Source organism: Scyliorhinus torazame, chromosome 10 (genome assembly GCF_047496885.1).
Source record: "Scyliorhinus torazame isolate Kashiwa2021f chromosome 10, sScyTor2.1, whole genome shotgun sequence".
NCBI lineage: Eukaryota > Metazoa > Chordata > Chondrichthyes > Carcharhiniformes > Scyliorhinidae > Scyliorhinus > Scyliorhinus torazame.
The window spans coordinates 92,563,153-92,696,799 of NC_092716.1; the positions used below are offsets into that span (position 1 = coordinate 92,563,153).

The 133,647-nt window shown below is 49.2% G+C and overlaps 1 protein-coding gene across 2 annotated transcripts; it reads left to right on the forward strand.

The window, feature by feature from the left end:
• The first annotated feature begins 25,249 nt into the window (after positions 1-25,249).
• LOC140430759 (probable D-lactate dehydrogenase, mitochondrial) lies at positions 25,250-111,858 on the forward strand. 2 transcript variants are annotated; one of them, XM_072518437.1, is made up of 11 exons: positions 25,250-25,429; positions 28,545-28,657; positions 36,183-36,324; positions 40,822-40,963; positions 62,032-62,191; positions 69,309-69,508; positions 74,903-75,031; positions 91,636-91,763; positions 91,853-91,943; positions 95,096-95,207; positions 111,182-111,858. In XM_072518437.1, exons 1-11 carry the CDS (start codon positions 25,343-25,345, stop codon positions 111,345-111,347), a joined length of 1,470 nt encoding a protein of 489 aa, XP_072374538.1. In that variant the 5' UTR covers positions 25,250-25,342; the 3' UTR covers positions 111,348-111,858. The 2 variants fall into 2 exon arrangements, with proteins under 2 accessions (XP_072374538.1, XP_072374539.1); XM_072518438.1 differs by lacking the exon at positions 95,096-95,207.
• The last annotated feature ends 21,789 nt before the right edge of the window (positions 111,859-133,647 follow it).

Sequence of the window (133,647 nt, forward strand, 5' to 3'; positions counted from 1 at the left end):
TTGTTTAAACTCTAGGCTTGATGCAGATGACCACACCTCACACAAACACATTTAAAGGATCTGATGGAATTGGCGATTGTTCACTGTACAATCGCAAAATGCTTGATGTGTTACTGCAGACTTATTTACTGCAACATTTTTTCCATAAGTACAGCAATAAATATATAATATATCTCACTGTAATAAAACCAGATGTTAGCTCCATCTCTAAATAGCATTTATGAAACCATTCAATATGTAAAATGAAAAGTCCAATGATGGGAGGAATCGCCTCTATTTGCCAACGGGTTTAGATTTCATGGGAGAGGAAAGGTTTGGGGACTTGTTTGTGGAGGGAAGGTTTGCCAGCTTTTCATAGAGTTTTCATCGAATTTACAGTGCATAAGGAGGCCATTTGGCCCATCGAGTTTGCACAGGCTCTTGGAAAGAGCACCCTACCCAAGGTCAACAGCTCCACCCTATCCCCATAACTCAGTAACCCCTCCCAACTTCAGGGAGCTGTTGGAAAAAATTCAACTCCCTGGTTCCAATCTGTTTAGATATTTTCAGATTTGTGACTTTTCGCGCAAGGCTTTTCCCTCTTGGCACCACCCTCCTTCTTCCTCCCTGTTGAAGAGGATTTTGTCTTTAGCCGGGTCTAGGGGGGGGAGCACTTCATATATTTTTTGGTCAGATCCTATCAGCGGAGTCAGCCCGGTTGGATGAGGTGAAGGTGAAATGGGAAGGTGAATTGGGTCCTATTCTGGATGATGAGGTGTGGAGTGAGGCTCTTCACAGGATCAACTCCACGTTCTCTTGCTCTCGGCTTAGTGCAAGGTGGTGCACAGGGCTCATTTGACAAAGGCGAGGATGAGTGTTTTTTTCTCTAGGGTGGAGGACACTTGTGAGCGTTGTTCTTGGGGGCTGGCTAACCACACTCGTACACAGAACATACAGTGCAGAAGGAGGCCATTCGGCCCATCGGGTCTGCACCAACCCATTTAAGCCCTCAGTTCCACCCTATCCCCGTAACCCAACAACCCCTCCTAGCCTTTTTGGTCACTAACGGCAATTTATCATGGCCAATCCACCTAATCTGCACGTCTTTGGACTGTGGGAGGAAACCGGAGCACCTGGAGGAAACCCACGCAGACACGGGGAGAACGTGCAGATTCCGCACAGACAGTGACCCAGGGGGGAATCGAACCTGGGACCCTGGCGCTGTGAAGCCACAGTATGTTCTGGTCTTGTCCCAAATTAGTGAGCTTCTGGGTCTCCTTCTTAAGCGCCATGTCGGAGATGTCAATCTGGAGCCATGACCGCTGGTAGCCATGTCCAGGGTATCAGACTCACTGGTGCTGCAGATGGGGGTGAAGGTGAGTGAAGGGTGGGGCTCCTGGTAGGGATGACCTGTAAGGGAATGTAGGGAGGTCTGAAGAGGGGCGGGGCCCTCAGGGACCCCATAACGGGGTGTCCTCACTTGGAGGGGTGTGGAGTATTGCCCATGTGTGTGTGTGTGTGTGGGGGGGGGGTGACATTGCCCGTGGGTGGGGGTCCACGCTCACTTAGAGATCAGGGCACCCTTTCAAAATGGCAGCCCAATCACTTAGGAGCTGATCTGGTCAGTGAGTTCAGCTCCCCAGTGATGAAAATAATTCTAAGTGTGGGCTAAACCAGTGAGAAACTCCCGATGGCCCAAAAAAGGGACTAAGTGTGGTTAGATAGCAGTGGGCAACTCACGACAGAACCGGCCATAAACTCCCAGCAAAATCCACCACAAATTACACTTGGGACACGATTTTACTTAAATGGCACAAAGTTACATAGCAAGCACGTTTAGCCGCGGTTTCCCAGCACTCACCAGCACACAAAAAATGCCAGGTTGGCACTTGCTCCTACCAGCCAGCAGTGCCACATGGGCACCTTGGCAGTCCAGGCTGGCACCAAGGTGGCACTGCCAGGGTGCCAGTGCACAGGTGGCACCAGTAGTACCAGGGTGCCACCCTGCCCAAAGGGCATGCACCTGGGGGCATCCAATCCCCTGGGAGACCCCCACAATTGCTATTCCATCTGAACCCTGTTTCTGGAGACAGGTACCGAGTGGCACTCGCCCAAGGTTTCCAAGGCGAAGGAGATTGATCCCACGCCTCAGGTAACTCGGGAATCTGCACATTAAAGTGAGACTAGCTATTGCGCTTTAATATGCAGATTTGCTACAATGTAACATTGAAACATCTTGTGAGATCACGATATATCTCGCGAGGCGTTGCAAGCTGTGTAGATTCCAGGAGCGGGGTCTCCCGGCTTCTATTGGCCATGCTGCGCAATGGCAAGCTGCTTTTCGGCTGCAGCGTGGCCATAGAATCGCGCTCTTAGAAACCTTTCCGTTAGATTGCGTCCAGTGAGTTCGGAGGTGTGGGGAGCATTTAAATGAGTGGGAGGGTGCTGGGTGGGGACCTTGCCACATTCCCGCCTCTGCCCAATTACGTCCAGGGTGGGAAGGCTTATAAGGCCTTAGATGCTAATGTCCTGCTGGAAACCTGAAAGGCAAATGCTTGTTGGGTTTCTTTGCGGGCTGCCAGAGAGGGTACCTTGTTCAAAAGCACTCGGTACTTCCCTTCCCTCCAAACCTCCTCTCCCATTACCCCCATCCCAACCTGACTCATCTTTGGCCGTGAGTACTTCACTGATCTCTGGGCATGTGGTGGGTGCATTGCTGGTGCTGCCATCACTCCCAGTGGTACTGCCTATGTTTGGTTGGGTCGGGGGAGGATTGGGGGAAGCAGATTTCCTTCCCTAATGAACATCCATGAGCAAGTTAGGTTTTTACAACAATCCAGAAGTTTCATGCCCACCGTTGCTGCTGATCCTGGCTTTTTAGTTTGGATTTTATTTAATTTACTGAATTTAAATTCCCCAAGTGCTGTGGTGAGGTTTGAACTGGCATCTCTGGATTATTGGTCCATTAACATCGTGACTATGCTACTGAACCCAACATCTTAAAGACAGCATCCTGCAGCAGTGCAGCACTCCCTCAGTGCTGCAGTGAAGCATTGGCCCAGATTTCGGGCTCATGCCTCTGGAATGAAATCTAACCCTCAAAATCTGACCAAAGGCAAAAATGTTACCAATGGCAACCTGGTCAGTTATCCTGCAAGGAAAGACCGAAAATAAGATATGGGGCGACATTCTCCGACCCCCCCCGCTGGGTCCGAGAATCGCCGGGGGCTGGCGTGAATCCCGCCCCCGCCGGTTGCCGAAGTCTCCGGCACCGGATATTCGGTGGGGGCGGGAATCGCGCCGAGCCGGTTGGCGGGCCCCCCTGCTCGATTCTCCGGCCCGAATGGGCCGAAGTCCCGCCGATAAATTGCCTGTCCCGCCGGCGTAAATTAAATCACCTACCTTACCGGCGGGACAAGGCGGCGCGGGCGGGCTCCGGGGTCCTGGGGGGGGCGCGGGGGGATCTGACCCCGGGGGTGCCCCCACGGTGGCCTGGCCCGCGATCGGGGCCCACCGATCCGCGGGCGGGCCTGTGCCGTGGGGGCACTCTTTCCCTTCCGCCTCTGCCACGGTCTCCACCATGGCGGAGGTGGAAGAGACTCCCTCCACTGCGCATGCGTGGGAAACTGTCAGCGGCCGCTGACGCTCCTGTGCACGCGCCGCCCGGAGATGTCATTTCCGCGCCAGCTGGCGGGGCAACAAAGGCCGTTTCCGCCAGCTGGCGGGGCGGAAATTCCTCCGGCGTCGGCCTAGCCCCTCAATGTTGGGGCTCGGCCCCCAAAGATGCGGAGCATTCCGCACCTTTGGGGCGGCGCGATGCCCGTCTGATTGGCGCCGTTTTGGGCGCCAGTCGGCGGACATCGCGCCGCTTCTGGAGAATTTCACCCCAGTACTGCGAAAAACAAAACTTTTAAAAGTCATGCAACCAAGACAGGGAATGGATGCATTTGCAAACTCACAGTGAAAGTCCTATCTTTCAGTTTAGAATCAGTGATGGAGTCCTTTTGACTACAGAGACGTCAGGGACTCTCCTAGACTCATTGGGGATCTCTCCAGTATTCGACTCTGTGGGAAAAGTGCATTAAAAATTTTTTTTTAAACTTTTTGCGGTTGGCAGCATTTTACTGAGATCTTTAATTAGAAAAGAGCAGCTGGTTCCAGTGAGTTCCAACTGGGACAACCTCTGACAAACCCAGTATTACCTAAACTTACTTTATTGGGAAAATGTTGTGCTCAGGGCTGTAAATCCAACTCTGATGCACAAGCAAAACACTGTGGATGCTGGGAATCTATGATAAAATTGGAATCAAAGAATCCCTACAGTGCAGAAGGAGGCCATTCGGCCCATCGTGTCTGCACCGACTCTCTGAAAGAGCACCCTACCTAGTGTCAGGCCCCCACATTATCCCGTAATCAAGTAACCCCACATAACCTTTTTGACACTAAGGGCAATTTACCATGGCCAATCCACCTAACCTGCACATCTTTGGACTGTGGGAGGAAACCAAAATCACACCTGGAGTATTGTGTGCAGTTTTGGTCTCCTTATCCAAGGAAGATACCCCGGCCACAAAGGGAGGGCAGCAATGGATCACCAGGCTGATCCCTGGGATGGTGAGATTGTCCTAAGAAAAAGGATTGAGACTGGGCCTGTATTATCTAGAGTTTAGAAGAAAGAGAGGTGATCTTATTCAAGTGTACAAATTCTTATAGGGCCTGCTGGGGTAGATGCAGGAGGATGTTTGCCTTGGCCGAGGGGGGGTGGGGGGTGGTGGTGTTTAGAACCGAGGGACACCGTACAGCATAAGGGGCAGGCCATTTAGAACAGGGACGAGGAGGAATTTCTTCACTCAGAGGGTGGCGAACCTTTGCAATTCTCTACCCCAGAGCAGACTCAGTCATTGCCTATGCTCCAAACAGAGGTCAATAGATTTATAGTGGGTTAATGAGGAATGGGACTTCTGATAAGGGAATAGTGTAGATGGGCTTTAGAGTGGTTTCACAGGTCGGCGCAACATCGAGGGCCGAAGGGCCTGTACTGCGCTGTAATGTTCTATGTTCTATGTACTTCGAAACACCAGACGAAGTATGGACTTTTAATAAAGAAAAGAGGCTGGAGGCGAATTAAAAGACACTGAAGCTTTGGAGAAGTACTGTGGCGGCGATTTGTTGTGCTGGGCTGTATAAGTATAAGTAGTGCTATGTGTAATAATGGGCTGTTTGGATGGCGAAAGGCAACTTTGCCTTGCAGGGAGCTGGTTAGCGGGGGGATGGTCTTTGGGGTTGGTTCTGTTTTTTGGGTGTTTTTTTTTCTAAAGTGGCTGTTTCTTCACTGTTTTTTTCTGATGTTTGTTTACTGGGGAATGTGATGCTTTGAATATGTTTGTCCAAGTGGGGGGAGAGGGGAGAGAACAATGGGGAGACAGACTGCTTGGTGCCATGGGTGGGAGCTATCAAGTCAGCTAGATCAGCTGACTCACGGAAGCAGTGGGGGCGAGCAGGTGTTAAGCTGGAGCTTGATATGGGGGGGTTGGGTTTCTGGTGCTGTTACCATGGGGCGGAGGAAGCGGGGTGCGCTGCTTTGCTGACAGGGGAGGAACTGTTACTAGGGGACAGAGGCCGGCTGCGGCAAAGGAATTGATGGGGATTATGGAACAGATGGGGGGAGTAGACCCATGGAGGTTTGCACGGCCAAGGGCAAAGAAGTTTTCCTTTTTCTCACATGTCCACAAGGTATACTCTCGCATCGACTTCTTTGTTCTGAGCAGGGCGCTATTACAGGAGGTGGTGGATACTGAGTACTCGGCAATCGCAGTGTCGTATCATGCCCTGCATTGGGTAGATCTACATGTTAGTGTGGAGAGAGGGCAACGTCCGCTGTGGAGTTGCTAGCGGATGAAGCAATCTGTGGGCGAGTTAACAAGTCCATCCAGAATTACCGGGAAACAAAAGATACGGGGCAAGTCTCCACAGCGACGGTTTGGGAAGCTCTGAAGGCAGTGGTCAGAGGGGAATTAATTTTGATACGGGCCCATAGAGAAAAGGCGGAACTGGCTGAGAGGGATAGGTTAGTGGAGGAGATACTTCAGGTGGACAGGAGATACCCGGACGCAGGGCTACTGAGGGAGCAGCGGAGGTTACAGGCGGAGTTTGGGCTGTTGACCACAGGGAAAGCGGTGGAACAGTTCAGGAAGGCAAGGGGGGTTTTATGAGTACGGGGAAAAGGCAAGCAGAATGTTGGCGCACCAGCTCAGGAAAAGGGAGGCGGCCAGGGAGATAGGTACCGTAAAGAGTAGAGGCGGGAATACTGTCCTGGACCCAGCGGGGGTGAACGAGGTGTTTAAGGACTTCTATAGTAAATTATATGAGTCAGAACCCCCGGCTAGGGTAGAGGGGATGAGGTAGTTTTTGGATCAGTTGAGGTTTCCGAGGGTAGTTGAGGATCTGGTGGAAGGGCTGGAAGCCCCAATTGAGATTGAGGAAATATTCAAGGGGCTGGAGGGCATGCAGTCGGGCAAGGCCCCCGGGCCTGACGGCTACCCGGTGGAATTCTATAAGAAGTTTTCAGAGATATAGAGCCCACTGCTGGTGAGGACATTTAATGAAGCAAGAGAGAAGTGAGTCCACCCCCGAACAATGTCGCAGGCCTCAATTTCATTGATCCTGAAACGGGAGTAGGACCCGGAGCAATGCAGGTCATACAGGCCAATTTCTCTACTGAATGTGGATGCCAAACTGCTGGCTAAGATACTGGCCACAAGGATAGAGGATTGTGTCCCGGGGGTGATAGGGGAAGACCAGACAGGATTTGTAAAGGGCAGGCAACTCACGGCCAATGTTCAAAGGCTTTTAAATGTTATTACGATGCCCTCAGAAGGAGGGGAGATGGAGGTGGTGGTAGCGATGGATGCGGAGAAGGCTTTTGATCGGGTGGAGTGGAATTACCTGTGGGAGGCGCTGGGAAGGTTTGGGTTTGGTGAGGGCTTTATTGACTGGGTGCGGTTGCTCTATCAGGCACCAGTAGCGAATGTGCGTACAAACTGGCAAAGGTCGGGGTGCATTAAACTACACCGAGGGATGAGGCAAGGGTGCCCCCTCTCCCCGTTACTGTTTGCTCTGGCCATAGAGCCATTGGCCATGGCGTTAAGAGCCTCTAGGAACTGGAAAGGGCTGGTTCGTTGGGGGGGGGGGGGGGGGGGGGGCTTTACGCAGACGACCTGCTCTTGTATATTTCAGACCCGTTGGAGGGGATGGGGGAAGTCATGCGAATCCTGGGGGAATTTTGCAATTTTTCAGGGTATAAATTGAACACGGGAAAAGCGAGATGTTCGCGATCCAGGCAAGAGGACTGGAGAAGAGACTATGAGAGCTGCCGCTTGGAATGGTAGGAAAGAGCTTTCGGTATCTGGGAATCCAGGTGGCCCGGAAATGGGAGGTACTACACAAGTTAAACCTATCCCGGCTGGTAGAACAAATGGAAGGGGACTTTAAGAGATGGGACATACTCCCACTATCACTGGCGGGGAGGGTACAGACCGTGAACATGACGGTCCTCCCCAGATTTCTGTTTGTCTTTCAGTGCGTCCCCATCTTCATCCCAAAGGCCTTTTTTAAATGGGTAAATAAGGTTATTTCGGGCTTTGTGTGGGCGGGTAAAACTTGCGAGTGAAGAAAGGGTTGCTGGAGCGCAGTCTGGGGGGAGGGTGGGTTGGCGCTGCCGAACTTCTGCAATTACTACTGGGCGGCTAATATAGCCATGATTAGGAAGTAGGTAGCGGGGAGGGGTCGGCGTGGGAGCGGATGGAGGCGGCGTCATGCCAAGACACCAGTTTGGGAGCAGGTAAAGGCACCTCTTCCGTTCTCGCCAGCCCGATACTCCACAAGTTCGGCGGTGGTGGCAGATCTGAGAATCTGGGGGTAATGGAAGAGATATAAGAGAGTGGAGGGAGCATCGCTTTGGACCCCGATTTATAATAATCATCGGTTTGTACCGGGTAGGCTAGACGGTGGGTTCCGGAGATGGCAAAGGGAAGGATGGGGGATCTATTTATAGATGGGAGCTTTCCCAGCTTGAAAGCCTTGGAGGATAAATTTAAATTGCCAGTAGGGAACGGGTTTAGGTATTTGCAGGTGCGAGACTTCCTGAGGAAACAGGTGCCGACCTTTCCGCTGCTGCCGCCACGGGTGATACAGGATAGAGTAGTCTCCAGTACCTGAGAGGGGAAGGTTTCAGATATTTACCAGGAGCTTTCGGAGACAGAGGAAACTCCGGTGGAGGAGCTTAAGGGCAAGTGGGAGGATGAGCTAAGAGGAGAGATAGTGGCGGGTCTATGGGCGGATGCCCGAAGTAGAGTTAATAACTCCTCATCATGCGCCATGTTTAGCCTGATACAATTTAAGGTAGTCCACCGGGCACACTTGACAGCGGCTAGGATGAATACGTTTTTCGGGTAAGAGGATAGGAGTGCGAGTGAAGTCCAGCAAATCATGTCCACATGTTTTGGGTATTCCCAAAGCTCAGAAGGTTTTGGCAGGGTTTTGCTAAGGCAATGTCCACGGTGCTAAAAACACGGGTGGTGCCGAGTCCGGAGGTAGCGATCTTTGGAGTGTCGGACGAGCCGGGAGTTCAGGGGGCGAAAGAGGCTGACGTCTTGGCCTTTGCCTCCCTGGTAGCCTGGAGACGGATCTTGTTAATGTGGAGGGACTCGAAGCCCCCGAGTGTAAAGACCTGGGTTAGTGACATGGCTGGGTTTCTCAGTCTCGAGAAGATAAAGTTTGCCTTCAGGGGGTCAATGGTCGAGTTCACCCGGAGGTGGCAGGTGTTCGTCGACTTTCCAGGGAAAATTAAAATGTCAGCAGGGACATCCGGTGGCGGCCATGGTGTGAGTGGTCGCACATTTGGCAGCTCCCACTCGAGGCTGTTTTTTCGATCCTATTCCCCGTTTGCAAGGTGGCTGTTTTGTGGAAAAAAGGTGCAGGGGTGACCGGAGAAAGTTTAACTCCACTGGTGGGGCTGGTGGATGGATCCACGGACCAGAAGTGGGTAGAGAAAAAGGGAGCAGTTGGAATAAGAGAACCTTCGTGCGACACAGATCAAGATGGTGGAGGGTAAAAGGTCAGCCCTGCCCACCCTGTGGTTGATGGAGCACCTGGTGGACTTCTTGATTGAGAAGTTTAGCCAACAGAGGAGGGAGGCCCAGGAGGACCAAGCCAAGGTGGTGGAACCATTAAAAGTGGGAGTTGACTGCGCGGAGCAGTGGCTGGAGTCCCAGGGCCAGGCTATTCGGAAAATGGAGGAGGGGTGGGGGAGCACAAGGAGCAGCTCGCCTCTTTGGTGACTGAAGTGGGTCTGATGCGAGAGACCCAGAAGCGGATAAAGGAGAAGGTGGAGGACTTGGAGAATCGCTCCCGGAGACGGAATCTAAGAATCGTGGGGATGCCAAAGGCGCAATGGAGCGGAGGCTGGCATGTATGTAGCCAAGGTGCTGGAGAAGTTGAAAGGGGAGAGGGCCTTTGATCAGCCCCTGGAGGTCGACCGAGTGCACAGGGCACTGATGAGGAACCGCAGGCGAATGAGCCGCCGAGGGCGATGGTGGTGCATCTTCACCGGTTCCTGGACAAGGAGACGATATTGAGATGGGCGAAGTAGACAAGGAAATGCACTGAGATGGGAGCGAGCTTCAGGTGTACCAGGAACTGGGTGCAGACCTGGCGAAGAGGAGGGCTGGGTTTAATCGGGTGAAGGCTGCCCTCTTTAAAAAGGGAGTGAAGTTTGGGATGTTGTACCCGTCCCGCCTCTGGGTAGTTTGTAATAGCCAAGAACATTATTTTGGAACGCCAGAGGAGACGATGGAGTTTTTAAGAGACAATGGACTGGCAGGAGAAGGAGGACATTGAACTGTGGAGGAGGTATGAGGAGATGGGTGCTTTTTCTGTCCATTTTCTCATATATTTATTTTCTTGTTTTATGGTTGTTGGAGAACTTTTCTCCCTCAAGATATTTTGTTGCGCTGAGGGTGAGAGCACCTTTTTTCTGGTTTTGTTTTTGTTTGTAAGATGTGCGTGTGGGGGGGAATTAGCAGGGGGAGAGGTAGGAGGCTCAGGCATCTTGGGCGGGGGCTACCAGGCTAGCTGGGTGGACTAGTTAACGGGAGCGCAGTGGGGGGTAATAAGGTGGTTAGTGAAGCAGAGTGGGATGGGATTGTTGTTTTGTTCAAAGGTGTTGTTGCTGTGGCATAACATGGGAGGGAGTGGTAACGGTGGATATCTGAGGATGGGCCTGGCGGGTTGCGTGGCATGGGCTGGGGCTGGCCGAAGAAGGGGTATGGTCGAGGCAACATTTGATTGAGTGGAATCAAGGAGCCCTAGAAAAAATTGAGTCAACGGCAATCCGGGGGAAACTTCTCCACCGGTTGGAGTCATACCCAGCACAAAGGAAGTGGTTATTAGAGATCAATTATCCCAGTCCCATGATATCATTGCAAGAATGTCAGTGTAGTGTCCTAGGCCTAGCCATCTTGAGCTGCTATATCAATGACCTTCACTCCATCATAAGGTCAGAAGTGGGGATGTTCACTGATGATGGGACCATAAGACACACGAGCAGAAGAAAGCCATTTGGCCCATCAGGTCCTCTCCGCCCAGAGAAGGTTCACTTGGTTGATCTCGGGTACAGAGGGATATTCTTTTGTGGAATGAAGAAGAATGAGAGATGACCTTATTGGGCGGCATGGTAGCACAGTGGTTAGCACTGTTGCTTCACAGCGCCAGGGTCCCGGGTTTGATTCCTGGCTTGGGTCACTGTCTGTGCGGAGTCTGCACGTTCTCCCTGTGTATGCGTGGGTTTCCTCTGGGCTCTCTGGTTTCCTCCTACAAGTCCTGAAAGATGTGCTTGTTAGGTGAATTGGGTATTCTGAATTCTCCCTCAGTGTACCCGAACAGGCGCCGGAGTGTGGGAATTTTCACAGTAACTTCATTGCAGTGTTAATGTAAGCCTACTTGTGACACTAATAAAGATAATTATTGTTATTGAGACACAAAGGATTCTCAGTTGGCTTGACAGGGTAGATGCTGAGAGGTTGTTTCCTCTTGTGGAGATTCTAGGACCGGAGGGCATCATCTCAAAGTAAGGGGTCACCCATTTAAGACAGAGATGGAGAGGAATTTCTTCTCACAAAAGGTAGTGAATCTGTGAAATTCTTTACCACAGAGGGCTGTCGGGGCTGGGTCGTTAAGTATGTTTAAGGCTGTCCGGTGGCGGCCATGGAGGAGTAGGTCGCACATTTGATAGCTCCCACCTGTGATGGACATTTGGACCCTTTTCTCCCATTTTCCCCCGGATTTTATTAGATAAATCGGAGAAGAGTGAGACGGTGAGGAGAAATCCGCCTCCAGTGTATGGAGAATTGGACCAGAAGTGGCCGTTCTGAGAAGACAAAGTTCTACAAGGAAGACGCGAGCAGAGCTGGCAACGTGGGAAACCATGACGGAGACGCAGGGCCGCGTGGTGATGGTAGTGGTCGACGGAGCAGCTGGTGAAATTTTTTAAAGATTGCTTCAGCAAGCTTAAGGACACGCTGAACTTGATCAAGGCTTTGATTGATCAGGTGATGCAGAATCAAGAAACCCACGGACGTGCGATCCAGGAGGTGGAGAAAAAGGTGTCCGAGCACGAGGAATACCTAACCGCGCTGGAGACCAAGGTGGAGATGATGAATGATGGCCAGAAAAGAATGCAGGAGAAGCTGGAGGACCTGGAAAACAGGTCCAGGAGGCAGAACCTGAGAATCGTCGGCCTCCCTGAAGGCAGTGAGGGATCTGATGCGAGGGCCTGTGAGACAAACATGTTGGAGAAGTTGTTGGGGGCTGAGGGGTTCCCTCGGCCCCTGGAAGTGGATAGAGCGCACAGAGCCCTCGCGAAGAAGCCCCGAACGAATGAGCCGCTGAGGGCAATGGTGGTACGTTTGCATTGATTCCTGTACAAGGAACACGTTCTGCGGTGGGCCAAGAAAGAACAGAGCAGCAGGTGGGAGAATTGTGAGCTGCGCATTTATCAAGACCTGGGCGCGGATTTGGCCAAGAGCTGGGTCTAATCGGGCAAAAGCGGTCCTCTTTAAGAAGGGGGTGAAGTTCGGGATGTTGTACCCAGCCCGTCTGTGGGTCACATATGAGGAACGGGATTTTTACTTTGAAACACCAGACAATGTATTGACTTTCAACAAGGAAAAAAAGACTGGAGGTGAACTAAAGACACTGAATCCTTGGGGAGATTATTGCAGTGGTGATTTGTTGACAATCACTTTTGTGCTGGTTTGAATAAGTAGTGTTATGTGCAATAAGGGGCTGTTTTGATGGCTGAAGTTAACTTTGTCTTACTGGGAGTTGGGTGGAGGGGGGCTGGTTTCTGTGGTTGTTTTTTCTGTGGTAGTTTTTCCATTGTTTTTTCTGATATTTGTTTACTGGGGGATGTGATGCTTTGAATATATTTGTCCAAGTGGGGGGAGAGGGGCGAGAACAAGGGAGACAGACTGCTTGGTGCCATGGGTGGGAGCTTTCAAGTCAGCTAGATCAGCTGACTCACGGAAGCAGTGGGGGCGAGCAGGTGTTAAGCTGGAGCTTGATATGGGGGGTTGGGTTTCTGGTGCTGTTACCATGTGGGGGGGGGGGGGGGCGGGGGGGCGCTGGTTTGCTGACAGGGGAGGAACTGTTACTAGGGGACAAATGGGAGGTTGGGGATGGTGAATGCCCGAGGGGGGGCTCGAGGAGGCCGGGGGCGTGAGCTGGAGGCTGGCCTAAAAAGGGTGATGGCTAGTCGACAGGGGGGAGGAGTGGGAAGCGCCCTGACCAGACTGATTACATGAAACGTTAGAGGGTTGAATGAGCCGGTCAAGAGGGCTCGCGTGTTTGCGCATTTGAGGGGGCTGAAGTTGGACGTGGCAATGTTACAAGAGACACACCTAAAGGCCATAGACCAGACTAGATTGTGAAAGGGGTGGATTGGCCAAGTATTCCACTCAAGACTGGACTTAAAGACCAGGGGGGGGGTAGCGATCTTGATCAATAAACGGGTGGCATTCGAGACAGGGATAATCGTGTCAGATACATGTAGGTACATAATGGTGAGTGGGAAGTTGGAGGGGATGCGGGTGGTACTCGTGAATGTATCTGCTCCGAATTGGGACGATGTGAAATTTATGAGGCGGATGTTAGGTAAGATCCCAGACTTTGAGTCACATAACTTGATCATGGAGGGAGATTTTAACACAGTCATTGATCCGGAATTGGACCGGTCAAAATCCAGGACATGGAGGGTGCCAGCCATGGCAAAAGAATTGAAGGGGTTTATGGAACAGATGGGGGGAGTAGACCCATGGAGGTTTGCACGGCCAAGGGCGAAGGAGTTTTCTTTTTTCCCCCCCCATGTTCACAAGGTATATTCTCGCATCGACTTTTTTCTTCTGAATAGGGCTCTAATACCGGGGGTGGTGGATACTGAGTACTCGGCAATCGCAGTGTCGGATCATGCCCCACATTGGGTGGATCTACGGGTTAGTTTGGGGAGAGGACAGTGCACGCTATGGAGGCTGGGTGTGGGGTGTTAGCGGACAAAGCGATCTGTTGGCAGGTGGACAAGTCCATCCAAAACTACCTGGAAACAAATGATACGGGGGGAGGTCTCTGCAGCGACGGTTTGGGAAGATTTGAAGGCAGTGGTCAGAGGGGAATTAATCTTGATATGGGCCCACAGAGAAAAGGCAGAACGGGCTGAGAGGGATAGGTTAGTTGAGGACATACCCCAGGTGGACAGGAGATACTCGGAGGGCCCGGACGTGGCGGAGGTTACAGGTGGAGTTTGGGCTGTTGACTACAGGGAAAGCGGTGGAACAGCTGAGAAAGGCAAGGGGGGCAATTTATGAGTATGGGAAAAGGCAAGCAGAATGTTGGCGCACCAGCTCAGAAAAAGGGAGGCGGCCAGGGTAATAGTGAGAGTAAAGAGTAGAGGTGGGATTACGGTCCTGGACCCAGTGGGGGTGAATGAGGTGTTTAAGGACTTTTACAGCAAATTATATGAGTCGGAACCACCGGCTGGGGTGGAGGGGATGAGGCAGTTTTTGGGTCAGTTGAGGTTCCCGAGGGTGGAGGAGGACCTGGTGGAAGGGCTGGGAGCCCCAGTTGAGATTGAGGAAATAATTGAGGGGCTGGAGGGCATGCAGTCGGACAAGGTCCCGGGGCTGGGCAGCTACCTGGTGGAATTCTATAAGACGTTTTCAAAGATATTGAGCCCACTGCTGGTGAGGACATTTAATGAAGCAAGAGAGAAGCGAGTCCTCCCCCCCAACAATGTCGCAGGCCTCGATTTCATTGATCCTGAAACGGGAGAAGGATCCGGATCAATGCGGGTCATACAGGCCAATTTCTCGACTTAATCTGGACGCCAAACTGCTGGCTAAGATACTGGCCACAAGGATAGAGGATTGTGTCCCGGGGGTGATAGGGGCAGACCAGACGGGATTTGTAAAGGGCAGGCAACTCACGGCCAATGTTCGAAGGCTTTTAAATGTTATTATGATGCCCTCAGAAGGAGGGCAGATGGAGGTGGTGGTAGCGATGGATGCGGAGAAGGCTTTTGATCGGGTGGAGTGGGATTACCTGTGGGAGATGCGGGGAAGGTTTGGGTTTGGTGAGGGTTTCATTGACTGGGTGCGGTTGCTCTATCAGGCACCAGTAGCGAGTGTGTGTACGAACCGGCTGAGGTCGGGGTACTTTAAACTACACCAAGGGACGAGGCAAGGGTGTCCCCTCTCCCCGCTACGGTTTGCTCTGGCCATACAGCCTTCGGCCATGGCGTTAAGAGCCTCTAGGAACTGGTTCGGGGGCGGGTGGGGGGGGGGGGAGCATAACGTCCCCCACCCCTTCCAGCGGGTCTCGCTTTACGCAGATGACCTGCTCTTGTATATTTCAGACCCGCTGGAGGGGATGGGGGAAGTTATGCAGATCCTCGGGGAATTTGGTATTTTTTCGGGGTATAAATTGAACATGGGGAAAAGCGAGATGTTTGTGATCCAGTCAAGAGGGCAGGAGGAGACTGGGAGAGCTGCGTTTAGAATTATAGGTAGGAGCTTTCGATATCTGGAAATCCAGGAGGCCCGGAAATGGGAGGCACTGCACAAGTTAAACCACCCCGGCTCGTAAAACAAATGAAAGAGGATTTTAAGAGATGGGACATGCTTCCGCTATCACTGGCGGGGAGGATACAGACTGTGAAAATGACGGCAAAGGGCAGGAATTAGGAGGATGGGGGATCTATTTATAGGCGGGAGCTTCCCCAGCTTGAAAGCCTTGGCGGATAAATTTGAATTGCCAGCAGGGAATGGGATTCGGTAACTGCAGGTGCGAGACTTCTTGAGAAGGCAGGTTCCGGCCTTCCTACTGCTGCTGCCATGGGGGAATACAGGACAGAGTAGTCTCTAGTACTTGGGTGAGAGAGGGGAAGGTATCAGATATTTACCAAGAACTTTTGGAATCGGAGAAAGTCCGGTGGAGGAGCTGAAGGGGAAGTGGGAAGACGAGCTTGGAGGAGAGATAGAGGCGGGTCTGTGGACGGATGCCCTAAGCAGGATTGACACATCCTCATCATGTGCCAGGCTTAGCCTGATACAATTCAAGGTAGTCCACCGGGCACACATGACAGTGGCTAGGATGAGCAAGTTTTTTGGGGTAGAGGACAGGTGTTCGAGGTGCGCAGGAAGCCCAGAAAATCATGTCCACATGTTTTGGACATGCCCAAAGCTTAAGAGGGTTTTGGCCGGGTTTCGCTAAGGCAATGTCCACAGTACTCAAAATACGGTAGTACCGGGTCCAGAGGTGGCAATCATTGGAGTGTCGGGAGAGCTGGGAGTTCAGGGGCGAAAGAGGTCTTGGCCTTTGCCTCCTGGTAGCCTGGCGACGGATCTTATTAATGTGGAGGGACTCAAAGCCCCTGAGTGCAGAGACCTGGGTTAGTGACATGGCTGGGTTTCTCAGTCTTGAGAAAATAAAGTTCGCCTTAAGAGGGTCAATGGTAGGGTTACCCAGAGGTGGCAGCCGTTCGTCGACCTTCTCGGGGAAAATTAAAATGTCAGCAGAAGCAGAATTCTAAAAGTGGGGGGGGGGCAGGCTGTTTTTTTGTTCTTATTGTTGGGGGGGGGGTGAAGATTGGGATGGAGTGAAAATGCTTATTGTACCATGTTTATGTCGCTGTTATTGTTATTATTATAAAAACTTGCAAATACCCTAATAAAAATATATTTTTTTAAAGTTTATTTAATGCTTACATAGACAGATTTTTAATCAGTAAGGGAATCAACGGTTATGGGTATAAGGCGGGAAAATGTAGTTGAGGATTATCACATCAGATCAATCATGATCTCATTGAATGGTGGAGCCGACGTGATGGGCTGAATTGCCTATTGCTGCATCTATATCTTATGGAACCTGGGTTCAGAAACTGAACTGGACCAGTCATATAAACATTGTGGCTATTAAAACAGGTCAGAGGTTGGTTACTCACTCTGGGGTGAATAACTCACTTCCTGACTCCCCAATGCTTTTCCACCAGGCACAAGTCAGCACTGTGATGGGGAGTACTCCCCACTTGGATGAGTGCAGGTCCAACAACACTCAAGTCGTGTGGTACCATCCAGGACAAAGCAGTCCACTTGATTGGCACCTCATCCACCACATTAGCTTTAATTCCCTCCACCACTGGCACACAGTTGGAAGCAGTGTGTACCCTCTACAAGATGCACTGCAGCTACTCACTAAGCCTCTTTCAACTGAATCTTGCAAACCTGAGACTTAATTCCACCTGTTCAAAGGGGAATGTGGACATCATCATAGCCAGGTATCCCCTCCAAGTCATATTCAATCCTGACCGGATGAAATGTCACACAGTTCCTTCATGGTGGCTGGGTCAAAACCCTGCAACTCCCCATAACTGGACATTAAAGAGGTGGGGGTGGGGTGGCGGGCAGCACCCCTTTCCTGCATGTCGGCTCTTTCTCCACGGGCGATGCAGTCTGCCCTCCACCACATAGTGGATTGAAATTTGTTACATGGTTGCGTGTAGTGTATCCATCTGCACTGGGGCCTTGGTCTGTAACTTCCGGCTAAGCCATGGGCTGCCGATTTCAATAGAGAAATCTGCACTTACCTGGGTCAGATGATGGGTCCAACCTTCCTTTCCCTTCAGCAGCCTCAGGCCTCCAGCGCCACGGTCTGCGCAGGTTCCAGCATGGCACAGGAGTGCAGCCCTGCCTCATTATTACGTGGCCAGCTTGGGAACGTCCATTGAGGGCAGACATTTAAACAACAGATTTAGAAAGAAAACAACAAGCAACTTTGTTAACAAGTGTTATAAAGGTACGTAGACATTTTTTGCTCTTTCTTTTAAACAGACATTACAATTGTTGATGCTTTTAAAGTAATTTTAAATTTTTTTATGATTAAAGGTGATTATTTTTAAGTGACCATAGGTTTGGTTATTTGTTTTAAATCTGTGAAACAATTTAAATCTGCACTATATCATTATATAACTTTACGTATTGCATGCTTAAAAATGTTCACATATTTTAGATTATGGTCAAAGAACAAACAAAGAACAAAGAAAAATACAGCACAGGAACAGGCCCTTCGGCCCTCAAAGTCTGCGCCGACCATGCTGCCCGTCTAAACTAAAATCTTCTACACTTCCTGGGTCTGTATCCCACAATTCCCATCATATTCATGTATTTGTCAAGATGCCCCTTAAACGTTACTATCGTCCCTGCTTCCACCAACTCCTCCGGCAGCGAGTTCCAGGCACCCACTGCCCTCCGAGTAAAAAACGTGCCTCATACATCTCCTCTAAACCTTGCCCTTCGCACCTTAAACCTATGTCCCCTAGTAATTAACCCCTCTACCCTGGGAAAAAGTCTCTGACTATCCACTCTGTCTATGCCCCTCATAATTTTGTAGACCTCTATCAGGTCGCCCCTCAACCTCCGTCGTTCCAGTGAGAACAAACCAAGTTTATTCCACCTCTCATAACCTGGTCATAAGATTTTAAAAGCGCCCCAGGGCTTTTTGCGGTCTCTCTCCTTGTAACATCTGATTTTTTAAAATTCATGTTTATAGAATCATTACAGTGCAGATAAGGCCATTTGGCCTATCAAGTGTGCACTGACACTCCGAAAGAGTACCCTACCCAGGTCCACGCCCCCACCCTATCCTCACCTAACCGTTGGACACTAAGGGGCACGTTATCAAGGCTGATCCACCGAACCTGCGCATCTTTGGACTGTGGGGGGGAAACCAAAGCACCCGGAGGAAATGGAGGCGGTGGCAAAGTGGTTAGCGCTGCTGCCTCACAGTGCCAGAGACTCAGGTTCAATTACAGCCTTGGGTGACTGTCTGTGCAGAGTTTGTACATTCTCCCCGTGTCTGCGTAGATTTCCTACAGGTGCTCTGGTTTCCTCCCACAGTCCAAAGATGTGCAGTTGATGTGGACTGGCCATGCTAAATTGCCCCTTAAGTGTCCAGGGATGACCAGGTTATGTTCCGAGAATAGGGCAGGGGCATGGACCATGGTAGGGTACTCTTTGAGAGGGTCGGTGCAGACTTGATGGGCTGAATGGCCACCTTCTGCACTGTAGGAATTCTATGGTTCTGGTCCATAGTTCTCGGAAACCCCATGCAGATACAGGGAAAATGTACAAACACCACAGTCACTCAAGTTCTAAATTGAACATGGGCCCTGGTGTTGTGAGGCAGCAGTGCTAACTAGTGTGCCACCATGTTACCTGTGTTAAATATGTATCTGCCTTGTTTATTTCAATTATCTTATTCATTCATAATTATGTCATAATTAAATGTTGTGTTATGATATTTCAGTAAGACATTTGTAGAAGCTTGTGAAGTTTAATGTAAAACATTTAACAAAAATAATTTTATAAATACAAAACATTGAAACCAGTTAACATTTAACTTAACATTTAACTTTATCAGTTGAACAATGACATAAAACTCCCTCAACTGTCACAAATTTATTGCAATAAAATATATTTTCTCACTTAAACACAATGGTTCCTTCTATTTATATATATAATGATATAATCTTAATTGTCACAAGTAGGTTTACATTAACACTGCAGTGAAGTTACTGTGAAAAAGATCCTTGTCGCCACATTCCGGCGCCTGTTCGGGTACACGGAGGGAGAATTCAAAATGCTCAATGCACCTAACAAGCATGTCTTTCGGGAAGAAACCGGAGCACCTGGAGGAAACCCGCGCAGATACAGGGAGAACGCACAGACAGTGACTCAAGCCAGGAATTGAACCTGGGACCCTGACACTGTGAAGCAACAGTGCTAACCACTGTGCTATCGCACCGCTCATAGAGAGGCGGGAGGGAAGAGGGGAGGGAGTAAAGAAGGGGGAAGCGGAGGGGTTTGACATATCAATCATTGATGTGACAAGCTCAACGTTCGAAAGCAGCAGCTGCCGAAGTACAGTGTCCTGGCACAAATCTCCTCTGACATTGTTTTGGGATGTCCTTTGGTAGTACACTCTAAGGGGTGGGTGATTGATTCGCTGCAGTACCTGTCAGAGAGATAGTTCACATTCGCTTACAGGAGGATTGCATATATCAACTAAGGCATTAAACTTTGTTCAAGCATTTGAAGTAATCACTGAGGCTTCTAAGGACGAGCACTACATCAGGGAGACTTGTATTGTACACTCAGCTTAAAATGCATTGCAAACTCCAAATGTACTTTAGCTCTGAATCAGCTGGGAGGATAGTCGTGCTAACATTAGTGTCCTTGAAAGAGTCAATAGAACCAGTATTGAAGCTATGATCATCCAAAACCAACTCCACTGGGCCGCCCATATACCAGGATGTCAGAGTCCCGGCTGTCAAAGCAAATCTTCTTCACCCAGCTCAAGGAAGGATCCCGAACAAAAGAATTTTGATTTGATTTATTATTGTCACATGTATTAGTATACAGTGAAAAGTGTTGTTTCTCGCGTGCTATACAGACAACGCATACCGTACATAGGGAAGGAAGGAGAGGCTACAGAATGTAATGTTACAGTCATAACTGGGATGTAGAGAAAAGATCAACTTAATATGAGGTAGGTCCATTCAAAAGTCTGATGGCAGCAGGGAAGAAGCTGTTCCTGAGTCGGTTGGTACGTGACCTCAAACTTTTATATCTTTTTCCTGATGGAAGAAGGTGGAAGAGAGTATGCCCGGGGTGTGTGGGATCCTTAATTATGCTGATTGCCTTTCCGAGGCAGCGGGAATTATAGATAGAATCAATGGATGGGAGGCTGGTTTGCGTGATGGACTGGGCTACATTCACAACCTTTTGTACTTTCCTGTGGTCATGGTCAGAGCAGGAACCATACCAAGCTGTGATACAACCAGAAAGAATGCTTTCAATGGTGCATCTGTAAAAGTTGGCGAGAGTCGTAGCTGACATGCCAAATTTCCAGGAGGACAAAGGAAGCTCTTCAAAGACACCTTATATGCTTACCTCAAGAAATGGAACATAGGCGTCAATGCATGGGTGACTTTTGCTCAGACGAAACCTACTTGGATGAACCTCCTGACTGAAGGGTCACAATTCTTCAAGAACACCCAACGGCAAGAGGTGCCCCGAAAAGGAGAAAAGGAATACCTGCGACCTAGCATCCAAGGACCGATCCCACCTGTCATAATATGTACCCACGCACATCATGAGGTAAAAGCAGGCAGTGACAGACACACAGGTGAGCCAATCAATGTACAGAACAGAACACGACCAATCACAAGACAGGACACCAGAGGGGGACTTACACCTATAAAACACACGAGGCATCAGCACTCTGCCTCTTTCCACTGGTGATAGCTATAGTGATTGTCAGGGTTTACAAATCATTCAACACCACCAACACGCAGATCAGAGCTAGCCTGGTCTAGATAGTTAACTTTAGTTTACTTAGGGTAGTAGAGAGTCAACCCACAGGCAGCTGTGTGTTTTGTTGCTAGAGTTCAATAAATCTTTTATTGAACCAACGCCTTTGTTTGGTGTATACTTGATCAGTTAATTGCATCGCGTGCAATCCGTGTTACCCCAGGGTGAACAAAACGACATGATACCAGAAGTGGCTACTGCCTCTAAGTAATTTATCGTTGAAAATTCTCTGAAGACCAGCAACTGCCTTCCTGTGCCATGGAAAAGATCCAGGCACCTCCGCAGCTCTGGGAACCTTGGCGCCAACTGGCGGGCTTTCAAGCATAAATTCAGCCTATACCTTGAGGCCTCGGGCCTCGAAAGTGCCTCCGATGCGCGAAAAATCGCCCTGCTGCTGTCTACTGCGGGGGACCAGGCCAACCAAATCTTCAATTCGCTCACTTTCTCCAGCGGTGAGGACAAGGCAAAGTTCCAGACTGTCCTCGCAAAATTCAACAGTCACTGTGAGGTCGACACAAACGAAAGCTTCGAGCGTTATGTATTCCAGCAGTGCCTTCAGGGTAAAGACGAGCCTTTCCAGTCTTTTCTTACTCAGCTTCGCATTCTAGCGCAGTCCTGCAACTATGGAGACACCGCTGACTCCCTCATCAGGGATCAGATTGTGTTTGGCATCCACTCCGACACCCTGCGGGAGCAGCTCCTAAAAATAAAAAATATGACCTTGCCAGTGGCTATCGAGACGTGCAAAGTCCACGAACTGGCGAAAAGTCGCTATTCCCACCTGAAGTCGGCAGAGCAGGACCAACTTGCCTCCCACGAGGCTGAAAGTGTACAGGCCATCGCCCGAATGCGGGGCCTGAGCATCGATGAAGGCGGCCATTTCGCACGCTTTTACAGGGCTCCCACGCATGCGCACCACAGTTGGGAAAACGAAGCGTCCGAAGACTTCACTGCGCAGGTGCGAGTGGTGGCTGACCGCACTGCGCTGGCACGGCGACGCGCAAAACATCACGACGTCGACGTAATGACGTTCCCCAACTGCGGCACCGCCCATTTAAAGCGGCAATGCCCAGCGAGAGGCAGGCGATATCTCAACTGCAAGAAGCTTGGCCATTATGCTGCTCTGTGTAGATCTGCACCTCCGACAGGGGGCCAGCGGTACCAGATCCAACGAAAACGAATTTGAAGTGTGCAGCAAGGGCTGCTGGACCTGAAACCGGATCCCATCACCGATCCAGAGGATGACTGCCCGGAGTCCACGTATCGAGTGGACATCATCACCATGCATAACCATGCCTCCTCACTTTCACCAACACACACGCCCATCCTTAAAGTGGATTGTGCGGACGAGTGGCATGCCACAGTGCAGGTCAACAATTGTAGCATTCCGGTTCAAGCTCGACACCGGTGTTTCGGCCAACCTAATATCCAAAGCAGATCTGGCTCGCATCCGGAGGCAGCCTACCATTCTTCCACCGGCTTGCCAGTTGCCCAACCACAATGGGAATGCCATCCCGTCATCCGACGACCGACTCGGCATCATTCGGGAGGAGACCGCCAAGGACCCTCTACTGCAGCGGGTCATACATCACCTCATGAATGTCTGGCAGAAAGGGCAATGCCCCCAATACTATAATGTAAAGGATGACCTAACGGTTGTCAAGGGGATCCTTCTGAAATTGGATCGCATCGTCATCCCGCACAGCCTCCAGAGCTTGGTGCTCACGCAGATACACGAGGGACACCTTGGCATTGAGAGGTGTAGGCGCAGGGCCCGGCAAGCTGTCTATTGGTCCGGCATCGATGAGGACATCTCAAATATGCTCCTCAACTGCGTGACATGCCAACAGTTCAGCGGTTCCTGCCTGCTCAGCCCAAACAGGCGCTCCACCAGCATGAGCTCGTGACCTCTCCGTGGTCTAAAGTTGGTGTGGACCTCTTTCACGTCAACAGGCGTGACTACGTCCTGATAATTGATTACTTCTCCAGTTACCCCGAGGTAGTGAAACTATCGGACCTAACATCCCAGACCATAATACGAGCCTGCAAAGAGGCATGCCAGGCATGGAATTCCGCTCACGTTCATGAGCGACAACGGTCCCTGTTTCTTCAGTCAAGAATGGTCCAACTTTGCAAAGCAGTACCACTTCCAGCACATCAGCTCGAGCCCGCATTACCCACAATCTAATGGGAAGGTCAGAATTGGGGTCCACGTCATGAAGCAAATGCTCTGTAAGCCTACGGACTCATCTTCAGACTTCAATCTCGCTCTTCTGGCATACAGGACCACCCCTTTGTCCATTGAGTTATCTCCGGCTCAGCTCCTAATGAATCGTAACCTGCGGACGACTGTCCCGGCCATTCATGTACCTGACCTGGATCACCGTCCAGTGTTGCAAATGATGCAGCGGATCAGGACCACGCAAAAGATCACATATGATGCTCACGTTACGGATCTGCCGCTCATCTCTCCGAAGGACACTGTTCGCATTCAGTTGCCTGGTGGCGGCTGGTCAACTCCTGTTGTTGTGGTTCGACAGGCTGCTCCCAGGTCGTTCACGGTTCGCATGGCGGGTGGATCGATTGTAAGGCGCAACAGAAGAGCGCTACGCAAACTTGCATGCCCACCACCGGATCGCACTTTCCCAGATGTCACTTTGCCCGACACGGACACCTTGCTCCATGAGGCCACCAGCCTGGCTGCATGCCAACCGGTCAAGACACCATCATCTCCGCTTCCACTTCTCAGGCGGTCCAAGAGAATCCGTCGACAGCCTCAACAATTGGGCTTATAAATAATTCCCTGTATATATGTTATGTTTCTGCACGCTAGACACCTTACATGTACATATCCATCCACTCACAGATTTTGTTTATAGTTACTCTTGTAAATATGTTGTTTCTGCTCTAAGCTGCCGACATTTTTTTTTAAAAGGGGGGGATGTCATAATATGCACACATGCACATCATGAGGTAAAAGCAGGCAGTGACAGACACCCAGGTGAGCCAATCAATGTACAGAACAGAACACGACCAATCACAAGACAGGACACCAGAGGGGGACTTACACCTATAAAACACAGGAGGCATCAGCACTCTGCCTCTTTCCACTGGTGATGTCTGTAGTGATAGTCAAGGTGTACAAATCATTCAACATCTCCAACACGTGGATCAGACCTAGCCTGGTCTAGACAGTTAGCTTTAGTTCACTTAGGGTAGTAGAGAGTCAACCCACAGGCAGCTGTGTGTTTTGTTGCTAGAGTTCAATAAATGTTTTATTGAACCAACACCTTCGTTTGGTGTATACTTGATCAGTTAATTGCATTGTGTGCAATCCATGTTACACCAGGGTGAACAACACAACACCACCTTTTGGAAACTTCTGCCAGGTGAGTGATTGAAGATTTGGCTCTAGGATTGGGCTCATCAGCAACACAAGGACCCACAGAACCCATGACCAGTTACACTGAGTATCTTTGGTGGACAATCACACCCGTTAGGAATGATCACCGCATTCTATCCATTATAGTTCCTTTAATGGAATTAACTTCCTCCTGCCCTTTGTGGGCAGCACGGTAGCATTGTGGATAGCACAATTGCTTCACAGCTCCAGGGTCCCAGGTTCGATTCCGGCTTGGGTCACTGTCTGTGCGGAGTCTGCACATCCTCCCCGTGTGTGCGTGGGTTTCCTCCGGGTGCTCCGGTTTCCTCCCACAGTCCAAAGATGTGCAGGTTAGGTGGATTGGCCATGACAAATTGCCCTTAGTGTCCAAAATTGCTCTTAGTGTTGGGTGGAGTTACTGGGTTATGGGGATAGGGTGGAGGTGTTGACCTTGGGTCGGGTGCTCTTTCCAAGAGCTGGTGCAGACTCGATGGGCTGAATGGCCTCCTTCTGCACTGTAAATTCTATGTCTATGACAAACCAAAGTTTTTTAAAAATAACTCACCTTCTGTGACTTTATACAGTAAATAACGCTATTAATGGAATTTACAGCCTGGGGACAAAGGAAAGTTTTAAAAACATACCTTCCTTTTACTTTATTTGCATTTTGAACAAATCAATAAAAGCTAAATACTAAAAATATAATGCATTAACCAACCCAAAAAAATGTCTCGTGCCTCTGCTGGACTGAAAACTATCAGTGCTAACAAATAGGTGTAAAAAACTCACCCACAACAATTCAATGAGATTTATTGTGGGTAGGCGGCCCAAGATGGCGCTGCAGCTGGATGGTTCTGGGTGGTTCATTCCCGCCGCTCCAGCGCAGCGCACGCGCGCGCCTTCAAGCTGTCAAAACAAAGACCGGCCGGCAGTTTGAACGCGGCGCGCGCATGCTCAGCGCAGCGGCGAGTCGCTGGCCGGAGAGGAGGTCACGGCACCTTGCTCCATGGCTCTGCGCGGCGCGCTGCACTGGCAGCTCGCGGCCCTCGAATACACCGCAACCCGCTGGAGAAAACACCGGCTTCAACCCCAGGTATAGGGTGGACGGGAATCCGGGCCAACGACCGCGGTGTTTGTCATTCAGCCCCGGCAGTATGTAATTGGCTATCGCGGTGCTTTATTTCCGAGGGACTTTAACCGAACCTCCCTCCCAGGTCCCGGCAAAGATGTCTAACCTTAAATCCGGGAGATTCTGAGGCTACTGTTTTGTCACTAATGCAAGTTTAATTGCTTCATTTGATTTGTAATCCTTCATTTACAATTAAATTCACAATCACAGTTCTTATTAAATGATTTTTTCAATATCCATGGACGCCAAATTCACTGCATTTTATTTAGTTTCGAAGAATTCTGTAAGGATTGCCAGGAACAACCAAGCTGTTCGGGATCTTATTTACTATTCTGATAACTCCCTAACTTGGGCAGTATCACACTCCCATTGCCCTTCGTGACTGATTGTCCTTTCAGCTTGGAGTTACCTTAACAGTGAGCCAGAGTGTGAAGGTGAGATGAGAGAGGGGCTTTCTGAAAGGTACATTCAGGAAATATTTGTGTAAGACCCGTCATTTTCAAACCCAGGGTCCCAACCTGTGGGTGGCTTGCAGGTGGATGTCGGGAGGGTCAAGGGGCCATTCATCAAGGCATTCCCAAACTTGGGAAGTAGTGGCCAACGGCCATGATCGGCTTTCAGAATGGCGGTTGTCCTGCGCAAGCGTGCCCTGTCAGCAGTGTGCAGTCCTGGTGCCCAGCAGGGCAGACTGCCTCCCACTGACGTGTTATTCACCCTGGGGTAACACTGACTGCAACACAATGCAGTTAAATGATAAAGCACACACCAAACGTAGGCGTTGGTTCAATGAGATTTATTGAACTTCAGTAACAAAACTCTCAGCTGCCTGTGGGTTGACTCTCTACTCTTCTAAGTAAACTATCACTAACTATCTAGACCAGGCTAGCTCTGATCCACATGTAGAAGGTGTTGAATGATTTGTACACCGACTGTCACTACAGTTGTCACCAGTGGAAAGAGGCAGAGTGCTGATGCCTCCTGTGTTTTACAGTTGGAAGCCCCCCCCCCCAGTGTTCTGACTGGTGATTGGTCGTGTTCTGTTCTGTATGTTGATTGGCTCACCTGGGTGTCTGTCACTGCCTGCTTTTACCTCATGATGTGCATGGGTGTATATTATGACAGACATTACCTGGGATCTTCCTGCCTGGAGTGGTGGCAAAGAGCAGGTCATGTGCCCCATACACTGATGTCATGTGCCTTGAGCTGAAGAGAAATTCCTCCATTTTGTTAGCAGCAAGCAACAGAACTGAAGAATTTAAAGTGGATTGTTTTGTAATAAGGAAGAGAGGGCCAGAGACACAAACGGGCCAGACTCTCTCAACAAAATCTGCTGGAGAGAGGCTATCCACAGCAGGACAAAACAGTGTTGGTGTGAGCTCCAGGGCCTCTGGTGAACAGCCCATTAAGAAGAAGCTGAAATCTGGAACAAAGCAGTATAGAGATGATTTTTTAAGTTATGGCTTTATTAATTGTGCCAGTGTAAATCCAGATGCAAAGCTCATGTGTGTTATATGCAGCAAAGGACTGGAAAATGAAAGTTTAAAACCCTCAACCTCAGGCATTTGAAGACTAAGCATGGAGAGTTCGCGGACAAACCTCTTGATTTTTTTCCAAAGGATGCAGTGAGAGCTTAAATCGTCAGCTTAGTCCCTTAGCAGAAATGTAACAGTGAATGACAAAGCAAGTGAGATCGTGAGGACCAAACAGGCTCACCTGTCGCATTAAAGGTAAATGAAAATGGTGGTTGCGAAGGTCGGCTGGCGTGGGTCCCAAAGGATGGCCAGTTGGTAAAAATGGGTCCCAGGCAGAAACGTTTGAAAAACTTTGCATTGAATTGGCAACAGTCGGGAGACAGTGCTGCTTAAAACAAGTGGATTGTATCAAGTTTGAGATCTGAAAAATCTGGAATTAGAACTGTTACTTTTAAAGTTTGTATTTGTTCTCCTGAAGGTGCTGCCTGGACTATGGTTCAACAGATGCCAGTTTTGTACCTTTACTAAGGTGTCATTTGTCATGTGAGCAGAAACGATGACTCCCAGCAGGCTGTTCAGCTTGGGGAGCATCGCAGCTGTCCCTGATTGTTATGGGCAAGGGCTTAACTCCAAAGTGTATTATGAAGCTCACCTGACCTAGAACTTTGATGTTGAATTTGGCTAGGAAGTTTGTTATAAGAATGTAGTTAACATATATAAAACTCTTAGCAAGAACTTGTTATCAATTACAAACATGAAAAAAACACACAAGCTACAGTTATCTATGTATATAATTCTTAATGAATCCCCTTTAGCTGTTCTAATTCAATACAAAATCCAATAAAACCAAAACCCCTTTTCAAGGCATGGTCCAGGACACTAATCTCACGTGAATGGGACTGGTCGTTTCCCTGAGATTCGGTCCAGTTTCCAACTAACAGATTCAAAACTCCTTCAGCAAAGCAACTGTAGCTTTAAGGTTACCAAGGCAGTTTGCCACACCCACTACCACACCCAATGTGCTTTCAGTTCACTGGAACAGCTTTAAAATAAAACAGGGAAAACTTCCTTCATCTTAACAGTGCTTTCCAACATATATTCCTCATCTTCATGCTTCATCTTTTGCAGTCCACATGAACAAACCAAAAACTAAACCCCTCTCACCTGACAGCCGCAGCCCATCTCCAACCACAAATGTCATCATTGAAGCCATGCTACAAGATATGTGGTAAAACACAACCTTTCTTAAAGGAACACTCACAAGACACTGATGCAGACTTGTGAACCACTGTTTAGAGAACCAAGAGTGGAAACTGGCTGATTTCCACCCTAGTTAGGTTCTTGGGGGTTATTTGATGGCTGACGGGATGACCATCCACTAAATGAATCACGGTCTGTAAATCACATCAGTTTCAAAGTTCACAGTACATTTACCAACTGTTACATTGGAGCATTGGTGGTTTGAAAGTGCAAAGAGGATTACAGAAGCTTACCTCAGGAAAGAATATTGTGAATCAGTTGAGAAAATAGTGGAAAGAAAATGTGAGCTCTGCCAGCTAATGATTTTGGAAAATAATTTGCCTAAATGTTTTGTTTTCACTCCTCAGAGAGGACTGCATCGTAATATTATTGAGGCTCTGCAAACAGCAGCAGGGTCTGAAAACGTTTCCACGACAACTGCTGTCCGGAAACAGCATGGAAAAGATGAATCATACCAAAGGTAAGAACTTTGGTTTACATGTTGGAGGATATTGTAGTTTAAAGTCCCTCTAAAGTCACCTTAACATGATATGAACATTAAAAGGCTTCCATTAAGATCTTGCCTCATTTCCTTACGATGCTGCGGAAGATCCCGCAGAGCAAAGGGCCAGAAAATCCAGCCTGTGGTGTTCTACACAGAGATTCACAACATATTGTAATAAATTTTAATTTTAAAATGTACTATATTCCTTAAATCTAACCTACTCTAAGGAAATTAATTATTCAAACATGCGCCGTGTGCATTTATTTTTATATTAATATAGAACATTACAGTGCAGTACAGGCCCTTCGGCCCTCAATGTTGCGCCGACCTGTGAAACCACTCTAAAGCCCATCTACACTATTCCATTATCGTCCATATGTCTATCCAATGACCATTTGAATGCCCTTAGTGTTGGCGAGTCCACTACTGTTGCAGGCAGGGCATTCCACGCCCTTACTACTCTGAGTAAAGAACCTACCTCTGACATCTGTTTTATATCTATCTCCCCTCAATTTAAAGCTATGTCCCCTCGTGCTGGACATCACCATCCAAGGAAGAAGCCACTCACTGTCCACGCTATCCATCTGATCATCTTGTATGCCTCAATTAAGTCACCTCTTAACCTTCTCTCTAACAAAAACAGCCTCAAGTCCCTCAGCATTTCCTCATAAGATCTTCCCTCCATACCAGGCAACATTCTGGTAAATCTCCTCTGCACCCGTTCCAATGCTTCCACATCCTTCCTATAATGCGGCAACCAGAATTGCACGCAATACTCCAAATGCGGCCGCACAAGAGTTTTGTACAGCTGCAACATGACATCATGGCTCCGAAACTCAATCCCTCTACCAATAAAAGCTAACACACCGTACGCCTTCTTAACAACCCTCTCAACCTGGGTGGCAACTTTCAGGGATCTATGTACATGGACACCAAGATCTCTCTGCTCATCCGCACTGCCAAGAATCTTACCATTCGCCCAGTACTCTCTATTCCTGTTATTCCTTCCAAAATGAATCACCTCACACTTTTCTGCATTAAACTCTTATTTGCCACCTCTCAGCCCAGCACTGCAGCTTATCTATGTCCCCTTGTAACATCCTTCCGCACTGTCCACAACTCCACCGACTTTAGTGTCATCCGCAAATTTACTCGCCCATCCTTCTACACCCTCCTCCAGGTCATTTATAAAAATGACAAACAGCAGTGGCCCAAAACAGATCCTTGTGGTACACCACTAGTAACTGGACTCCAGTCTGAACATTTCCCATCAATCACCACCCTTTGTCTTCTTCCAGCTGGCCAATTTCTGATCCAAACTGCGAAATCACCCTGAATCCCATGCCTCTGTATTTTCTGCAGTAGCCTACCATGGGGAACCTTATCAAACGCTTTACTGAAATCCATGTACACCATATCAATTGCTTTACCCTCATTCACCTGTTTGGCCACCTTCTCAAAGAACTCAATAAGGTTTGTGAGGCACGACCTACCCTTCACAAAACCGTGTTGACTATCTCTAATCAAATTATTCCTTTCCAGATGATTATACATCCTATCTCTTATCAACCTTTCCAAGATTTTGCCCACAACAGAAGTAAAGCTCACTGGTCTATAGTTTCCGGTGTTGTCTCTACTCCCCTTCTTGAACAAGGGGACAACATTTGCTATCCTCCAGTCTTCTGCCACTATTCCTGTAGACATAGATGACTTAAAGATCAAAGCCAAAGGCTCAGCAATCTCCTCCCTAGCTTCCCAGAGAATTCTAGGATAAATCCCATCCTGCCCAGGGGACTTCTCTATTTTCACACTTTCCAGAACTGCTAAACACCTCCTCCTTATGAACCTCAAGCCCTTCTAGTCTAGTAGCCTGAATCTCAGTATTCTCCTCGACAACATTGTCTTTTTCCTGTGTGAATACTGACAAAAAATATTCATTTAGCACCTCTCCTATCTCCTCGGACTCCAAGCACAACTTCCCACTACTGTCCTTGACTGGCCCTACTCTTACCCTAGTCATTTGTTTATTCCTGACATATCTATAGAAAGCTTTAGGGTTATCCTTGATCCTACCTGCCAAAGACTTCTCATGTCCTCTCCTGGCTCTTCTTAGCTCTCTCTTTAGGTCCTTCCTAGCTAACTTGTAACTCTTGAGCGCCCTAACTGAATCTTATGTCTCATCTTTACATAAGCCTCCTTCTTCCTCTTGACAATTGTTTCGACTGCTTTAGTAAACCACTTCCTCCCTGCCTGACAGGTACATACTTATCAAGGACACGCAGTAGCTGTTCCTTGAACAAGCTCCACATTTCCATTGTGCCCATCCCCTGCAGTTTTCCTCTCCATCCGATGCACCCTTAGTCATGCCTCCTCGCATCATAATTGCCTTTCCCCCAGATATAACTCTTGCCCTGCGGTATATACCTATCCCTTTCCATCACTAAAGTAAACATAATCGAATTGTGGTCACTATCACCAAAGTGCTCACCTACCTCCAAATCTAACACCTGTCCTGGTTCATTACCCAGTACCAAATCCAATATGGCCTCGCCTCTCGTTGGCCTATCTACATACTGTGTCAGGAAACCCTCCTGCACACATTGGACAAAAACGGACCCATCTAAAGTACTTGAACTATAGCTTTTCCAGTCAATATTTGTGAAGTTAAAGTCCCCCATAACAACTACCCTGGTGCTTTCGCTCCTATCCAGAATCATCTTTGCAATCCTTTCCTCTACATCTCTGGAACTTTTCCGAGGCCTATAGAAAACCTCTAACAGGGTGACCTCTCCTTTCCTGTTTCTAACCTCAGCCCATACTACCTCAGTAGACGAGTCCTCATCAAACTTCCTTTCTGCCACCGTAATACTGTCCAAGACTAACAATGCCACCCCCCCCCCTCTTTTACCACCTTCCCTTAGCTTACTGAAATATCTAAACCCCAGCACCTGCAACAACCATTCCTGTTCCTGTTCTATCCATGTCTCCGAAATGGCTACAACATCGAAGTCCAAAGTACCAACCCATGCCGCACGTTCACCCACCTTCCTGGCATTGAAGAAGACACACTTTAAACCACCTTCCTACCTGCCGGTACACTCCTGCAACTTTGAAACCTTACTCATGATCTCACTACTCTCAATCTCCTGTATACTGGAGCTACAATTCAGGTTCCCAAGCCCCTGCTGAACTAGTTTAAACCCTCCGGAAGAGCATTAGCAAATTTCCCCCCCAGGATATTGGTACCCCTCTGGTCCAGGTGTAGACCATCCCGTTTGTAGAGGTCCCACCGACCCCAGAATGAGCCCCAATTATCCAGAAATCTGAAACCCTCCCCCCTGCACAAACCCTGTAGCCACGTGTTCAACTCCTCCCTCTCCCTATTCCTCATCTCGCTATCACGTGGCACGGGTAACAGCCCAGAGATATTAACTCTGTCCTAGATCTAAGTTTCCACCCTAGCTCCCTGAATTCCTGCCTTACATCCCTATCCCTTTTCCTACCTATGTCGTTGGTACCTATGTGGACTATGACTTGGGGCTGCTCCCCCTCCCCCTTAAGGATCCCTAAAACACGATCCAAGACATCACGCACCCTGGCACCTGGGTGGCAACACACCAAAGAAGAGCCAGGAGGGGACATGAGAAGTCTTTGGCAGGTAGGATCAAGAATAACCCTAGTTTAAACCCTCCCGAAGAGCATTAGCAAATTTCCCCCCCAGGATATTGGTACCCCTCTGGTCCAGGTGCAGACCATCCCGTTTGTAGAGGTCCCACCGACCCCAGAATGAGCCCCAATTATCCAGAAATCTGAAACCCTCCCCCCTGCACAAACCCTGTAGCCACGTGTTCAACTCCTCCCTCTCCCTATTCCTCATCTCGCTATCACGTGGCACGGGTAACAGCCCAGAGATATTAACTCTGTCCTAGATCTAAGTTTCGACCCTAGCTCCCTGAATTCCTGCCTTACATCCCTATCCCTTTTCCTACCTATGTCGTTGGTACCTATGTGGACTATGACTTGGGGCTGCTCCCCCTCCCCCTTAAGGATCCCTAAAACACGATCCAAGACATCACGCACCCTGGCACCTGGGTGGCAACACACCAAAGAAGAGCCAGGAGGGGACATGAGAAGTCTTTGGCAGGTAGGATCAAGAATAACCCTAGTTTAAACCCTCCCGAAGAGCATTAGCAAATTTCCCCCCCAGGATATTGGTACCCCTCTGGTCCAGGTGCAGACCATCCCGTTTGTAGAGGTCCCACCGACCCCAGAATGAGCCCCAATTATCCAGAAATCTGAAACCCTCCCTCCTGCACCATCCCTGTTGCCACGTGTTCAACTCCTCTCTCTCCCTATTCCTCGTCTCGCTATCACGTGGCACAGATAACCCAGAGATAATAACTCTGTTTGTCCTAGATCTAAGTTTCCACCCTAGCTCCCTGAATTCGTGCCTTACATCCCTATCCCTTTTCCTACCTATCACGGACCCTGGCACCTGGGAGGCAACACACCAACCGAGAGTCTCTCTCGTTCCCACAGAATCTCCTATCTATCCCCCTAGCTATGGAGTCTCCAATGACTAATGCTCTACTCCTCTCCCCCCTCCCTTCTGAGCACAGAGACAGACTCTTTGCCAGAGACCTGTACCCCATGGCTTATCCCTGGTAAGTCTCTCTTCCCCCCCCCCCCCCCCCCCCCCCCCCAAACAGTATCCAAAGCGGTACACTTGTTACTAAGGGGAATGACCACAGAGGATCCTTGTACTGACTGCTTCCTCCCAGCCCCTCACCGTCACCCATCTATCTTTATTCTTCAGAGTAACTACATCCCTGAAGCTTCTATCTATGACCACCTCTGCCTCCCGAATGATCCGAAGTTCATCCAGCTCCAGCTCCAGTTCCCTAACGCGGTTTCTGAGGAGCTGGAGATGGGTGCACTTCCCACAGATGAAATCAGCAGGGACACTGACGGCGTCCCTCTCCTCAAACATTCTGCAGGAGGAACATTGCACTACCTTCCCTGCCATCCCCTCTAGATAAAAAAAAGAAAAAGAATGAAAGAGCTTACCTGTTATTCACTCCCCTCCTCAGCGAGCACTCACTTAGCAACCTCTGCGCCCCACGCGATAACACCTTCAAGTTAGGGTGAGCACACGGACATATGCAAATTTCCCCCGCAACAGCCAATCAGCAGCTCTGTTCTATTGCCCTCTGCTGGATGCTTGTCTTCACTTGAACAGCTAGGGTCTCTTGCTCAGGTACACCTCTAAGTTATGGTGAGCACACGGACGTATGCAAATCTCCCCTGCAACAGCCAATCAGCATCTCCGCTCTACTGCCCTCTGCTGGATATATTGAAAGGGTGCTACTCAATTGTGTTCTGGGACCAGAGGCAAGATTCGGACGTTTGTTTATGCGGCAAATTATTGAGATCTGAATGCACAGATGAAAATGGTGGTGGTAAATTCAATCATAGAAAATATTTTATTAAGGCATTTATCATTTTAACAATTTTAATAATCCGGTATCAACAAAATCAAAATAAATTACCAATACCCCCCCCCACCCCCTCGCCCCGTAACAAACCCTAGCCAACATGGCTTACACAAACCGAACCCCGTCCCGCTAGCTGACAGCTTAATTTTTCTAGAAGAAGGTGATGAACAGCTGCCACCTTCGGGCTAACCCCTGCAGCGATCCCCTCAAGGTGAATTTGATTTTTCCGAGTCTGAGAAACCCCGCCGTGCCGCTAACCAATACCCTCGATTTTGGGGGTTCCGAGTCCCTCCATCCCAGTAGGATCCGTTTCCGGGCCAACAGGGAGGCAAAGGCCAGGACGTTGGCCTCTCTCGCCCCCTGGGCTCCCAGATCTTCCAACGCACCAAATATCGCCACCTCTGGACTCGGAACGACCCTCACTTTTAATACTTCTGACATGATGGCAGCAAACCCCTGCCAGAAACCCCTTGGCCTCGGACAAGCCCAAAAATATGGACATGGTTCGCAGGATCAACCATAACTTTCAAAAGAAAATCGGATAAATATTCTGTGGTGGCGGGGGAGAATTCAAATGGCTATGGAGACTGAGCAGGGAAATGGGACTTCTTAAAATTTGTTTTGCAGGCTGGTAGCACAGTGGTTAGCACTGCTGCCTCACAGCGCGAGGGACCCGGATTAAATTCCGGCCTTGGGTGACTGTGTAGAATTTGCATGTTCTCTCCGTGTTGCGTTGGTTTCCTCCAGATGCTCTGGTTTCCTCCCGCAGTCCAAAGATGTGCAGGTTAGGTGGATTGGCCAAGCTAAATGGCCCTTCGTGTCCACTGGTTAGGTAGGATTACGGGAATAGGATGGCAGAGTGGGCCGAGGCGGGGGGGCTCTTTCAGAGTATCGGTGCAGACTTGATGAGCCTCCTTTTGTACTGAGGGATTCTATTCTGTGAGAATGTGGGTGTTGCTGGCTAGTGCTTTGTATATTTCCCTTTATCACCTCCCATTCACATAGGTTGCAAGGTTTGCAGTGGTCAGTGAGTGATCTTGATGAAGCCAGGCTTGAGGTGCCAATAATTTGACCAAAACGTTGCAAGTGTACCAATATCAAGAGTGTGAGCTCCATGGCTAGTTGTTTCAGTTAAGGAAAGAAGCCCACATCTGTTCAAATCAAAGCTCACATTGACCAGGTTAAAGCTGGTTTTATCTTGCACCAGACCTGCAATTGGGGTACCAGTTCCTCGTAACAAAAACAAACTTGTCGCAATTCATTCAGGTAGGTGATCAGAGTGGTTTCTCCAGACCATATTTATTGCTCAACCAACATCACTAAAACAGATTATCTGGTAATTTCTCTGTTTTGTTAGTGTGTTCCTGCTCTATACAAATTGCTTTGGGACATTCTGAGGTCATTAAAGGCACTAACTAATTGTAATCCCTTCTCCTGCTCTCACAACGGTTTTAAGAGGCTGCCCTGTAACTTGAAAAATGGCCCAAGCCGATTTTGCGTTTGATATATTTCAGGCATTCATGAGGAGCAAGGCATTAGTTTCTGAAATGGGATCTCGCTGCCCTATTTTAAGGCCTTCCAAATGGGTGCAATGAGGGCCTGTGCCTGTAGCTTCAGGATCATCTTTCTTATGGTTTAAAGGGTCTTCACAACAGAATCTTGCCATTATAAAACACCTTTTAATACGAGTAAAAACCCCCTAAGGACACCTAGCAAACGGAAATACCGGAACAATCAAGTGATGCCTTCAAAGAGAGGAAATTTAGGACGGGATTTTCAGATTGAGATTTAGCCAGCTAATTCTGTAATATCTATACTGGGATTGACCACATAAGGGCATATCAGATTGTGTTTCCCTGAAGGCAAAAATTATTTTATTTCCTCTTGAAATGTAATATCTGTCAATATATTAAATTGGATTAACAATATAGCTTTGATTCGTATTTGGAGTATTGATCTGCAGAACCCTCGCAGCACAATCCACAATTGTTCCATTCTGTGTGAAGGTGCAAACCCCCTGACGCAGTCGTGTGGCCACAGAATGTGGAGCAGGTGAGCAGAATGGCTAGGATCTGCTTCGAGAACAATGTCCCCATCATCCCTTTTGGTACAAGCACAGGGCTGGAAGGAGGAGTCCTCGCCATGAAGGTAGGTGCAGCTATGTTGTTCTCGAAAACAAAAATCCTTTCCCCTCTTTCAGGTTCATGGTAGCCCAGAAAGCCCTGATGTGGCATTATGTGATCGGTAAACATTGAGGTTTTGTTTTCTCTGAATTGTTCAGGTGCTATAGAGCCTCCAAGAGAGGTCAAAGTGGGTCTGGAGCTCCAATGCTGGCTTGCCCGGGTTTGGTTGATGAATGCCATTTTGGTAAAGGAGTTAAAGCTAGTGCTAGAAATGGCCTCCCAGAGAATTGATAAGAGATCTGATTGTCGCTGAACTTGCCAGCTAGCTTTCATTAAAGAGGCTGCATTGCATTTTGCTAGATAATACATGAACTAATGCCCTCAATGACCAGCTAAATCGGTCTTTGGCTTAGGGTTTTGAGTCCGGACTTAACCTTCAGTGTTCACTTGATGCTGCAGATTTGAAGTGGACTTTTAAAACACTCTGGAGACCTTCTCCGATACTTTGCCAAAACCTCCCCAATATTCTGTCAGTGTTTATTCCAGAAATTCCATGTAAGGAGCAAGAGTATGGGCTGTATGACTTTAACTTGTTGGACATCCTGTAGGAATCAGCAGGCGAATGGCTCGGTCGTGGCCATCTTGCTAGGGATCACCTTGAGTCTGCAGGAGGAATGGGAGGAGGGCAGGCAGAGCAGCCACGGCTGCTGCAGGGCATGGGGACGAAGCAAGAATCTCCTCTCGACTTCCACCACCAAGATCTCCAGTGTTGCCTCTGAGAACCCATGTGAGTGCCTTGGTCCCTGAGCGATCCTGAAACATGCCATTATGCATTCCCATGGAAATAGTGCTTGGGATTCATGTATACTGGTGTGTGGAAATTGCTTTAAATCAGGGCTTGAGCACTAAACTTGCAACCGTCTGGTTTAGTGCCTCCAGGCAAATTCGATTTAAGATAAACAGCAATCAGTCTCAAAATTGTGTGTTAACGCCAGATGTTCAAAGAGACATGTCTTATTCACCGCCTCCATTTCACCCTTTCATTACAACATTCCACAGAATCACCTGAGCTCCATTACTGATCTTTAATTGTTGAATTGTAGGATCTGTTTCCATTTCTTAGTTTTCTGTCATTAATGAGTGCGGTAGTGTAGTGGTTATGTTACTGAGCTAGTGATCCAGAGAACATGGGTTGAATTCTACAGGTCCCAGCCTCAGGAAGGGGCTGCCAAACCAGACCGGGTGGTGGGTTGTTGAAGTTGGGTGGCATGGTGGTAGTATCTGCCCGTTGCTAACCCACCTCCACTGGTATTTTATTAGTGGCCACAAATGGATATTCCTGCTCCCACTGTGATTTTGCCAGCGGAATGAAGTGCCCGGCCACATGACGTTAACGGGCTGAAACGGTTGTCCCGTCCATGTCCTGGTACCTCGTGCCCAGTGGAGAATCCCACACCATGGTTCTCCACCCTCCGCCTGTTTCCAATTGCTCTGCCAATTAACTTTCCAGTGGTCATAAAATTGGCTTGAAGGTGCAACATGCGGAACAGTGGTTAGCACTGCTGCCTCACCACGCTGAGAACCCGGGTTCGATCCCGGGTCACTGTTGTGTGGAGTATGCATATACTTCCTGTGTCTGCGTGGGTGTCTTCCCCACAAGCCAAAGATATGCAGGGTAGGTGGATTGGCCAAGCTAAATTGTCCCTTAATCGGGAAAAAAATTAAGTGGGTATTCTAAAATTAAAAAACAAAATTGGCTCGGGGTGACCTAGCCAGAGCGCCATACGGGCGCGCGACTGAGGTCCATGCAGTTGTGGGATCAATGGTACCCAGCGGTGAGCTCAGCCTCCCTCGCCGCGCTCCGCCTCCCTCGCCGCGCTCCACCGCGCTCGGCCCCCTTGCCGTGCTCGGCCACCCCGCCTTGCCGTGCTCGGCCCCCCCGCCTTGCCGCGCTCGGCCCCCCCGCCTTGCCGCGCTCGGCCCCCCCGCCTTGCCGCGCTCGGCCCCCCCGCCTTGCCGCGCTCGGCCCCCCCGCCTTGCCGCGCTCGGCCCCCCCGCCTTGCCGCGCTCGGCCCCCCCGCCTTGCCGCGCTCGGTCCCCCGCCTTGCCGCGCTCGGTCCCTCGCCGTGCTCGGTCCCCCGCCTCGCCGCGCTCGGCCTTGCAGCGCTCGGTCCCCCGCCTCGCCGCGCTCGGCCTTGCAGCGCTCGGCCCCCCGCCTCGCCGCGCTCGGTCCCCCGCCGCCTCGCCGCGCTCGGTCCCCCGCCGCCTCGCCGCGCTCGGTCCCCCGCCGCCTCGCCGCGCTCGGTCCCCCGCCGCCTCGCCGCGCTCGGTCCCCCGCCGCCTCGCCGCGCTCGGTCCCCCGCCGCCTCGCCGCGCTCGGTCCCCCGCCGCCTCGCCGCGCTCGGTCCCCCGCCGCCTCGCCGCGCTCGGTCCCCCGCCGCCTCGCCGCGCTCGGTCCCCCGCCGCCTCGCCGCGCTCGGTCCCCCGCCGCCTCGCCGCGCTCGGTCCCCCGCCGCCTCGCCGCGCTCGGTCCCCCGCCGCCTCGCCGCGCTCGGTCCCCCGCCGCCTCGCCGCGCTCGGTCCCCCGCCGCCTCGCCGCGCTCGGTCCCTCGCCGCGCTCGGTCCCCCGCCGCGCTCGGTCCCCCGCCGCCTCGCCGCGCTCGGTCCCTCGCCGCGCTCGGTCCCCCGCCGACTCGCCGCCTCGCCGCGCTCGGTCCCCCGCCGCCTCGCCGCGCTCGGTCCCCCGCCGCCTCGCCGCACTCGGTCCCCCGCCACCTCGCCGCGCTCGGTCCCTCACCGCGCTCGGTCTGCCTCGCCGCGCTCGGTCCCTCGCCGCGCTCGGTCCCCCGCCGCCTCGCCGCGCTCGGTCCCCCGCCGCCTCGCCGCGCTCGGTCCCCCGCCGCCTCGCCGCGCTCGGTCCCCCGCCGCCTCGCCGCGCTCGGTCCCCCGCCGCCTCGCCGCGCTCGGTCCCCCGCCGCCTCGCCGCGCTCGGTCCCCCGCCGCCTCGCCGCGCTCGGTCCCCCGCCGCCTCGCCGCGCTCGGTCCCCCGCCGCCTCGCCGCGCTCGGTCCCCCGCCGCCTCGCCGCGCTCGGTCCCCCGCCGCCTCGCCGCGCTCGGTCCCCCCGCCGCCTCGCCGCGCTCGGTCCCCCGCCGCCTCGCCGCGCTCGGTCCCCCGCCGCCTCGCCGCGCTCGGTCCCCCGCCGCCTCGCCGCGCTCGGTCCCCCGCCGCCTCGCCGCGCTCGGTCCCCCGCCGCCTCGCCGCGCTCGGTCCCTCGCCGCGCTCGGTCCCCCGCCGCCCTGCCGCGCTCGGTCCCCCGCCGCCTCGCCGCGCTCGGTCCCCCGCCGCCTCGCCGCGCTCGGTCCCCCGCCGCCTCGCCGCGCTCGGTCCCCCGCCGCCTCGCCGCGCTCGGTCCCCCGCCGCCTCGCCGCGCTCGGTCCCCCGCCGCCTCGCCGCGCTCGGTCCCCCGCCGCCTCGCCGCGCTCGGTCCCCCGCCGCCTCGCCGCGCTCGGTCCCCCGCCGCCTCGCCGCGCTCGGTCCCCCGCCGCCTCGCCGCGCTCGGTCCCCCGCCGCCTCGCCGCGCTCGGTCCCCCGCCGCCTCGCCGCGCTCGGTCCCCCGCCGCCTCGCCGCGCTCGGTCCCCCGCCGCCTCGCCGCGCTCGGTCCCCCGCCGCCTCGCCGCGCTCGGTCCCCCGCCGCCTCGCCGCGCTCGGTCCCCCGCCGCCTCGCCGCGCTCGGTCCCCCGCCGCCTCGCCGCGCTCGGTCCCCCGCCGCCTCGCCGCGCTCGGTCCCCCGCCGCCTCGCCGCGCTCGGTCCCCCGCCGCCTCGCCGCGCTCGGTCCCCCGCCGCCTCGCCGCGCTCGGTCCCCCGCCGCCTCGCCGCGCTCGGTCCCCCGCCGCCTCGCCGCGCTCGGTCCCCCGCCGCCTCGCCGCGCTCGGTCCCCCGCCGCCTCGCCGCGCTCGGTCCCCCGCCGCCTCGCCGCGCTCGGCCCCCCGCCGCCTCGCCGCGCTCGGCCCCCCGCCGCCTCGCCGCGCTCGGCCCCCCGCCGCCTCGCCGCGCGCGGCTCCGTCTGTACAGACTTCAGTCATGTGTCCATATGGCTGTCAGTTCAGTTGTAGAAAAGGAATAACTGTTGAGCCCAACTCGACCATGTCCCTTAGAACTGGCAACCTTTTTGAGGATGGGGTAGGGGGAGCAGGCATACACTTACTGGATAATGAGCAGAACCAGCTTTCAGAAAGCCCATTTCAGTTTAGGAGTATAGTGTACAGGCAAAGAGAGATTGGTGATCGGGTTTGGGATTTAACACAGATTAATTTCTCCTGTGTAGGGTGGGGTTTTTGACTCTCTATTTTATGCTTGCAACAGCTGCATTTCCTGAATGTAGAGTAGTATGCAATGTAAATCACTCTGGTTCTGAATGCAGCCATGACACCAGGCTCAAGGAAGGTGGCTGACTGAAGTTAAACTGAGGTAATCTGGCCATTACTTTCTGGGTTCTTATGACTATTTACTTTCTTGTCAGGGAGGCGTGTGCTTCGACCTCACAAAAATGGATAAAATTGTGGAGCTGAACACAGTAGACTTTGATGTGACAGTTGAACCAGGTGTCACCAGAAAAGGCCTCAATGACTACCTTCGAGGCAACGGCGTCTGGTTTCCAGTAGGTAAGTTTGGTGTAACTGGTCCCAAAACACTGACCCTTGGGGCCTAGCAGAGGACACTTGACCTCATTGCCTTGTACGGTTGATAACGATCTGTAGAACTGATGTAATGTTCCAATGACCCGCCTTCTCACTCCCACCCCCCTCCCATCGAGCCTCCTACCCTTCATAACAGGAAACGCCCTTGGGGCATGTGACTCGCCTCTCTGAGGAGTTCACGCCTTAGTGCTAGTAAATGGGGGCAGTGGGGGAGGGAGGAGGCCTCAGGCTAAGTCAATACAGTTCCAAAAAACAAATAGCAGGGCAGAGAGTAAAGAAATAGTCAGGAACCCAACTTCAAGAACTGCGGCTAATGGCAAAACTACAAGAAGTAGAGAAAAGTAATAGACAAACGAATAAAGCATCAGTGCTGGAGAACTGGACTTTTTGTCCTTTTTTTGGGTTGTTTCTGCTTGGAAACGTATGTTAGTTATCTGGGTACAGTTCCCTCTTTATTTAAATATCCAGTAAAAATAAGGATATTTAAATATCCAGTAAAAATAAAGATAAGAAAGCTTCGAGGAGTAACTCGTTAACTTGAGTCTGAAGCTTCTCTGGGCTCAACGGCAAGTAAGATGGCGGAGTCGGAATATAACTCCGACCACTCCACTAACGGCCGAGGTCCTCACCAATATCTTGCAGAGAGAATTTGAGGATCAGGGACAAATTGTGTCGGAGGAGCTTTGAAGATCAATCGATGAGGCCTTGGCCCCTATTCGTGTGGCTCTGGGAAAAACTAACGAGATCCTCAAAGTCCAGGGAGCCACGGTCAAGGGTATGGAGGTGGCTTTGTCAGTCCATAGTGAACGGATTTCCGTACTGGAAATTATCCCACCCAGCTTAGACTAACATTCGCGGAAAGAGTATTTTTTTGATGTGTCGGGAGATGCGGACGCTTTGTTAAAAGGCATCAGTTGTGTGCGGTGTGATGTGATTTAGCCTCTGTCGACGGGCATATATTGGTTGTATTTATTGTTCTTGTTTTTTTAACTTGCCCGTGTTGGGTTTTTGTTCTTTATATTAAAATATAGTTACCTTTTTTTTAAATAAAGGAAGAGTAAGAAGAAAAGTTGTTTGGTGTGACTTGGAATCGCTGTTGGGGCATGCAAGTTGAATGGGGTTTTCGTAGTCTTCTATTTATTTTTCCTTTACTTCAGTGGGAGTTTCCCTGCTAATTAGGGAGTTAGTTAATGAGTGGTTTTGAAGGGTTCACTTCAGCTCATTAGTGTTTTTAAGAAAATGAGCTTGGAGTTTTTGTTCTGTTTGGTTTTGTTTAATGTAGGATTTAGTTGTACGGTATGTTTTTGTTTGCATCGCTCTTACTTTTGGGTGTGGTTACACTCCATGGCGATGGCGTTGTTAGAATGAGGGTAGTTTACTGATGGTTCTGTTGGTTTTTCTTTGTCCAGTTTACTGACTTGGTTCGGTGGTCATCTTGGGTGGATATTTTTGTTTTACCTTTTCAGTATCCCTTGGTTAATATATTTTGGTGGAAATGGCTGACTCTGGATTAAGGGGGTTGAGAGATCTCCCAATCCATTTGGCCACCTGGAACGTTAAAGGTTTGAATGGCCCGTTGAAGAGGTCAAGGGCAGTTGCCCATCTGAAGCATTTAAAATCCTGTTGCTCTTTTTAGCCTTAGTTTATTAGCTCTGATTACGTCACCTTTGCTCACGAGTCGCCAGGTATCTTTCTGATACCGCCACGTGGTTCAAGTTCAAGTTATGGTTAATAAGTCAGCATACCGCTTAGTAAGATTGAAATCAACAGTCATTTATTATGTACAACAAGTAATGTTTACACAATATGTGACTATCTATATAATAAACCTATCACTACTGGCCAATACTTAACTTTAGGAAGAGCCCACCAGGTCAGGGAAACGAATGGCTTATCCAATCGGATCTGGCCCGCGGGATTCAAAAGGCTGCTACAGGTCGATGGCTAGGAGTCTTTATCGGATAGCGATCGCTGGACTCAAACTTACGGTTGCCGGTTGCTGTTCTTGTGGAGGTCTCGAGCAGGCGAAGAAGGGAGAGAGAGTGAGATCTGAACTTGGCCCCTCACTTTATAGGGCCCAGGGGCTTCCCGCCTCCCGGGGCGGCCCTTGACCCTGAGTCCCAAGTGATTGGACTTGCTCCCAATCACTGGGTTCGATACGTCCAATTGCGAGGCGATTCCCCGATCGGGGGGTTGTCGTTCACCTGCCTTTGTTTCGGCCACTGTAGGCGCCGACAGGTCTGGCCCGGTATTCAATTGCTAATATGTTGCAATTGTTCCTGGGGATAGCCGATTAAACTACAGATGTCTGGGTGGATGGGCTGTTAAGAGTCCTGAATGTACTGCAAATGTCTGGGTTGATGGGCTGTTAATAGCCCTGAGTATCGATCTGGGCCAACTTCCCCAGAGCGGAATATGCTATTTTGTCTGCAGCTGTCCGTTTGTGTCTTGTTACCTGCTTTTCCCAGCAGCCTTTCCGGTTAGCCATTTTAGATCAGGTTTTGGCCAAATTAATCGGGAAGCAGCCATTTTACGTGGCTACAATCCGATCTGTTTTTTTGCAGGAGACCCACTTGCAGGTCAGGGATCAGACCAGGCTGCGCAAAGGGTGGGTTGGGCAGGTTTTCCATTCTGGTTTAGTTGGCAGGTCCAGGGATATGGCGATCTTAATTAACAAAAGAATTCCGTTTTCCTCCCCTAAGATGATAGCCAACCCTAATGGTCTGTTGTCACGGTTATCATTTTCGCCCCAACAGGGATCGTTTATTTCACATGTCCACCAAGTATATTCCCGGATTGATTTCTTTGTTTTGGGTAAGGTTCAACGCCCTTCGGCTGAGTACTCGGCAATTGTTGTTTTGGACCATGCTCTGTACTATATTGATTTTTTGCTAGAGTCTGACCCCACCCAGTGTCCACCCTGGAGGTCAGATACTGTTCTGTCAGCTGTTTTTAAAAAAAAAAAAAAATTGTGAACTATATCCATGTCTATAGACTACTATATAAAATCGAATAGGTCCGATTCAATCTCACAATCCAAGTTGTGGGAGGTTCTTAAGGTGGTCCTCAATCTCCTTCAGGACATTTGTGTTGAAGGTGACTAGGTTGGAGCAGCAGAGGCTGGGGGATTCCATTCTAGAGGTGGATCACCAGCACTCGCTTGATCCTATTCCGGAGCTATTGGCAAATAGGAAATAATTGTAGACCCAATTTGAGCTATTGTCTACTAGCAGAGCGGTACGTCAGTCACAACGCTCCAGGGGTACTTCTGAGTATGTGGAGAAGCCAGTTGTCTTCTAGCTCACCAACTCGAATGGCAGGCGGCCTCCCGGGAAATCACTCAGATACACAATTTGGACGTTTCCGACCCTCCCCAAGTTAATGCAGCTTTCAAATCATTTTACCGCAATCTTTGTAGATTGGAGTCCCCTGAAGATAATCGGTTATGGCTACCTTTCTGGACAGCCTTCCCATCCCAATGGTTGAGATGAATAAGAAGAGCGAGTTGGACTCCTCATTAAGCCTCAACGAGATTTTAAACTTTATTGGGCTGATGTCTGGCAAGGCCCCTGGTCTGGGTGGCTTTTCAATTGAATTTTACAAGAAGTTCTCAGAACAGCTAATGCCATTGTTGTTATTATTATAATAATATAATAATCGCTTATTGTCACAAGTAGGCTTCAATGAAGTTACTGTGAAAAGCCCCTAGTCGCCACATTCCGGCACCTGTTCAGGGAGGCCAGTACAGGAATTGAACCCGCGGCTGCCTTGTTTTGCATTACAAGCTAGTACGGGAATTGAACCCGCGGCTGCCTTGTTCTGCATTATAAATCAGTACGGGAATTGAACCCGCACTGCTGCCTTGTCTGCATTACGAGCCAGCTGTTTAGCCCACTGTGCTAAACCAGCCCCTTATGGACATGTTTAATGATTCCCTATCCCGGAAAATACCTTCAGCTCCTTCTTGGGTATAAAAGTGAATGTTTCCCAGTTAACCCCCATGAGAGGTGAGTTCAATTAGGGACGTTATCTGTTTGCCTTTCTAGGACAGGTTTTTGCTATCTGGGGGTCCGGGTGGCCCATAAAACTAGAACTACATGTGTCTGACTGCACGAAACAGGTTTGCAAGGATGGAATAGCCTTCCTCTGTCCTTTGGCGGATAGGGTTCAGCCTATTAAAATGAGCGTGCTCCTGAGGTTTTTATTTTTCCTTCAGTGTCTTCCCATTGTACTCCCCAAATCCTTTTTTATCAAGGTCAATAAATTGATATCTTCTTTTATTCGGGCAGGTAAGAATCCTAGAATCCGCAGCATTCTGCTACAAATGGACAGTCAAGGGCTTGGCCCTCTCCAATTTATTGTTCTGTATTTGGGCTGCTAACATTCAGAAAATACTGTTGTAGATTAGTGATCCTGAATCTATTTGGGGACAAATGGAGGCTTGTTCCTGCTCTGTTTCTTCTACTCTTGCCATAGTCACTGCACCATTGCCCTTCTTCCCTGCTAGATTTTCCTCAAACCCAGTGGCGGTCTCCTCTCTTGGGATATGCAAACAGATTAGACAACATTTTAAGCTCCTTTCCCTTTCTTCACTAGCCTCTATTTGCAACAATCACCGTTTCCTGCCATCTGGGTTGGACCCAACATTTAAATCTTGCGAAGTGAAGGATCTGAAGTGGCTTGGGGACCTGTCCATGGAGGGGAGATTTGCCAATTTTAGGGAGTTAGCTGATAAATTCCAGTTGCCCAACTCCAGCCTGTTTCAGTATTTTCAAGTTCACGATTTTACACAAGGTTTTCCCTTCCTTTCCTCTGGCGCCACCTTCTTCCTTGACGAGGAGGGTTCTGTCCCTAGCTCGACCTGGTGAAGGGTGTATTTTGGATCTATATGGCCATAGACTGTCATTGTATTCTGCTCTGTTGAAGCGATGTGAGGACAAAATGGGAAAGTGAATTGGGCCCTATTCTTGATGGTGAGTTTTGGAGCGAGGCCCTTCACAAGGATAAGTCCACGTCATCATGTGCCCAGCTCCACCTGATTCAGTTTAAAGTCCTACACAAGACGCACTTAACGAGGAAAAGAATGAGTGGGTTCTTCCCAAATGTTGAGGATAATTGTCATCGTTGTTGTCTTGGCCCGGCTAGCCACATGCATATGTTCCGGTCCTATCCCAAACTTGTAGGCTTCTGGGCTTCATTCTACCATAATCGGAGAAACTCCATGTGGATTTAGAATCGTGTCCATTGCTGGCCATATTTGAGATGTCTGATTCACTGGTGATTCAGTCTGGGTAGAGGTGGATGTTGTCGCCATAGCCTCGTTGATAGTCCGGAGGCGAATATTTCTTGGTTGGAGGTCCTCCACTCCATCCAGTGCCTCTGCCTGGTTCGGTGTCTTGATGTCAATCCTGCATTTGGAGAAGGTCAAATTCATATTCAGGGGGTTGGTGGAGAGGTTCTACCTAAGATGGCAACCTTTCATTTCCTTTTTTAAAAAGTTAATCACCATTTGTTAGTGGGTTTTGGTTAGGTGTTTAAGCTAATTATGGATTGTGTCTTTTTGTTTACCTTCGATTGTGATTCTTTTTCTCGTTTCTTTTGTTCTGATTTTGTTCTGATGTCTCCGAACGGGTGGAGGGCATCCTGAAGGGGGAGGGCAAACAGGCAGAGGTCGTTGTACATATTGGTACTAACGACATAGACAGGAAGGGGCATGAGGTCCTGCAGCAGGAGTTCAGGGAGCTAGGCAGAAAGTTAAAAGACAGGACCTCGAGGGTTGTAATCTCGGGATTACTCCCTGTGCCACGTGCCAGTGAGGCTAGAAATAGGAAGATAGAGCAGCTAAACACGTGGCTGAACAGCTAGTGTAGGAGGGAGGGTTTCCATTATCTGGACCACTGGGAGCTCTTCCGGGGCAGGTGTGACCTGTATAAGAAGGACGGGTTGCATCTAAACCGGAGAGGCACAAATATCCTGGCTGCGAAGTTTGCTAGTGTCACACGGGAGGGTTTAAACTAGTATGGCAGGGGGGTGGGCACGGGAGCAATAGGTCAGAAGGTGAGAGCATTGAGGGAGAACTAGGGAATAGGGACAGTGTGGCTCTGAGGCAGAGCAGACAGGGAGAAGTTGCTGAACACAGCGGGTCTGGTGGCCTGAAGTGCGTATGTTTTAATGCAAGAAGTATTACGGGTAAGGCAGATGAACTTAGAGCTTGGATTAGTACTTGGAACTATGATATTGTTGCCATTACAGAGACCTGGTTGAGGGAAGGGCAGGATTGGCAGCTAAACATTCCAGGATTTAGATGTTTCAGGCGGGATAGAGGGGGATGTAAAAGGGGAGGCGGAGTTGCGCTACTGGTTCGGGTGAATATCTCAGCTGTACTGCGAGAGGACACCTCAGAGGGCAGTGAGGCTATATGGGTAGAGATCAGGAATAAGAAGGGTGCAGTCACAATGTTGGGGGTTTACTACAGGCCTCCCAACAGCCAGCGGGAGATAGGAGCAGATAGGTAGACAGATTTTGGAAAAGAGTAAAAACAACAGGGTTGTGGTGATGGGAGACTTCAACTTCCCCAATATTAACTGGAGCTCACTTAGTGCCAGGGGCTTAGACGGGGCGGAGTTTGGAAGGAGCATCCAGGAGGGCTTCTTAAAACAATATGTAGACAGTCCAACTAGGGAAGGGGCGGTACTGGACCTGGTATTGGGGAATGAGCCCGGCCAGGTGGTAGATGTTTCAGTAGGGGAGCATTTCGGTAACAGTGACCACAATTCAGTAAGTTTTAAAGTACTGGTGGACAAGGATAAGAGTGGTCCTAGGATGAATGTGCTAAATTGGGGGAAGGCTACTTATAACAATATTAGGCGGGAACTGAAGAACATAGATTGGGGGCGGATGTTTGAGGGCAAATCAACATCTGACATGTGGGAGGCTTTCAAGTGGCAGTTGAAAGGAATTCAGGACCGGCATGTTCCTGTGAGGAAGAAGGATAAATACGGCAATTTTCGGGAACCTTGGATGACGAGAGATACTGTAGGCCTCGTCAAAAAGAAAAAGGAGGCATTTATCAGGGCTAAAAGGCTGGGAACAGACGAAGCCTGCGTGGAATATAAGGAAAGTAGTAAGGAACTTAAGCAAGGAGTCAGGAGGGCTAGAAGGGGTCACGAAAAGTCATTGGCAAATAGGGTTAAGGAAAATCCCAAGGCTTTTTACACATACATAAAAAGCAAATGGGTAGACAGGGAAAGGGTTGGCCCACTGAAGGATAGGCAAGGGAATCTATGTGTGGAGCCAGAGGGAATGGGCGAGGTACTAAATGAATACTTTGCATCAGTATTCACCAAAGAGAAGGAATTGGTAGATGTTGAGTCTGGAGAAGGGTGTGTAGATAGCCTGGGTCACATTGAGATCCAAAAAGAAGAGGTATTGGGTGTCTTTAAAAAATATTAAGGTAGATAAGTCCCCAGGGCCTGATGGGATCTACCCCAGAATACTGAAGGAGGCTGGAGAGGAAATTGCTGAGGCCTTGACGGAAATCTTTGGATCCTCGCTGTCTTCGGGGGATGTCCCGGAGGACTGGAGAATAGCCAATGTTGTTCCTCTGTTTAAGAAGGGTAGCAAGGATAATCCCGGGAACTACAGGCCGGTGAGCCTTACTTCAGTGGTAGGGAAATTACTGGAGAGAATTCTTCGAGACAGGATCTACTCCCATTTGGAAGCAAATGGACGTATTAGTGAGAGGCAGCACGGTTTTGTGAAGGGGAGGTCGTGTCTCACTAACTTGATAGAGTTTTTCGAGGAGGTCACAAAGATGATTGATGCAGGTAGGGCAGTGGATGTTGTCTATATGGACTTCAGTAAGGCCTTTGACAAGGTCCCTCATGGTAGACTAGTACAGAAGGTGAGGTCACACGGGATCAGGGGTGAGCTGGCAAGGTGGATACAGAACTGGCTAGGCCATAGAAGGCAGAGAGTAGCAATGGAAGGATGCTTTTCTAATTGGAGGGCTGTGACCAGTGGTGTTCCACAGGGATCAGTGCTGGGGCCTTTGCTCTTTGTAGTATATATAAATGATTTGGAGGAAAATGTAACTGGTCTGATTAGTAAGTTTGCAGACGACACAAAGGTTGGTGGAATTGCGGATAGCGATGAGGACTGTCGGAGGATACAGCAGGATTTAGATTGTTTGGAGACTTGGGCGGAGAGATGGCAGATGGAGTTTAATCCGGACAAATGTGAGGTAATGCATTTTGGAAGGTCTAATGCAGGTAGGGAATATACGGTGAATGGTAGAACCCTCAAGAGTATTGAAAGTCAAAGAGATCTAGGAGTACAGGTCCACAGGTCACTGAAAGGGGCAACACAGGTGGAGAAGGTAGTCAAGAAGGCATACGGCATGCTTGCCTTCATTGGCCGGGGCATTGAGTATAAGAATTGGCAAGTCATGTTGCAGCTGTATAGAACCTTAGTTAGGCCACACTTGGAGTATAGTGTTCAATTCTGGTCGCCACACTACCAGAAGGATGTGGAGGCTTTAGAGAGGGTGCAGAAGAGATTTACCAGAATGTTGCCTGGTATGGAGGGCATTAGCTATGAGGAGCGGTTGAATAAACTCGGTTTGTTCTCACTGGAACGAAGGAGGTTGAGGGGAGACCTGATAGAGGTATACAAAATTATGAGGGGCATAGACAGAGTGGATAGTCAGAGGCTTTTCCCCAGGGTAGAGGGGTCAATTACTAGGGGGCATAGGTTTAAGGTGAGAGGGGCAAGGTTTAGAGTAGATGTACGAGGCAAGTTTTTTACGCAGAGGGTAGTGGGTGCCTGGAACTCGCTACCGGAGGAGGTGGTGGAAGCAGGGACGATAGTGACATTTATGGGGCATCTTGACAAATACATGAATAGGATGGGAATAGAGGGATACGGACCCAGGAAGTGTAGAAGATTGTAGTTTAGTCGGGCAGCATGGTCGGCACGGGCTTGGAGGGCCGAAGGGCCTGTTCCTGTGCTGTACATTTCTTTGTTCTTTGTTCTTTTTGCATTGATTATTATGAAAATATTTTAAAAAGATAATGGGAAAATAGCAGAACAATTACTTTCCCTCTGTATTTACAGTTGAAAAGGAGGATAACTTGCCAGAAGTCCTGAAAAAATTTATAGTTGATGGAGGACAGGGACGTAATACAATTAACACAAGTACAGCATCAGTAACAAGGAAATTAATGGAACTAAAGAGTGACAAATCTCCAGGATCTGACGGTTTCCATCCGAGGGTGTTAAAGAAAGTAGGAGAGTACATTGTAGATGCCCTAACTATAATCTTCCAGATTTCCCTAGATTCAGGAGTAGTCTCTCTGGATTGGAAAATTGCACAAGTCACTCCACTTTTTAAGAAGGGTGAAAGGGGGAAACTGGGCGATAATAGACCGGTTATCTTAACATCTGTGGTGGGAAAATTGCTGGAGTCTATTATCGGCGATAGGGTAACTGAACATAAGTGAAGAAGTTCAATCAGGGAGAGCCAGCATGGATCCGTGAAGGGAAAGTCATGTCTGACACATCTCATTTAATTTTTTGAAGAGGTGACTAAGGTAGTGGGCAGGGGAATATCAGTGGATGTTATTTATATGAACTTCCAGAAGGCATTTGATAAAGTCCCACATAAGAGATTGTTAACTAAGGTGGAAACCCACAGAGTTGAGGGCAAATTATTGACATGGTGAGGAAATTGATTGAATGACAGGAGAGTGGGGATAGGGTAAGTACTCTAATTGGCAGGATGTGACTACTGGTGTACCATTTAGGATTTGTGTTCGGGCCTCAGTTGTTCAAATTACTCATTAATGACTTTGATGGCATAGAAAGTCATATGTCCAAATTTGCTGATGATACAAAGTTAGGTGGCATTGTAGATCATCGAGATGATAGCATAAAATTGCAGAGATATTGACAGACCAGGTGATTGGACAAAGTGGCAGATGGGATTCAGTTAAAGCAAGCGTGAGGTTATCCGTTTTGGACCAAAAAATGATCGAGCAGAGTACTTTCTAAGTGGGAAGAGGTTTATTGAGACCAGATTTGGAGCACTGCACAGTATTTGCCTCCTTATTTAAGGAGAGGTGTAAATGTGTTGGAAGCAGTTCAGAGGAGATTTACCAGGCTAATACCTAGAATTGGTGGGTTGCCTTATGAGGAAAGGTTGGACAGGGTGTGGCTTGTTTCCTGGAGTTTAGAAGAGTAAGAGGCTACTTGATTGAAACATAAGATCCTGAAGAGTCTTGAAAGTCTGGATGTGGAAAGGATGTTTCGTCTTGTGGGAAAATCCAGAACTGGGGTCACTGTTTAAAAATAAGGTGTCGCCCATCCAGAACTGGGGTCACTGTTTAAAAATAAGGGGTCGCCCATTTAAAATGGTGATGTGGTTGTGAGTCTTTGGAACACTTCTTGAAAAGGTTGTGGAAACAGAGGGACAAATTCTCCTCCTCCCCAGCCGAGTGCTTCTTGGTGGAGAGCCTTTGCTGGTAGTGGGATTCTCCGTTCCATCGGCTGGCCACTGGGATTGTCCATTGTAGCCACCCCACACTGCTGGGAACCCTGTGGACAAGGGTGCACCGCTGGCAGAACGGAGAATCCCACCAGCAGAAAATTCACTGCAGAGTCTTTGAATATTCTTAAGGCAGAGGTGGATGGATTCTTAGTAAGTCAGGGGGTGGATGGATTCTTAGTAAGTCAGGGGGTGATAGGTTATCGCGGATAGGCAGGATGCAGATTTGAGGTTGTTATCTTATCAGCCACGACCTTATTAAATGGCGGAAAAGACACGGGGGGCTGAATGGCTTCCTCCTGCTCTTTGTTTGTAGGTTCATATGCTCAATCCTGCAGCCGGATGTAGCGCTGTATTGTGTTAATACATTTAACACTTATTTCACAATCCTCCATTATTATGAGTGTAATTACAGTGTGTATTTTGCAACTGTGGTTTCCTGTTTATATAAAGCGAGCACTGAATCAGAAAATTGTATCTTAGAATTCCTACAGTGCAGAAGGAAGCCACTCGGCCCATCGAGCCTGCACCAACCCTCTGAAAGAGCATCTCAACCGAGACCCACTCCCCCTGCCGTGTCCTCGTAACCCCACATCTTTGGACACTAAAGGGCAATTTGGCATGACCAGTCCATCTAACCTGCACACCTTTGGACTGTGGGAGGAAACTGGAGCACCCGGAGGAAATCCATGCAGACACGGGAAGAAAGTGAAAATACACACAGACAGGCACCCAAGGCTGGAATTGAAAAAGGGTCTCTGGTGCTGTGAGGCAGCAGTGCTAACTACTGCCACTGTGCTGCCCCATTTTCTATGGAATTTAACCCAAGACATCATTTGTGACTGATCCCATGATGTATTGTCCCTCTTGACCATGTTTGGCCAATCCATCATTCTCCCACATGTCTCCTCGTGACCCACCGCCACAATCTTCACTTGGTTCACTCTTGCAGCACATCTCCAGAAATGGCTTCCCTCCCACTCCGACGGTTGTCTTGGTTGTTCTCCAAGCATTCACTCTGGGCTCTTTTCTGTTCCTTGTTGACATGTAACCTTTTGCTAACATCGCCAATTGGACAGAATTCACTGGTGACACCCAGCTTCGATTCACTGGCCTCAACCTCAGGACGGCCAGTTCTGCCTGACTACTTGTCTGACATCAAGCTGTGGATGTGGCAACTCTTTCTCCTGTTTTGTATCAGCAGGGTTGATACCCACACGCTGAAATCCTCACCTTTGCCTTCACCAATGATTCCTGTTCTGCTGAACACTAATGTCTCCATCCTCCCCTGCCCCGTTATAGTCGGCATTGCTCTTGGCCTCGCCAGTCTCCAATGGTTCACTGTTTTGATACTTTGAATTCAGAATCCTATAACAAAATATACTATGGTCTTTCCCAGCTATCTGCTTCCTTCTTCACATTCCTGTGCAAACCCTCCACTCATCTCCCTCAGGTCTTGCCTTCCCACTCCAACTGTTCCACTATTGGTGCCAGAGCCTCCAGTCATCTAGGGCCTGTGCTATGATGCACCAGCCCAGGGTGGCAATCCCGTCTCTGAATCAGGAAGTTGTCGGTTCAAGTCCCACTCATAAGACGAGTGTGCAAGCTTGGCTAATACTCGTACAGTACTGTTGGAGAGGTACTATTTTCAGCTTTGATTTCTTTTTTTCTAAAGTATTTTTATTCCAAATTTTCAACCTTTTTACAATTTACAACAAGCACAAAAAACCCCAACAAATTAAATCCTGCCCACCCTCCCTCTGCAGTCAACGGTAACCAACTCACCAAAGTGCCAAATGTACAAACCACAACTATTGTAGAACCCATCACTTGCCCCAGAGCAAATTTCACTTTCTCCAGGGCTAAAAACCCCAGGTTCCCCCACCACGCCGAAGCACAGGGTAGAGAAGCTGACCTCCACCCCCAACAAGACCTGCCTGTGAGCAATCAGCAAGGCTAAGGTACCTTCCCCTGCACCTGCCTGCAACTCCAGCTGGTTTGATACCCCAAATATGTCTCCCAGGGGACCAGACTCCACATCAACATGCAGAACCCCTGAAATGGTGGTGAAAACATTCCTCCAAAACCTTTCCAACTTCAAGCAGGGCCAAAACATATGTACATGTTTTGCAGGGCCCCTCCCGCATCGCTCACAGACATCCTCCACCACCCCTCAAGCAGCTGACTCATTCTAGACTTTGTAAGGTGTCCACACTTCAGATGTTTCAGCCCCAGTCTTGCACATGTAGTCAAGGCCTTTACCCTCTGCAGCACCTCACACCACAATCCTTCCTCCAGCACAGCCCCTAGCTGTTTCTCCCACTTTGCCGTAGCCCTTTCCATGGACACCCCATCCTCCTCCTCAAATCTTCATGTGAAATTTCCGGAACCTCTCATCTAGCCTCCCCGGCTCAAACCCATGATTTCCTCCTAATTGCCCCCCCCCCTCCCCCCAACCACCTCAACCCCGCTCCTAAAATGCTACTGAAACCGCCTCCAAATCGTTAGCGTGGCCACCACCACTGGATTTACCGAGTACTTCCCTGGGGCCATAGGGAGCGGCAGCGTTGTCCGCAACCCCGACCTCCTACATGAGCCCGCCTCCATTCCCCCCACAAAGCTCCTATCTCCCAATTCCGTTTCTGAACCGTATCTACATTTGCCACCCAATAATACATCAAATTCGGGAGACTGAGATCCCCTGCTTGCCGTCCCCTCTGCAGTATCACTTTCATTATTCCTTATTTCAACCACTATTCATACCTCCCAGGTCCATTGGAACCTGTTCGACTAGGCTCCAATAACCGCAGCCCCTCCCCCACCATACTATTGTTCACTAGGCATGTTTGCTAGTGGGGTGGCCCTGCCAGAGCCGCTCCTCCTCCCCATCCCCTCAGTAACCCTGCCCTACATGCCCAAAACCCATCTCCCTCAAACCAAGAAACAAAAAGGAATGACAACCATAAGGAAAAACGAAAACACATGTAAATAAATCCCCATCCCATTTAAGAGACAAGCAATACCCTAATCCAAGTTGAAAACACTCAATAAGAAAAACATTCCCCTTCCCCACCAACAAAGTCCAAATCCCAACTTTCATCTCAGTCCAAGTCCTTCAGCCTTTAAAAAAAATAAATTTAGTGTACCCAATTCATTTTTTCCAATTAAGGGGCAATTTAGAATGGCCAGTCCACCTACCCTGCACGTCTTTGGGTTGTGGGGGTGAAACCCACGCAGACACTGGGAGAATGTGCAAACTCCACACGGACAGTGACCCAGAGCCGGGATCGAACCTGGGACCTCGGTGCCCTGAGGCTGCAGTGCTGCCACTGAGCTGCCCTCCAGTCCTTCAGCCTTCATGAACGGCACCACTGTCATAAAATAAAAGTCCTTCGAATTGTGAGTCACTCTCAGCTTCGCTGGACAGACCACTTCGAACCTCACTCTGCTGCCGTACATTGCCACCTTCACCCGTCCAAAGACCGCCTGCCTTCTCCAACTCTGCCGTCTTGGTACCAACACCTTCCCACTTCACATCTCGTCTCTGCTTCACCCAGCTCAAAACCTTCTCCTTCACGTGGTAGCTGTGGAAGCAGACTATGATCGTTCTTGGTGGCTCATTCACTTACGCCTGAGCGACTGATGTGACCTGTCCAACTCGTGGCGGGTAGGTTCTTTCCTCTCCCCATCAACTCAACAAACATCTTTGCAACATACTCGGTCGGCCTTGAGCCCTCCATCCCCTTGGACAGTCCCACGATCCTCAATCTAGCATGGCCAATTCACTGAACCTGCACATTTTTGGACTGTGGGACGCAACCAGGCCCATGAAGACACAGGGAGAATGTGCAAACTCCACCCAGTCACCCGAGGCTGGAATTGAACACGGATCCTTGCCTTTGTGAGGCAGCAGTGCTAACCACTGTGCCACCCTGCCACCCAGAAGTAATTATCCAGCCCATTATTACCATCCTGTTTGTGGAAGCTTGCTGTGCACATTGGCTGCTTTGCCTCCAACATTACAATAGTTGCAACATTTGGAGAAATATTTCATTCTGAAGTGCTGTGGAGTGTCCTGAGGCACTACATCAATGCAAGTCTTTTATTTAAACATATTATCATCCCACCTACAATGAATAGAATTACAGGAGATCTATTAGTACAGTCAAAAAAGCAAGTCTAATTTAATACAAAACAAAATAAATGTATTTGCAAATGCAGCATTTCTGGGAAAAGCTACGAAAGTATCTATTTGAGATTTTTCCAAATACTGATCAGATAGTCTGCAGTCATTGGGTATTTACACAACACATGGCTTTGGTCTCTTCAGGTCCAAAGTATTACACTAACTTTTATCTCATTTGTCATAATAGTATCAAAAGATTTACCAGCTGAGATTAATGCCTGCCTGTTTCATTTTTCTTTTATAAAAAAAACCAAATAGGGCAGCACGGTGGCACAGTGGGTTAGCCCTGTTGTCTCACGGCGCCGAGGTCCCAGGTTCGATCCCGGCTCTGGGTCACTGTCCGTGTGGAGTTTGCACATTCTCCTCGTGTTTGCGTGGGTTTTGCCCCCACAACCCAAAGATGTGCAGGCTAGGTAGATTGGCCATGCTAAATTGTCCCTTAATTGGACAAAATGAATTGGGTACGCTAAATTTATTTTTAAAATAAACCAATAGTAACTCTTTCCTTGGCATTTCCTGCTTGTTTTTACTGTAACTCCACCTCAGCCAGCATTAAATTATCATCAAACTTGTAGTCCTTTGAGAAATATAAATGCAAAAGTCCTTCTAATCTGCCAGCTGTTTTGTGTCAAGACGGGTGAATAATCCGTGGCCCACTGGCATCGGAACACCATGCAGAGGTCAAACTCAATACTGTCTGGATAATAACAGAAAATTCTGGATAAATTCAATAAGCGGGCGGAGGAGTGAGCTTAGTTGGAAGTGAGCCTAGGTGGGGTACTTTTTCAGAGGGTCGGTGCAGACTCGATGGGCCGAATGGCCTCCTTCTGCACTCTAGGAATTCTATGGTTCTATGCTTCTAACCTGGCAGCATCTTTGGAGAGTGACCTGCTGAGTTTCTCCAGCAGTTTCTGTTTTCATTTCAGAATTCAAACATATGCTGTATTTTGCTATTAGGCTGGATAATAGATGAACCGCTTGAAGTTTCAGAATTGAAATGAAATGAAATGAAAATCGCTTCTTGTCACAAGTAGGCTTCAATTAAGTTACTGTTAAAGCCCCTAGTCGCCACAGTCCGTCGCCTGTTCAGGGAGGCTGGTACGGGAATTGGAAACAGAAGAGCAGCTGCTGAACAGCGGTCTTGATTTCAACTCTCAAAGGATCAAGTGAATTATAACGTATAAATTTGTAATGATGCACTTTCAGAGATTTAATTCATGAACAACAAAGGATTTATTTACAAGGATCTACAAAAGCAGTAACATTCCGGCAGCTAGTCAGTTCCGGCAGTTAGTGCCAGGGGCTTAGACGGGGCAGAGTTTGTAAGGAGCATCCAGGAGGGCTTCTTAAAACAATATGTAAACAGTCCAACTAGGGAAGAGGCGGTACTGGACCTGGTATTGGGGAATGAGCACGGCCAGGTGGTAGATGTTTCAGTAGGGGAGCATTTCGGTAACAGTGACCACAATTCAGTAAGTTTTAAAGTACTGGTGGACAAGGATAAGAGTGGTCCGAGGATGAATGTGCTAAATTGGGGGAAGGCTAATTATAACAATATTAGGCGGGAACTGAAGAGCATAGATTGGGGGCGGATGTTTGAGGGCAAATCAACATCTGACATGTGGGAGGCTTTCAAGTGTCAGTTGATAGGAATACAGGACAGGCATGTTCCTGTGAGGAAGAAAGACAAATACGGCAATTTTCGGGAACCTTGGATGACGAATGATATTGTAGGCCTCGTCAAAAAGAAAAAGGAGGCATTTGTCAGGGCTAAAAGGCTGGGAACAGACGAAGCCTGTGTGGCATATAAGGAAAGTAGGAAGGAACTTAAGCAGGGAGTCAGGAGGGCTAGAAGGGGTCATGAAAAGTCATTGGCAAATAGGGTTAAGGAAAATCCCAAGGCTTTTTACACTTACATAAAAAGCAAGAGGGTAGCCAGGGAAAGGGTTGGCCCACTGAAGGATAGGCAAGGGAATCTATGTGTGGAGCCAGAGGAAATGGGCGAGGTACTAAATGAATACTTTGCATCAGTATTCACCAAAGAGAAGGAATTGGTAGATGTTGAGTCAGGAGAAGGGGGTGTAGATAGCCTGGGTCACATTGTGATCCAAAAAGAGAGGTGTTGGGTGTCTTAAAAAATATTAAGGTAGATAAGTCCCCAGGGCCGGATGGGATCTACCCCAGAATACTGAAGGAGGCTGGAGAGGAAATTGCTGAGGCCTTGACAGAAATCTTTGGATCCTCGCTGTCTTCAGGGGATGTCCCGGAGGACTGGAGAATAGCCAATGTTGTTCCTCTGTTTAAGAAGGGTGGCAGGGATAATCCCGGGAACTACAGGCCGGTGAGCCTTACTTCAGTGGTAGGGAAATTACTGGAGAGAATTCTTCGAGACAGGATCTACTCCCATTTGGAAGCAAATGGACGTATTAGTGAGAGGCAGCACGGTTTTGTGAAGGGGAGGTCGTGTCTCACTAACTTGATCGAGTTTTTCGAGGAGGTCACTAAGATGATTGATGCAGGTAGGGCAGTAGATGTTGTCTATATGGACTTCAGTAAGGCCTTTGACAAGGTCCCTCATGGTAGACTAGTACAAAAGGTGAAGTCACACGGGATCAGGGGTAAACTGGCAAGGTGGATACAGAACTGGCTAGGCCATAGAAGGCAGAGGGTAGCAATGGAGGGATGCTTTTCTAATTGGAGGGCTGTGACCAGTGGTGTTCCACAGGGATCAGTGCTGGGACCTTTGCTCTTTGTAGTATATATAAATGATTTGGAGGAAAATGTAACTGGTCTGATTAGTAAGTTTGCAGACGACACAAAGGTTGGTGGAATTGCGGATAGCGATGAGGACTGTCTGAGGATACAGCAGGATTTAGATTGTCTGGAGACTTGGGCGGAGAGATGGCAGATGGAGTTTAACCTGGACAAATGTGAGGTAATGCATTTTGGAAGGGCTAATGCAGGTAGGGAATATACAGTGAATGGTAGAACCCTCAAGAGTATTGAAAGTCAAAGAGATCTAGGAGTACAGGTCCACAGATCACTGAAAGGGGCTACACAGGTGGAGAAGGTAGTCAAGAAGGCATACGGCATGCTTGCCTTCATTGGCCGGGGCATTGAGTATAAGAATTGGCAAGTCATGTTGCAGCTGTATAGAACCTTAGTTAGGCCACACTTGGAGTATAGTGTTCAATTCTGGTCGCCACACTACCAGAAGGATGTGGAGGCTTTAGAGAGGGTGCAGAAGAGATTTACCAGAATGTTGCCTGGTATGGAGGGCATAAGCTATGAGGAGCGATTGAATAAACTCGGTTTGTTCTCACTGGAACGAAGGAGGTTGAGGGGCGACCTGATAGAGGTATACAAAATTATGAGGGGCATAGACAGAGTGGATAGTCAGAGGCTTTTCCCCAGGGTAGAGGGGTCAATTACTAGGGGGCATAGGTTTAAGGTGAGAGGGGCAAAGTTTAGAGTAGATGTACGAGGCAAGTTTTTTACGCAGAGGGTAGTGGGTGCCTGGAACTCACTACCGGAGGAGGTAGTGGAGGCAGGGACGATAGGGACATTTAAGGGGCATCTTGACAAATATATGAATAGGATGGGAATAGAAGGATACGGACCCAGGAAGTGTAGAAGATTGTAGTTTAGTCGGGCAGTATGGTCGGCACGGGCTTGGAGGGCCGAAGGGCCTGTTCCTGTGCTGTACATTTCTTTGTTCTTTGTTCTTTGTTAGTCCTGGAATGCCTCTGTCAAAGGGAACTCCCCCTGGATCTGATTGGTCACCCAGGTGAGATGACCCCAACTCTGCTGTGTTGTCCTTAAAGGGACAATCACCACAAGTTTGGGAATCAAATATATTAAATTAAATAATCAAGGAGTACGCTCAGTCTCCTAGCGAAGAAGGCAATGTGCTGCAATTGTACAAATGGGAGTGATCTCATGTAACTCTATGTACAAATGGAGAGGTCTGCAGTTGTTTTAAGTGCTGCAGACTGGATCTGTCAACAGCAATTGGAATAAACCTACCAGACTCACCCTCCAACAATTTAACGGCAATCCTTTATGATTTCGATGTCCAGCTTTTGGCTAATGACATTAAAGCTCCAGGAAAAATCAAGCCAAGGATAAACCTTGCACATGGAACACTAATACGTTGACTACTGACAACTCAAAAGGTGGGACCAGCCTTGCTCTACCAGCACCAATGGCAGTTTGCCTTTATACAATGCCTTTAATTGCCCAAAAGATTTGAGGAATGTTATCAAACAATAATTGACACTGGATCACATGCGGAGGTATTAGCGCAGGCGACCAAAAGCTTCATCAGAGAGGTAGGTTTTAAGGAGCATTGTCAAAAATGAAAGTGAGGCAATGGCGGTTAGAGAGTCAAGGGGTTGGCAGGGGTTAGTGCGGAGGGGGGTGGAGCACAGTGTCTCGCTGTATGCGGTCGATCTATTGCCCTATATATCAAACCCACTGGAAGTTATTGGGGGGATTATGGGCATACTGGAGGAATTTGTCCAGTTCTCGGGGTACAAATTGAACATGAGGAAGAGTGAATTTTTCCCGATCCAGGAGAGGGGGTTGGGTGAGTTGCTGTTTTAAGGTAGTGGGGGTGAGTTTCAGGTGGCGCAGGGGTGGGAGCAGCTACCCAAGTTGAATTTGGCCTGGCTGGTTAGCAAATGAAGGGGGATTTTAGGAGGTGTGACGTGCTCCCACTGTTGTTGGTGGGACAGGTGCAGTCTGTGAAGATGACGGTTCTCCCGAGGTTCCTATTTGTGTTCCAGAACCTCCTGATCTTTATTCCAAAGTCTTTTTTTTGGAGGGTCAGTGCACTGATTTTGGGATTTGTCTGGGTGGGTAAAGCCCCACGAGTAAAGAAGGTGCTGCTCGAGTGGGGATAAGGACGAGGAGGGGTGGCTCTGCCAAACTTGATGAATTACTACTGTGCAACAAATATATCCAGGATCAGGTAGTGGGGGAGGGGTCGGTATGGGAGCGGATGGAGGCAGCCTCTTGTAAGGCATTGAGCTTGGGTGCACTTTTGACAGCGCCTCTCCTGTTCTCGCTGGCCAGGTACTCCAGAGGTCCGGTGGTGGTGGCAGCCCTGAGGGTGTGGGGACAGTGGCGGCAGCATCTGAGGCTGGGTGGGGTCTCGGTTTGGGCACCGATTTGCGGGAATCACAGGTTTGCTCCGGTGGGCTGGTGCGGGATGCGGGGCTGGTGACAGGTGGGGATTGAGCGGCCTGGGGACCTATTTGTTGGAGGCAGCTTCTCGAGCTTGGAGGGGTTGGTAGAGCAATTTGAGCTGCCCGTCGGGAATGGGTTCCGGTATTTGCAGATGCGGGATTATGTTCGGATGTAGGTGTCGTCCTTTCCCGAGCTGCCGTCCCTGGGGTTGCAGGATAAGGTGGTGCCGAAAACACCGGTGGGTGAGGGCAAAGTGTCAGCAATCTATAAAGAGCTAATGGACTGGGAGGTCACCCTGATAGGAAAATTAAGTGCAAGTGGGAGGAAGAGCTGGGAACGAGGCTCGGCTGTGGGAGGAGGCTCTGAGGAGTGTGAATGCATCCTCTTCGTGTACGAGGCTTAGCCGTATTCGGTTCAAGGTAGTCCACAGGGCACATATGACTGTGGCCAGGATGAGTATGTTTTTTGAGGGGATGCAGGATAGGTGTGGGCGGTGCCCAGGTGTGCCAGCGAAGCATGCTCACCTGTTTTGGGCCTGTCTGAAGTTGGAGGGATACTGGCGGGGGTTTCCTGACATGCCTGAGGTGCTGAGAGTGAAGGTGGTCCCGAGTCCAGAAGTGGCAAAGTTTGGAGTGCCGGATGACCCGGATGAGTCCAGGGGGCGCGAGAGGCCAACGTTTTGGCCTTTGCCTCCCTGGTAGCCCAGGACGGATCTTATTGGAATAGGGGGACTCGGGGTCGCCGAAACCGGGGGTTTGGGTGAGCGACCTCGTGGAATCCCTTAGGTTGGAAAAGATCAAGTTTGCCTTGAGAGAGACTGGAGGGGTTTGCCCGGAGATGGCAGCCGTTCATCGACTACTTTGAAAACAGTTAAAATGTCAGCAGGGGCGGGGTTGTTGTGGGTTAAAAAAGGAGGTTGGGGGAGTTGGAGGGCAGCGACAGGGAGGAGGGACGGTGGAGTGTTATATATTTATGTATTTGATGTGTGTGTGTCACGACTGGGATGTTGCTCTGAATACTGGAACTTCATACAAGAGGAGGGATGAAATTAAAATGATTGGACGATGAGGGGTCTTCAGGTGACTCCAGAGAAGACTCTGATTTGTTTTACAGATCCAGGTGCTGATGCCTCTCTGTGTGGAATGGCTGCCACCAGTGCCTCGGGTACAAATGCGGTGCGATACGGGACCATGAGGGAAAATGTGATAAACTTGGAGGTGGTGCTGGCAGATGGCAGGATAATGTATACAGCAGGACAGCAGCGAAGGTTTAGGTATCAAAGCAGTTTATCCCTCAAATACCAGTTCTTTCTTTTAATAAACATTTTATTGAGTTATCAACTATGAACAATAATATACATATTACTAAAAAATATACACACAATATAGCTTTAATCAACAACCAAATACGAACCTACCCCCCCCCCCACATACCTTTCTTCCACCAAGCCCTCCAGGTCTTTAAATAAATAAATGAACGGCTGCCATCTCTGGTAGATCCTCCCCACTGACTCTCTGATTGTATACTTGACTTTCTCCAGATGCTCGACCGATATTAAGTCTTCCATCCAGGGTGATGCCTTGGGTGGAAAGGAGGATCTCTAGTTGAGCAATATCTGCCTCCTGGCTATTAAGGAGGCGAAGGCAAGAACATCGGCCCTCACTTCCGAGTAGAAAGACAGGGAGTCCGAAACCCCAAATATTACAACCAGCGGGCACGGTTTTAAGGTTGTCTGCAAAATCTTGGATATTGTGTCAAAAAAGAAGGCCCAGAATCCAGCAAGCTTGGGCAAGACCAAAACGCGTGCGTGTGGTTAGCCGGTGCAAGTGAACAGCGGTCACGCTTATTCTCCACATCCTGAAAGAATCCACTCATCCTTGCCTTTGTCCAATGCGTTCTCTGCAGCACTTTGAACTGAACTAAACTCAGTCTGGCACAGGATGAAGTGGAATTCACCCTGTAGAGGGCTTCTCTGCAAACCTCCTCAGTAAGCACAGAGCCTAGTTCCTCCACCCATTTCTCATATACTCTATTCAAAGGGGCAGGTTCCGAAGATAGGATGAGGCTGTACAGGTTTGAAATTGATCCTCTCCCCTGTGTGCTGAGGCCAGTACTTTTCCAGCAGGGAGGAAGAGGGGGCTTGGGTGAAGAACGAAAAAACTTGTGAGAAATCCCGATTTTGATAAAAACGGAAAAGTGTATCTGTCTTGAGAGTTTTCCCAAGGCTGGCAAAGCTTCCATATCCAAATAAATCCCAAAGTGCACCAGGCCATCCGTTCTCTCGGACCTGAACGATGGATCCAAGCTGAAAGGCACGAAGAGGTGGTTGTCACATATTGGGCCAAGTGAGGACAGTGAGAGTAGATTGAAGTGCTGCCGAAACAGCTTCCAAATCCTGTGGAATGAAGTCACCACCGGGTTTGACGAAAGACCTACTGGGGAGAAGGGCAATGGGGCAATAATTATGGCATGTAGGGAGGAGGTTGTGGCACAAGACCATGCCTCTAATATACTCCAGTTTGATTTTGGATAAGACAGCCATTGTAAGGTTTTCTGCATGTTGGCAGCTCAGTAATAAAACAGGAGATTCGGGGAAAGCCAAGCCTCCCGGTCCTCTGTCTCTCTGAAGCAGAGCGCTGCAAACTCTGGGACTCTTACCTGTCCTGACAAACGCCAATATTAATTTGTTGACTGTAATAAAACATGCTTTGGTTTAAAAAATGGGGATACTTTGAAATAAGAACAAATCTTGCTTTTAATCTTGCTGATGAGGCTTGAAAAGTTCAGTTTGTGGAGTAAGTCCCAGTTATGGGCCACTTGGATCCCCAGATATCGAAAATTAGAGGGCGAGAGCCGAAACGGCAGCAAACCAAGCTGAGCCCCTCTGGCCATATAAGTTCACTGGGAAACAAACACACTTTTACTGATGTTTAATTTATAGCTTGAGAATGTGTCAAATCTTGACCCTATACTAAAAGTTAAGAAACTTCATTAACATTATTCGAAAACAAGAATTTCACATATAACAATCCCGTGGTAATAACAGCACTATATAAGAACAATATATATATAACGCTAGCAAAATGAGAGAAAAAATGGAACACTTCAACAGTCATAACTTTACAGTGTAAATCAGACCAGGAAACAACAATGATATAACTTCTGAACATACAACAATTTGACTTTTAAACAATAGCGAAAGACTTATTCAGAATTCAAACCCAGTTTCTTAACAATAGTATTTGCCTCTCCTGGGGAGTCGAAGAAGTGATCCTTTCCATCGACCGAAACTCAAAAGGTGGGCCGGGTAAAGTAGCCCAAACCTCCTTGAATAGGGTAGATTTTGCTCCATTAAACGCTGCTCTTTTCTTCGCTAATTTGGTGCTAAGGTCCTTATAAAGCCGGATCGAGTGACCCCCCCGCCCCTTCTTAACGGCGTGATGCTCCTGGCCCATTGCCGGATCTGCTCTTTTACTTTGAACATCGCTCGAGGGGGGTTTCTCTGCCTGAGGTCTTGGTCGCAGTTTGCGATGAGCCCGATCTAGCTCCGGGGGGGTTTAAGGACCTTTGCGCCCGACATTTTAAAGAGCATGTCGGCTATGAATTCTGTGGGGGTGTTGTCCTCCATTCCCTCCTGCAGACCCACAAGGCAAATGTTTTGCCTTCAAGACATGGTCTAAAGGTTTTTACTATTCTTAGAAACTTATTCATGTCCAGGACCAAAAACAGATGTTCCAGTGCCGTGATCTGCTCACTGTGGTCGGTGACAGCCACCTCCATATTCTGGACCTTGTCCCACACTTCCATTTTTCTATCCATCCCCTCCAGCTTGCTTGAGATTTGAGTTAGGGACTTGTCCACTGACATTTTTACTTCTCCAGCCAGGTCCCGATGGTGTTTTTTTGATTCAGCTGCCACAATACGACTGATGTTCTCAACTGATGGCCACGACGTTGTGTGAGGGGGAGGGGGTGCATGGCGTCGCCATTTTGTCTCCTGTCGACTCCAACAAAGCCTCTGAGTCTGAGGAGCACATTTGGCTCTCCATTTCTTGTTCTTGTTTTTTTCGGCATGTTAAGGTACTGGGTGTTCCCCTGATCTTCTGTTTAAAGCTTTTTCCTGCTAGCGCTACTTAATTATGCGCTGGTCGGGTCAGAGCGTCTCCCGCTGCATATCCTCTGCTTACATCCCCTTAGGACGTCCCAAATACCAGTTCTTACTATGAATTTCAAAATATAATTTTTATAAAAATATTTTATTCAGGCATTTTCATAAAAAGCAAACTGAAGCAGAGGCAACGTTGTATTAACCATTATAAATAATCAACCCTCACTCTTTCCCCCCCCCCCCCCCCCGTCTCCCCTTTTGCTGACTCCTCAATCCTCCCTAAAGAAGTCGATGAACGGCTTTCACCTCCAAGCGAACCCATCAACCGAGCCCCACAGGACAAATTTGATCTTCTTCAGCCTCAGGAATTCTGCCAGGTCACTCGCACACACCCATGCGTTCGGCAGCTCCGATTCCCTTCACCAAATAAGATCCGTCTCCAGGCTATCAGGGCGGCAAAGACCAACACATCAGCCTCTTTCGCCTCCTGGATCTTCTGACACCCCAAATATCGCTGCCTCTGGACTGGGGGCTACCTTTACCTCAAACACCTTGGTGGACATCATGACCGCAAACCCCTGTCAGAACCCCTTTAACTTTGGACATGCCTAAAACATGTGGACGTAATTCGCGGGCCTCCCTGCACACCTACTCAAAAAACCTACTCATCCGTGCTACTGTCATATGCGTCCTGTGAAGTACTTTAAACTGAATAAGACTTGGCCTCGCACACAACGAGGATGCATTCACCCTCCGCAGAGCCTCAGCCCACATCCTGGCCTTCACCTCCCCTTCCAGCTCCTCCTCCCACTTCCGCTTTATATCCCCACCAGGGCCCCCTCCCAATCCTTCAGCTCCTTGTAGACCTCAGACACTTCTGTAGAAGCCAAGTATTTCAAATACAACTAGTATAGGTAAAAGATAGCTGTTTAAGCATAAATGTTGAGCCCCAGTTTTTAATACCCATTTATACAGCATAATTCACTTTTACTGAAGTCCGTTGTTCTGGCAAATGCATATTTTCAAAGACAGTGTGACATTAAAACAGCAAGATAATTTGACACTGCTTGTGCTAATTGTCAAGGACAGGGACTGAATACACAGCAACATTGTTCAGAATGCAGATAACAGCTGGGTCAGAAAAGCTGATGTTGCACATTGAAGATGGACGGCTTGCCATCAAATCAAATGTGTTTGAGTCTAACCCAAACCAATTAGGATTATATTGGGGTGTTATTAGATGACTTAAGACAGATATGAAAGTGTATAACTAAAAAGTTTCTCCCCGCCATTTTGGGTTTTTGTTGTCTTTGTGAGTATTGTCTTTGTAGGTTAAGTTTAGTTTTTAGTGTGTTGTCTGTGGTTTTATTGTCTTTGAAAGTGTGTTGTCTGTAGTGTATTGTCTTTGGGGGTGTGTGTGTTGAGGAGATGTCTTTGTGTTGTCTTTTCTGTTAGTTTAGTCAGTTTTGTCCTTTATAGTCTCCATTTTAGGTTAGGTTTGGGGGTTCTGTCAGTCTACCAGTCTGTGTCAGTGATGTTAGTCCACTTTTGACTTTGAGTTTGAGTTTAGCTGAAGATTAGCTTTCTCTCTCTCTTCATGTTTCATTGCCAGACTTTGACCTTTTAAAAGTTACTTTCGAGCTGTCTGCCTAAGCAAAGAAAGATAATGTCTGTAATTCTCTGAAAGCTTCGAATTGTCTACGAATTGCCTTTTAAATGACTTTCAAATTGTAATCCAGCGACTACAAATAAAACAATTCTTTTTGGCACCTGAGGAGTTTATACTGCAAATTTCTGCTGAGTTCCAGTATTCGCAAAGTGCTACTGATAACCGAATAGCAGAGATGATATAAATTCCTTCAACTATACACAGTCGAATAATACAAGGAATCGAACAACTTAACACAGTCTACAAATAGTACAAATCTTACAACTTGTCGTATTGCGCCAGGACTTGATTCATCAACTAAGCTTCCCCCAAAAGACATCTCTAAAATACAACTTCCCATCCCCTATCTCCCCCTTCTGCAGCACATTGTCTTGCAACCTTCAGGGTGGAAACCCAGGAAAGGACGGCACCTGTCTCTTCACAAAGTCCTGCACTTGCAGGTACTTGGAAACCATTCCCCCTGGGCAGCTCATACTCTTCCTCCAGGTCCCTCATGGTAGACTAGTACAAAAGGTGAAGTCACACGGGATGAGGGGTGAACTGGCAAGGTGGATACAGAACTGGCTAGGCCATAGAAGGCAGAGGGTAGCAATGGAGGGATGCTTTTCTAATTGGAGGGCTGTGACCAGTGGTGTTCCACAGGGATCAGTGCTGGAACCTTTGCTCTTTGTAGTATATATAAATGATTTGGAGGAAAATGTAACTGGTCTGATTAGTAAGTTTGCAGACGACACAAAGGTTGGTGGAATTGCGGATAGCGATGAGGACTGTCTGAGGATACAGCAGGATTTAGATTGTCTGGAGACTTGGGCGGAGAGATGGCAGATGGAGTTTAATCCGGACAAATGTGAGGTAATGCATTTTGGAAGGGCTAATGCAGGTAGGGAATATACAGTGAATGGTAGAACCCTCAAGAGTATTGAAAGTCAAAGAGATCTAGGAGTACAGGTCCACAGGTCATTGAAAGGGGCAACACAGGTGGAGAAGGTAGTCAAGAAGGCATACGGCATGCTTGCCTTCATTGGCCGGGGCATTGAGTATTAGAATTGGCAAGTCATGTTGCAGCTGTATAGAACCTTAGTTAGGCCACACTTGGAGTATAGTGTTCAATTCTGGCCGCCACACTACCAGAAGGATGTGGAGGCTTTAGAGAGGGTGCAGAAGAGATTTACCAGAATGTTGCCTGGTATGGAGGGCATAAGCTATGAGGAGCGATTGAATAAACTCGGTTTGTTCTCACTGGAACGAAGGAGGTTGAGGGGCGACTTGATAGAGGTATACAAAATTATGAGGGGCATTGACAGAGTGGATAGTCAGAGGCTTTTCCCCAGGGTAGAGGGGTCAATTACTAGGGGGCATAGGTTTAAGGTGAGAGGGGCAAGGTTTAGAGTAGATGTACGAGGCAAGTTTTTTACGCAGAGGGTAGTGGGTGCCTGGAACTCACTACCGGAGGAGGTAGTGGAAGCAGGGACGATAGGGACATTTAAGGGGCATCTTGACAAATATATGAATAGGATGGGAATAGAAGGATACGGACCCAGGAAGTGTAGAAGATTGTAGTTTAGTCGGGCAGTATGGTCGGCACGGGCTTGGAGGGCCGAAGGGCCTGTTCCTGTGCTGTACATTTCTTTGTTCTTTGTTGTTCTTTGTCCTCTAATTTCGCGAAACTGCCCCCTACAAAATATTATTTTACATTATATTTTATAGCATTATTAGGTGAGTTTGGGCTTTTGGGCGGGGGGGGGGGGGTGTCCGTGGTCATGTCGAGGGGTCGCCATCTCCTGCACTGGGGAGTTCCAGCGAGCAGAGCTCCTAGTGCAGGAAAAGGGACTAAGTGCGACCTCGGCAGGGCATTCCCTGCTGACGCCCCAGATTGCAATAGAGTCCAGTTAGATAGCGACTGTTTCCCAGCACTGAGCGCTGGGAAACCCCAGGCTAAATGAGCTCGACAAGGGACTCTGTTGTAATTTGGTTAGATCAGGCCCTTGTTTCTAAGTATCACTTGGACATCAACCGTGGCTAACTTGGTGGTTCAAGTTCCACTCCAGAGACCTGAGCACGTGCTATAGGTCAACACACCAGTGCAGTGCTGAGGCAGTACTGCACTATCTTTTAGGTGCGACACTAAACCAAGGACCCATCTGCCCTCTCAGGTGAACGTAAAAAATCCCAATTTGATGAGGAGCAGGGGACTTCCTCCCCCATAATGTCCTGGCCGCTTATCCCATAAACAGTAACTAAAATATCAGTTCTCCCCATCAGTTATTGCATTCCAGTTAGCCTGGCTTTGCTATACCATCCTGTCTTTCCTACATTGCACTCTTGCTGCACTTTAAAAGCACCTCATTGGCTGTGAAGTGGTTTGGGATCCGCTGAAAGTTGCTTTATAATTACAGGTGTTTGTTGTTTTACTTCAGTCATTGACTGATCTCCGAGTGTAACAAACTCATGTAAATGAAGCAAGTGAGTCTTCACGGTGAGTACCCGCACGACTCAAAGCCTCGACTTTCCCAGTGCGGGTATAGTGTTCAGTCTGTCAACATGTTTGGCCAGCGCGGAGAAACGTGACATTGAGTTAATGAAGGATAAAACATGATAATACTCTCTGCTACAGGAAGACGTCTGCTGGTTACAACCTGACCAATCTCTTCGTTGGCTCTGAAGGAACTCTGGGAATAATCACCAAGACCACGCTGCGTCTCTATGGAATCCCAGAAGCCATGGTTTCTGCAGTCTGCTCATTCCCAACAGTACAAGCAGCCACAGATTGCACTGTGCAAATATTACAGTGTGGCATCCCCATAGCAAGGATAGGTAAGCTTAGCATTTAAAATATAATGTTCTACCTAAAGTATTAATAAAAAGAGTGAGAATCAGAAGATGGGAATGAGTGAGATTTCTGTCGTATTCAATTTGCAAATAAGTAGGATGGACAAAGGCACCAATTAGTTACTTTATCTTTCATCCTGGAGTAGTTTAGTCCATCCATGGTCTCTATGCGGGCGGCACAACCTTTAGATGAGCAGAGCTCAGTTTATATATGCGTACAGTGTCACCTGTACACACGAGGTATGACTTGTACACATGTGCTGTGGCTTATACATGGGTGTGATTCAATTTGTTCACGGGTGCTGTTCGAATTGTACATGGGTGAGGTATGACTTATGCACAGGTGCACTATGACCTGGGCGGGATTCTCCAGTACACCAGATGCATGTTTCTCGGCGGTGCGCTGTTCGCTGGCGACCTCATTATCTCTTGCTGCTGACTGTCAATGTGATTTCCTATCATAAACATCCCACGCTGGCGGGGCTGCGCTGCCAGCGGGAAAAGTGAATCACAAAGACTGGACAATTCTGGCCCTGTATGAGGGTGCAGGATGAGTAGTGTTCTCAGGAGCCTCTGCAAAGCACAATTTTAATGGTTCACCTGACAAAGAGATTGGATTTTGAGTTGGATAGGACCAAATGTCTTTAGCTTTTCAATGTTAGTTACCGATGTATAATGGAATCTACAATCAATATGGTAGGGGAGGTGGTGGCATAGTGGTATTGTCACTGGACTAGTAGTCCAGAGCCCCAAGGTAATGCCCTGGCGGGCCAGGTTCAATCCTACCACAACGGATGGTGAAATCTGAATTAAATAAAGGTCTGGAATTGAAGTCTAACGATCATGAAACCGCGATTGATTATCGTAAAAAACAATCTGGTTCATCAGTGTCCTTTTATGATGTGGAGATGCCGGCGTTGGACTGGGGTGAGCACAGTAAGACGCCTTACAACACGAGGTTAAAGACCAACAGGTTTATTTCAAATCCTGAGGAAGGAGCAGTGCTCCGAAAGCTACTGATTTGAAACAAACCTGTTGGACTTTAACCTGGTGTTGTAAGACTTCTTACAATGTCCTTTTAAGGAAGGAAATCTGCTGTCCTCATCTGGTCTGACCTGTATGTGACTCCAGACCCACAGCAATGTGGTTCACTCTTAAAATGCCCACTTAGTTCAAGGGCAATTAGGGACTAACGATAAATGCTGGCATGCCAATGACACCCACATCCCATGAACAAATGAAAAATCAATTCTCCATCCACTCTCCCCTTGATGATGGACCACCTCAATTTTTTTAAAAAGACGGCAGGCAATTGAGGCAATTTCATTTCTATTAGCTACACTGGTTCAAATTGGGCCCTTCATTAAGCTTGGAAGTAACCCTGATACCTTTTCAAACACTTCCTTCTGTGCCAGTGTCTCTTTCCCCCCCCCCCCCCCCCATTGACTCCTTTGCCAAATTGCTTGGATATACATTTACTTTTTGTGTGAAACATTTTTCACAACAATGTCGCCAAATCAGTATCTTCTATTTTGATGATAAATTATCTTTTTTTTTTTAAAAAGCAGCAGCATCACTTTACTCTAGATAAAATGGAACAAGAATGGAAAAGTATTCTGATGCACGATCAATTACAATTAAACACAAGGTAGTAACATAACTGAAGGCTTTAATAGACGAGAACTGTTCTCCAGCTGCTTCGGTACAGAATGAGGGCTGCTGGGACGGCACCGGTTCTTATACCCCGCCTGTCAGGGCGGAACTACATACCAAACACCCAATGGTAAACTCCTAGGTTTAACCAATGGTCTTCAGCCTCTCGTACTGCAATACCTGATAATACCACATTCACCCCCTGTTAAAAAAAGAGTCCGGTGGGGGTGGTGGCCAGTTGCATCTAACATGGTATGATCAGATATGGAGGTACCGTGATACCTCCTTTCAGGGTTGTCAAGAATTTTTACAAGCGTGGAAGTTTTATACATTGTGTTCATTTACAGTTACATTGAAGCAATCAGTCGGTCAGGTGGCCTGGTCGTCCTCCTGGATCTTCTGGGCTTCGGTGGTGATTCTGGTGGGGGTCCGGGCATCTGCGACTCCGGGAGCGTGGCTTCGGCCTCCATGGCAGCTTCGTCACCCCTAGACGGCGCTGGTGGGGCAAACGTTTGACACGAGAGGGGGCGCCTGTAGGGGGCGTCGGTGATGGGAGTGCCTAGGCAGGAGCGGCGGGAAGACTGACCCTCCTGTGAGGTGCTGTGGAGGGGGGAGGGTGTGCGTCGGGCTCCGGCGGGCGCCAGGTCCCAAAGGGAGACTGCATCTTGCCGGCCGTCAGGGAACGCCACGTAGGCGTACTGGGGGTTAGCGTGCAGCAGGTGGACCCTCTCGACCAACGGCTCCGACTTGTGTGCCCGCACCTGCTTCCGAAGCAGGATGGGTCCGGGTGTTGCTAGCCAGATTGGGAGCGAGGTCCAGGAGGAGGACTTCCTGGGGAAGACTGAGACGTTCATGAGGTGTCTGGTTGGTAGTTGTACAGAGCAGAGACCGGATGGCGTGGAGGGTCTCCGGGAGGACTTCTTGCCAGTGGGAGATTCCTGGATCGTAGGCCCAGTAGAACGGTCTTCCAGACCATTCCGTTCTCCCTCTCTACTTGCCCATTTCCCCGGGGGTTGTAACTGGTCGTCCATGTGCAGATGTGCAGGTTAGATGGATTGGCCATGATAAATTGCCCTTAGTGTCCAAAATTGCCCTGAGTGTCCAAAATTGCCCTTAGTGTTGGGTGGGGTTACTGGGTTATGGGGATAGGGTGGCGGTGTTGACCTTGGGTAGGGTGCTCTTTCCAAGAGCCGGTGCAGACTCGATGGGCCGAATGGCCTCCTTCTGCACTGTAAATTCTATGATAATCTATGATAAATACGCATTTATCCTTATTATACGTTAAGTTAAGGATTTCCGCGGTCTGGAGAAATTTTCGGAGGTTGGTGTCGTTGTCCTGCTGGTCATGGCCGCAGATGGTGACGTTATCAAGATACGGGAACGTTGCGCGTAAGCCGTACCGGTCAACCATTCGGTCCATCTCGTGTTGGAAGACCGAGACCCCGTTAGTGACACTAAAGGGAACCCTTAAAAATTGCCATCTGCTTCGAAGGCAGTGTATTTGCGGTCATTAGTACGGAGGGGTAGCTGATGGTAGGTGGACTTGAGATCCACCGTGGAGAAGACCTTGTTTACCAGGTCGGATATGCGATCCTGTTTACCAGGTCGGATATGCGGGGGAGAGGGTACGCATCCAGCTGCGTAAACCTGTTGATGGTCTTACTGTAGTCAATGACCATAGTCAATGATCATCCTATGTTTCTCCCCGGTCTTTACCGCCACTACTTGAGCTCTCCAGGGATTGTTGCTAGCTTCAATGACCCCTTCCCTCAGTAGCCTTTGGACCTCTGACCTGATGAAGGTCCAGTCCTGGGCACTGTACCGTCTGCTCTTGGTGGCGACGGGTTTGCAATCCGGGGTGAGGTTCGCAAACAGGGAAGGCGGGTCGACCTCAAGGGTCGCGAGGCCGCAGACAGTAAGGGGGGGGGGGGTATAGGGCCGCCGAATTTGAATGTCAGGCTTTGCAAGTTACATTGGAAGTCGAACCCCAGGAGTGTAGCCGCGCAGAGGTGCGCCAGGACATAAAGGCGGAACTTGTTGAATTTCCTTCCTTGGATTGTGAGGTTTGCCAGGCAGAACCCCTTTATCTCCACCGAGTGTGACCCGGAGGCCAGGGAGATTCTTTGGTTTACAGGGTGGGTAACAAGTGAACAGCGCCTTACCGTGTCAGCGTGTATAAAGCTTTCCGTGCTCCCAGAGTCGACCAGGCAGGACGTCTCGTGGCCGTTGATGAAGACCGTCGTCGTTGCTGTTGCGAGTGTCCGAGGTCGATTTTGGTCCAGAGTCTCCGAGGCCAGATGAGGTAGTTGCGGGTTTTGATCGGGCAGCGTGGAGTCGGCCGAGCTGGGGGCCTGGGGCCCCATCCATGATGGCGTCTCCCATGGGTCGCACATGGTGGCCGGGGATGGACAAAATGCCAGCGGGGATGGACAAAATGGCGGCGCCCATCCATCCAGCGTGGTGTCCGAGGGGCAAGATGGCCACGCCCGTGGGTCGCACGTGTCCCTATGATAGAGGGGTGGCGGTGAGTGCTGGCCGCCTGGGGCACGAAGGGAAGGTTGCCGCGGCGGTCCGGAGTCGCTGGAACCCGCGGCCACGGCTCGTGCCTGGCAGACCCCACAAAATGGCCCTTCTTGCCGCACCCTTTGCAGGTGGAGGTGCGGGCCGGGCAGCGCTGGCGGGTGTGCTTTGCCTGCCTGCAGAAGAAACAGCGGGGCCCGACTGAGTTAGCGGACCGTCTTACAGCGCAGGCCTGCGGGGACCAGGGGAAGGTATGTGGGGCTGCCGCTGCGGGATGCCACGAAGCCCAGGGGACCGCCGCGCGGTTGGGCGCATAGGACTGCGCGTTTGTGGAGGCAACGTCCACGAATCTCTGAGGAGCTCATACCTGCTACGAAGGCAGCCCGGATTAGGAGTTCCGTGGGCTCGCTCCCCGAAACTTGTAGGCAGCCACAGTTTCTGCCCAGCACCAGTAGCGCACGGTAGAACTCCTCCAGCGATTCCCCGGGGCTTTGCCGTCTAGTTGCAAGCAGGTGACGTGAGTAGACCTGATTTACAGGGCGGATATAATGTCTTTTTAACAGTTAAATCGCAGCATCAAAGTCCTCCGCCTCCTCGATGAGGGTGTAGATCCCAGGGCTTACCCTTGAGTGCAGGAGATGCAATTTCTGTTCTCCTGAGGGGGTGTCTCCGGCCATCTCGAGGTAGCCTTTAAATCACGCCAGCCAGTGCTTAAATATCACCGCCGAGTTCTCTGGGTGGGGGCTGAGTTGTAGACACTCCGGCTTGATTCGGAGATCCATCCTTTCAGCTTAAGTGTAGTCTATTAAATTGATGCACGATCAATTACAATTAAAGACGAGGTAGTAACATAACTGAAGGCTTTAATAGACTAGAACTGTTCCCCAGCAGCTTCGGTACAGAATGAGGGCTGCTGGGACGAATATACCCCGCCTGTCAGGGCGGAGCTACATACCAAACAGCCAATGGTAAACTCCTAGTTTTAACCAATGGTCTTCAGCCTCTCTGGTACTGCAATACCTGATAATATCACATATCCCAGGCACAGTGAACAGCAAATGATCTTCACAAGGTAGGTTTTTGTTTGGAAATGACTGCTGCATTGTTGAATATGCTGGTTAGGTCTGGCATACAGAATAGTAACTGTGTTCAAACAATTGGACCACAACAACAACTTACATTGGTGTACAAATATCTATTCCTCAGAGTTTCTGGACGATGTGATGATGGATGCCTTCAACAAATACAGCAAACTGAGCTATACTGTCTCATCAACATTATTCCTGGAATTTCATGGCACTGAAAAAGGGGTGGAAGAACAGATTGAGGCCACAGGTAGGCTCCCAATCTCTTTTAGGAACTTTCCTCTCTCTATTTCCTCTCTCTATCTCTTTCCACACTCACCCCATTTGCACAAGTTGGATTTAATTTTTTGCAGCCATTGACCCTGACATGGCCACTTTACCTCCATCATTTTATTTCACTGACAAATCAGACAAGATCAGAAAAACATGTCAGCAACATTAAAGGGAAGCAATATTGTGAGATGAACGACCATAAATAGCCTTTGTGCACAAGGCAGAAATGGCATCCATTGTCTCGACTATAAGAACAGAAAATGGATTGGAAAATATTCAGACTCCTTTCTACCAAGCACCTTAACAGAATCTCCACCCTGCCCTTTCAATGTGCATTTACACTGCATGTAACAGAATCTCCACCCCGCCCTTTCATTGTGCATTTACACTGCATGTTTTCACACTGCTGTGAAGTGAGTTGCACTTAACATCAGTGCTAAAATGCAGTGTAAATTCAGAGTGAGGACCCTTTTGAATGAGATTCCTGAATACGTTTGTGTCATCTCGCTTCTGCTGACATTGTGGGCTGTGACGATTAAGTGCAGCATGAAGTTCGTGGGTGTTCGTGACCACCTTTTGAAACCTTTGTTATCTTGATTCCAAGGTTACAGAGCACCAAATTTCCATTTCTGACATCGTTCTGTCATTCATAGGACCAGCAATGGTCCATTTTGCCCCTCAAGACTGTTCCGCCACTATTGCTTAACAATAATCTACCTTTTTTAAAATTTCAATTGTCCCAAATACTACTTTTGGGGAAGAGAGAGTTCCAAATTTCCGTTACCCTTTGCATGGAGAGGTTCTTCCTCGCACCATCCATGAGGCCGAGCTCTCATTTTGAGATTATGCCTCCTTGTCTGGATTTTTCCGCCAGAGGAAATTGTTCCTATTTATTGGATTAAATCTTTTAATTATCTTAAACACTTCACAATTAAATCACCTCTTAATCTTCTATATTCAAGGAAATAGTCCATGCAGCTTGTACTTGTATTTTAAAACCATTTTTAGTCCAGGTGCAATACTGGTAAATCTGCACTGCATCCCTTTTTAAGACTAAAAACCCTTGCGGAGATGTGGTTCCCAGATCTGAATGTAATACTCCAAATATGTAGAATGTAATACTGGGGTCTGATGCACGATCAATGACCATTAAAGCGAGGTTGTAGTCCAACTGAAGGCTTTAATAAGCTAGATGTTTCCCCAGCAGCTCAGGTACAGAATGAGGGCTGCTGGGGTGGCACGGGTTCTTAAACTCCGCCTATCAAGGCGGAGCTATTATACACTCTAACCAATAGAAAGCATACAGTTTCCACCAATGGTGCTTTAGCCTATCAGGTACCGTAATACCTATAATACCACATTCACCTCCTGTTAAAAAAAGAGTCCAGCAGGGGTGTTGGCCAGAAACTACAAAACATAACAACATGGTATAATTAGTTATGGAGGTACTGTAATACCTCCATACAGTGTTTAGTAACTATTTACAAGTCTGGTAGCTATGTACATTTGATGGTTTATATTTACAGATTACAGTTAAAATGAAGCAATCAGTCGATCGGGGGCCCTGGTCGTCCTCTGTGATCGCCGGAGCCTCGGTGGTGACTCCGGTGGAGGCTCGGGCGTCTGTGACTCCGGGAGCGTGGCTTTGATCTCCATGGCAGCTTCGTCACCCCTCGACGGCGCTGGTGGGGAAGGCGGCTGACCTGGGAAGGGAGTGCCTGCGGGGGGCGTCGGTGGGTGGGGGGGGGGGGGGGCCTAGACGGGGGTGGCGGAAGGACCGATCCTCCTGTAAGGTGCTGCGGTGGAGGGTAGGGTGGGACTGGTGGCTGGAATGTGCGTGGAGTTCCGGCGGGAGCAAGGTCCCGTAGGGAGACCGCATGTCGCCGCATTATAGGAAGGATGTGGAAGCATTGGAAAGGGTGCGGAGGAGATTTACTAGGATGTTGCCTGGTATGGAGGGAAGATCTTATGAGAAAAGGCTTAGGGACTTGAGGCTGTTTTCGTTAGAGAGAAGAAGGTTAAGAGGTGACTTAATTGAGGCATACAAGATGATCAGAGGATTAGATAGGGTGGACAGTGAGAGCCTTTTTCTTCGGATGGTGATGGCTAGCACGAGGGGACATAGCTTTAAATTGAGTGGAGATAGATATAGGACAGATGTCAGAGGTAGGTTCTTTACTCCGAGAGTAGTAGGGGCGTGGAATGCCCTGCCTGCAACAGTAGTGGACTCGCCAACATTAAGGGCATTTAAATGGTTATTGGATAAACATATGGATGATAATGGAATAGTGTAGATGGGCTTCAGATTGGTTTCACAGGTCGGCGCAACATCGAAGGCCGAAGGACCTGTACTGCGCTGTAATGTTCTATTGTATCTTGTCGGCCATTGGGGTACGCCACGTAGGCGTACTGGGGGTTAGCATGGAGCAGATGGACCCTCTCGACCAACGGGTCCGACTTGTGCACCCGCACGTGTTTTCGGAGCAGGATGGGTCCGGGTACTGCCAGCCAAGTCGGGAGCGAGGTCCCAGAGGAGGACTTCCTAGGGAAGACAAGGAGACGTTCGTGAGGTGTCTGGTGGTCTTACAGAGTAGTGACCGGATGGAGTGGATGGCCTCCGGGAGGACTTCTTGCCAGCGGGAGACTGGGAGGTTCCTGGACCGTAGGGCCAATAGGACTGTCTTCCAGACCGTTCCGTTCTCCCATCTCTACCTGTCCGTTACCCTGGGGGTTGTAACTGGTCGTTCTGCTCGAGGCGATGCCCTTGCTGAGCAGGAATTGACGCAGTTCGTCGCTCATAAAGGAGGACCCCCTATCACTGTGTATGTAAGTAGGGAACCCGAACAGTGCAAAGATGCTATGGAGGGCCTTGATGATGGTGGTGGCGGTCGTGTCGGGGCAGAGGATGGCGAATGGGAACCAGGAGTACTCGTCAATCACGTCGGGAAGTACGTGTTGTGGGTCGGTGGAGGGGAGGGGACCTTTGAGGTCCATGCTGAGGCGTTCAAAGGGACGGGAAGCCTTTATCAGATGCCCGCTCTCTGGCCAGTAGAAGTGCGGTTTGCACTCCACGCAGATTTGGCAGTCCCTGGTGGCAGTCCTGACCTCTTCGATGGAGTAGGGCAGGTTGCGAGTCTTGACAAAATGGAACAAGCGAGTGACCCCCGGGCGGCAGAGGTCCTCGTGGAGGGCTCGGAGGCGGTCCACTTGTGCGGTGGCACCCACGGGACAGGGCGTCAGGGGGCTCGTTTAGCTTCCCGGGACGATACAAGATCTCGCAGTTGTAGGTGGAGAGTTTGAACCTCCACTGCAAGATCTTGTCGTTTTTTATCTTGCCCCGCTGTGCATTATCGAACATGAAAGCAACCGACTGTTGGTCAGTGAGGAGAGTGAATCTCCTGCCAGCCAGGTAATGCCTCCAATGTCGCACAGCTTCTACTATGGCCTGGGCCTCCTTTTCGACTGAGGAGTGGCAGATTTTGGAAGCATGGAGGGTACGGGAGAAGAAGGCCACGGGTCTGCCCGCTTGGTTCAGGGTGGCCACCAGAGCTACCGTGGACGCATCGCTCTCGACCTGAAAGGGGAGGGACTCGTCGATGGCGTGTATCGTGGCCTTTGCAATGTCTGCTTTGATGCGGCTGAAGGCCTGGCGGGCCTCTATCGACAGTGGAAAAGCTGTGGATTGGATCAGGGGACGGGCCTTGTCCGCATAGTTGGGGACCCACTGGGCGTAGTAGCTGAAAAAACCCTAGGCGGCGTTTCAGGGCCTTGGAGCAGTGAGGGAGGGGGAACTCCATAAGGGGGTGCATGCGTTCAGGGTCGGGGCCTATAACTCCATTTCGCACAAGGAGCCGAGAATGGCTAGACGGCAGGTGCTAAACACGCATTTATCCTTATTGTATGTTCGGTTAAGGATTTTAGCGGTCTGAAGAAATATTCAGAGGTTTGTGTCATGGTCCTGCTGGTCGTGGCCGCTGATGGTGACATTATCAAGATACGGGAATGTTGCCCGTAAACCGTACTGGTCAACCATTCGGTCCATCTCGCGCACGAAGACCGAGCCCGTTGGTGACACCAAAGGGAACTCTTAAGAAGTGATAGAGCCGCCCATCTGCCTCGAAGGCAGTGTATTTGCGGTCATTAGTGCGGATGGGGAGCTGGTGGTAGGCAGACTTGAGATCCACCGTGGAGAAGACCTTATAATGCGCGATCCTGTTTCCCAGGTCGGATATGCGGGGGAGAGGGTACGCGTCTAGCTGCGTAAACCTGGTGATGGTCTGACTGTAGTCGATGACCATCCTATGCTTCTCCCCGATCTTTACCACCACTACTTGAGCTCTCCAGGGACTGTTACTGGCTTCAATGACCCCTTCCCTCAGTAACCTTTGGACCTCTGACCGAATAAAGATCCGGTCCTGGGCACTGTAGCGTCTGCTCCTGGTGGCAACGGGTTTGTAATCCGGGGTGAGGTTCGCAAACAGGGAAGGCGGGTGACCTTAAGGGTCGCCAGGCCGCAGACAGTAAGGGGGGGTATAGGGCCGCCGAATTTGAAGGTCAGACTTTGAAGGTTACACTGGAGTGTGGCCGCGCAGAGGTGGGGAAGGATGTAGAGACAGAAATTTTTGAACTCCCTTCCCTGGACTATGAGGTTTGCTACACAAAACCCCTTTATCTCCACTGAGTGGGAACCGGAGGCCAGTGAGATTTTTTGATTAACAGGGTGGATGAGGAGGGAACAGCGCCTTACCGTGTCGGGGTGTATGAAGCTCTCCGTGCTCCCAGAGTCGATTAGGCAGGATGTCTCGTGCCCGTTGATGAAAACGGTCGTCGTAGCGGTTGAGTGTTCGAGGTCGAGACTGATCCAGGGTCACCGAGGCCAATCGCAGTAGTTAAGAGTTCTGTTCGGGCAGTGTGTGGTCGGCCGAGCTGGGGTCCTGCTTCATCCAAGATGGCGTCTCCCATTGGTCGCACATGGCCGGGGGTGCACAAAATGGCGGCGCCCATCCCTCCAACGTGGCGTCCGTGGAACAAGATGGCGGCGCCCGGGGTCCGCACGTGGCCCTGGGATATGGAGGTGGCGGCGACCGCTGGCCGCACGGGACCCATGGAGAAGTTTGTGGTTGCGGTCCGCGTTCTCTGCTGGAGACCGCGGCCACCGCTCGGGCCTGACATACCCCCACAAAATGGCCCTTTTTGCCGCATCCCTTGTAGGTGGATGCGCGGGCCGGGGTGCTTTGCCTGCCCGCAAAAGTAGCAGCGGGGCCCCTCGGGTTCGCCAGGCCACCTTGCAGCGCAGGCCTGTGGGGGAACGGGGGAAGTCTCGAGGTGGGCTGCGGCGGGGTTCCACGCTGCCCAAGGGGCTGCCGTGCGGCCGGGGACGTAGGCGCGGGCGTTCCTGGAGTCCACGTCCAGGGAGCCTGCAAGGGCCCGTGCCTCCCTGAGACCCAGGGTGTCTTTCTCTAACAGGCGCTGGCGAATTTGTGACTAAAGCATACCTGCCACGAAAGCGTCCCGGACTAAGAGTTCCATGTGTTCGCTCGCCGAAACTTGCGGGCAGCCGCAGCTTCTTCCCAGCACCAGGAGTGCACGGTAGAATTCCTCCAGCGATTTCCCCAGGGGTTTGTCGCCTTGTTGCAAGCAGGTGCTGGGCGTAGACCTGGTTTACCGGACGAATATAGTGTCCTTTTAGCAGCTCGATTGCTGCATCAAAGTCTTCCACTTCCTCGATGAGGGTGTAAATCTCCGGGCTCACCCTTGAGTGCAGGACGTGCAATTTCTGCTCTCCCGTGGGTGAGTTTTCGGCCGTCTCGAGATAGCCTTTAAAACACGCCAGCCAGTGCTTAAAGATTGCCGCTGAGTTCGCCGCGTGGGGGCTAAGTTGCAAACACTCTGGCTTGATTCAGAGCACCATCCTTTCTTCTTAAAATTCTAGCTTATTAAATTGATGCACGATCAATGACCACTAAAGCGAGGTTGTAGTCCAACTGAAGGCTTTAATAAGCTAGATGTTTCCCCAGCAGCTCAGGTACAGAATGAGGGCTGCTGGGGTGGCACGGGTTCTTATACTCCGCCTATCAGGGCGGAGCTATTATATACTCTAGCCAATAGAAAGCATACTGTTTCCACCAATGGTGCATTAGCCTATCAGGTACCGTAATACCTATAATACCACAGTGTCTAACCAAAGATCTCAATGCAATAATCCAGCTGGGGTCTATTCAGCGATTGGCACAGCTCAATTATATTTTCCATTCCTTTATATTCCAGTTTTTGTGAGGTAAAGGAAAACATTCCCATTCATTTTTCAACTATTTTTGTACATATCCACTAGCTTTTAGAGATTTATTTAGTTATCCCTAAATCACTTTTTCCATCCACAGGTCTTAGCTTCCCACCATTAAAAACATTCTGTGGTCAATCTCTCAGATGTGAAGTGGGTACCGTTACACTTATCCACATTGGAATCTATCCGTCACCGTTCTGCCCACCCACTTGCGCTGTTAATAGCCATTTACAACCTGCTGCTTCCATCTACATTATTTACTGCACAATACTGCGGAGGTTAAAATACCCAGCAAGTCAGGCAGCGTGCGTGGAGAGTGAAATAGTTAACGGTTCAGGTTGATGAACCTTTGTCAGAGCTGGAGGAAGTTACAGCTGTAACAGATTTTAAACCAGTACAGAGGCAGGAAAAGGGAGAGAGGCAGGAAGATCAAAAGGGATGATGGTGTAAGGGAAAAGACGATGGTACTGGGACAGGAACAAAAACGAGCGACAGGTGGAGAGAAAGTGCGAATGGGAAATTGCAGAATCCTCACTAATAGCTGCCGTCTTTTCTGAAGAAATTAAGTCTAAGGTTAAATTGTAAAATTGTTGAACTGAATGGTGAGTTCTGTAAAGTATTGTAAAGTAGTGAATGCATTCGATATCTGGCTGTCTGTTCCTTCATCTGTGTCACTTATGCAGTGAAATGTTATGGCCCCAGTACAGATCCCCGGAGAAACCTACTGGACCCATCCTGCCAATGAGATTTCATACCCATTCTCCCATCTCTATCTCCCAATCCAAGCTAATAGTTTGCCTCCATTTCCATGTCCTGTGATTTTAGTTCATAGTTTCTTAATGTGGAGCCTTGTCGAATGTCTTCTGGGATTCCATACAAATAACATGCATTGACACACTGTTGCCTATCGTGCAAATTACCTCCTGAAAACATCCAACTTAGTTCATTAAATATGATGTAACTATTACAAAATCCATGTTAGCTTTGTTTTTTTTAAATTTAGAGTACTCAATTATTTTTTTTTCCAATTATGGGGCAATTTAGCATGGCCAACCTGGAAACTCTACACAGTGACCCGGGCCGGGTTCGACCCCGGAACCTCGGCGCCGCGAGGCAGCAGTGCTAACCACTACACCATCGTGCTGCCCTATGTTAGCTTATTCTGATCAGCTCATAATTGTTCAAGTGTTCAGTCACTCTGGCCCTAATAACAGATTCTAGTAATTTTTCCAGAACTTTTGATAAAATAATACACCAAAATGTTCCTAATTTGTCTCTTGAATCCATCTTAAGCAATCGAGTGGCATCTAAGGGAAAATTTTCGAATTGAGAGAGTTTTGGAAGATCCATGACTAACCCAGCAAAAATTTCCTGACCTATTTCTTTCAGTAAGGTATTGGGGATTGGCTTTTAATAACATTAGCTTCTCCATCACCATTACAAAAAATACTGAATCTAGCTAGTTCTCCCTTTGATTCCCAGATTTACTTCCTCGTCTCTTTCGCCCACTGCAAAATCCCCTCCTTGTCCAGATATCTCTGCATTTGTGCTACCATCGTTCTCGACTGCTCACTCACCTTTAGCGGCCTCCTCAGCGCCCTGTGTGCTCGATCCACCTCCGGGGGGGGGGGGGGGGGGGGGGGGGTCAGTCAAAGACCCCCTCACCCACCAGCTTCCCAAGCATGTTCGCTACATACTTAGTGCCCTACGTTCCCTCACTGCCTTAGGGCAACCCCATAATCTGGAGATTCTGCCTCCTTAACTGATTCTCCAAGTTGGCCACTTTCTCCCTCAGCTTGCTTTGGCTCTTCGCCACCAATGTAATCTTTGCCTCCAACAAGGTCAGCCACTGATTCTTCCACTTTTTGGAGTACACACTACGTTCCTCCAACCTCTGCTTAATTCTCTCGATGGCTGCCCGATTCGGATCTGCCATCTTAGCCAGGCCCTCTGCAGTTTACTGCGTTTGCTGCCGGAACTTAACCATTAAAATCGCCACCAATTGTTCTGTGGACAACAACGCCACAAGAGTTTCCCGCCATCTTTCCTTCAGTCGCACTCCTCGAAAGCTCCTGGTTTGACTTTTGCCCTTTACAGTTGCACTCCTTGTTTGGCAGGGCTGACATATGCCAATCCGAAGGAGAATCCTTAACTCTGTCTGTTCCTGTACTTTGTACCACCAAATGCCCCCATCGGAAGTTGCCCTAATTCCAGATTTTTATCGAATTCAAATTTTACCATCAGCCATGTCCCATGGCACATTACACTCGGTCTCTGGATTTATAGTTTAGTGACAATGCTACTGCACTGCCGCCTCCCCAAAGTGACAACCTGTGTCTCACTAAACGACCCACATTTCCCTTGCGAAACTCTATCCTTAATGTATTTGCAAAAACCTTTAGAATTTTCCTTGACATCTCAGAGGCGAGGAATCCTGCGGTGAGTAACACACCTCCTGACTCCCCAAAGCCTGTCCAGTATCTGCACGACACAAATCAGGAGTGTAATGGAATACTCCCCACTTGCTTGGATGAGTGCAGCTCCAACAACATGAAGCTTGACACCATCCTGCACAAAGCAGCCCGCTTGATTGGCACCCCATCCACAAACATTCACTCCCTCCCCCATTGATCCACAGTAGCAGCAGTGTGTACCATCTTGGAAGATGCACTACTGGAACTCCCCAATGCTCCATCAGCAGTACCTTCGAAACCCATGACTACAAACACTTAGAAGGGCATGGGTAGCAGCAAACACATGGGAACACTGGGTGGCACGGCAGCACAGTAGTTAGCTTTGCTGCCTCACGGTGCCGAGGACCTGGGTTCGATCCTGGCCCTGGGTCACTGTCCATGTGGAGTTTGCACATTCTCCCTGTGTCTGCGTGAATCTCACGTCCACAACCCAAAGATGTGCACGGTAGGTGGACTGGCCTCGCTAAATTGCCCCTTAATTGGAAAAAATGGAATTTGGCACTTTAATTTTAAAAAATCACACATTGGAACACCACCACTCGAAGTTCCCCTCCAAGCCATTCGCCAGCCTGACTTGGAAATATATCGCCGTTATTTCAATGCCACTAGGACAATATCCTCTCTAACCGCACTGTGGGTGTACTTACACCACATGGACTCCAGCGATTCAAGAATGCAGCTCACCACCAAGGACAATTAGGGATGGGCACTAAATGCTGGTCTGGCCAACAACGCTGACATCCCAGGAATGAATAAAGAAAAAGTCCTCACTTTGACCGGATGTGATGTATTAGTCACATGACTTGTAGTCAATCTGCAAGCAGCTGTGTTAGAAATCAGACATACTAAACAGAGTGAACACTATATTTTTCTGTTTATAAAGAACCCACATTATTGTTTTACCAATCCTTGTGTACGATTGGCATGTTCAATGAAGAGACGAAGAACATAACATCTCGGTGAGAAAAGCCGACCCCAGGCCGATTAGTGGCCTGACAGCTGCTGCAGGTGAGGTGACCAATCAGAGGTGAGCTCACCACTGGGGACTTCCACCCCCAGTGTATAATTCAGCCTATTTTTCCAGAAAACTGACCTGAATTCTCTCAATTCACTGCCTTTGTGACTTGAGCAGTTCTGCTTCTCCTGATCTCTGTGAAAATGAAAGTCTCCCATTATAACTACTCTTTTTCGGAACAAGCTTCTCTGAGCTCCATGTTTATTTATCCCACTATTTGATCCCAGGTCTCTGGACAGCTATAAACAACTCCCATCAATATCCGGCCTCCTTTTCCATTCCTCAATTTTGTTCATAGAGCCTCTGCTTCCATATTTAGTGCACTGTGAGAAAAAAATAATTCTGATGATCTTTACTCTGGCTTGAGGTTTCTTAATGTAAACATGTACAGATGGTTTTGCCTTTGTATCCTCATACTTTCTAATTGGAGAACAGTAAAAGGATTTAGAGGCTGATCCAGAGTTTTTACATTCTGCCAAGTTGCTCACCCACATGCCCTCTTTCAGCTGCTCTCCTGGAGTCCCGCCACCCAAGTAAAATCTCCGGGCTATCAGGGAGGCAAAGGCCAAAACATAGGCCTCTCTAACCCCCTGGATCTTCCAACCCCGAATATTGCCACCTCTGTACTCGGGACCATCTCCACCTGCAGCACCTCCGACAATACGTCTGCGCACCGTTGCCAGAACTCCTTCAGCCTTGGACATGCCAGAACATGTGGACATGATTTGCGGCCTCCCCGCACACTGCTCACACCTATCCTCTAGCCCTCAAAGAACCTACTTATCCTTGTTACCATCATGTGCACAAATGTATCACTTTAAACTGGATGACGCATTCAACCTCTGCAAGGCCTCTGCCCATGTCTCTGCCTCCACCTCCCCTCCCAGCTCCTCCTCCCACTTGCGCTTTATGTCCTCCACCAGTGCCCTCTCCGAATCAAAGAACAAAGAAAAGTACAGCACAGGAACAGGCCCTTCGGCCCTCCAAGCCTGTGCCGACCATGCTGCCCGTCTAAATAAAATCTTCAGCACTTCCGGGGTCCGTATCCCTCTATTCCCATCCTATTCATGTATTTGTCAAGATGCCCCTTAAACGTCACTATCGTCCTTGCTTCCACCACCTTCTCCGGCGAGTTCCACGCACCCACTACCCTCGGTGTAAAAAAAAAACTTGCCTCGTACATCTCCTCTAAACCTTGCCCCTCGCACCTTAAACCTATGCCCCCCCCCCCCCCCCCCCCACAAACCAATGGCTATCGCAGATTGGTGCCCACACCGAGGCACCCTCCAGTCCCAAGTGCTGCCTCCATTGCCCCCACACTCTTTGGGCTGACACCGCCACTGGGCTCCTGGTGTACCTGACTGGTGCGAATGGCAGAGGCGCCGACAACAAAGCCCTCAAACATGTTCCCCTATGCGATGGTGCCTCCATCCGACCCCACGTCGACCACTCCCCCCACTGCTCATTTCCTAACCGTAGTGATATTTGTCGCACAGTCCTAATTCATCATGTTCGTTAGCGCCAGCCCTGACCCCCCGCTCCAGAAAAGCTCTCCTCACCTGCAAGGTCTTTCCCACCCACACAAACCCAGAAATCAGCGCATTGACCTTCTTAAAAAATGATTTTGGGACGAAGATGGGGAGGTTCTGGAACACAAACAGAGACCTTGGCAGCACCGTCATTTTTACTGTCTGCACCCGCCCTGCCAGCAGCAGCACTTCCCACTTCTTGAAATCCACTTTCATCTGCTCCGCCAACCGAGCCAGGTTCAATTTGTGCAGCTGCGCCCAGCCCCGTGTCACTTGGATACCCAAATATTTGAAGCTCATCCCACCACCTTGAACAGCAATTCCCCTAATCTGATCTCCTGCCCTCTAGTCTCAACGTCCAGTCTCAATCGGGAACACTCTTTCCAATCCCTCGATGCCCTAAGTGGCTTTCTCGCCAAGAGAAAGAGCAATGGGGAGAGCAGGCACCCCGATGCAGCCCAAAATGCCTCTAATTCACTTCGTCCGCAAACTCACGCCGGTGCCTTATATAGTAACAGGACCCAATCTACAAACGACTGCCCGAACCTGAACCACCCCAACACCTCCAGCATGTACAGCCACTCCACCCAATCAAACGTCTTCTATGCGTCCATCGCCACCACAACCTCCACCTCCTGTCCCTCCAAACGCATCATGATTACATTAAACAGCTTCCTGACATTCCACTTCACAAAACACGTTGATCTTCGCCTATCACCCATGAGAAGCAGTCCTCGATTCGCGAGGCCAGCACCTTTGCCAACAGCTTGACGTCTACATTCAGTAATGATATCGGGCAGTATGAACCACACTGCTCCGGATCCTTATCCTTTAATATCAGGGAGATGCAAGCCTGCGACAACGTAGGGGGCAGTTCCCCTCTCTCCCTTGCTTCATTATACGCCCTCACCAGCAGTGGCCACAGGTCCAATCCAAACTTTTTGTAAAACTTCCCAGCCTGCATCGTCTCCATATTGTCCATAACCTTCCTCAACCCAATTGGGACCCGTACCTCCTCTACTGTGGGAAACACCAGCCTGTCCAACACCAGCCTGTCCAACCCCCCCCTCTATCCCCCACTAGCCAGGGGCTCAGACTCATATAGTCTTCTATAAAACCCTCAAACACTCCATTCACACCCTCGGGGGGTCCATCACCACCTTACCCTTATCATTCCTCACTCTGCCAATCTCCCTTGCCGCCTCTTGCTTCCTCAACTGATGGGCCAACATCCTGCTTGCCTTCTCCCCATACTTGTATACGGACTCTCCGTATCTGCCCCACCACCTTTCCTGTAGACATATGCCCAAACTCCAGCACCTCCATGTATCTCCTGTCCACCCTCAAAATCCCGTCCACCAGTCTTACCATCTCCACCTGCTCTGCTTTCTCCCTGTGTGCTCAATTGAAATGAACTCCCCCCTAACCACCGCCTTGAGCGCCTCCCACAGCGTGGCGGCCATGACCTGACCCATATCGTTAGCTCCACATACAGCCGAATGGCAGCCCACACCCGCTCGCACACCACCTCATCCGCCAACAGCTCACATCCAGTCTCCACTGCGGGCGCTGGCCCCCTCCACTGCCAGGCCACGCGCAGCTCCATCCAGTGCAGCACTTGTTCCGTGACCACAATCACCAAATACTCAGAGTCAACTAACCCCACCGTCTTATCTAACACAAAAATATCAACCCGGTGCACATGGGAGAAGTATGAAAACTCCTTCGCCCTCGGCCTCCAAACCTCCATGGATCCAACTCCACCCCCCATGTGCTCCATAAACCCCTTCAGCTCATTCACCACTGCCGACACCCTTGGGACTCGATTGGTCCAAGCTTGGTTCTATAACCATGTTAAAATACCCCCCATAATCAACCAGTGCGAGTCCAAGCTAGGAATCGTCCCTAACACCCGCCTCCTAAAATCTATATTATCCAATTTTGGGGCATAGACGATTACCCGAACCACTGGCATCCCCTCCAACTTACCATGAACCATCTCGTACATCTCCCCATTCACCAACATCGCCAGCCTCATATCATCCTCATATCCAGCCCTTTTCCACCAACCCATTCTTCAACCTCGTCTGGTCCCCTATCTTTAAGTGCTTCTTCTGGGTACGTCCACCTTCAAACTCCACTAAAGCTTGAATATGCAACCGTTTAACCGGCCCATTCAACCCCCTCCATGTTCCACGTGACCAGCCTGTTCAGGCGGCTCCCTGCCCCGTTCCACTGCTGGTCAGCCATATCACCTTTTGAGTCAGCCCCAGCCTGTGTCACGTAACCCTTCAGGCCCTTCCCTCGGATATCCACCGTCATCAATCCCTTTCCAACTGCGCCACACCAACCACACCCTTGTCAGCAATCCCCCCCCCCCCACCCCCAACAAGAATTAGCCCCATCACGCCCCCCCCTCTCGCGCCTGCTTCCTGGCAACCCACCACTATCCCACCCAGTTGCATGGTGGCCCCCGCCCAAGGCCTCCAACCTCCCCAGCTCCCCTCCCTAAACCATACATCTTTAAAGAGCAACAAGAGGTGCACTCACCATACTTGTTCACCCGTGAAAATCATGCCCTCCAAACGACCCACCTTCAAAAACTTTGAAGAACACACAAACTCCTCCAAAGTTCAATGTCCTCACTCTCCTCTCAGTCCATTGCCCCTCACAAACTCCATCGCCTCCTCTGGCGTACCGAAGTAACACTCTCAACTCTGGAAAGTCACCCACAGGTGGGCTGGGTACAACACTCCAAACTTCACCCCCTTTTTAAAGAGGCCAGGCTTCGCCCGATTAAACCCGGCCCTACTCTTCACCATTCTGCTCCCAGGTACTGGTACACCGCAGCTCGTTCCTTTCCCATGTACATTTCCTGGTCTGCCTCGCCCATTGAAGAATCCTCTCCTTGTCCAGAAAGCAGTGCAACCGCACCACAATCGCCCTCGGCGGCTCGCCCAGCTGCGGCCTCCTTATCTGCGTCCTGTGCACTCAGTCGACCTCCAGGGGCCGGTCAAAGGCCCCCTCCCCCATCAATTTTTCCGGCATCTTTGCCACTTACACCCCGGCCACTATACCTACAATGCTTTCAGGCATCCCGACAATCCTGAGGTTTTGCCTTCTGGAGTGATTCTCCAGATCCTCCACCTTCTCCCTCAGCCTCTTCTGGGTCTCCTGCATCACTCCCATCTCAACCACCAACGAGTCCAGCTGCTCCTCGTGCTCCCCCATCATCTCCCCCACTTTCTGGATCGCCAGGCCCTGGGACTCCAACCTCTTCTCCACTCTCTCAATCCTGATTTAACCGGTTCCGCCACCTTGGCTAGGTCTTCCTCGACTGCCAAAACTTTTCATTGAGAAATTCTGTCAACTGCTCCGTCAACCACTGGGCTGTCAGAGCAGCCCCCTTGCAGTCCGCCATCTTATGCTGAGGCGCACCACGAAGACTCTCAGATGCAGTGCAATGAAATGAATTGTGAAGTTTGGTGTGAAAAACTAAAAGGAGGAGTATTATATAAATGGTATATATTGGGAAGTGTGGATGTACTTAGGAATCCAGTTGTCCTTGTACACTAGTCAATGAAAATGGAGAGGTAGGTTCAACAAACAATTAAGAAGGCAAATGATATGTTGGCCATCATTGTAAGAGTATTTGAGTTCAGAAGTAGGAATGCCTTCCTGCAGTTGTACAGGGCCTTGATGAGACCACACCGGGAGTATTGCATGCAATTATGGTCACTCTACCCAAGAAAGGCTATACCTGCCATAGAGGGAGTGCAGCTGAAGTTCGCAAGGCTGATATCAGGGTTGGCGGGGACTGTCCTAGGAGGAGAGATTGGTTCTACTGGACCCATATTCACTAAAGTTTAGAAGGATGAGAGGAGATCTGATTGAAACACAGAAAAGTTTAATAGGAATGGACAGACTGGATGCAGGGAGGATGTTTTCCCTGATTGGGGAACCAGGGGACACAATCTCCGAATACGGGGTAGACCATTTAGGACTGAGATAAGGAAAGATTTCTTCACTCAAAGAGTAGTGAACCTGTGGAATTCTCTACCATAGAAGGTTGTGGAGGCCAAGTCACTAAATGTGTTTAAGAAAGATAAATAATTTTTTAAAAGATTTTAATAGCATCAAGGGGCATGTGGGGAAAGGGGAAATATGGCATTGAGATCGAGGATCAGCCATGATCATGTTGAATGGCGGAGTCGGCTCGAAGGGTCGAATGGCCTACTCCTCCTAATTTCCATGTCTCCTGACAATTGAACACTCCAAACCTTTGAATAGTTCCATTGGAATTTCTGATCTAAATCTTGTAAAACAATTTTTGTCAACCATTGTAAGCATGGACAATCCTCTTTTTTTGAAGATGCTATGAAGGAAACCTGGAATATTTTCTGATTTCATCCACTTTTCATTAGAAAAGCTATACAACCTTGGCCATAGCCATATCTCTGTGATATTTATACCTCCTCAATGCCGCATAAATACGACACTGGCAATTCAAATGAGGTTATCATTTTTAAACATACATCACCACCCACTCCTACAAAATTATTGAAGAATGAATTACTGAAGTGAATGTGGGTTCATGCTGAAATAAAACATTTCCTATTTTATAATCCTTTTTCATTTGTTTTATATCTCTACAATGTTTCCTTCAATTGAGCTGGGTTGCAGAAGGCTTTGTTATACTTTTAATATTCAGTTATATGAAGCCCTGCCATAATATTCATCATTGGTAAATGGGATTTCTTTACATTATGTTCATAAGCATTGAGAGGTAGTGGGGGTGAGCCAATGGGTAAAATAGATTTTTTAAAACCCACCTATTTTCATTGCAAGTCAAACTACAGCGATACAGGAAGGGGATAATACCAGCGGCACTAAATCACCACACTGCCATCTGTTGCTGCATACAAACATGGAGCAAAATAAAATGTTGCTTTGGTACTGATGCAGTGTCCACATCCATTGTACCAGTGGCTTTACCCCTTCTGGGCTGGCAAAACTGTTCAAACTGTCTGAGGCAGGTTTACACTGGAGACTACTGTCAACAGACTTCCTGTCCCATTACTGTGACTTTTACAGGTGTTTGTAAATTTATCTAAAGCTGTGATTGGGGTCTGGATGTATTTAATGTTTTTGCTTTTTCTTCTTTTAATATAAAGTCAAGCAGGACAGTAAAACTACTATTCATCCCTTCATCCAGTTTGGTATTTCTGCCCATATTTCTTTGTTGGATTGCCACCCTGATTGATTTTGGTTCCCTTACAGAGGAAATAGTGAAGATGAACAATGGCTCTGAATTTGCTTGGGCAAAGGATCAAGAAAGCCGGAATAAACTGTGGCAAGCGCGACACAGTGCGTGGTACGCTGCTCGGGCCCTGTTCCCAGGCTATGAGGTAAGGTGGCTCTGGTCTTTATTTCAAGAACTTCAAACAATCTTTTCAAGCTAGTTGAACTAAGAGACAAAATCTCCCTCATTCCGAAGGGGTACTCCACAGATGTGTGCGTCCCAATATCTAAGCTACCTGAAATCATCATGGCTACGAAAGAAGACTTGGTGACGTCAAATCTAACAGGTTAGTTAGAACATAGAACATAGAACATAGAACAATACAGCGCAGTACAGGCCCTTCGGCCCACGATGTTGCACCGAAACAAAAGCCATCTAACCTACACTATGCCATTATCATCCATATGTTTATCCAATAAACTTTTAAATGTCCTCAATGTTGGCGAGTTCACTACTGTAGCAGGTAGGGCATTCCACAGCCTCACTACTCTTTGCGTAAAGAACCTACCTCTGACCTCTGTCCTATATCTATTACCCCTCAGTTTAAAGTTATGTCCCCTCGTGCCAGCCATATCCATCCGCGGGAGAAGGCTCTCACTGTCCACCCTATCCAACCCCCTGATCATTTTGTATGCCTCTATTAAGTCTCCTCTTAACCTTCTTCTCTCCAACGAAAAGTTGTAACTAATGATTGTATTTAACTATGATTCCTGCATCTGTTGCCGGACTTTACATCCTCAGCTGGGATCGGTGTGAGCCATTGATAGTGTGAGCCATTGCTCGGGCAGCACAATGGTTAGCATTGCTGTCTCACAGTGCCAGGGACCCGGGTTCAATTCTAATCTTCAGCGACTGTCAGTTGTGGAGTTTGTACGCTCTCCCTGTGTCTGTGTGGGTTTCCTCCGGGTGTTCCGGTTTCTTCCCACAGTCCAAAGATGTGCAAGTTAGGTGGATTGGCCATGCTCAAGGTTGGGTGCCGTTATGGGGGTGGGGGTGGGGGAATGGGCCGAGGTAAGGTGCTCTTTCAGAGTGTCCGTGCAGACTCAAGAGGCTGAATGGCCTCTGCACTGTAGGGATTCTATGATTCTTTGTTGGTGCTCAATGTCACATTGGATGCTGTATGTTCAACCTCCTGGGTCACTCTGTGACTTTATACCAGGAGATAATCTGGTAAATATACTGACTGAAGACTCTGAGTACAGTGCAGAATAAGGGAACTTCTGCTTCTCAGATTGTTGCTCATTCCTACCACATTTGTGCACATCCTGTCAGGTACTCACAGAATGCCATTGGTGATGAAACATGCAGTGCAGACTATCTCATTGCCTCAGGAGTGGGAGGCATCATAGCGGATACGTTACAATGCAAAGTGATTGTTCAGCCACAATTGCAGATTAGAATCTGAGACCTAATACCTGATTTAGAAGAAACTTACATTGACCAACATTGTAATAAATAAAGGGGATAAAACAGAAACGTAGCAACTTCCCCCTTCCCCATCATTTTAATGATAGACGATTGAGAGCTGATCAAATTGAGGGTTTTAAAATTATACAAGGATTTTCTAGAGCAGGTACACTGAAACTGTTTCCTCTGGTGTGGGAAACCAGAACAAGAGGGCTTCATTTTAAAATTAGAGCTGGGCCCTTTGTGCCCAAAATTAGGAAGCACATTTTCCACAAATAGGGCATTGGAAATCTGGAATGTTTTCTTCAAAAAGGGATAATTAAAGCTTCCCAGACTGAGATGGGTAGACTTTTGTTAGTTAAGCACAGGTTGAGCATCCCTTATCCGAAATTCAAAAGACCAAAACATTCTGAAACCTGCACTTTTTTTTCAAGCCTCGGCATGATGTCACGAGTGGGAAATCCCACAAGGATCCAGGACGACGCTCAGTTCCCAAGGTGATCCTCACATGTCCAGTTCCCAAGGCGCGCCTCACATGTCCAGCTCCCAAGACGCGCCTCACATGCTCAGTTGCCAACGCGTGCTGCACATGCGCAGTTCCATGCGCAGTTCCCAATGTTCCGCACATGCACAGTTCCCAATGTTCCGCACATGTGTAGTTCCCGACCTTCCGCACATGCGCAGTTCCCAATGTTCCGCACATGTGCAGTTCCCGACCTTCCGCACATGTGCAGTTCCCGACCTTCCGCACATGTGCAGTTCCCGACCTCCCGCACATGCGCAGTTCCCGGCCTTCCCACATGGGCAGTTCCCAACGCGCTGCAAATGCGCAGTACGTTCCGAAATCTGATACACATTCAACCCCAAGCATTTCGGATATGAGGCTGGATTCTCCAATTCTGAGGCTATGACCCCACGCAGGTGTGGGAACAGTGGCGTTTTACGCCAGAAAAAATGCGTAAAACGGGCACCGATTCCCCAATTGTGTTGGGGGCTAGCATGCTGGCAGCATAGAGCACCCAGCTGTAGCTGCCATTACGGCCCAGAGAATTGCTGGGTCCGTGGCCGCGCATGCATATGGCGGCGGCCTACAGCGGCCGCGCTACATGACGGAGGCTGCTCGCGGAAAAGCCCCATGAAATAGTGCCCCCCATTTGACTGACTTGCGCGCCCCAGACCACCCCCCCCCACCCCCACCCCCCCCACAGTGCCCTCAGCCCCTAATAAAGTCCCCTCTGCCCGCAGATTGGCCCTCCCTGACTGTCGCGGCACTGGACCGAGTCCGCAGCCGCCACGCTGAGTTCCTGACGGCTGAGACCACACGCGACTGACGCTGTCGGGAACTCGCGCGGCGTTATTTGGCGCGACGTACCCGAAGCATCGCGAAAGCGGCTCCGCCCCCAATTTGGTTGGAAACTGGTTCTCCGACCGGAAAATCCAGCCCAGGGATTTTTGAATCTGTAGTATCAATAGGTAGATAGAAAAAGGGGAAGAAGCTTGAGGTAATTTTCATGATTTAACTGAATACTAGAGCGAACTCAGGCTGAATTGATTAATATTTGTGTGTTTTAAAGGGAATAACAAAAGGAAGAGAAGTGCTTAGACTTCTGACCGCCATGGTTTAAACTGTGGCTCCTTTCTGTAACTTTTATTCCTAGCTTATTGGATATGATTAAATGTGGTCAAGTCTTCAAATGGGCAATTTTAAATGCATAATAAAAACAAAATGCTGAGAAAACGCAGCAGATCAGACAGCATCTTGTGGGGAGAGAAACAGAGTTAACGTTTCAAGTCTGTCTGACTCCTCTTTAGAGCTTCTTCAGTTTCATAACGGACCCAAAACATTAACCTCTTGTTTCTCTCCACAGATGCTGTCAGACCTGCTGAGTTTTCCCAGCATTTTCCGTTTTTATTTCAGATTTGCAGCATCCGCAGTATTTTGCTTTTATAATTAAATGCATTCTTGTTTTCTAGAATCTGTTCATTAAATCTGTTATGAACCACCTCAACATTTGTTTTGTTCAACTCAAGGGCCTATTGTCGGCCACGTAGGAGATGGCAACTTCCACTGCTTAATGTTTGTGAACCCAGAGAGTGAGGATGAAGGAAGGAGAGTGAAAGAGTTCACGGATAGATTAGCCAGGTACAGCGATATTGTCTTCGAACATATGCAACAATAGTTTTTTTTTAAATGTATTTTATTACAAACATGTATCAAAGCAGGTAACAGCCAATAAACACCCCGGGAAACATACTTCCCAACAATCAACTATACAGTCTGTACAGATTTTTCCCCTTTTTCACCCTCCACCCCACCACCCAACCCGCTGCGATGAACAGCTCCTCAAACACGGTCACAAACATCCCCCACCTTTTCTCAAACTCCCTTGCTGAGCCCCTTAACTCACACTTTATCTTCTCCAACCACAGGAAGTCGTACAGGTCACCCAACCAAGCTGCTATCCCCGGTGGCAATGTCGACCGCCACTCCAGCAAAATTCACCGCCATGCAATCAGAGAGGCGAAGACCATGACACCTCCTCTCCATGAGCTCCGGCTTCTTTTAAACCCCAGATATTGCCACCAAAGGGTCCGGGTCCACCTCCTGCTCCACTACCCTGGCTAAGACTGTGAACACTCCCGCCCAGAATCTTCCCAATTTTTCGCAACCCCAAAACATGTGCACATGATTCACTGGCCCCCGCCCACAACTCTCACACTCATCTACTACCCCCTGAAAGAACCCATTCTTCTCGCCAGAGTCATATTCACCCTGTACACCACCCTAAACTGTATCAGGCTCATCCTTGCACAAGAGGAGGTCCCGTTTACCCTTTGCAGTGCCTCACTCCATACTCCCCAATTGATCTCCCCTCCCAACTCCGCTTCTCATTTCTCCTTGATCTTCACCACGCGCCCACCTCCCTGTTCCCCCAGCCACTTTTATATATCCCCAATTCTTCCCTCCCCTTCCTCATCTGGAAGCAGCACTCGCTCCAGCAGCGTGTATCTCGGCAAACTAGGGAAACCCCTCCAGACCTTTCGTGCAAAGTCCCTAAACTGTAGATAACTGAACTCACTTCGCCACGGCAGCTCTATCCTCTCCCTTAGCTCCTCCAAATACAGATCCCTCATCTTGACCAGCCCCACTTCTCTCCACCTCCTGTATACACGACCCATCCCCCCTGGATCATACCCATGATTCTTGCACAGCAGTCTCAGCCCCGACATCCCTTCCATCCAAAAATGCCTCCTCAGCTGATTCCATGTCTTCACCGTGCACTGCACCACTGGGCTTGCTGAATACCTACTCTGAGCCATTGGCAACACTGTCTTCACCATAGCCTTCAAACTAGACCCCTTCCAAGATTCTTCCTCCATCCTAACCCACTCTCCCACTTCTCCTTCCCACCATTGCTACACCTCGTCCACATTCGCCGCCCAGTAATAATGAAGCAAGTTAGGCAACGCCAACCCCCCTGCTGCCTCTGCCTTTGTAGCAGGGTTCTCCCCACCCTCGGCACCTGCCCCTCCCATACAAAGTCCGAGATGATCGTGTCCACTTTCCGAAAAAAGGCCTTTGGTAAAAGTTCGGGAGAGCCTGAAAGATAAACAAGAACCTCGGCAGAATATTCATTTTCACCACTTGGACCCTCCCGGTGTTAAATGCAGTGTATCCCATGTAGCACAATCAATCACTCACGAGACGAGAAGAGATGGAGTCAATCGATGGCTTTATTACGCAGACTTGTTCCCCAGCAGCACAGTTACAGAATGAGGCTGCTGGGAGAACCCGGGCTCTTATATTCCAACTTACTAGGTGGAGCCAGTAGGCGGCTGATCCAATCAGGGACCCGCGTCTATATAGGGACCCGCGTCTATCCACCAATATCTCTCGGCATCACAGGTAACCATAATACCCCTAATGCATACCACCACATTCACCCCTTGTTAAAAAAGAACCCGGCGGGGGTAGTGGGCCGTATGGTGGTAGGGGTTTACATAGTCGGTACCTGGGATGCCACTAACACAGCGGCTATGCTCCGATATCAACTACTAGCACTATTTACAATGCCGCTTTTACTGGGCAACTGAATTATTTACAGAGGCATTTCTTGCTTTGTTATAACGATGCGATGAGTCGAATGGGTGCCCTGGTCGTCCTCCCCGATCGTCTCAGCCCCGTTGGTGATGCAGGCGCTGGCTCGGGCACTGTCGTCTCTGGGAGCATAGCGATGTCTCTTCCTGCTTCACTACCCCTAGGCGGGGCTGGGGGAAGGACCGATCCACCCGGGAAGGGGGCGGCTGTGGGGTGCGCCGGTGGGAGGGAGGGGGGGGTGATTGGTGTTGGGGGTGTGTGTGGAGCTCCGGCGGGCGCCAGGTCCCGCAGGGAGACCGTGTCCTATCGGCTGTCGGGGTACGCCACCTAGGCATACTGAGGATTCGCGTGGAGGAGATGAACCCTCTCGACCAACGGGTCCGATTTGCGCACCCGCACACATTTTTGGAGCAGGATGGGTCCTGGGGCTGCCAGCCAGGCCGGGAGTGACGTTCCGTGGAGGACTTTCTAGGGAAGACAAGGAGGCGTTCGTGAGGTGTTTGAATTGTCGTGCTACAAAGCAGCTACCGGATGGAGTGGAGGGCGTCCGGGAGGACTTCCTGCCAGCGGGAGACTGGGAGATTTCTGGACCGTAGGGCCAGCAGGATGGTCTCCCAGACCGTTCCGTTCTCTCTCTACCTGACCATTTCCCCGGGGCTTGTAACTGGTCGGAACTGCTCGAGGCAATGCCTTTGCTGAGCAGGAATTGACGCAGTTCGTCACTCGTGAAGGAGGACCCCCTATCACTATGTATATAGGCGGGGAAACCGAACAGTGTAAAGATGGTGCAGAGGGCTTTAATGACCGTGGCCCCGGTCATGTCGGGGCAGCGGATGGCGAATGGAAAACGGGAGTACTCGTCAACCACGTTCAGGAAGTACGTGTTGTGGTCGGTGGGTCGGTTTGAAGTCCAGACTGAGGCGCTCAAGGGGACGGGAAGCCTTTATCAGGTGCGCTTTATCTGGCCTGTAGAAGTGCGGCTTCAACTCCGCGCAGATTTGGCAGTTCCTGGTGGCTGTTCTGACCTCCTCGATGGAGTAGGGCAGGTTGCGGGGGTCTTCACGAAGTGATAGAACCGAGTGATCCCCGGGTGGCAGAGGTCCTCGCGGAGAGTTCGGAGACGGTCCACTTGTGCGTTGGCACATGTGCCGCGGGATAGGGCATCGGAAGGCTCGTTCAGCTTTCCGGGACGATGCAAGATCTCATAGTTATAGGTGGAGAGTTCGATCCTCCACCGCAAGATCTTGTCGTTCTTGATCTTGCCCCGCTGTGCATTGGCGAACATGAAGGCAACCGACCGTTGGTCAGTGAGGAGAGTGAATCTCCTGCCGGCCAGGTAATGCCTCCAATGTCGCACAGCTTCCACTATGGCCTTTTCCACTGAGGAGTGGCGGATTTCTGAAGCGTGGAGTGTACGTGAGAAAAAGGCCACGGGTCTGCCTGCTTGGTTGAGGGTGGCCGCCAGAGGTACGTCGGACGCGTCGCTCTCGTCTTGGAAGGGGAGGGATTCGTTGATCGCGTGCATCGTGGCCTTTGTGATATCCGCTTTGATGCGGCTGAAGGTCTGGCGGGCATCTGTCGACAGGAGAAAGACAGTGGACTGAATTAACGGACGGGCCTTGTCCGCGTAGTTGGGGACCCACTGGGCGTAATAAGAGAAAAAGCCCAGGCAGCGTTTCAGGTCCTTGGAGCAGTGAGGGAGGGGGAACTCCATAAGGGGGCGCATGCGTTCAGGGTCTGGCCCTATAACTCCATTTCGCACTATGTAGCCGAGGATGGCTGGGCGGTTGGTGCTAAACATGGATTTCTTCGTGTTGTATGTGAGATTCAGGACGTTTGCGGTCTGGAGGAATTTGCGGAGGTTATCGAGATACGGGAACGTGGCCCACAAACCGTACCAGTCAACCATTCAGTCCATCTCCCGTTGGAAGACCGAGACTCCATTAATGACGCCGAATGGAACCCTTAAAAAGTAATAGAGCCGCCCATCTGCTTCAAAAGCAGTGTATTTGCGGTCGCTCGGATGGAAGGGTAGCTGGTGATAGGCGGACTTAAGGTCAAACGTGGAAAAGACCTTGTACTGTGCAATCCGACTGACCATGTCGGATATGTGGGGGAGAGGGTAAGCATCCAGCTGCGTGTACCAATTAATGGTTTGACTATAGTCTATGACCATCCTCTGCTTCTCCCCGGTCTTTACAACTACCACCTGTGCTCTCCAGGGACTATTGCTGGCCTGGATTATGCCTTCCCTCAGCAGCCGCTAGACTTCTGACCGGATAAAGGTTCGGTCCTGGGCGCTGTACCATCTGCTCCTGTTGGCGACGGGTTTGCAGTCCGGGGTGAGGTTCGCAAACGGGGAAGGCGGGTCGACCTTGAGGGTCGCGAGGCAGCAGATAGTGAGTGGGGGTATAGGGCCGCCGAATTGAAACGTTAAACTCTGGGGTTGGATTTTCAGTGCAACCTCCAGGAGTGTGGCAGCGCAGAGGTGGGGGAGGACGTAAAGCCGGTAGTTCTTGAACTCCCTCCCCTGCACCGTGAAGTTTGCGATGCAGAACCCTTTGATCTCTACAGAATGGGATCCTGCTGCCTGGAAAATCTTTTGATTACTCGGGTGGATCGTAAGGGAACAGCGTCTTACCATATCGGGATGTATAAAACTCTCCGTGCTCCAGAGTCGATCAGGCAGGGCGTCTCGTACCCGTTTATGAGTACCGTCGTTGTTGCCGTTTTGAGAGTTCGGGGCTGCGACTGGTCCAGGGTCACCGAAGCCAGTTGCTGTTGCTGCATCGGGGCGTTTTCCTCGGGCCCTGTGGGGCCGTCCATTCCGGGGTCCTTAGCCGTCAACCAAGATGGCGGCGTCCATGGGTCGCACACTGTCGGGGGGTGGACAAGATGGCGCCGCCCAATGATCGCACGTGGCCGGAGGAGCACAAAATGGCGGCGCCCATCCCTCCCGCATGGAGTCCGGGACCCAAGATGGCGGTGCTCGTTTGCCGCACGTGGATCGTTGGAGGGGGTGGTCCTGGTTCTCCCCCGGAGATTGCGGCGATCCCCCGGGCCTGGCACACCGCTGCAAAGTGCCCCTTTTTGCAGCACCCTTTACAGAGGGCTGAGCAGGCCGGGCAGTGGAGTTGGGGGTGTTTCGCTTGCCCGCAAAAGTAGCAGCGGGGCCCCCCGGGTGGTCTGGCGCTCTGGCAGCACATGCCTGCGGTGGGGGGTGCCGGGGGGTCGGTCTCGGCGGGGTTCCACGGTGCCCAAGGGGCTTCCGCGCGGTCGGGGGCGTAGTCAGGGGCGTTCTGTGATGCCACATCGAGCGAGGCAGCAAGGGCCCGTGCCTCCTTGAGGCCTAGTGAGTCTCTTTCCAGCAATCGCTGGCAAATTTGGGATGAGAGCATACCTGCCACGAAAGCATCCCGAATTAGTAGCGCCGTATGTTCATTAGCCAAAACCGGTGGGCAGTTGCAATTTCTCCCCAGTATTAACAGCGCACTGTAGAATTCGTCCAGCGATTCCCCGGGGATTTGCCGTCTCGTCGCACGCTGGTGGCGTGCGTAGACCTGGTTGACGGGCCGAACGTAGATTCCTCTCAGCATGGCGAGCGCCGCCTGGAAATCGTCCGCGTCCTCTATGAGAGTGTAGATTTCTGGGCTCCCCCTGGAATGCAGGACCTGCATTTTCTGGTCTTCTGTAGGTACGCAGGTGGCCGTTCGGAGGTATCCTTCAAAACACGCTAACCAGTGTTTAAAAGTGGCCACTGAGTTTGCCGCGTGGGGGCTGATCCGCAGACACTCCGGAGTGATTTGGAGCTCCATGTTCTTTAACGTTTGCGTCATAGATTGTAGTACAATCAATCACTCACGAGACGAGAAGAGATGGAGTCAATCGATGGCTTTATTACGCAGACTTGTTCCCCAGCAGCACAGTTACAGAATGCGGTTGCTGGGAGAACCCGGGCTCTAATACTCCGCCTTACTGGGTGGAGCCAGTAGGCGGCTGAACCAATCGGAACCCGGCGTCTATCCACCAATAGCCTCTCGGCATCACAGGGTACCGTAATACCCCTAATGCATACCACCACATCCCACCTCTTAAGATCCTCCCTGGCCTCCTCCATCAGCTTCATTAAGTTCCACTTATGGTGCCCCGTCCATTCCCTCGCTACCTGAATCCCCAAATATGCAACACTAGTATAGGCAAGGTCAAATCTAAATACAGGCGACAGATGTCATTGGCCTATTTTAACTCAATCATCTTTAGCAATAATAAAAACTTTGCAATTCTGTCAGGTCATCCAACTGGCCCTTAAATTTATCAAAGCCTTTTGCCTCTTACCCTCCCTGGGAACCCATTTCAAATATTGGTCACTTTTTGCATAAAAAGCCATTTCTAAATTAATCTTTCACGTGTTTTAAGCTATGCGCCCTATCCAACTGTCATAACTAATTATCTTGTGCTAACAATTGACCTTATCTGTACTATTCAGACCTTTCTCTCACAGTAACAACTTGCATTTATACAGCATCTTGAAGGTAGTAAAACATCTTGAGGCCCTTGACGAATAAATTGGCAAAGAGCTAGAGAAGGAGATCTTAGGACAGATAGATAAAGCTTGATCAAAGGTGCAGGTGAAGGAGGTAGAAGAGGTGGAATGCAGAGATATTTAGAGAGGGAATTTCAGAGCTTCGGGCCTTGACAGTTAAAGGCATAGCAGGTGGGGCAAAGAAAATCAGAGACAACTAAAGGCCAGCGCTGGAAGAGTGCAGGGTTTTCGGAGTATTGTGATACTCAGGACCAGCATCCTGGTTCTCTATGCTACCCAAAACAGGACACAGCACTTAAGATGATTAGAGCACTGTTTATATTCTATTTATTTAGCAATAACACTCTTCACTTTGTTTATTGATGAACCACAATTAGCACCAATTTGATTAACACCCCAGATCTAATGGTTAGAGTATATAGAATGATCATCGGCCCTTCTAACTTTGCAATGCTATTAATTTACTTATTAAATTTTATCTGACACTGTTGGCTCATTTATGGGTTTTAGTGAACTTCTCACACTCTAGATGCCCTCCTCAGGCTGTGAAGCACTTTCCTGACCTCATCCTTAGTCCAAAATTCAACCAATTTTATTGAACAATCACAATATTAACCCTTAGATTATCCCACACAAAATACTAGAAATAGCCAATATTCGGTTATACTACCGGCAAAGATGGTTGAACCTTGGTCTGATTCTCTGAGTCTAAGTTAAGGGATGTTAACACGTGGTTGAAAGAGTGGTGTGGGAATGAGGGGTTCCTTTTCATGGGACACTGGCATCAGTTTTGGGACAGGGGGGACCTATACCGTTGGGATGGTCTCCACCTGAACCGAGCTGGGACCAGTGTTCTGGCGAAAAGAGTAAATAGGGTGGTCAATAGGACTTTAAACTAAAGATTGGGGGGGAAGGGAAAGTCAGGGAACCAAGAGGTGAAGTAATCAGCGGGGCGCGTAGCTGCTTAGGAATACAAAAAAACACGAACAGACAAAACTCAAGAGTGGTTACGATTGTCCCCATCCCACAAAATATGACAGTGTATGGAAAGGCTCAGTAAACCAAGGTCCACCACACTAAGAAAACAAAAAGGGACGGTCAATAGAGAATTATAGGTGCTATATTTAAATGCGCGCAGTGTACGGAACAAGGTAGATGAGCTTGTGGCCCAGATTGTGACTGGCAGGTATGATGTGGTAGGCATCACAGAGACATGGTTGCAGGGGGTTCAGGACTGGCATTTAAACATCCAGGGATTCACAACCTATCGAAAAGACAGGGAGGTGGGCAGAGGGGGCGGGGTTGCCTTGTTAATTAGGAATGAAATTAAATCAATAGCACTAAACGACATAGGGTCAGATGATGTGGAGTCTGTGTGGGTAGAGTTGAGGAACCACAGAGGCAAAAAAATCATAATTGGGAGTTATGTACAGGCCTCCTAACAGTGGTCAGGACCGGGGGCACAAAATGCACCACGAAATAGAAAGTGCATGTCAGAAAGGCAAGGTCACAGTGATCATGAGGGACTTCAATATGCAGGTGGACTGGGTAAATAATGCTGCCAGTGGACCCAAGGAAAGGGAATTCATTGAATGTTTACAGGAGGGCTTTTTGGAACAGCTTGTGATGGAGCCCATGAGGGAACAGGCCATTCTGGATTTAGTGTTATGTAATGAGCCAGACTTGATTAAAGATCTTAAAGTAAGGGAGCACTTGGGAGGCAGTGATCATAATATGGTAGAATTCAATCTCCAATTTGAAAGAAAGAAGGTAGAATCAGATGTAAAGGTGTTACAGTTAAATAAAGGTAACTACAGGGGCATGAGGGAGGAACTGACGAAAATCGACTGGGAGCAGAGCCTAGTGGGAAAGACAGTAGAACAGCAATGGCAGGAGTTTCTGGGAGTAATTTAGGACACAGTACAGAGGTTCATCCCAAAGAAAAGAAAGGTTATCAGAGGGGGGATTAGGCAGCCATGGCTGACAAAGGAAGTTAGGGAATGCATCAAAGCAAAAGAGAAAGCCTATAATGTGGCAAAGAGTAGTGGGAAGTCAGAAGATTGGGAAGACTACAAAAACAAACAGAGGATAACAAAGAGAGAAATAAGGAAAGAGAGGATCAAATTTGAAGGTAGGCTAGCCAGTAACATTAGGAATGATAGTAAAAGTTTCTTTAAATACATTAAAAACAAACGGGAGGCAAAAGTTGACATTGGGCCGCTCCAAAATGACGCTGGTAATTTTGTGATGGGAGACGAGGAAATAGCTGAGGAACTGAATAAGTACTTTGCATCAGTCTTCACAGTAGAAGACATGAGTAATATCCCAACAATTCCGGAGAGTCAGGGGGCAGAGTTGAATATGGTAGCCATCACAAAGGAGAAAGTGCTAGAGAAACTAGGAGGTCTAAAAATTGATAAATCTCCAGGCCCAGATGGACTACATCCTAGAGTTCTAAAGGAGATAGCTGAAGAAATAGTGGAGGCGTTAGTTATGATCTTTCAAAAGTCACTGGAGTCCGGGAAAGTCCCAGAAGATTGGAAAATCGCTGTTGTAACCCCCCTGTTCAAGAAGGGAACAAGGAAAAAGATGGAAAATTATAGGCCAATTAGCCTAACCTCGGTTGTTGGCAAGATTCTAGAATCCATTGTTAAGGATGAGATTTCTAAATTCTTGGAAGTGCAGGGTCAGATTAGGACAAGTCAGCATGGATTTAGTAAGGGGAGGTCGTGCCTGACAAACCTGTTAAGAGTTCTTTGAAGAGATAACAAATAGGTTAGACCAAGGAGAGCCAATGGATGTTATCTATCTTGACTTCCAAAAGGCCTTTGATAAGGTGCCTCACGGGAGACTGCGGAGTAAAATAAGAGCCCATGGTATTCGAGGCAAGGTACTAACATGGATTGACGATTGGCTGTCAGGCAGAAGGCAGAGAGTTGGGATAAAAGGTTATTTTTCGGAATGGCAACCGGTGACGAGTGGTGTCCCGCAGGGTTCAGTGTTGGGGCCACAGCTGTTCTCTTTATATATTAATGATCTAGATGACGGGACTGGGGGCATTCTGGCTAAGTTTGCCGATGATACAAAGATAGGTGGAGGGGCAGGTAGTATGGAGGAGGTGGGGAGGCTGCAGAAAGATTTAGACAGTTTAGGAGAGTGGTCCAAGAAATGGCTGATGAAATTCAACGTGGGCAAGTGCGAGGTCTTGCACTTTGGAAAAAAGAATAGAGGCATGGACTATTTTCTAAACGGTGACAAAATTCATAATGCTGAAGTGCAAAGGGACTTGGGAGTCCTAGTCCAGGATTCTCTAAAGGTAAACTTGCAGGTTGTGTCCATAATTAAGAAAGCAAATGCAATGTTGTCATTCATCTCAAGAGGCTTGGAATATAAAAGCAGGGATGGACTTCTGAAGCTTTATAAAGCATTAGTTAGGCCCCATTTAGAATACTGTGAGCAATTTTGGGCCCCACACCTCCGGAAGGACATACTGGCACTGGAGCGGGTCCAGCGGAGATTCACACGGATGATCCCAGGAATGGTAGGCCTAACATACGATGAACGTCTGAGGATCCTGGGATTATATTCATTGGAGTTTAGGAGGTTGAAGGGAGATCTAATAGAAACTTACAAGATAATGAATGGCTTAGATAGGGTGGATGTAGGGAAGTTGTTTCCATTAGCAGGGGAGACTAGGACCTGGGGGCACAGCCTTAGAATAAAAGGGAGTCACTTTAGAACAGAGATGAGGAGAAATTTCTTCAGCCAGAGAGTGGTGGGTCTGTGGAATTCATTGCCACAGAGGGCGATGGAGGCCGGGATGTTGAGTGTCTTTAAGATAGAAGTTGATAAATTCTTGATTTCTCGAGGAATTAAGGGCTATGGAGAGAGAGCGGGTAAATGGAGTTGAAATCAGCCATGATTGAATGGTGGAGTTGACTCGATGGGCCGAATGGCCTTACTTCCGCTCCTATGTCTTATGGTCTCCCTGGTCCATCATCACAAAGGCGAGTATCGCTGGCAGCTTCCTTCTTTCCTTCTCTGGTCACTCTTCTGGATGGTCGCGGTCTCCTCCAAAGGTTGTCAAGACGATGACAGTTTGGCTGTCATCTCCGGTAATGACGTTCGGGCAAAACAATTATTGCATCTGCTCCTATATACTGCGACCAATCATTGACATCTGTGTCAAGCGCCTCAAGCTTCCAGATGTGTGGCGTGCCTGCGGCTGATATGACAGACTCTAGATGCCTGTGCAGACGGGGCCGAGTTTGGAGGAAATGACGCCGTCTGCAACTCCAATTCAGCCTCGTCACCAGTGTTAGGTTCAGAAGCAGTGACCACACGGTAGTGTATGGGAAAATAACACAAATTTAATAAACACAAATACTCATTATAAATCCACTCCCCGAAGGCACTCCCGCGTCAGGTCAGGATTTTTAAATGTGGGTTGATCCCACCTATTGAGGGCACCCCAGCCTCCTAGCAGGGAAGTTCATATTCTTCAAGGGTCACAGAGAGCCTGCTACGTCCGGTCCTGTGACTCTCGTGTACGTTATAACAGTGTGCCTAGCACTGTTCCTCTGGTTGGGCGGGGCCTCAGAGCCAGCAAACCCAGCGACACGGTGCCCCGATAAGCGAAAACTCTGAAATCCCTCCCAGCCCTTCACAACCATGGAGGATCCCCCACACAATCTTTGGGACGACCGCCCCACAGCACAGATATATGGGGTCCATGCGTCCTCTGGCGCACACTCCTCTCAAACCCCCTCCCCACCACCACCACTCCTCTCCACCACACAAAAGGGGATGCCCCCCACCTCGAATGGAGAAGGATTTCCCCCTCCGTGCCACCTGCCACTGCAAAGATGCCGGGGGAACTGCCCAGCCTTGGCCCTCAACTCAGGGGCCTTCAGGCACTACCACCCCCCTGGCATGGTCATCGTGACCAGTTTTCGATTTCAAAACCAGGAGTGAATTGCGTCAGCGTGGCGTGACGGCACCGCTTGTGGGCTACATCATATAGGGCTGGAAGGTACAGCATGAAGGCATTTAATTACATTTATGTTAGGACGGCACGGTGGCGCAGTGGTTAGCACTGCTGCCTCATGGTGCTGAGGACCCAGATTCAATTCTGGCCCCGGTTCCCTGTCCATGTGGAGTTTGCACATTCTCCCCGTTTTTGTGTGGGTCTCACCCCCACAACCCAAAATATGTGCAGACTAGGTGGATTGACCACGCTAAATTGCCACTTAATTGGGGGAAAAAAATTACATTTAAATTTCTGAGTGTGAACCTGATCATGTCACCAGCCGGGTGGCCCCCTCGCAATATTAGCGGCTATAATAGGATTTGTGCGCGCATTGAATGAATCCAAAATAATCACATCCGTAGAGTCATACAGTTTTTCAGCACAGAAAGAGTTGAATGACCAAAATATGGAATGGTGAATGTGCTAAATTGGGGGAAGGCTAATTATAACAATATTAGGCGGGAACTGAAGAACCTAGATTGGGGGTGGATGTTTGAGGGCAAATCAACATCTGACATGTGGGAGGCTTTCAAGTGTCAGTTGAATGGAATTCCGTACCGGCATGTTCCTGCGAGGAAGAAGGGTAAATACGGCAATTTTCGGGAACCTTGGATAACGAGAGATATTGTAGGCCTCGTCAAAAAGAAAATGGAGACGTTTGTCAGGGCTAAGAGGCTGGGAACAGACTAAGCCTGTGTGGAATATAAGGAAAGTAGGAAGGAACTTAAGCAAGGAGTCAGGAGGGCTAGAAGGGGTCACGAAAAGTCATTGGCAAATAGGGTTAAGGAAAATCCCAAGGCTTTTTATACGTACATAAAAAGCAAGAGGGTAGCCAGGGAAAGGGTTGGCCCACTGAAGGATAGGCAAGGGAATCTATGTGTGGAGTCAGAGGAAATGGGCGAGGTACTAAATGAATACTTTGCATCAGTATTCACCAAAGAGAAGGAATTGGTAGATGTTGAGTCAGGAGAAGGGTGTGTAGATAGCCTGGGTCACATTGAGATCCAAAAAGACGAGGTGTTGGGTGTCTTAAAAAATATTAAGGTAGATAAGTCCCCAGGGCCTGATGGGATCTACCCCAGAATACTGAAGGAGGCTGGAGAGGAAATTGCTGAGGCCTTCACAGAAATCTTTGGATCCTCACTGTCTTCAGGTGATGTCCCGGAGGACTGGAGAATAGCCAATGTTGTTCCTCTGTTTAAGAAGGGTAGCAAAGATAATCCAGGGAACTACAGGCCGGTGAGCCTTACTTCAGTGGTAGGGAAATTACTGGAGAGAATTCTTCGAGACAGGATCTACTCCCATTTGGAAGCAAATGGACGTATTAGTGAGAGGCAGCATGGTTTTGTGAAGGGGAGGTCGTGTCTCACTAACTTGATAGAGTTTTTCGAGGAGGTCACAAAGATGATTGATGCAGGTAGGGCAGTGGATGTTGTCTATATGGACTTCAGTAAGGCCTTTGACAACGTCCCTCATGGTAGACTAGTACAAAAGGTGAAGTCACACGGGATCAGGGGTGAGCTGGCAAGGTGGATACAGAACTGGCTAGGCCATAGAAGGCAGAGAGTAGCAATGGAAGGATGCTTTTCTAATTGGAGGGCTGTGACCAGTGGTGTTCCACAGGGATCAGTGCTGGGGCCTTTGCTCTTTGTAGTACATATAAATGATTTGGAGGAAAATGTAACTGGTCTGATTAGTAAGTTTGCAGACGACACATAGGTTAGTGGAATTATGGATAGCGATGAGGACTGTCAGAGGATACAACAGGATTTCGATTGTTTGGAGACTTGGGCGGAGAGATGGCAGATGGAGTTTAATCCGGACAAATGTGAGGTAATGCATTTTGGAAGGTCTAATGCAGGTAGGGAATATACAGTGAATGGTAGAACCCTCAAGAGTATTGAAAGTCAAAGAGATCTAGGAGTACAGGTCCACAGGTCACTGAAAGGGGCAACACAGGTGGAGAAGGTAGTCAAGAAGGCATACGGCATGCTTGCCTTCATTGGCCGGGGCATTGAGTATAAGAATTGGCAAGTCATGTTGCAACTGTATAGAACCTTAGTTAGGCCACACTTGGAGTATAGTGTTCAATTCTGGTCGCCACACTACCAGAAGGATGTGGAGGCTTTAGAGAGGGCGCAGAAGAGATTTACCAGAATGTTGCCTGGTATGGAGGGCATTGGCTATGAGGAGCGGTTGAATAAACTCAGTTTGTTCTCACTGGAACGACGGAGGTTGAGGGGCGACCTGACAGAGGACGACAAAATTATGAGGGGCATAGACCGAGTGGATAGTCAGAGGCTTTTCCCCAGGGTAGAGGGGTCAATTACTAGGGGGCATAGGTTTAAGGTGAGAGGGGCAAGGTTTAGAGTAGATGTACGAGGCAGGTTTTTTTTACACAGGGTAGTGGGTGCCTGGAACTCCCTACCGGAGGAGGCGGTGGAAGCAGGAATGATAGTGACATTTAAGGGGCATCTTGACAAATACATGAATAGGATAGGAATAGAGGGATACGGACCCAGGAAGTGTAGAAGATTGTAGTTTAGTCGGGCAGCATGGTCGGCACGGGCTTGGAGGGCCGAAGGGCCTGTTCCTGTGCTGTACGTTTCTTTGTTCTTGTAACTGGTTGTAAATCAGTACTAAAATCTGGAGTCATTCGAGCATATACGGTGGTGGTTGGCGGCATTTCTATGAAGGGATAGCTAGGTAGGTCAAATAGACTATCCCGCTGGAGAGAAAACATCCCACTGGGGAGAAAACATCAGTATCGGTGATTAGAAAATGGGTAGGAATATTTAGATAAGCTCTGTACACAGATAACAGTTGCTCAGTGCACTGACCCATTGCGCTGCAGAGATGAGTTCCCGATCTCATCAGGGAGTTGTCAGGGAGCAGACTTTCTCACATGCATCACCTCGCAGCCAAGAGAAGGGCTGGCATTGTCGAAAACTGTGACTACTTTTCCAGTCACGTAACCAGTTACAGGTTGGTGTGGATGAAGGTTACAGAAAGTATTTGAGAAAAATAAGTTTTAGTTAGTACTGCTGTCTCCGCTCCAGGGTCCCGGGTTCAATTCTGACCTCGGATAACTGTGTGGAGTTTATACTTTCTCCCCATGTTTGTGTGGGTTTCCTCCGCGTGCTCCAGTTTCCTCCGCAGTCCTAGGATGTGCAGGTTAGGTGGATTGGCCATGGTAAATTGCTCCTTAGTGTTCAACGGTTAGGTGGAGTTACTGAGTTATGTGGATAGGGTGGAGACATGGGTTTAAGCTTATGGAGGGTGCTCTTTCAAGGGCCGGTGCAGACATGAAGGGCCGAATGGCCTCCTGCACTGTAAATTCTATGAATCGGCATTTACTCTTCAAAGACTTGTGGCACTTGTGTAAAAAAAAACAGGTTAAAACTGAATAAAAACATTTTTAGTTCACTTTTAAAAATAAAATTGACAATGCGCACCTCTGCTCGCCAGGGAGCAGGCAACATCTCCAAAATCGGACGTATGGATACAGTATACAAATGTCTTTTGGAAAAGGGCGGAACAAGGTCCTGAGGGAAAATTACTTCATTGGATCCAGAGTTTCTTGTATTGCTTTACTGAAACCAGTTTTGCCGTTTTTCCTGAAATGAGTTGCCTCACCTTGGTGTTAACATTATTAGATGTTAGTGGAGGAAGTGCATGAGAGTGGCAGCGTCTGCAGAGGAGGATCAGTGATGGACAGGACCATCTTTCACCATCCTGATTTTACTATACATTCGCATTTAGGGGATTTACAAGTGTAACATGGGGAGCTATTCAGTCTTCAGATCACATTTAACATTCGTGTGCACATTGGGAAAGCTGACAACTGAGTAGATAAAGTGGAAATTCATGATGGAGCACCTGGTGTTTTGTTGAACCTCTTGTTATTTATTGTGTGAATGTAGTGAGATAATGATCTATGGTTCTGTAAAGATCACTGTTCTAAATATAGGTAGAGAATGAGGTTGCCTATTGAGAACTGGTTGTGCATTTTGAAGGTAAAGAATTGCTCATTGCTGAGTATTGAAAATATTTATAACAGCTCCATGGCAACTTGTCGTCGAGGCTGCTTTGGACCAAAAATGGTGAATATTTTTCAGAATACAGCAATTAAACTTTGAAAATAATGGTATTCTGAGGTATTTTCAGAGATTTCTAAACAAAATGCTCTTTTGGGACTTGTGCAATACTATGCCAGCTGAAAGGATGGGAACAATGTGTAGCCAATCCACTGGTAGGAAATCTTGATGCGTTGTTGATTTGTCCCCTGTTTCTCAGTCCATGGGTCAGTTGGGAACTGACAAAGTTGAGGGTTCAAACTGATCTGTGTTTTATCCACTTGAGCTATAGCCCCATACTGAATGGGGAAATACTGTATTGTAATATGTTAGCTGGTTAATTGGACTCTTCCCCTTCTTTCTCCCACAGAAGAGCTCTGGCCATGCACGGTACCTGTACTGGGGAGCACGGCATAGGTGTGGGTAAGCAACATCTACTGACTGAAGAAATTGGTGCTGTCGGCATGCAAGTGATGAGGGAAATTAAGGCTGCGTTAGATCCAAAAGACATCATGAATCCTGGCAAAGTGGTGTAGGGCACTCCAGAGAGGATATGCCCCTTTTTCTGTCCAAAGATCCCCACTTCCCTATAGTTTGTAAGTATGAGTGTCATTGGGAACAATGAACTGAAGTTTAAAATCTCCTTAGAAAGGAAATGCGTGAGGAAGTTTTACAGGGTAGTGTTACACATCAAGAATGAGTACTGGACATTAGATTTGAAAGAAAACACATGTGCATGACAGATAAAGGTTACACCAGTTTTAACTTAAGTAATTTATCAATTGATTTCCTGAAAATTATCTGATTCCTTACAAATGGTAGGCTTGTTGGATACAAATTATAAAATATACTTTAATCAAAAGGTAGTAAGGAGCACTTGAAAATGAATGCAGAATCCATTGAATATTTTACAAAAAGATGAAATGAATCATCAGCTCTGAAGTTACTATTTAATATTTTTTAGTTTAAAACTTCCTTCAGTAAGGATATGTGTGTCACGTAATGATTATATTATGATAAATGTGACTAATAAAACTGTTATCTCCAGTGCAGTGTCTTCCTTATTTCTTTGGTGAAAATGCAACTTCCATGAGCAAATAGGAGCCATCATATCCTATCATGGGGAAAAATATTATTTAGGGAACGCTTTCCCTTTAAAGACATCTTTGCCAAGTGGAGTTCCAGCTTCCTTCCCTGGTAGAGTACAGCATGGGTTCAAGCACTACCATGACAGGAAGAGGATTGAGGATTGGACTGGGCAGAAGCTTTTATAACTGGAGTTTATGTAAACCGCAGTTTAAGTTTCATACCGTAATCAGTCCAACATTCTTCCTCGTTTGCTGAACTTTCAATTGCAATTAGAAATATACCAAATGGACATCTGGTGATGGGGATGTGCTGAGGAGTCACACATCAGGTTGTTATCCTCCTAAGAACCCCAAATTAGGCTCTTTTACTCAAAATAGCCCGCTAAAACAAGGGGGAAAGTATTCCCTCACCCTATCTAACAACAGCACAAGAGAAGATGCCAAGCAACAGTAGCTCCAGAGGCCATAAAGAGGCAAATATCGTCGGAAACCAGGAGAAACAAGTGGTCGAGATGGCGGTCGCATGAGGCGACAAAGTGCAGACCACACCAGACTGAGAGAGACCGGTAAATCGCACGGAGGGTGGATGGAGGAAGTTCCTCTCCAGGGAACTAAGTGAGCTCAGGGAAGCGGTAAAGACCGACATTCAAGCTACGGTCAAGGTGGCGATCGCGGAGACCGCGGCCACCATGCATGTGGTCTTGGACAAGGCAGAGAGGCAACTGGAGGCCCAGGGGAGCACCATCAAAGAACTAGAAAAAGCCTAAAACGGATCAAACAGACCGGATCGATGCCCTAGAGACGGAAATAGCGAGGTTGGTCGCGTTGCAGGGAAGTCTGAAAGAGTAATCAGAGGACAAGAAAACTGGTCACAGCCTGCTGGAAGGGATCGAAGGCAGGGATCCCATGGACTATGGCCCAGATGTTGGAAAGGGACAACTTCCTCAACCTGCCAGAAATAGAGCCCACTGGTCGCTCCAGCCGAAACCCAAGGCTGGAGAGTAGCCAAGGTTGATAATCGCCAAAATGCACCGTTACCAGGATAGGGAAAGAATCCTGCTCAAGGCCTGACAAACAAGGACCTGAAACTGGGAAGGGCACAAGATCCGGATATATCAGGACATTGGGGAAGACCTGGCCAAGCACCGGGCGGATTTCAACAGGTCGAAGGTGGCCCTGTACAAGAGAAAAGTGTGGTTTGGGATGCTGCACCCGGCTAAACTCTGGGTCATACTCAAGGGCAGGGACCTCTGCGGGTGTGGACAAATTTGTCCAAGAAAACAGGCTGGGAAATCAGCAGCAAAGACAGCGGTAAAAAAGATCACCCGAAGGGACTGAATTGACCTGAGAGACACTTTGAGCGTGACTGCACTACCTCTCTCTGAATACGGGAACCAAAACATAGGAAGGAAAGGATGAGGGCAGCGGAGCACAGAAGAATATGAGGAGGATAGCAGGAGGGGAAACCATATAGTAGGCACATAACTGACCCCAGGAGGGAGCCACCACACTAGCGGGAAAGCTACTGTCAGATTGTATGGGGGGGGGGGGGGAACCGCGGCACATCTCCCGCAGAGGGAAGAGCGCCTGGTAATGGGGGCGATGCACAACACCAATGCAGGGGCAGCTAAGGGGGGTAAACAGGGAAAGGAGAGTAGAGAGGGGTGACAATAATAGGAGTGGGGGGGAAGACAAGGGGATAAGAATCAGGGAAAACATACGGACGAGGATAGTATGGGCTTTAGGCTAGCTACAACAGACCACACGTGACTTTGAACACAATGGCACTGCAAGCAGCCACCTTGGAGGGTCCCTAAACAAAGGGAAACCCCGGAATGCAGGGGCACATCCATAAGGTAAGCCTGGTTGGTCCCGCAGGAATAGGAGGATGGGGACAGACAGAAACCTGCCGTCAGAATAGTCACCTGGAACATCAGGGGACTCAATGGCCCAGTGAAAAGATCCAGAGTCTTTGCCCACCTGAAAAGTATGAAAGCTTGACATAGTCTTCCTCCAAGAGACGCACCTGGGGAAGAAGGACCGACTGAGGATAAGGAAGTGGTGGATGGGACAAACTTACTATTCCTGCTACAGTGCGAGAGCAAGGGGGTAGCCATACTGTTAAATAAGAGGCAGATGTTTACCGCGATGAAGATGGTTACGGATCCAGGGGGATGGTATGTCATGGTCAGAGGTTCCCTGGACAGGGCCAACGTGTAAGTGCCCAACTGGGATGACACTGAATTTATAAAGAAGACCATGGTGGAAATCCCCGACAGCGACACACATACCGACTCATCATGGAGGGGTACTTTAACTATTACAGGACCCACGGACAGACAGGTCGAACCCCAAAACAGGGAGAACCTCTAATACGGCAAAGGAACTTGGCACATTCATGGAGCAGATGGGGGCAGTAGACCCCTGGAAATTCACCCACCCACGAGAGGAGTTCTTCTCCTTCTCCCAGGTACATTATGTATACACCCGGATTGACTTCTTTGTAGTAGGGAAATCGATGCTTCCTGAGTGTCAATCGCGAATCCGGCACTACTTCTCATTAGAATCAATTGTGTTCCACGTGGCGCCAGTGCTAGCCCCTTAACAGTAGCGGAATCGGTCCAGGTATGGCGCCAGATTTTCTGTCGTGAAAGTCCACAAATTCTGTATTGGCGTCAACACTTGGTTGCAGAAACGGTGAATCCTGCCCATCATATTTGAAAGACACGCATTTAATACTACGAATCAAAAGTTTGATGAATCAATTCAGTCCTACACAGATTTAAATATCCTTGCAAAAAAATGTGCGCCTGGCACCCTTAACAACGAGCTTGTCAGGGATCGTGTTGTGTGTGGGGTCCATAGTGGTCTTGTCCACAAGCAACGTCTTTGTGAGAAAGATCTAACATTGCCATCAGCCTCAACAGTCAGAAAAAAGCAGCAAGGCGATAAGGCGGAAAACAGAAGTTTTTGCAGTGAAAGAACATGTCCTGCGCCGACTGTTGTGGCGATCACACACACAACGGAATGTTTGGCATTTGGTAAACACGGTACTATTATAAGGTCCGGAAAGGAGTCCACACCAAGCTGAACAGGTTGAATCAAAAGGTTTAATGCAAAAGAACAAGAGTATAGAGAAGTTACTTATTACAGGAGCCAGCTCCTAGTTCATGGCCCTCCAGTATTATACAGGATTATAGTGTCCCATGACCTGCTTAACCCCAGGTTATGACCGGTACCATTTTGCGCCATGCTGCAGATCTAAACCACAGCAACCTTCCTATGCCTCCAGACACATTGCAGTTGGTTACTCCTCCAAGATTTGGAGCACGAACAAGATAAACAAATTGGAGCTCAATCAGACCAACCAAATCACTGAGCCTCCAACAAGACTCTACTGTGAGTGTCAACACCATCACAGAGAAGGGTGAGATTTTCACCACCTTAGAAATTGCTTGCAGCAACGCAAAACTAAAAATAAAGTTTGACACTGGAGCAATGTATTGCCCCGGCAAATGCTGCAGGAACTAGACCCATATATAGCACCAGACCCCAAACCCAGGTGGCGTGTGGTGGAGAAACCATCCGCATGGAAGCTGTGGCCACCCTCCATCGCACACAGGGCAGCTTCAAGTTTCATATTGTCGAGCAGAAGGTAAAGCCATTGTTAGGTCTTTGGGACAGCATCACACTGGGGCTAATCCACCTTGGTCCAGATGTACAACCTCTGCAACACCAGGCCCCAGAATTGATAGAACATCCTATTCAACTGCAACATCATTGGTAAGCTACCTGAAATATACAAAATGAGGCTAGATGACTCGATATCACCAAAAGTCTGTGCTCAGACAGGCGGTGTGGTGGTGCAGTGGTTAGCACTATTGCCTCACGGCGCTGAGGACCCAGATTCGATCCCGGCCCTGGGTCACTGGGAGTTTGCACATTGTCCCCGTGCCTGCATGGGTCTCACCCCCCACAATCCAAAGATGTGCAGCGTAGGTGGATTGGCCACGTTAAATTGCCCCTTAATTGGAAAGAAAAAGAATTGGGTATTCTAAATGTATTTAAAAAATAACACTGCTCAGAACAGTAACCTTAGCCATGAAGCAGTAGGTAGTCGATGAGCTGCATCAGATTACAACACTGGTCTCCCATAGACGAGGCCACAGAGTGGGTTTCAACAATGATAGCTGTAGTAAAGAAAGATGGCAGAGTCAGAATTTGCATCAACCCAGTTCACCTAAACAAGGCACTACTCAGACCTCATCACTCTTATGAAGACGGTTGAACAGGTTATAGCTGACATCCACAATGCCATGTTTTCAGCATCAGTGCAAAATGTGAGTTTTGGCAAATCCTGCTGGATGAAGAATACGCGAAACTCACTACATTCATGTCTCCAGTAGGCAGATATCATTTTCTTCGTTTGCCCTATGGAATCTCCACTGGCTGAGATGTCTTCCAATGGTTCTTGGGACAATTATTTGAAGGCCAACCCTATGAAATCCTGGTCTGGGGTCGTACAATGCAAGAACACGATGCACATCTTTGTCTCGTCCTCGACAGAATCAGAGCAATACAGCTGATACTCAACCTCACTTAATACAGTTTCAGAGTCAACCAGGTTCCCTGCGTGGATCACCTACTAACAGCTAATATTGTGAAGCCAGATCCAGACAAGACCAGGGCCATACGACATGTCCATCCCTGTGGACATTCATGCTTTACAGTGTTTCCTTGATATGATAAAATATCTTCCAATGTACGTTCCTTGCTACAGTGAGGTCACTGGACCTCTATTCCCTCCACCAGGATGTCGAATGGTGTTGGCAGGAGTACCCTGCCAGTGCTACAATACTTTGACATTTGAGCACCCGGACTCCTATCAGCAGATGCTTCCCAGCACAGACTTGAATGGCCAATCCACCTAACCTGCACATCTTTGGACTGTGGGAGGAAACTGGAGCACCCAGAGGATAAGGGGGGAACCTACAAACTCCACACAGAGGAAGGAAGAAATTGAACCCGGGTCCCTGGCGCCGTGAGGCAGCAGTGCGAAAATCTGTGCTACTGTGACGACTCGATAGACAGAACTTTATCGTGTCTGCTTCCACCACCTCCCCTGGCCGCATGTTCCAGGCATTCACCACCTTCTGTGTGCCTCACACATCTCTAAACTTTCCCCCTCGCACCTTAAAACTATAACCTTAGTAATTGACTTTTCCACCTGGGAAAAAGTGTCTGACTATCCACTCTGTCCATGCCATTCATAATTTTGCAAATCTCTATAAGGTCATTCCTCAACCTCCGCTATTCCAGAGAAAACAGAGTTTATCCAATCTTTCCTCAGCTTATACCCTCCAGACCAGGCATCATCCTGGTAAACCTCTTCTGTACCCTCTCCAAAGCCTCCACATCCTTCTGGTCGTGTGGCAACCAGAATTGTATGCAATATTGCAAATGTGGCCTAACTAAGATTCTGTACAGCTGCAGCATGTCTTGCCAATTTTTATACTCGGTGCCCTGACCGATGAAGGCGAGCATGCTGTAGGCCTTCTGTTATGGACCAGGGTTTAGAGAGCCCCAAAGTGTATCATAGAGTTCACCTGACCCACAACTTTGAATAGATTGTGGTTATGGGGAGCATACGGCCCTGCTCTGCAGGTGTGATGAACAAATATCTACAGTACTTTGAAATTAAAACACTGTTTATTTATGAAACCAGTTAACACTTTATAAACCCACAGTAAACATCTTAACAACTATCAACACCAATACATTCCCCAAAGAATACAGTACTCTCTAAGTAACTCTTAATCTTTCCTTGCAACATTCATAAGACAAAAAGAACCCTCTTTACAGAAAGACATCAGGTTTAACTTCACTACTGAGAATAGTTACCACTTTGAAATCACCAAATGAACATTCATAAGCTTGCAGAGAGTCATACACGTTTAGCTGTGATTGCAGCTTTTCCAAATCTAAAAACTAAATTAAACACACCCTGTAGCTGCAAGCCCAAAGTGAAAGTAAAAGCAGACAGACAGCCCAGCTCCTCCCACACTCTGACATCACTGATAAACACCCATTTCTTAAAGGTACATCCACTGCAGATATTTTTATAAACACACATTTCTTAAAGGTACTCTCACATGACACCTCCCCCCCCCAAAAAAAAATAAACCATCAACTTCAAGGTGGTTTCATGTTTCACCTTTTCACTTTCCTTTAAGAAATATGGACAATGAATATCTGTTTTTTTTTTAACAAAACAAAACACGCAAACATCTAATAATAACATAGTCCATTTTTGGTTCTTCCTCCAACTGGAATCCTTCTCGATTGACAGTCTCTTTGAACAAGAAGGTCTTTGCACGATCCATCCATTTCTCTACGTCTCGGCATTTCTCTTCAAAGTCAGATACTTTAGTTCAATCTGATCACAGAGTCCCTTGTAATTCTCCAACGCAGGAGCATTGGTTATCACAGCTTTCAGGCAGTCAATTGCCTGTTGAAACTCCACTGTCCACTGAAATTTTCGACGTTTCTTCAGCAAGTCCATCAGTGGAACAACCACGCTGCAAAAATTTGACACAAATGTTCGATCAAATCCACTCATGTCAAGAAATCGCATTATTTCTCATTGTCTCGAGGGTATGGGAAACTCCTCAATAACTTTTGTTTTCACATCCCGTGTGATCATTTGACCCTGTCCGATCGTATGGCCAAGGAAAGTGACTTGGCCTTTTCCAATTTCACTTTTGGCTAGGTTTACCCCCAAACCCGCCTCCTGAAGTCGATCAAATAACTCCCATCAAATGCTTTAAATGTTCTTTCCATGTCTGGCTGAAAATTACCAGATCATCAATGTCTGCCGCACAATTGAGTAATCCTGAAACAACTTTGTTAGTTAACCGTTGAAATGTGGCTGGGGCGTTTTCCATGCCAAATGGCATAACTTTGAATTGGTATATACCATCTGGAGTCACAAAAGCTAAGATCTCCTTCGCCCTTTCGGGTAAAGGTACCTGCCAGTAACCTTTAAGTAATTCCAGTTTGGAAATAAAAACTGATTGTCCCAGTTTCTCAATGCAATCCTCCAACCGTGGGATAGGATAAGAGTCCGTTCCTGTAACTGCATTAACCTTTCTATAGTCCACACACAACCATTGGGTACCGTCTGGTTTAGGCACCATCACTATGGGTGAGCTCCATTGGCTGCAACCCATTTCAATTATGCCATTTTTTTTTTTAATAAACATTTTATTGAGGTTTTTTTTGCCATTGCAATATAAACAATGTACATGAAAATTATGAAAATATAAACAAAGTGCAAATACCACCTCCCTCCCCAACAGGTCCCACCATTAATTAACCCCCTAATCTACACTAACCTACCCACCCCCCCACCACCCGACGATTAATTCTCCGAATGGTTGCCACCTCCGGGCGAACCCTAACAGTGACCCTCTCAAGACGAACTTAATTTTCTCCAGACAGAGAAAGCTAGCCATGTCCAATAGCCAGGTCTCCGAGTACGGGGACCTTGAGTCCCTCCATCCTAGTACTATCCGCCTCCGGGCTACCAGGGAAGCAAAGACCAGAACCTCTGCCTCTTTCTCCTCCTGGATTCCCGGATCCTGCGACACCCTGAATATCGGCGCCTCTGGACTCAATGCCACCCTTGTTTTTAATAACTTGGCCATGACGTCAGCAAACCCCTGCCAAAATCTCCTCTGCTTTGGACATACCCAGATCAAGTGGATATGGTTCGCTGGTCCTCCTGCACATTTTGCGCACCTATCTGCCATCCCAAAGAATCTGCTCATCTGGGCCACTGTCATGTGAGCCCGGTGAACGACCTTGAATTGAATCAGGCTGAGTCTGGCACAAGTTGCTGTCACATTTACTCTACTCAACGCGTCTGCCCAAAGTCCCTCCTCTATCTCTCCCCAGCTCCTCCTCCCACTTTTGCTTCAGCTCCTCAGTCTGCTTCTCCTCTGATCCCATAAGTTCCTTATAAATGTCAGAAACGCTCCCCTCACCTATCCATCCTCTGGAAACTACTCTGTCCTGAATTCCCCTTAGCGGCAGGATTTGTATGGTTGGTACCTGTCTACGCAGAAAGTCCCGCACCTGCAGATATCGAAATTTGTTTCCCCCCCCGCCAATGCAAACTTCTCCACCAGCGCCGTCATATTCGGAAAGCTTCCCTCTATAAACAAGTCCCCCATCCTCTCAATCCCTGCTCTCCGCCATATTCGCAACCCCCCCCCGTCCATCCTCCCCGGGGCAAATCGGTGATTTTCGCAGATTGGGCTCAGACCGATGCTCCCACATATCTCCTCCATTGCTCCCATGACTCTGAAGGCCGCCACCACCACGGGGCTGGTGGAGTAATGCGCCGGCGGGAACGGCAGAGGCGCAGAATTATGCCATTTTTAAGCATACTTTCAATCTCTTTGTTAACCTGTGCCAATTTTAAAGGGTTAAGTCGATATGGATGTTGTTTGATTGGAACAGCATTTCCCACATCTACTTCATGTATAGCCATTTTAGTGCTTCCCAACTTATCTCTACAAACGTGCCCATGTGATATCAACAACTTTCAGGTCAGTCCGTTTTTCCTCTGGAAGGTAACTCAACAATTTATCCCAATTTTTAAGAACATCCTCATTTGCCAATTTAATTTGAGGTATGTCGAATTCAAAATCATCTGGATTTGGTTTGTCACTTTGAGTTAGAATCATTAAAACCTCCTCCTTTTTCTCTCCTTCCCTTTCAAAATACCTTTTCAGCATATTCACATGACACACTCGGTGAGGTTTCCTTCTATCCGGCGTTCTTACCACATAATTCACCTCACTTAATTTCCTTTCAATCTGATAAGGTCCACAAAATCTTGCTCTTCTATATAAGTAATATTCCATGCAGGCTGCACTTGTATTTGAATTTTTAAAAAATCTAGGTGCAATACTGGTAAATCTGCACTGCATCCTATTCAAGGCTAATATATCGTTGCGTAGGTGTGGTTCCCAGATCTGAATGTACTCCAGCTGGGGTCTAACCAGAGATTTGCACTGCTCAATCATAATTTTCATCCCTTTATATTCCAGTTTTATTGAGATAAAGGCAAACTTCCTATTCATCTTTTTTGAATATTTTATTAAGGCATTTATATAAACAATAAACACAACGAATAAGTGCAGAAGCAAAATTGTACAACATAATTAACCAGCACCCACACACTCCCTATCCTTTCCCATCTGCTGACACCCCAATCCTCCTTAAAGAAGTCAATAAACGGCTTCCCCTTTCGTGTGAACCTATCAACTGACCCTCTCAAGACGCACTTGACCTTCTCCAAACTCAGGAATTCCACCAGGTCACTCACCCACACCCCCGCTTTCAGCGGCTCTGAGTCCCTCCACCCAAGCAAAATCTGTCTCTGGGCTAACAGGGAGGCAAAGGCCAAGACATCAGCCTCCCTCGCCACCTGGACTCTCGGGTCTTCCGACATCCCAAATATCGCTACCTCTGGATTCGGGGCCACCTTTACCCCCAACACCTTGGACATTACGTCCGCAAACCCCTGCCAGAACCCCTTCAGTTTCGGACATGCCCAGAACATGTGGCCATGGTTCACAGATCTCTCGGCGCACCTTGCCACCATCATATGCACCCTGTGAACTACTTTATACTGAGACTTGCACACGACAAGGATGCTTTCACCGGCTGCAGGGCCTCTTCCCACATCCTGGCCTCCACTTGACCCCGTAGTTCTCCTCCCACTTCTGTTTAACATCTCCTATCGGGGCTCCCTCCCAGTCCATCAGCTCCTTATAAACCTCCAACACCATCCCCTCCCTCGACAGCACCTTATCTTGCAACCCCAAAGGCCACACCTGCCTCCTCACAAAATCCCAGACCTGTAAGTACCTGAACCCATTCCCACTGGGCAGCTCATAACCCTCCTCCAGGTCCTCTAAGCTTGCAGAGCTGCCCCCTACGAACAGATCCCCAAACCGCTTAATCCCTGCCTGCCGCCATCCCCGAAACATCGCATCCAACCCCCACCCCCCGGTGCAAACCTGTGGTTATCACAAATTGGTGCCAAACCGAGGCACCCTCCAGTCCCTAGTGCTGCCTCCACTGCCCCCATACCCTCAAGGCCAACACCACCACTGGGCTTGCGGAGTACTTGGCCGGCGAGAACGGCAGGAGCGCAGTCAACAATGTCCCTAAACTCTTTCCCCTGCAAGAACCCGCCTTATCCACTTCCATACCGACCCCTCCCCCATTACCCATTCCTAACCATAGCTAGGTTAGCCGCCCAGTAATAATTCATTATATCAGCAACGCCAACCCTCCCCCTCCTCGCCCCCATTCCAAAAACGTCCTCTTGACCCATGGGGCATTCCATGCCCACACAAACCTCGAGATATTGTAATGGGCCAGGGTTTAGAGAAGTGTTCTTCAAACTTTTTTTCTGGGGACCCATTTTGACCAACCGGCCAACCTTCGGGACCCAACCCGGCCGACCTTCGCGACCCATTCCGGCCGACCTGTGCAACCAACTATTTTCTCTTATCTTGTTTGCTGCTGACAAAAATGGAGGAAATGGTTTTGGGTCCCTTTGGCCCTCGTACATGCTCCTCCAATGGAACCTGTTGGACGAAGGTGAAGCCTTCTGGTGTCGGAAAGTATGGAGTCTCCATCTGTCCAAAGTTCGCAATTTTTTTCCTGTAAAATTGTATCAAATAAAATGGATAAAATAAATGAAAAAAATAAAAATTAAATGAATAAAATAAATGAATAAAAACCACTACAGAACTTGTAAAACAAAAAGCTGCAATCGTTTAAAAAAAATAGCGGCCGCACTGCGCATACGCGCCTATCATCATGCGCAATGTGGCTGAATTTTTTTTTTAAAACATGTTTGCGGCCGCTTGCAGCCGGCGTTATGAAAAGCCAGCTGCTGCGCGGGGATTTGCGCGATCGGGTGCGCTGCGGACAATGGCTCCGCGACCCTCCCGACACCCGCCCGCGATGCACCCGCGGGTCGCGCCCCCGACTTTGAAGAACTCTGGTTTAGAGAACTCCAAAGTGTATCATGGAGTTCATCTGACTCACAACTTTTAATAGATTGTGGTATGGGGAGCACATGGCCCGTTCTACAGGAGTGGTACAGCAGAAATGGAAAAGTATTTTTTAAAGCCAAACAATGTTTATTCTATGAACTCAAGTTCACCTTTTTAAAACATCCAGTGAACATCTTAGCAACCATCAATTCAAATAAAGCCCCCAAAGAATACAACACTAAGTAATCCTTAATAACTTCTCAAACAACATCCAGAAGTCAAAAGAAACACCTTTTAACAGAAGCACATCAGGTTTGCATTCACTACTGAGAACATTTATAATTCTGAATTCACCAAATGATCAAGAGATAGTCTTTTCATGGCAGAGAGAGCAGCAGTACACCTACTTTGTCTAGCTTCAGCTCCAACACTGAAGATGAAACTAAAACACACCCTGCAGCAAACAGCCTAAAGCAAATGTAAAAAGCTGACAGACAGACCAGCTCCACCCACCTGTTCGAGGCCAACAGCGACTAGGGAAAGGGAGAGGAGGAGGAGAGCAGTAAAGTGCATACAAAACTAGGAGGTACAAAGGGGAAAGGGGGAAATGAAAAGGGAACACAGGGGCGCTTACAGGGAGAAACCTTGAGGGGTCGCAAAGCCACCTCTCTCTTTCCCCCCCCCCCAAACCTGGAACCCACAAGGCCTGCATCAAAAACCACAGAAGGAGGGGGGGGGAAAAGGAAAGGGAGAACAGGAGCGCAGTGATAGAACACCCAGAGTGGAAGAGGGGGAGACCAAGGAAGGGGGGGGGGGGGTGGAATAGAGCAAGAAAGATGTATGTACATAAGAAACTGTATAAATTGTAAATATCGGACACAAAAGTTTCACCCTGTAAAAATGAAAATGCCAAGAAAAACATTTAAAAAGATGTTTGGGCATTCAGGTGATGTGGGATTAGGTGCAGCTGCATAAGTTAAATTTGACTCAGCTGGTGGAGCAGATGAAGGGGGATTTTAAGCGTTGGGATGTGCTGTCACTGTCGTGGGTTGGACGGGTGCAGACAGTGAAGATGACGGTGCTGCCAAGGTTGTTTTTTTTATAAATTTAGGGAACCCAATTATTTTTTTCCAATTAAGTGGCAATTTAGCGTGGCCAATCCACCTAACCTGCACATCTATGGGTTGTGGGGGTGAAACCCACCCAGACATGGGGAGAATGTGCAAACTCCACACAGACAGTGACCCGGGGCCGGAATCGACCATGGGTCCTCCGCGCCATAGGCAGCAGTGCTAACCACTGTGCCATACTGCACGGCGCGGCCGCTCCTGGCCGCCGCCATGCACATGCACGGCCACGGCCGCTCCTGGCCGCCGCCATGCACATGCACGGCCACGGACCCGGCAATTCTCCGGCTGTATCTACAGGTAAGACTTTACGCTGCGTGCCTGCTAGCCCCCAACCAGACGGAGGATCGGTGCAGCTTTTGCATCATTTATTCTGCCATAAAACGCCACTGTTACCACGCCGGCGTCGGCACTTAGTTTTCAAATCGGAGGCGAATCCAGCCCCGAAGGCTTGAAAATAACAATTTCCAGGTAAAGTACAAACCTTTTCAAGGTCGCTCCTCTTTCAAAATTCTCTTAAATTTTTAGTTTCGTAGATGTTCACCTTGTTGATAGTCACCTGGACATCAGGGGACAACAGCCCAGTGAAAAGATCCAGAGTCTTCGCCCACCTGAAAAATATGAAAACTGACATAGTTCCAAGAGACGCATCTGAGCGAGAAGGACCAACTGTGGGTAAGGAAGGGCTGGGCTGGACGGACCTACCATTCTTCCTAATGGACGAGAGCCAGGGGAGTAGCCATATTGTTAAATAAGAGGCTGATGTTTACTGCAACAAGGACGGTTACGGACCCAGGGGGATGGTATGTCATGGTCAGCGGTGTCCTGGACGGGGCACTGGTGGTCCAGGTGAACGTTTACGTTCCCAACTGGGATGACACAAAATTTATCAAGAAGACCATGGTGGAAATCCCCGATGTCGACACACCGACTTATCATTCGGGGGGGCAATAATTAACTGTGTACAGAATCCACGGACAGACGGGTCGAACCCCAAACAAGGAAGACCTCCAACATGGCAAAAGAACTTGGCTTATTCATGGAGCAGATGAGGGCACTGTGCCCATCGCAGTTTGCCCACCCAGGGGAGGAGTTCTCCTTCTCCCAGGTACACAACATATATACACAGATCGACCTCTTTGTATTGGGGAAATCGATGCTTCCGCGATCGTAATTTCCGACCACTCTCCACGTTATATGAATGTGAGGTTGGAGACGGGCTGTGCACAACGCCCCCTATTGCCCTATGGAGGTTGGGCGTGGCCCTCCTGGTCGTAAGGCTTTCTGCCAAAAGGTATCACAGACCATACATGAGTATATTACTAATAACTGAAATGGGGAGGTCTCACCCTCCACATTCTGGAAGGCGCTGAAGACTGTGATCAGGGGTGATATTATTGCCTACGAGGCACGTAGAGATAGGGAAAAGAAGGTGGCTAGGCAACAGCTAGTCAACTCCATACTGGAATAGACCGACAATACTTCAAGGTCCCGATCGTAGAGCTCCTGGCGGAGAGCGAAAAGCTACAAATGGACTTTGACCTGCTGTTCACAAGGAAAGCAATGCACCAACTCCGCCAGGCACGGGGGACCCTGTACGAACACGGAGCCAAAGCCAGCCGCCTGCTGGCTCATCAGCTGAGAAAGCAGGCAGCCACAAGGGAAATAGCCCAGGTCAGCAACTGGAGAGGCAAACTAGTAGCGAAGCCGGAAAAGGTCAACGAGGCATTTGAGATCATTTATTGGGGGCTGTACACGTTGATGCACGAGCAATGACCACTAAAACGAGGTTGTAGTACAACTGAAGGCTTTAATAAGCTAGATGTTTCCCCCAGCAGCTCAGGTACAAAATGAGGGCTGCTGGGACGGCACGGGTTCTTATACCCCGCCTACCAGTGCGAAGCTATTATACTCTCTAGCCAATAGCAAGCATATAGGTTCTTCAATGGTACTTCAGCCTCTCAGGTACCGTAATACCTATAATACCACATTCACCCCCTGTTAAAAAAGTCCGGCGGGGGTGGTGGCCAGCAACTACAAAACATAAAAACATGGTATAATTAGTTATGGAGGTACCGTAATACCTCCATACAGTATTTAGTAACTATTTACAAGTCTGGTAGCTATGTACATTCGGTGTTTTATATTTACAGATTACGGTTAAAATGAAGCAATCAGTTGGTCGGGTGCCCTGGTCGTCCTCTGGGATCGCCTGAGCCTCGGTGGTGATTCCAGTGGGGGTCCAGGCGTCTGCGATTCCGGGTGCGTGGCTTCGGCCTCCATGGCAGCTTCGGCACCCCTAGACGGCGCTGGTGGGGAAAGCGGTTGACCTGGGAGGGGAGCGCCTGTAGGGGGCATCAGTGGGTGGGAGGGCCCAGGCAGGGGCGGCGGGAGGACTGACCCTCCTGTGAGGTGCTGTGGAGGTGGGGGGGTGGTTTGGGTGCGCGTAGGGTTCCGGCAGGCGCCAGGTCCCGTAGGGAGACCGTATCTTGTCGGCCGTCAGGAAACGTCATGTAGACGTACTGGGGGTTAGCGTGCAGCAGATGGACCCTCTCGACCAACGGGTCAAACTTGTGCGCCCGCACCTGTTTTCGGAGCAGGATGGATCCGGGTGTTGCTGGCCAGGTCGGGAGCGAGGTCCCGGAGGAGGACTTCCTGGGGAATACAAGGAGACGTTTGTGAGGTGTCTGATTGGTGGTCGTACAGAGCAATGACCGGATGGAGTGGAGGGCCTCCTGGAGGTCTTCTTGCCAGCGGGAGACTGGGAGGTTCCTGGACCGTAGGGCCAGGAGAACGGTCTTCCAGACCGTTCCATTCTCCCTCTCTACCTGCCCGTTTCCCCGGGGGTTGTAACTGGTCGTTCTGCTTGAGGCGATGCCCTTGCTGAGCAGGAATTGACGCAGTTCGTCGCTCATAAAGAAGGACCCCCTATCACTGTGTATGTAAGTGGGGAAACCGAACAGTGCAAAGATACTATGGATGGCCTTGATGACGGTGGTTGCGGTCATGTGGGCAGGGGATGGCGAATGGGAACCGGGAGTACTCGTCAATCACGTTCAGGAGGTACGTGTTGCAGTTTGTGGAGGGGAGGGGGCCTTTGAAGTCCATGCTGAGGCGTTCAAAGGGACGGGAAGCCTTTATCAGGTGCGGCCTCTCTGGCCGGTAGAAGTGCGGTTTGCACTCTGCGCAGATTTGGCAGTCCCTGGTGGCTGTCCTGACCTCCTCGATGCAGTAGGGCAGGTTACGGGTCTTAACAAAGTGGAAGAAGCGAGTGACCCCGGGGTGGCAGAGGTCCTCGTGGAGGGCTCGGAGGCGGTCCACTTGTGCGGTGGCACATGTGCCACGGGACAGGGCGTCAGGAGGCTCGTTTAGCTTCCCGGGACGATACAAGATCTCGTAGTTGTAGGTGGAGAGTTCTATCCTCCACCGCAAGATCTTGTCGTTTTTTATCTTGCCCCGCTGTGCATTATCGAACATGAACGGCACCGACCATTGGTCAGTAAGGAGAAAGTGAATCTCCTGCCTGCCAGGTAATGCCTCTAGTGTCGCACAGCTTCTACTTTGGCTTGGGCCTCCTTTTCGACTGAGGAGTGGCGGAGTTCGGAAGCATGGAGAAGAACATACATAGAACATAGAACATTACAGCGCAGTACAGGTCCTTCGGCCCTCGATGTTGCGCCGACCTGTGAAACCACTCTAAAGCCCATCTACACTATTCCCTTATCGTCCAGAAGGCCACGGGTCTGCCCGCTTGGTTGAGGGGGGCCGCCAGAGCTACGTCGGACGCATCGCTCTCGACCTGGAAGGGGAGGGACTCGTCGATGGCGTGCATCGTGGCCTTTGCAATGTCTGCTTTGATGCAGCTGAAGGCCCTGTGGGCCTCCTTCGACGGGGAAAGTTGTGGACTGGATCAGGGGACGGGCTTTGTCTGTGTAGTTGGGACCCACTGGGCGTAGTAGCTAAAAAACCCGAGGTAGCGCTTCAGGGCCTTGGGGGAGTGAGGGAGGGGGAACTCCATGAAGGGGCGCATGCATTCAGGGTCGGGGCCTATAACTCCATTTCGCACTACGTAGCCGAGAATGGCTAGACGGTCGGTGCTGAACACGCATTTATCCTCATTGTACGTTAAGTTAAGGATTTTAGCGGTCTGGAGACATTTTCGGAGATTGGTGTCCTGGTCCTGCCGGTCATGGCCGCAGTTGGTGACGTTATCGAGATACGGAAACGTTGCGCGTAAGCCTTACCGGTCAACCATTCAGTCCATCTCGCGTTGGAAGACCGAGACCCCGTTAGTGACACCAACGGGAACCCTTAAAAAATGATAGAGCCGCCCATCTGCTTCGAAGGCAGTGTATTTGCGGTCACTAGTACGGAGGGGTAGCTGATGGTAGGCGGACTTGAGATCCACCATGGAGAAGACCTTGTATTGCGCGATCCTGTTTACCAGGTCGGATATGTGGGGGAGAGGGTATGCATCCAGCTGCGTAAACCTGTTGATGGTCTGACTGTAGTCAATGACCATCCTATGTTTCTCCCCGATCTTTACCACCACTACTTGGGCTCTCCAGGGACTGTTGCTAGCTTCAATGACCCCTTCCCTCAGTAGCCTTTGGACCTCCGACCTAATGAAGATCCGGTCCTGGGCACTGTACCGTCTGCTCCTGGTGGCGACGGGTTTGCAATCCGGGGTGAGGTTCGTAAACAGGGAAGGCGGGTCGACCTTAAGGGTCGTGAGGCCGCAGACAGTAAGGGGGGGGGGGTATAGGGCCGCCGAATTGGAAGGTCAGACTTTGCAGGTTACATTGGAAGTCCAACCCCAGGAGTGTAGCCGTGCAGAGGTGCAGAAGGACATAGAGGCGGAAATTGTTGAATTTCCTTCCTTGGACTGTGAGGTTTGCGAGACAGAACCCCTTTATCTCCACTGAATGGGAACCGGAGGCCAGGGAAATTCTTTGATTTACAGGGTGGGTAAAAAGTGAACAGTGCCTTACCATGTTGGGGTGTATAAAGCTCTCCGTGCTCCCAGAGTCGATCAGGCAGGACGTCTCGTGGCCATTGATGAAGACGGCGTTGTTGCTGTTGAGAGTGTTCTATGTCGGCTTTGGTCCAGAGTCACCGAGGCCAGACACAATAGTTGTGAACTTTGATCGGGCAGTGTGTAGTCGGCCGGGCTGGGGTCCTGGGGCCCCATTCAAGGTGACGTCTCCCATGGGTCGCACATGGTGGTCGGAGATGGGCAAAATGGCGGCGCCCATCCGTCCAGCGCAGTGTCCGGGTATCAAGATGGCGGCGCCCATGGGCCGCACGTGGCCCTAGGATACGGGGGTGGCGGTGAGTGCTGGCCGCCTGGGGCCCGAGGAGAAGTTCGCTGTGGCAGTCCGGAGTCGCCGCTGGAGACCGCGGCCACTGCTCGTGCCTGGCAGACCCCCACAAAATGGACCTTCTTGCCACACCCTTTGCAGGTGGATGTGCGGGCCGGGCAGCGCTGGCGGGGGTGCTTTTCCTGCCCGCAGAAGAAACCGGGGCCCATCGGAGTTGGCGGGCCGCCTTACAGCACAGGCCTGCGGGGACACAGGGAAGGTCTGTGGGGCTGCTGCTGCGGGATTGCACGCTGCCCAGGGGGCCGCCGCGCGGTCGGGCACGTAGGATTGTGCGTTCCTGGAGGCAACGTCCATGGACCCTGCCAGGCCCGTGCCTCCCTAAGTCCCAGGGTGTCTTTCTCTAAAAGACGCTGGCGGATGTCTGAGGAGCTCATACCTGCTACAAAGGCATCCCGGACTAGGAGTTCCGTGTGGTCGCTCGCTGAAACTTGCGGGCAGCCACAGCTTCTGCCCAGCACCAGTAGCGGGCGGCAGAACTCCTCCAACGATTCCCCGGGGATTTGTCGTCTTATAAGCAGGTGACGTGCGTAGACCTGATTTACTGGGCGGATATAATGTCCTTTTAAAAGTTTTATTACTGCATCAAAGTCTTCCGCCTCCTCGATGAGGGTGTAGATCCCAGGGCTTACTCTTGAGTGCAGGAGATGCAGTTTCTGCTCCCCCGAGGGTGTGCCTCCAGCCGTCTCAAGGTAGCCTTTGAAACACTCCAGCCAGTGCTTGAAAATCGCCGCTGAGTTCGCCGCGTGGGGATTGAGTTGCAGACACTCTGGCTTGATTCGGAGATCCATCCTTTCTACTTAAGTGTAATCTATTAAATTGATGCACGATCAATAACTACTAAAACGAGGTTGTAGCACAACTGAAGGCTTTAATAGACTAGAACTGTTCCCCAGCAGCTCAGGTACAGAATGAGGGCTGCTGAGATGGCACTGACTATTATACACGCCTATCAGGGCGGAGCTACATACTATACAGCCAATGGTAAACCCCCAGGTTTAACCAATGGAACTTCAGCCTCTCGGCTACTGCAATACCTGATAATACCACAGGTAGCTATCTAAGATTGTGGCGCTGGAGGTCAGGCTGGACTCAATGGTGCTGATCTTTGGGTATCGGAAGTGCTGGAGCTCCTGGAGTGGAAAGAGCCAGCCTTCGCCTCTAATTACCTGGCGAAGGATCTTGCTAAACTGGCGGTCCGATACGCCGCCGGTGGTACTGGCCTGGCTGGGGGATTGGTATGATTTTCTTTGGCTGGAAAAGATTAAATTTGAGTTGAGGCGGTCAGTGGAGGGCTTCGAGACACGGTGGGGGTTGTTCATGACAATATTTGTGGAATTGTTTGTCGCGGGGGGTAAGGAGGGGGGAAGGGGTAGAAAGGGGGAAAATTGTACAAACCGTGGACTGAGAGTTTGTGGAGTATGTTTTTGTACATGTTGTTTTTTTTAGACATGTTTGGAATAAAATACAGGTTTTTTAAATGTTATCCTGCAAGGAAAGACTGAAAAAAAGATCAATATAGTGGAAAAAAAACTTTTTAAAAAGTCATGCATCCAGGAACGGGAATGGATACATTTGCAATCTCGCAGTGAAAGTCCTATCTTTCAGTTTAGAATCAGTGATGGAGTCCTTTTTACTACAGAGACATCAGGGACTCTCCTAGACTCATTGGGGATCTTTCCAGTATTTGACTCTGTGGGAAAAGTGCATTTAAAACATTTCTTTATCTTTTTGCGGTTGGCAGCATTTTACTGAGTTCTTTAATTAGAAAAGAGCAGCTGGTTCCAGTGAGTTCCAGATGGGACAACCTCTGACAAACCCAATATTACCTAAACTTACTTTATTGGGAAAATGTGCTCAGGATTGTAAATCCAACTCTGATGCACAGCAAAACGCTGTGGATGCTTGGAATCTGCAATAAAATTTAAATCCTAGAATCCCTACAGACCAGAAGGAGGCCATTCGGCCCACCGTGTCTTCACCGACTCTGAAAGAGCACCCTACCTAGGCTCAGACCCCCACATTATCCCGTAACCCAGTAACTCCACCTAACTTTTGGACACAAAGGGGCAATTTAGCATGGCCAGTCCACCTAATTTGCACATCTTTGGACTGTGGGAGGAAACCAGAGCACCCGGAGGAAACCCACGCAGAAATGGGGAGAAAGTGCAAACTCTACAGTCACCCAAGGCCGGAATTGAACCTGGGTCCCTGTCGCTGTGAGGCAGCAGTGCTAACCACTTTGCCACCATGACACCCTTAGAAAGGCAAATGGTACATTTGTCTTCATCGCGAGGGCATTGGAGTATGGGATCAAGGACAACTTGCTGCAGTTGTACGGAGCCTTGGTGAAATCACACCTGGAGTATTCAGCCCACTGAATCTGCTCTGACGCTCTAAAGAGCTCTCCACCCAACTCACTGCCCTGCCCTATCTCTGTAACCCCATCTAACCTGCACATCTTTGGACACTAAGGGGCAATTTAGCCTGGCCAATCCACCTAACCTGCACATCTTTGGACACTAAGGGGCAATTTAGCATGGCAAATCCACCTACCCTGCTCATCTTGGTACACTAAGAGGCAATTTAGAATAGCCAATCCTCCTAACCTGCACATCTTTGGACAATGGGAGGAAACCAGACACAGAAAGAAAGTGCAAACTCCACCCAGACAATCATCCAAGGCCGTAATTGAACTGCTGTGACGCAGCAGTGCCAAGGGGCCGAATGATCTACTCCTCCTATTTCCTATGTTCCTATAAGCAAAGATGTTGGAAATTAATGCCAGCAGGTCTGGAAGAACCTGTGGAGCCAGAAACAGGTAATGTTCCAGCTCAATCACCTTTCATGAGAACATTCATCAGACCCGAAACATTCATTGCTTCTCCCTCCATTGATGCCATTTGACCTACTGAGCACTTGGAACATTTCTACTCATTCCTCACCATAACTCCAATCAATGGCTTACTTAAAAGACCATCTCAAAAAGATACACCGTGATGTGCAAGGATTTGGCCAGAGGAAAGGTTCCCTTTGAAGCACTGCTCTTCTCAGGGGTTCTCCAAGTGGCACTGCGGCTCAAGAGGGTGTTAATGTAGGCATTGATGTGGGTATTGTGGAGGGCACCAGGTCAGATGGGAGCAATGGAAAGGCACCAGTAGGAAGGCGACTGGTACGGAGGTGATGCACCAAGTCAGATCGAGGTGGGGGGAAGGGGAACCAGTTTGGGGTGGGAGGGGTTAGTAGCAGGCGTGGTAATGGTAGGGGTATGGTCATCAGCTCAGAGGGGGTTAGTTCCCTACAGACGATCAGTGTTAAAACTGGAATCTCCAGGTCCCAAGGGGATCCATTCAGCCATGTGACTTATATATCCGTTCAATTCCTAGAATGTCACTAATAAAAATAAATGTTCTCCACTTGGTTTCCATCTGGATAGCTGGTTAATATATCTCAGAAATATATTAGCCAATTCAGTACATTTCACCATGATATCGGGGAACAACTCAGCATACTGGATACGACATTGGCCACCAGCCCTGATCACAATATGGCTGAACACTTGTGCTCCAGAACTAGCTAAATTGCTCGTCAAGCTAATACAGTACTGCTTCAACACTGGCATGTATATGATAACGTGGAATAATGCGCAGATATGTCTGTCCACAAAAAACAGTACAAATCTAATCCAACCAATTACTGCCCAATTCCTTTCAATCATCAGCAAAGTGATGGAAGATCACAGTGACGGTGCTATCAAGCAACACTTATTCAGTGATAATCTGCTCACTGATGCTCAGTTTGGGATCTGCCAGGGCCACTAAGCTCCTGACACTATCTTGACCTAAACATGAACAAAATTGCTGAATTTGAGAGGTGAGGTGAGAGTCCCTGCCCTTGACATCAAGGCAACATTTGATTGAGTGGAATCAAGGAGCCCGAGAAAAACTGGAGTCAATGGGAGTCTGGGGGAAACCTCTTCACGGGTTGGAGTCATACCCAGCACAAAGGAAGATGGTTGTGGTCGTTGGAGATCAATTATCTCAGTCCCAGGATATTGTTGTTAGAGTTCTTCAGGGTACTGTCCTAGGCACCTTGAGCTGCTTCATCAGTGACCTTCACTCCATCATAAGGTCAGAAATGGAGATGTTCACTGATGATGGAC

What these genes read in the sequence shown, in the direction of transcription:
- LOC140430759 (XM_072518437.1), top strand. Translation starts at nt 25,343, where the DNA reads ATGGCTCTGCGCGGCGCGCTGCACTGGCAGCTCGCGGCCCTCGAATAC. An exon ending in CATCCCCATAGCAAGGATAG is followed by an intron (nt 69,509 to 74,902) that starts GTAAGCTTAGCA and finishes TCTATTCCTCAG; the next exon opens with AGTTTCTGGACGATGTGATG. An exon ending in CCCTGTTCCCAGGCTATGAG is followed by an intron (nt 91,764 to 91,852) that starts GTAAGGTGGCTC and finishes CTCATTCCGAAG; the next exon opens with GGGTACTCCACAGATGTGTG.